The sequence below is a fragment of the Sphaeramia orbicularis genome, chromosome 8 (genome assembly GCF_902148855.1).
Source record: "Sphaeramia orbicularis chromosome 8, fSphaOr1.1, whole genome shotgun sequence".
Taxonomy (NCBI): domain Eukaryota; kingdom Metazoa; phylum Chordata; class Actinopteri; order Kurtiformes; family Apogonidae; genus Sphaeramia; species Sphaeramia orbicularis.
In genome coordinates this window covers 40,936,293-41,080,471 of record NC_043964.1, presented here as the reverse complement: position 1 = coordinate 41,080,471, position 144,179 = coordinate 40,936,293, and the positions used below count along the sequence as shown (strand labels likewise).

The 144,179-nt window shown below is 38.0% G+C and overlaps 9 protein-coding genes across 13 annotated transcripts in view; 7 read left to right on the top strand and 2 right to left on the bottom strand.

Annotated features, from left to right (window-relative positions):
• The first annotated feature begins 2,845 nt into the window (after positions 1-2,845).
• On the top strand, positions 2,846-12,561 carry LOC115424910 (uncharacterized). Its single transcript, XM_030142304.1, has 4 exons — positions 2,846-2,914; positions 6,832-7,295; positions 7,647-8,048; positions 8,287-12,561. The coding sequence occupies exons 2-4, from the start codon at positions 6,852-6,854 to the stop codon at positions 12,184-12,186; spliced, it is 4,746 nt and encodes a 1,581-aa protein (XP_029998164.1). The 5' UTR covers positions 2,846-2,914; positions 6,832-6,851; the 3' UTR covers positions 12,187-12,561.
• Positions 12,562-15,018: 2,457 nt separating this feature from the next.
• Positions 15,019-20,495, top strand: mief1 (mitochondrial elongation factor 1). 4 transcript variants are annotated; one of them, XM_030140698.1, is made up of 6 exons: positions 15,019-15,156; positions 15,322-15,475; positions 15,938-16,118; positions 16,251-16,286; positions 16,553-16,824; positions 17,322-20,495. In XM_030140698.1, exons 2-6 carry the CDS (start codon positions 15,329-15,331, stop codon positions 18,159-18,161), a joined length of 1,476 nt encoding a protein of 491 aa, XP_029996558.1. In that variant the 5' UTR covers positions 15,019-15,156; positions 15,322-15,328; the 3' UTR covers positions 18,162-20,495. The 4 variants fall into 4 exon arrangements, with proteins under 4 accessions (XP_029996558.1, XP_029996562.1, XP_029996559.1 ...); XM_030140699.1 differs by having other exon boundaries at positions 15,031-15,156; positions 15,325-15,475; XM_030140700.1 differs by having other exon boundaries at positions 15,056-15,160.
• On the bottom strand, positions 20,487-27,954 carry napsa (napsin A aspartic peptidase). Its single transcript, XM_030140703.1, has 9 exons — positions 27,790-27,954; positions 27,424-27,577; positions 25,808-25,931; positions 24,229-24,347; positions 23,879-24,078; positions 23,638-23,760; positions 22,680-22,824; positions 22,469-22,567; positions 20,487-21,331 (listed from the first exon to the last, which is right to left on the bottom strand). Exons 1-9 carry the CDS (start codon positions 27,855-27,857, stop codon positions 21,170-21,172), a joined length of 1,194 nt encoding a protein of 397 aa, XP_029996563.1. The 5' UTR covers positions 27,858-27,954; the 3' UTR covers positions 20,487-21,169.
• Positions 27,955-38,873: 10,919 nt separating this feature from the next.
• Positions 38,874-48,485, top strand: LOC115423491 (uncharacterized). The gene is made up of 12 exons (XM_030140329.1): positions 38,874-39,027; positions 41,246-41,344; positions 41,496-41,621; positions 41,714-41,860; positions 42,535-42,645; positions 42,739-42,861; positions 43,567-43,665; positions 44,362-44,484; positions 44,716-44,787; positions 45,953-45,992; positions 46,485-46,539; positions 47,597-48,485. Exons 1-12 carry the CDS (start codon positions 39,022-39,024, stop codon positions 48,339-48,341), a joined length of 1,746 nt encoding a protein of 581 aa, XP_029996189.1. The 5' UTR covers positions 38,874-39,021; the 3' UTR covers positions 48,342-48,485.
• A 171-nt stretch (positions 48,486-48,656) lies between these two features.
• Positions 48,657-51,446, top strand: atf4b (activating transcription factor 4b). Its single transcript, XM_030141164.1, has 3 exons — positions 48,657-48,828; positions 49,487-49,936; positions 50,027-51,446. Exons 2-3 carry the CDS (start codon positions 49,591-49,593, stop codon positions 51,037-51,039), a joined length of 1,359 nt encoding a protein of 452 aa, XP_029997024.1. The 5' UTR covers positions 48,657-48,828; positions 49,487-49,590; the 3' UTR covers positions 51,040-51,446.
• Positions 51,447-54,996: 3,550 nt separating this feature from the next.
• LOC115423951 (GTPase IMAP family member 8) lies at positions 54,997-65,567 on the bottom strand. Its single transcript, XM_030140992.1, has 6 exons — positions 64,374-65,567; positions 61,731-62,286; positions 61,416-61,513; positions 61,103-61,234; positions 57,965-58,555; positions 54,997-57,255 (listed from the first exon to the last, which is right to left on the bottom strand). Exons 1-6 carry the CDS (start codon positions 64,402-64,404, stop codon positions 57,182-57,184), a joined length of 1,482 nt encoding a protein of 493 aa, XP_029996852.1. The 5' UTR covers positions 64,405-65,567; the 3' UTR covers positions 54,997-57,181.
• A 99-nt stretch (positions 65,568-65,666) lies between these two features.
• On the top strand, positions 65,667-76,882 carry adsl (adenylosuccinate lyase). Its single transcript, XM_030140993.1, has 12 exons — positions 65,667-65,950; positions 69,766-69,969; positions 70,129-70,173; positions 70,498-70,577; positions 70,746-70,917; positions 71,747-71,793; positions 71,917-72,007; positions 72,633-72,702; positions 72,811-72,958; positions 73,057-73,237; positions 75,841-76,017; positions 76,708-76,882. Exons 1-12 carry the CDS (start codon positions 65,807-65,809, stop codon positions 76,792-76,794), a joined length of 1,446 nt encoding a protein of 481 aa, XP_029996853.1. The 5' UTR covers positions 65,667-65,806; the 3' UTR covers positions 76,795-76,882.
• A 1,006-nt stretch (positions 76,883-77,888) lies between these two features.
• Positions 77,889-115,368, top strand: tmem150b (transmembrane protein 150B). Its single transcript, XM_030142249.1, has 7 exons — positions 77,889-77,978; positions 80,139-80,198; positions 80,347-80,414; positions 83,841-83,968; positions 84,049-84,226; positions 86,908-87,038; positions 115,195-115,368. The coding sequence occupies exons 1-7, from the start codon at positions 77,914-77,916 to the stop codon at positions 115,366-115,368; spliced, it is 804 nt and encodes a 267-aa protein (XP_029998109.1). The 5' UTR covers positions 77,889-77,913.
• A 22,708-nt stretch (positions 115,369-138,076) lies between these two features.
• The window catches only part of pdgfbb (platelet-derived growth factor beta polypeptide b), a 13,130-nt gene continuing 7,027 nt past the window's right edge, over positions 138,077-144,179 (top strand). The window contains exons 1-2 of one of the 2 annotated variants that reach the window (XM_030142035.1): positions 138,077-138,875; positions 143,490-143,586. In XM_030142035.1, the coding sequence (XP_029997895.1) occupies positions 138,810-138,875; positions 143,490-143,586 (163 nt within the window). In that variant the 5' untranslated portion in view covers positions 138,077-138,809. Of the gene's footprint in view, positions 138,876-143,489; positions 143,587-144,179 lie in introns of those variants that run through there. The other variant, XM_030142036.1, reaches the window with a different exon arrangement.

Sequence of the window (144,179 nt, the reverse complement as noted above, 5' to 3'; positions counted from 1 at the left end):
AATCACACAATCTATGGAAAAAAAAAAAATCCCAATCTTACCAGCAACATTAATCTATAAAGACCCAATGCTAATTTTGTGGCAGTCCCCAAATAAATTTTATTTCCCTATATTTAGCCATTTTTAAATGTTTTATCACCATTTATGACAGTATTATCCTCCGTATTTTGCATTTTTCAGTGTAAATCATGTGTTTTCCTATATTTAACTCACTGATCATGTAGATGTTCATGAAAATTCAGAGTAAATTTAAAGGAAATTTAATCAAAAACAGAAAAGAATTGAAGAAAAATTGACTTTTTAGTGAACGTGTTAAAAACTGAATGTAAAAACAAGTATTTCCATCCACTGTCATTTATCAAACTCCATGGGTTTTACTGGTGAATCAGTGTTGTAGAAGATGACGTTGTTTCCATGTTCCCTATGGAGTCTCTGAATGTCCAAATGGTTCATGTCTGATTATGATTTATAGCTGAGAAACTGCACTTAACCTCAGTTATTTACATGTATTGATAGGTTTAGTGGATCAACAGGTTATTAAACAGTTTGGATCAGTAGATGCTTTTGGTCACCTGTGGCTGTTTAGGTTTTTATGGGGTAATGTGTTACTTTTCATTTCAAAAAATGAACAGAACTTGAAAAAATCCATAAGTCTGTGCACCATACACACTCACTTCTTGGTACCTATCCCAGCGTGCATACTCTTTTCGCAACCAACTAGAAAATTTTCAGTTCTGGTATTTGGAGTTTTGGATTCTTCGTTGCAAATGACCTCTTGTTCTGGCATAACTGTGCAAATTTGTACTAGACATAATTGAGTAAACATATTTAGATACATTCCACCACTACATTCTTGTTAGGGGACTGTAACCAATTAATTCAAAAACAGTTCACTACCAGCGCCGCACATTTCACTCTCTCTAACATGGATGAAATACTTTGGCTTTTCAGTGCAGGAACAGCACAGTTTTTATGCAAACATGCAGCCTGTGTGAATTAGGATCTATCGAAATACTATCCTGTGATGTCTAACCGTTTTCTTTATGACTATTTAATTGATTTGATTTAATGGTCCTTTGGTTACTTCAGTAATGACACTTCAATGTACAGACACTTCACATTTCTCTGTGTAGTCCCCATTTGACCAAACTTGATCAGATTTCACATCTACAGCATTGTCACATGTGTGGCAATTATAAAAATAAGAGATTTCTGCTTACTGAGTATGGAAAAGCTTTTATTTAAAACTCTATTTATTTCTGAAAGCAGGGAGAACATCACTGAGCTACATGACGCCCAACTTGGTTTATGTTCATGTTGTAAGGACAGCAATACATAGTAAGGAAGTAAAGTTTATTTATAAAGCGCTTTTCACAGATAAATATCACAAAGTGCTGTACATAAAATGGGTGCAATTAAACAACATAAGAATAATTTCCTAAAATAAATAAAAAGGATAAATCCATCAACCCAAAGCTTTGCTAAATAACGTCTTGAGTCTCTTTCTTTTTTTTTTTTTTTTTAAACTTTATGTATAGAACTTTTCAACATTTATAGAACTTTTCATTTCACAAGTTTAACATTTATAATTTCAAGCAATGCATTCATAATACAAAGATTGACACTGGACATGATAAACAGACAGAACCCAAGGGGAAAAAAAAAAAGGCAATACAAACAAGACATGCATAAAGACAGTGCAATTTGGTACCGTTAAAGGAGGAAAGAAAATAAATAAATAAATAAATAAACAAAACAGGTCAATAACAATATAAACACCTAAAATGTTTTTAAAGTTCCAGGCCACGCAACATATTCACGCAGTGTGAGAGAGGCTCCCATATTTTGTAAAATTTATTGATAGAGTCATTTACGGTGCACCTAATTTTTTCTAACTTTATATTAAGCATGATGTCTCTAATCCATTGATCGTGTGTTGGAAGTGATGAGTCCTTCCATTTGAAGAGAATGGTACGCCTAGCTAGTAAAGATGCAAAGGCCACAACTTTTTGTAGGTTAACTGAAGGAACTGAGTCATCCGTGCATGAAATGAGACCAAAAATAGCAGTAAGGGGAGATGGTTGAATACGGCACCCATATGCCTTGGAAATGAAATCAAAAAAAGAGTTCCAGAAGGGGATAAGTTTGGAGCAGGACCATAGCATGTGGTATGTTGTTGCTGGGGCCTGCTTGCATCTGTCGCAGATAAGATTTATGTCAGGGAATATTTTTGCAAGTTTAACTTTGGAGAAGTGCAATCTGTGTAAATCTTGAATTGAATTAAGGAATGTCATGCACAAATGGAGGAGGAATGGACCCTTTGAGTTGGTTTTCTAAAAGAGTCCACAGAGGGACAGGGGCAGGTCATTCCAGAGTCTGGGGGCTACAGCCTGAAAGGACAGGTCTACCCAGGTTTAAAACGAGTCTTTGGGATTTTTAGGAGGCCCTGGCCTGAAGGCCTAAGGAAGTAGGGGGGCACAACAAGTCAGCAGTATACTAGGGGGCCTGACCATGCAACGCCCGCAGAGTCAGGACTAAAATTTTAAAATCAATACAAAATGTGACTGGAAGCCAATGAAGAGCTGACAAAACAGGGGTGATGTGGGCTGTTCTGGGCGTACCTGTCAGAAGTCTAGAGGCAGAAGTCTGTACCATCTGAAGTCTTTTGAGACAAAGGACAGACAGGCAGACAGAGAGGAAGACGCCAATGCAGACTGAGACTGTGTGTGTGTGTGTGTGTGTGTGTGAGAGAGAGAGAGAGAGAGGAGAGGCAAGAAACTGAGTTACTTAATTGAAGTCACCGTTTCTACATTATGTCAAACCCTTGCTTTTGTAGTCCCACCAAGTTTTCCTCCCACTGACTGTTCTTCCATCCTACCAACGGGCCAGATCGCAGAGAAATTGTTACTCTGAGGTAAGCGGAATTTTTTCTTCAATAAAACTTTTGCATGAATAATTTAGAAAAGAAATAACTGGTTTACATTGATCATCAGGTGGTCAAATGAGCTTTATTTCAGACTTAGTTGAACTTTATTGATCCCTGGAGTAAATGTATTTGTTCTTCAGCTCAAGAAAATAAAGGAAAGACATAAAAAAGTCAACTAAAATTAAGAGAATATTAGAATATTAAGTCTATTTTCCATCTGTTTGCCATATTTCAATGATAAATGTTCATCTTGAAATGTTTTGAATGTTATCTGGTTCCAGAAAAGAAACTAAGAATTAGTTTATGGAGTTATTTTTGGAGATGTAGACTTACATATAACGCAATCAGACAAAAATTAGTCAAAAAAGAACTAAAAACTAAACCTGTATTGCGAAAAACTGTTCAAGACTAGTTGAAACCCAAAAACAGAGAAGTCACAAACTCTAAATAACCCATTGATATAGGTTATCACAGCAGAAATTGGTCTTTTTTATAGAAACAAAACCTGAGTTCTACTAATATCCTAAACAATGTGACCAATGAATTATCTTCACAATTGTCTGTTTTTCTGAGTTAATCCACCAACCATGTTAGTTTTCACATTTTTTTTTCTTATTTTTAATCCATTATTCTGAAAGGAAGTTGGCAGGAATACTTGATAAACTATAGAACATTTAATGTAAAATAAACCAAAGTCTTGTGATTGAAGTCAAGTAAATGTTATTTATTTAGTCAATAATCACAAATTTGCCTCAAGTATCTGTATAGTTTTCCTAAAATCTTCAGTTTGTATCGTAAAGACCTCACCCAAAAATGCTCTTAAATGGATGAAAATGCAAGAAACATCAGGAAGAATAACAGAAGATGGAGGCCTCTTAGGGATGGACAGACTAGCGGCAGGTGTCTTAAGTACAGAAATGTGCACATATGTTATTTCCATCCAAAACGATGCAGAATATAAAGTTACTGTCAGTGAAGAGGACCTGACATACACAGGCAGTGCATGAGAGACAAAAGCAGAGGGTCACAATAATGAATGTAGACTGGATGATAAAATAGATTAGAAGTCGCACTAGTGTTCATGCAACTCAGTTGAGCTATTGGAATCACAAGACTCGTATCCTCACCGAACCTGAATCCATCCACAGACAGATAACATTGTGACTTGAACTGGGGGGGGGGCAAATCAGGAGAATCTAATTTTCCAATGGCCATACGGCAAGGGATGCATTTCCTTGACAACCAGCAACAGAAAAATGTCAAGCCTGAAATTGGTGATATACGAGTAAGTGCTTTCACGTGTGAGCAGATGGGCTCAGTTATCATTCATTACTATGATGCCAATTGTGGCTGAATCCAGGGGGTATTGTCTCACACAAGAGAAAAAATGGACACATTCCATTCATGTTACCTTCATGAGTATACAAAGAGACCTGTGTTGGACTCATCAGATTGTTAAATCACATAATTAACTTACTGGTCCAACTAATGTGAGAAAGGTTGGACATCATGTGAGGAAAACATAATATGCGATGAGATGTTTGCACTGTTACAGTATGTCATACTCATGAGGAGGAGTTTAATTGTATCCAGTGTGATATTACAGTAATATAAGGCAGGGGTGTCCAACTCATTTAAGTGCAGGGGCCACATTCAGCGCAGTATCCCTCAAATGTGACTTATGTGCAATAAGAATAACAATAACAATGCAATATTTTTTCAATGCTTCTCAAAAATAAATGCACTATTTTTATATAGACCTGGTTCATGGGTATACATACTTTTATACAGAAATATACATACTGTTTTACATAGATGTTGTACATACTGTTATACATAGATACACATACTGTTTTTATTGGAAATACATACTGTTAATGCTATTCATAGATACACATACTGTCAATACTATCAATACTGTCAATTGCACCTATTCATATTTTATCCAGTCTTATCATTTTTTTTTATTCTATTAAGATCTACGCTTGTGTTATGTTGTTAAATTGTAAATCTTTCTAATATATATATATATATATATATATATATATATATATATATATATATATATATATATATATATATATATATATATATATATATGTGTGTGTGTGTGTGTGTATATATATATATATATATATACATATTTTTTATTTTATTTTTTTTAGCTTTTGTCATTTTATATTCTTTATTCTTGTTTCTGTAGCACAGGTGTTTTTAAACATTGGCGCACTGACTGGAATAGCACTCCTAATTTCATTGTACATATAATGATAATAAAGGCTATTCTATTCTATTCTATTCTATTCTATTCTATTCTATTCTATTCTATTCTATTCTATTCTATTCTATTCTATTCTATGCTAATATGAGCTCAAAGGGGTCAAACCAGTAAAAAAATAACATAATAACTTATAAATGTTGACAACTCCAAACTTTTTTCTTTGTTTTACTTTGAAAAAAGTAAAATCATATTTTGAAAATGTGAGTAACCTGAACAACCATGTACAACATGAAAGTGCTTAAGAAAAAGAAGTGCAACAATTATTCAACAAGACTAGCTGAAATACACCAATTATTGTGAAAAGATAGTTTGTATTGTAAACACTGTCATGCAATTTTACTTTTTTGCAGTTCTATAAAAAGAAAAAAAAATGTAGTTGTCATTGTTTATAGATTATTATGATGGTATCTTACTGATCCATTGCACATGAGATTGAATTGGTCTGTATGTAGCCCCAGAACTAAAAGGATCTACCAACCTTGATGGTTAATATCTTCAGTGTAAATTTTACATTTCACAAATTCAACCCACAGGCCGGATTTGGATCCTTTGGCGGGCTGGTTTTGTCTAATTAAGTCTAATCTGGGTTGCATGTAGTATTTAATCAATTGTCTGCATGTTATTGAAACCTGTATGGGCTTAAATTTTCTAAGTTTAAATGATGACAAATAGAGATAGTTTTATTTGGTCATCTCTTTACTTTAGCTGCTGACAGCACTGTGGGTTCCCTTGATTCTTTTACTCACACTTGTGTTAAAAGCCTTGGTGTCTTCTTCGATTGTGCTTGCAAGCACGTTGTTCATATGTTTATCTCTTCTCAATCTCAACTCAATACTGTAATTCATTGTATTAGGGGTTGGACCAGTCCTCTATCCACTGGCTGCAGATAGTCCAGATGGGACCACATCTCCCCGTACTGTCTTCCCTTCACTGGCTTCCTGTCACTTACAGAATCCAGTTTAAGATTTTATTGCATGCTTTTAGGGGCCTGAATGGTTTGGCACCCCCTTACCTTTCAGAGCTTTTAACTGTGTGTGTTCTGGCGAGAGAAACACAATCTTCAAATCGCTTGATTTTAGATGTGCCAAAAATCCATCTAAAGACTAAAGGCAACAGAGCCTTTTCTGTGGCATGTCCAAGGCTCTGGAACACTCTGCCCCAACAAATCACATGTGCACAGTCCATTGAGCACTTTAAACCTCTTTTAAAAACATACCTATTTGCACTGGCTTTTAATACAAGTGTGTGACTTTTATTTTTGTCTCTGGTTTTGTTTTTAGATGCTATTTATCCTATTATTATATCTGTTTTTATCAGTTTTAGTATATCTAATTTATCTATAGGCCTATATTTTTTACTAGTTTTATCATATCTTATATTTGTACCTTTTTCTTTGTACAGCACTTAATTAAAACTAAATGTGCTATATAAATAAACTTTACCTTGACCATGACCTTCTTCCAATGACTGAATTAGATCATACTGTCTTAAAATAAGTATGTTTAAGTATTAATGACTGCAGTACTATTTTGATTACAGAGGATATATACCTGTAAATTCCTCTAGGTTTACATGTTATTAGTACTGTTCATTCAGTCATTCTTTCTTTCTTCTCCTCTGTCAGGATTGTTCTGTTTCACCAGGATGAATCTTCACAACTACCCTATACCTGAGTTAGATGTTACCCTGAAAGAAGTGGGCCGTGTCCTGCAGCTCACTTTAAGTCCTGACCGTTACCCTGAGTTCAAACATACACTGGAACAGCAGAGGGAGCTTCTTCAAGATGCCCAGCAGAAACTAGCAGCTAGAGCTGCAGGCCAAGAGAACTGGGTAACGGAGCAGTTCAAGAGAGCCCTGCTGTCTTGTACCGACCCCTTGCCAACTTCCACAGCTCTGCCTGTAATTCTCCTCCCATCCAAAGCAAAAAGATGTACCCAGGTGGGGAGGGCCGCCGCTCTGCTCTGGGCAGCAGCAAAGCTGTACAGTGAGCCCTTGTTGCTGGAGGGCAATGTGCCAATGGAGCGCACACAGCAATCTGAAGTATTTGCAGCCAGCAGGATTCCTGGCAAGAGCCAAGATGAGATTAAGGTGAGATTACAAGACTGAGCAGAAATGTTGGACATTTTAAATTTTATTCAATCAGCTATATACACTGTTATTCATAAAGTTGGAATAATTTTGTTTTCTGTCAAACGCCTCTTTTTTTATTCCTATTTATACACATCAGTAATCACCTTTGATCAGGTAAAATGATTACATAGTCCTAGTTACACTTTATCTATCAAAAGTAACTCTCATAGTTAAATCATTTCATGAGAAGAGGTAAAAATATTTCATTTCAACTTCATGGGCAACAGTGTATTTGCCTTCATCTAATAGCATTTTTCGTAAGCAAAGATTTTTCAACCAAAATCTAAAATGTTGCTTTATCATGCACAGGTTTATCCAGATAGCCTCCATGCCATCATTACTTGTGTTAGAGGAGTGTTTCCTGTTGACATTTTGTGGCGCCCCAGCACTGGAGGCCCAGTTTCTGCTCGGTCATTTACTGACATCTACAATCAACTGGCTCTGGTGATGGACCAACCCAGAGCAGGAAAACAGAATGATCCCTCCACCATTTGCAGCCTTTCAGCTCTAGGACGGAAAACCTGGGCCTCTACTAGGGAAGAGATCCTTGGGCAAGGAGGGGCCGCAGCAGCATCACTGGGGCTGATGGAGAGCGCTGTGCTTACACTTTGTCTGGAAGATTGTAATGCACCATCTGAGCTGGCCGACATTCTCAATGCAGTGAGGCTAGGAGGAGGAGGAGACAGTCCATGCCTGAGATACTATGACAAGGTACTAGAAAGACAATGTCTTATTCAAAATACATAGTTTTAGGAAATCATATATGAATCCTAACCCGCTGATGTAGCTGATATAGTTGAGTTAAATATTAGAAATTTCATTGGGTTTATACTAAGTTACTTTACCTGTATTGCATTACCAAATGAAAAATTTAAATATAAAAAGTTAAGATGTAACATATAACAGACTCACTGAACTGGAAGTTAATCCTTTTTCTGTTATTTGACAGGTGGTGAATCTGGTGGTGTTCAAGGACAGCACAGCTGGGATGTTGTTTGAGCACAGTGCAGTGGACGGGATGGTAGCTGGGCTTGTGACTGAGCGTGTTTATCATTTGTCTGAGACTGTTGACTTAACCTTAGTCCATACTGACACGCCAAATATGAATGGGTCTGTCACTTCAAACAATGTTGATTCTGTTTTCCCAGCCTCCTTGTCATTTCCCTTGCAAGGAGTGCATACCCCTAAATCAACCCCTGACTTAAAAGCAACACATCCAGTACTCACCTTTGACCTCCCTTCCTATCCTGATGTGTTTTCTACCCTCCGAGGGCATAGAGGCCTGTATGATGCTTGGATCAACTTCTCTTTGCAGCTTTCCCTGAGGCAGACTCTTGGAGATTCAGCTGCCCAACACATACTAGTTACACCTACTCATATGCGTCACTACAAACATGGCCGATGTGATCCAACATACTCACTCACCATGCATTCTCGCAAGCTAGTTGGTGCTATTGCAGCGAGCATCGGCCCAGATAAAACATTTCAATATAGTAATGATCTTTTACGTCTGTTCCACATTGCATTTTTGGAGCATAAGAGCTTAATCAAAAACACCAAAAATGGTCACGGTATTGGTCCCCACCTAGCTGCTCTACGTAGATCTTTGCCTTCTGACAACCCTCTGAAGAGGTTTTTGGACCCTTTTGGATGTCCATCTGTGTACCTCACTGGTACAGATATGATGGAGGGTATTGAGTGTGGAGTTGGGAATGTTTATGCCCCAGATCAGCTGGCTGTAACCTACCTCGGGAAGAAAGACAGGGTTCGCATTGTGCTTAATGGCAAAGGCACCTTCACTCTGACACTGGAGAAACTCAAAGAAAACCTAAATGTGAATCTGAAGTTAGTGATGCTTCTAGCTGTTAGATATGCCATTGCATCTCAGATGGGAGCCCTAGAGTGTCTCCTACAACAAGGTCAAGCAGAGAAAATGAATGGAGAATTACATCACTCTACAGAGGGTCCAGACAATAGCAAAACCAAGGATGACTCTCGTACAAGCCCAGACTATACCTTGTTGATCCATGGTGGGGCTGGAGAGGAGATGATGCTGAACCCCCTAGTGGTTGGGGTAATTGAGTTTGCTTTGCAGACAGCTTTATCCCTTGGATCTAAAGTGCTGCAACATGGTGGCAGTAGTCTGGATGCAGTTCAAAGGTCAGTAGAAGCCCTGGAGGACTGCTTTCTATTCAATGCAGGTAAAGGCTCAGTATTCAACAAAGATGGCAAAAATGAACTGGAAGCAACCATTGTAGATGGTAAAGCAATGAAGTCAGGGTCTGTTGCCTGTGTGCAGCATATAAAGAACCCCATAAAAGCAGCCAGAAATGTCATGGAGAAAAGTTCACATCCACTTATTGTGGGTACAGGGGCTGAGGAATTTTTGCAGGCGGTGGGGGAAAATGAGAAGCCTGTTGATCCCGCATATTTCTACACTGAGATTCGTCATAGAGAATTAACTGCCAAGCTCAGTAGTGGAAATACTCAAAAAAACAATCACCCTCAAACTGTAGGAGCTGTGGCCTTGGATCAATGGCAAGGGCTGGCTGCTGCATCCTCTACAGGTGGGTTGGTGGGAAAGTTGAAAGGGCGAGTCGGTGATACAGCAGTGGTAGGAGCTGGAATATATGCTGATGACAGGGTAGCTATCACTTGTTCTGGAGATGGGGATGCATTTCTGAGACACACAGTGGCACAGAAGATAGCCAGCCTCTACCATCACAAAGGATATAGCCTCAGACAGGCATGTAGAGAAGTGATGACTGAAAACCTGAAAGGGATCTGTGCAGGTGTCATCGCTGTGGATAATAAAGGTGATGCCATCATTGAAACAAATGCAGGTGTGATGTTTGTTGCCTCAGTGATAAATGGTATTACACGAGTAGAGGTCCTGAGACCTCTGAAAAGTGTTCCAAATGTGATCTGGGAAACTGATGAACTTGTAGCCTACCTGCATCCCAACCCGTGGACCCCAGGCTCAACCATTCTGACTACAAAAAGTCTAGGGGGGGCAAGCAGCATCTTCCAGTTGGCAATACCTGATTTTGTAGCTATGATGGAAGCAGCAAGAGATGTGTCAAGGGTGTTGTGTGAGCGATTAGCAGTGCAGCGCTGTGCCTTGGTTTTTAATCCAACCCCTGATCATCCAGCTCAGATCAGACTGCTCCCACTTCATGGTCTTGAGCCAAAGTGGAAGCCCCATCTGGCTGGGGAAGAAGAATTCCATCCTTATGACCCTGGCTTCTGCACCTCAAAAAGCGGCCCACGCTGGGATGATGAAGCACTGACCCAAGTTCAAGGCAAGATTAGAAATGGATTGCCAACACCAAATGCACCCTCTTGCTTTGACTTCTTTGGAGACCCTTCAGATGATAACCTATTTAGTCGTATTGTCAGCGGAGTGCAGCAACAGTGGAGAGTGTGGGAAGACAGTGAGCATGTTGCCTTCTTAACACCATTTCCAAACACTCCAGGACTCACTGTTGTGGTGCCACGCAAACCACTGTCCAGTAACATCTTCCGACTGGATGAACCGGACTACAAAGCACTGATCTTAGCCACATATAAAGTTGCAGGACTCCTGGAAAAAGGCATGAGAGCTAGTGGAGTTGCTTTGATCTTTGAGGGCTTTGAGATTGACTACGCTCACGCTAAGCTGATCCCTCTGTCACCTCCACCAGATGGCAATAAACCTACCAAAATGCAACCTGAATACTTCCAAAGCTACCCTGGATTTGTGTCATCTGTAGATGGCCCACCTGCTGACCCCGAAGCCCTGAAAGAGATCCACACAAAAGTCACCCAGTGTAGGCCACCACATTCATGGGAAGACCCTCAATCACACTCCACAACTGCCATGAAGAGCAAGTGGTATCGCAACCTGTTCCAGATTCAAAACACCCTTTTCCACAGCACTGTGGAATATTTCCACAGTACCTGCCAGTATTCATATGCTTTGACCCCTCTCACTACAGACACCATCTCCTCACCAATGGGCCTGGGCTCTGACTCTGAGCCAGTTTCTGTCAACCTGCTTGGCCAGGACATTTATCTGGCTGACTCAATGCAGTTTGTACTTGAATATTTCCTTCGTTTCCAGGATAACCTGCCAGGGACTTACTACATTTCTCCCAGCTTTAGAGGGGAAGATCCTGATTCCACCCACCTGAACCAGTTCTATCATGTGGAGTGTGAACTGCTGGGTGACATGGACAATGCCATTTCCATTGCTGAGGGATACCTGGCACACCTCACTCAGTCCATGTTGAAGAAACACTCAGATATAATCCTCAACACTGCCGGGACACTTGCCCATGCCACAGCCATGCTGAACAAGCTAGAGGGAAAAACCCCACTACCAAGAATTTCCTTAGATGAGGCAATTCCCATGATGTCTTCTCCTGATTGCCTAGAGTGGGTACAAGATGGCCAGCCCCAGTTTGGTCGAAAGCTCACACGTAAAGGAGAACGGCTGTTGATAGAGAAATATGGAGGTGCTGTTTGGCTGACAGAGATGGATCACCTTGGAGTTCCCTTCTACCAGGCTTATGTGGAGGGCACTGGGCGCTGCAAAGCCAAAGCTGCTGACCTCCTGCTGGGACTGGGTGAGACTGTGGGTCTTGGCGAACGCCATTCTACACCAGAGTTGGTACAGGAGGCTCTCAGACACCATGCAGTACCAGAGCAGTCATACAAATGGTACATTAACATGCGGCAGGTGAAAACACTTCTCACCAGTGGATGGGGCATGGGAACAGAGCGCTATTTGTGTTGGCTGCTTCAGCATGATGACATCAGGGACATGCACATCATACCAAGGATGAAAGGAATGAAATACTTACCATAATCATGATTACTCCATGAATATTTAGGCCCACAGATGTGATATGATTATGTTGATAATGGGCTAAATAGAGAAAAAAAAATCAACAATCACCTCTGATCTTCCTGCTATATATCTTTTTTTTTTTTTTTTTTTTTTTTTTTTTTTACAGACACTTACACCCATCAAAGTAAAGCGACATTTTTGCTGTCATCACAGACAAATAATAAAATGTAGAGAAATCTGAAATGATGTTGAATGAAGCAATTCAGTGGTTTTTCTTTAGATGTTTAACAATTGTATTGTGACTCCAAAAGCAAAAGATACATGAACATTACATAAAAACGAATATTTATATGGGTTATGGGTGAGAGTGCTGACAAAATTTTGTGTTATTTGTTAAAAAAAAAATATATATATAAAAATTAAAAAAAATTTGATTATTAGAATTTGTGAGGACAACATACAAAAGCATAACATGAAAATGGTTCAGCCTTATTATTGGTAAATGTATTATTAAATATGTGAGCAACTCAATGTTTTGTCTTATTTGTATCACATTATCTTTGTATATAAAGGAATCTTGTGAAAACTATATGCATCATGTGTCATTTTTTTTCCTTACATAAACCAGTACAGAGCTGGTGTTGTTGCCTGTCTTGGAGTATAACTTCTTTGACTCAAGTACTGTATGAATTTAACCTAGATGAACTTTGCTTAATTATTTTCTTTTCATACAACTTTATACCTCTCCATTACATCTCAGAGGCAAATATTGTACTTTCATGCCTCTGTTTGTCTGACAGCTTTAGTTATTTTCCATATCACACTTTTTTTACCCCCTCTCTGTCCAGTGAAAACCACATCTTAAAATGCGTAGAATTTGAAAGTTTGTGATTATGTGATGATTGAGTTTTCCTTCATATGCTAAGGAAATCCTTTTCTGTGTTGAGGTAGATAAACTCTTGAAAAACAACAACAACAACAACAACAACAACAACAACAACAACAAAGTTTTAGACTTTTTAAAGATACATGGCTCTCACATGATGGCAGTGCCTCAGACATACGGACCTTAAAGAATATGATGCAGTGCTGTGAATTTAATAACCCACTTGTATATAAATAATTCATTTTAGTTTAGCCTTGGACATCTACAACAATTAAAATGCATTATACACATTAATGCAGCAGTAATACAAAGGAGTAAATGTAGATACTGTAGAAGTTTGCTTAACTTGGTTCTAAGTTGTAATACACTTTGAGGTGGAATGTAAATAAATTTAACTCAAATAAAGTACCATTGGTCAAATTTGAGGTGCATTTATTTTCTTGATATTTCTTTTGTTTTCAGTTCAGTTTTATACTTCTTCTCCACTATATCTCAGAGACAATATTGTACTATTTTTTCCACATTTGTGTGACAGCTCGAGGTGCTTTTCAGATTACATGTTGCCATATGTGTTGATTAGGTTTGAAAAAGAGGAAAGCTGAAGTTTTTTTTGTTTTTTTTTAATGTGCACACAAATGCTATAAAATATGATGGAATGCTTTGGCTTAGACAACCAATAGCACATAATGTATGTCAAATAAGCTCAAATTTAAACAGCTACAACAGTGAAATGCAACATACATTAATATAACCATAACAATGACACTGAAAACATATATATGTGTACAACACTGACAGGGATGATTAATTGAATGACTGATGCTTAATCACTAACTTTAGTTTTACTTAGGCTTTGAATGCAGCACCTTTTTCTTGTGGCTGTTTATTTTCACATTTCCACATAACCCATTGGAATAACAGATCTATGCTACAAGTAGATAATTAATTTTAAGGTATTTCTATTCCAGCTCATCAATAACAATACTGCGCATCACAACCCGGAAGTGAATCATTGTTGACTATTTGTTTCCGGTTGTCACTGTCGTATCTGACCCCCGGCTCGAGAAGAGCTGTACCTTTTTCTAAAGACAAACTCTGCGGTCTCTTTTCCGAAACGTACGTTTGACCATTTTTATTGACTTTTCTTTGTTGTGTTCTTGCTTCCGCTTCGTCCTTTTTTACGGGTGCTTTTCGTTAATGAGGCTGATTAAAGGTAAGGTCAGGGCTCCTAGCCTCGCAGCTAGTTAGCGTATTGAGCTCACGAGCTAGTCAAGAAATGTGTGACTCCATTGAGCCAGCCATTTTCTATATACACTTCTATATACAGCTGTGCTTTAGTCGCTTTTGACTTCTGATGCAGCATTGGTCTTATAAGAACCAACAGAAGTCAGACCTTGAGCTAATTAGTTGGCCTCACATGGTTGTTTAGGTTAGCTGTACTCTGTAACAGGCTGAAGCTACATCCGTGATGCATCAGCAGGAGTTATAGCAACAGCTGATGAGTATTGTGTCAGCACATAAACAGGAAAGGGAGCAGATTGTTTTACTTGTGTAAAAACTCTGTGGACAGGTTGGTTTATTTGGCTGGAGATGTCTGTCATGGAATATTAGAAGTATTGCTCGTGGATGAACCGATGACAGCTTCGAATGATTATAAAAACATCTCCATTTGTAGGACAGGGAGGTTAACATGTCCCAACATGGCGATACCTGCATGTTGTTGTTGTCCCATACATCATAACGCCACTATTCGTTTGCATGCCATTATAACATCAGTGCTGTGTTCCAGGTGCCAGGGTGATCCCCCCTCTCCATGTGCGGTCCCTAATGGGCGGCTGGTCTCGCAGTGCTGTGCTGGAGCTGTACAGAGCGCTCCTCCGCGCTGGCCGGCACCTTCAGTACACCGACCGGAACTACTACCGACGCGCTGTGGCTCGTGAGTTTCGTCGCTGCCAGGCCCTGACGGTACCCGAAGAGAAGGAGGACGCACTGAAGAGGGGCCAGTTCTTCCTGGACAGCAGACTCGGAGGGCTTATGTAGGGGGAAGGAGTTGCAAGTCATCCGGAGGTGGGCTAAAGGTCTTCTGGAGGTGCTTGTCCCAGGTGGGTCAGTGGAAGTATCTGGGGAGCTGTTGGATAATTCAGGATTGGATATTGGTTAGATCCATGAGTCAGGTTGATTTGGGGGTCTTGGGTGCAGTTACAATAAAAACTGTGCATACATTATTGGTATGGTTGGAAGTAACAGAACATACAAATGTGCCTCAGCAGCAGGATGGCAGGGGTGAATGGAGACCGCAAAGGAAAGAAAGATGACAATGGGATCGGCACAGCCATTGACTTCATGCTTTCCAATGCCAAGCTTGTTCTGGGGGTGGGAGGAGCAGCGATGCTTGGCATTGCAACGCTTGCTGTCAAAAGAGTAAGTAAGAGGAGATTTACATCTAAGTGCGTTTTACACACACCTGAATTTATAAGATAAAATAAGACATTGTTGATTCCACCATTGGGAAATTTCACTGATGGCAGCAGCAAAGTACAAAAAACAAAGTGCTGAGACAGGCAGAAAACACAAGAGTGAATCATGAAACATTAAGAGGAAAAAATTAAATCTGCTATTTGTATAATTATAGAAATTTAGATTTGAATATTTACATATTTACAATGTAGTTGCACATGGTGTGATATGGAGGGGCTTACTGGGAACTGTTATATATAGTAATGGGAGGAATGACCTGTGGTATCTATCCATCTAGCACTGGGGGTGTAAAAGTCTGATCCCGAAGGAGCTGTTCAGGGCCTCCATGGTGTGACACGGGGTGAGAGGGGTTGGCTATATTCTATATATAATTAAATAAAACAACAACCATGCTGTGTTGTGCAGATGTACGACCGTGCCATTAGCGCTCCCACGAGCCCAACTAAGATGGAGCCGGGAGGAAAGAGAAGCTGGGAGGAGCCCGCCTGGATGGGATCATCTCCACGAGTACTAAACCATGACATGAAGTCCACAGTGAGCAGGTCTCTGCAGTCTCTGCCCACTTCCTCACATGCATTTGAACCAGGTAAATACAAACAGAAGTTAATTTTCTATATAATCTATCTAAGCAGTGTCTTTTATGTTAAAACTGTGTTGTCACTTTGGTGTGGATTGACAGCACTACTGTATTTCAAATTTTTTAAAAATCTGTTGACAGACGGTCCATGGGGAGGATTCTTGCTCTTTCTTTACAGTGGGTGTTGCCTTTATTTGGTGTTAGAGTTTTTCCCCTAGCTGTTTTTGGTTAGCTTGGCATCATGTAGAATGTCCATTGACGTATACTAATAAGTAGTGATTTCACTGAACACACCTTAAATTAGTCTTCACTTGGATCAGGCTGGTTTTAGTACCTTGAACTACCCACTGCCTTCTCTTTAGGTTATCACTTAAAGCAATGGAACATTGAAGACCAGCAGCTGTATTTTACATGAATGTAATTTCTGTTTCCCATGTCTTCAGACTGCCTCCGGAGGGCTGTGGGTCGGGCTGCTGTGGGTGGCAGCGGTGCCACCCAAACAGACCTGTTGCGAGCCCGAATGCGTCTTTCCCTACAAGAACATCTGTGGGAGTTCTACCAGAGTAATGTGAACATCCCCACTGAGGAACAAGCTACGGCCAGGAGGGCAGCGCTGGACATCTGCGCAGAGCTCAGAGTCTTCCTTCACGCAAAACTGCCTGATATGCCGCTCAGAGAGATGTATCTGAGTGGCAGTCTGTATGACGACCTGCAGGTACAGAGGCTACCTCCTTTTGACTGTAAACCTTGAAACTTCTTAAAAATTGTCACTGCTGGCTTTATCAAAACACTGCCAACTACACAAATATATTTAACTAGGACTGTCAAAATCAATGCTTTAATTTGTATGAATAATTAAAATATTTTATCTGTGTTTTGCTTCCTTCATGAGGCCACTGACATATGACAGTAACATCACTATATTTCTCATATAAATAAAAATACTATATATTAGCAAATATTAGTAGCAATGATAGTTCAACGTAAATATATCCTTTATGTTGACTCTACATTAACACCATGATTTTATATTTATATTAATACCAAACCAAGTAGTCTTATGAAGAATTAAAGTAATGATGTGTGATTGATAAAAAGTATTAATTATTGTTAAACACATTTGTTATTTTTTAATAGATCTATGAATATGATCCAAATCCACCCTGCTTTTTAACCTTCGATGTGTTTTTTTTCTCTCTTTAACTCTCCTAGGTGGTGACAGCAGACCATGCCCAGCTGATGGTGCCTCTCATTTTGGAGAAGAACTTGTGGTCTTCCATCCCCGGGGAGGACACTATCATGAATGTCCCAGGTTTCTGGCTGGTCCGAAGGGAGAACCTGGAATATTTCCCACGGAACAGCAGCTACTGGGACCGCTGCATGGTTGGAGGTTACCTCTCCCCTAAATCAGTCCTTGAGGTCTTTGACAAGCTTGTAGCGGGGTCTATCAACTGGCCTGCCATTGGCAGCGTCCTGGACTACGTCATCCGCCCTGTAGTTCCCTCTGAAACACTGACTCTTGAGGTCCAGTATGAGACAGACCGAAGGCTGTATGTGGACTTCCTCCCATTACTTGTGATGGAAGATGGAACATCACTAATTGCCAAACCTCATCGACTCGCTGCAGAGCGTCATGAAAACCTGTGGCGGCAGAGCTTCCGTGTGGCTGAGACAGCGCGTCTGAGGGCCCTGGATCAGGAGGACGGAGGCGTCCGATGCACCTGCCTGAAGGTAGCGAAGGCCGTGTGCAAACTAAACCCCGCTCTTAGCCGACTTAATGCCAGCCAGCTCACTAATGCCATCCTGTTGCTCAGTGAGAAGGAAGGGGACTGGACCCAGGAAGCGCTGGCTGACCGCTTCCTGCAGCTGCTGCGGTCACTAGTGGGCCACCTGGAGGCAGGGAGGCTGCCCTGTGCCCTCAACCCAAAGGTCAATTTATTCTGCGAGTTGACTGAACAGGAAGTGGATGAGCTGGGGTATACTTTGTACTGTGCCCTGTCAGATCCAGAAGGGCTTCTGAGAACTCCTCTGGGACAGCCCCCTAACCCCTGACAACGGAAAAGACCATATACGGCGATGGAACACTCAAAATATGAAACCACTGTCTTTGTGGTGACCTAGAGCCATTATGAGGTTCATGGAAAGAAAAGTTGCATGGAATCATCCTCTCTGCTAAAACCCATGCTCTCCTCATTTCTTACCTCTTCACAAACATCTGTAAGAAAAGATAACACAGTTGTTGTCGTTCAGTGTTTGGTTTAATTCATGACATTAAGGCTTTATGTGATGTATGATCCAAATATTTTACTCAAACTAAAGCCAAGGCCCTCTGTTGTTCACGGCTCTCACTAAAGCCATTGTATTAATGAAGTTCTGACTGATACTGAGTTTAATGCACAGGGATGAATGAAACTCTGCACTGGTTCATCTACATGAAAATGAATCCAAACATTTAATATTACAAAGTATTTCAGGGCTTTTTAACTGAGTGTAGAGAATGAAAAGGACAAACGCACTGTGTCTGCAGTGTAAGGTTACCATGGTAATTATGCTTGCTTAATGTCATGTGTGTCCACTGCATCAATGGACAGGATCGAATGTTGCTTGTTTGTATTTAAACCTAATAAATAGTTGATCAGCCTGATGGACTCAACATTCTTGTCATCTCACACCTTCACATATTTATTACACCAAACATTTCCATTTGAAATCAGGGTTTTTTAAGCAAACTTCATTAATACAGCGGCTTTGTTTAAGATGCTTTATGTGTGTCTGGGGATATATGAAAAAGTCTAATCTGTTTGCAGCTTGCATGTGTTCTCTACCTAATCGACAAACCAAACCAGTGAATATACGCTGATGTTGATGTCTGATATGTATGTTTCCTATTTCCTCATCTAAGTGTGAATCTTACAGGAAGTTGAATTTATATACATCAACAAATGGAACATGCTCACATTTGTGGAAATGTGCAGTTACTAATTTATTAGTGACCATTAAATCTTTTTTTTTTATCCCACAATTATTTTGGCGTGAGCCAAAAATGTTTCCTTGTGACTGAATGTTAATCTGTAAAGTCTATCAGATACAGTGCTGCTCTTTGTTTGCAGGAATGAAAAGGAGCTTTCTTCTCCAGTCCCACATTTGTTTTTTAGTGCACAGGTCTGATCTGCTTTATTAACTCCATCATGGGTGTTTTTTTGCAATCAAAAACACAAGTGACTGTAATTTGACTTTCTTAAATGTGTGTTGGTTCTTACTGATCAGATCAGATCACATGGGCAGGCAGTGACAGAAGCTCTTGTAAAAGTATGAGGTAAATTCAAAGGTCAAACCTTCTTTGGTCAAGATCACCTTCAAATGCAGACTGTTTTACTGTGATTTGCAGACATTTGCTTGAACTGCATCTGGAATTTTGTAGCACCTCTGGTTATTCACCTCCATTCTTCAGCTTCTCCAGTATTAAAAACTGATAAACACAAATGTAAATGTTGTTGGTAGCAGTGTCCGTGTGCATATTTAAAGTCAACATTTAACCTGATATAATTTAGAGGCGCTGATCTGACCTGCTTTGTCTCGACATTGTAGTGACACATAGTGTTGCAAATGTAGAGGAAGTCAGTTGAAAAGGTCTAGAATCAAATTTTTAGTCATTTGTGACTAGTGAGGATGTCTACCTGCACCCTCTGACAGATCCATGTTTATATGAATAGGTGCTCAACTCTTACATCACAATCTGCTCAAACATTCTCACTTGTGTAACAGCAGCTCTGATGGCCAAGTTTCAGGTGGTAGATTAGCCTGGCACTCAGTAAAGCTGGATAAAATTTAGCTTTACAGTTCATCAAGTCAGGTCAGTCAGTGCATTGTGTCAGTAAGTGGAAGTCTAAGATAATCCCACAGCTGCTTCTCATTCTCACTTTTAGCCTTAGAAAAAAATATGAACTGTTTCCCCTGTATGGCCAACCCACTCTTTGTATAGTGTACGATATGGAGGGTATGGGTTGTGTATAGTTCTGTTACATGTTCAGTTAAGAACAATCATCCAGATAATAATGGAGAAACAAAACAGGTGAATATTTTTGTATTTATTGTACATTTGTAACCAAAAAGAGCAGAATAATTTATTTGATTTGTTGCGCTTCTTTAAGTGCTTTGTTGTTGATATAGTCAATCCACAGTGGTTCTTAAACCTTTGTGTGCATATTAAGCGTCTTCCTTTGCAGACCTGATTTATGCTACAAAATTACTGCTGTGCTGAAGTGATAGGAGTCACTGTGCCACATTTGTAATGTTATTGTAAAGTAGGTCACTACCTCTCTCTTGGAGTTCATACTAGCCATATGTTGTGTTGCATGCTGTGTATTTTGCTCTGGCTTTTTTTTTTTTTTTTAATCTCAGCTCTGGAGCTGAAATGTGCAGCACTTTGTACACTTCATTAAATGTTACAAATAACATTGTGTATGCTTTGATTCTTCTTTCACAGCGGCATGTAGCGATCCATAACCACTGGATGGTAACAACATTTATTTATCCATCCATCAGTTTAACACTTTCAATTAAATGTGCAGTTTTATTTAATTTTCTGACATAAAAAATGAACACTGACATGTTAAAATAAGCCTCCTGAGATGCTGTCAGAGCACAAAAGTAGCTTGAATCAGAACATTTATAAGTATAAAGTTGGAAAACATGTTAGGAATGTAACGCAATTACATTTATTCATCTTTGGTGCCTTCGAATCTCCCTCCCTTCTCTAAAACATTAACACAAAAATGCATAGTCCAAACTTGCAAAATCAAAAATGTGACATGTATGCTTAAATCATATGCTGCTTCAAAATTATGCTCCATAAACTGTATGAAAATGTCCATTCAGTGACAAAGCACATCATCACTCAGAGGATCAGTGTGTGAAAAAAACAGACAAATCGGCATGTGAAAAAATCCCTCACTGGAAACCAGTTCATGTAAACCATTTTTCTGAGTAGATTTAAGAAAAAACAAGAACTGAAAGCCATTAAAAGCAAACCGCATTCTCCAACTACAGCCTTGTTCTTTTTACTTGGCCGGGGCAAACCCCACACGGTCAGCGTTCCTGTCAAACACAGTGTAGTACTTCCCAATGAACACATCACCCAGGATCCATAGTGGGCCTGCAGGAGGGGGGATATCCATGGCCATGAAGCCTGACAGGCAGATGGACGTGCCCATCTGAGACTCCTGCATTAGACGACAAATACTGTTAGTCTTGGATTTCGCAAATGTGTTTGTGAAGACACTGAGCCTATCAGGTTATGAAAGATTTAAAGTATTGAAATACGGTCCAGTCCTATCAATGTACACAACGGACCATTTTCAAAGATAATTTCAACCATCAGTCAATATAATGGTCACAAACATAACAACACAAACCACAGACTTTGACCATAACACTGCTGTACAAGCAAAATGAAACAATCAAATTTTTGTCAATAATAAAGAAAAAATGCATCAAAAGTTCTGGTTGACTAGTTTTCAAGTTAGTAATTAATATATATTAATTATATATAATGTATTACATATTATTCAAGAGAATGTGTGTCTGAGCTCCCAGTCCTACTTCCAAACTATGTCTGCACTTTATAAGACATTCACTTTTCACATTCCAACTGATGTCAGAGGTATTATCTATTATATGAATCTACATATTCATGTATATATGTAATAACGCTTCAGCATATAGCTGAAAACTTTTTACCACCTGCACTTTGGTCATTTGTTTCCAATTCATCTAATCAAAGTATGTAAAATTTAGCACATATTGTCTTTGAATCAGAGAATTTCCAAAAGTAGTGTAGACCAATATAACTACAATTTTAAAAATGAGGATAACTTCAAAGATATTTTCTGCTTAAGTCTGACTTTCCTTATATGCCTGTAAGCCCTACACTGTGCCACTGTTCATAACTCCTAATTTTTTTGTTAAAAGCTGACAAATTTCCAAAAATGACTGTGTGCTGTAGCTTTTAGCTAATGTTACTCATAGGCTACTTCTCTCTCTGATTTGGTGTTCTAGTGGACAAGTGACACTCATATGACTTGATCAAAAATAAACTGTTCACGCTTTAGATTCTAGTTCTGTGACAGAGGAATACCATATCAAGGCTTTAGCTACATACACTGAATATGCCTGTTACAACAATCAGCTGTTTATTGGTTTGTCTTTTCATGTGCTTACATACATTGCATTGGACTGCACTACCTGTACAAGAGCAACTGGTTACAAAGAACACACACAGTGATTATCAGGATCTGTGTTTTGTTCAACCATCTTGCAGACACAAAAGTGAAGTGAATGTCTGACATGGGCGTATCTACCTTCATGACATAATCCTCTCCAGTCAGGTTAAACATCTTTCCTCCAATGCTGAAGGAGACAACTGGGAGAGAGGGAATCTTCTTACAGTCAATCATATACTACAGATGAGGGAGAGGAGAAAATATCGAAAACCAGAAAAGACAAAATCAGACTTTTTGTTCAATCAGATGCTGAGGATGAAAGCAATTCTACCAACTCTGTCTGCTTTACCTCTCCCATCAGCAGAGGCAGAGCCCCGATGGCTTTGTGCAGCGCTCGGATTTCCTCCACAGGACCAACAATTAGAGATGTTCCCGTGTCAACAATAGCTTGGCAACCACTCTTGCACAGTGTCAGCTGGTTTCCCACTTCAACTCTGTGTGGCAGGTTTAAGAGACACCAGTTAACCTCTGGTAAAACCAGTGGGAACACACACAGTATGAAATTACAGATGCAGAATCAAAACAAGAACTAACAATAACATTTGATGATGTGAAGTAGCAAGGGATCATAGTGTTCAAAATCACTGTCAGTGTAAATTTATCAGTCAGAAATCATGTTCAGGGATGAAGTGATACATTAAAGCTTTGTTCATATTATGTTTAGTCATGTATATTCACATTATGTTATTTCGTTTTGCAAAAAACAGCCAGAAATAATATTGGCAAACTTAATATATTGAGTATGTGCCTATCTTTGTCTGATTCCAGTTGTATCTTGATATAGAGATGAAGAAATGCACACGTATTGTAATGACATTAGCTCTTTATGTCATTACTGTCTTGTAAAATGACATGTAAATGACACCAAAACTATGCATTGTTGTCAAAATTCTGTTGTATTTGTTTTATTACTGTGTCTCTGATGTTGTTATTTTTTTATCCAGTGTTGTTCTCTGTATTTTCTCATCAAAGGGGATATTAACATGCAGTCAAATGAAACAACCTGTTATACTTAGTTAACTAATATATTTATCTAAATTTGAACATTTCTGGAAACATTTAATATACTGTATCGTATATGGGTAAGCATGTATCATAAGTGTAGCCGGGTTTTTTTTTAGGCATCAAAGAGTGAGGGAGTGTGCCTGAGAGTGAAAACAGAGTTCACGAAAAAACAGAACAGGAAGTGTCAAAAGCCACACTAGATCAGTTCCTCACAATAATGAAACTATGAGGTTTCCTCTTACCGGTCCATCTGAATCTGCCAGTAGGCCTTTCGTGTGACATTGACATAGTGTAGATCTCCAGTGTAGTACTGGGGATCAGTTCCTCCTAGGATCAGCTCTCCTCCTACTGCTGCTGCTGGGTCTCTGAGGGACAGGATGACACAAGTGTAATATAACATTCAACTCTTTTATAATGGCAAACACCATAAAGATGTTAAATCAACTGGTAATGACTTTTTAGTGCAGCAGTAAAGACATGAACCTGCTTATGTAGAAAGAGAAGATGTTCTGGGGCAGCAGTTTGGCCTCCATGGCTGAGTCAAACACCGGAGTGACTTTAGCTACTGATATAGACGGGTAGGCCATGCCCAACACCCCGTCAAACCGTGCAACTGCAAAGGTGATGCCTGGTTGCTTCACTGCCTCACCAAACTGCTGTTTAGACACAGCCATCCCAGCCACCTGAGAGCAGAGAAAAGGGGAATCAAGCCCAATACAAACAGAAAATCAGTCTTATAATGAAATGATAGGAATGGGATGACCACCAAAATGGTGGAATGCAGTTAAACAAAGGGCAGTGTGAGTGAAGGAATGTGGGTGTTCCAAACTCACAGAAACAGTGTCACCACTGATGAAGCCTGACAAGCTGCCTCTGCCGTACCGGATAGAAAACTCAGTGCCATTCTTTATGTATGTGCTCGACTTTTTTGAGTTGTAACGGCGATGAACCCCTGATGAAGGAAGAACCAAGAACGTCAATGACAGGGAAAACACTAGCACAACTCTGCATCAAAACATGGTTTAGCCTTTAGCTGCAGTACAGGGAACGGCTTTATTCAGGAAGTGGACATGATATCTTTAACCAAATGCCCTACTTACACTGAACTGTAATATAATCTCTAACTTTTACACATGACTTTGTTACTTATTACTAAACAATTAACACTGAGGTCAACAGCCCAAAAAATCAGCAGTGGTTGTGTGTACACTAAAGCATAAATATTTAAGAAATTACTAAAAAAAAATTGATTTTAGTTACTAGAGTAGGATAATTACTCAAGTAGTTTACTTACTATTACTTTACTATTCTGCATCTCAGAGGCAATTTCAAAGTCAAAGTCACTAACCTTAGGCTCCATGGGGAATAAGTTTGGAGAAAATATGAACAGTGATCAGTAGAGGCAGACAAATAATTTCTGATCCAGTTTGACTGTGTCATCATTTACACATGTGATCTTTGTCAATTCACGAGCCAAGAGTCACAGTTTGAGGTAAAGATGGTAAAGATACATCTAGTTATGTGTTTAACAGCTCAATGGACTGCGTCTCTCATCACACATAACACATATGACCAACAAAACAGCCGCTGTCTTAACCTCCTTCTTTGAGAGCAAAGTGAAAAAGGATTAGAAGAGGTAAAAATTACTTTAAGTCTGATCATGTTAAAGCTTCAAGAACTATGAACAGATTGTGGAGGAGACAGTTAGAAAATAATGTCGCTGCTACAACATTCAGCTATTAAGTTCTTCCATTTGCGTATTATCACAATCTGATACTTCCAACAAACTGCAACTTTTGTAACTTGTAAAATTATCTTTCAAACTGACATATGTGTAGAGGATGGAATAAAACAAACAAGATAAAAAACGTACTTCTCTCTCACCATTGACTCCATTACATTTTTTTTTTTCTGAAATAAGGCCCCACAGGGAACAACTGGAAGGGGCTGAACAGTTCATTATATTGTATCTTTAACTGCACAACATGCATTTGATACTTATAGTTCCTTTTATTTTTGACATAAAAATCTAATATGTTTATAATAAGATGCAGTGCTTTGTTACTAATCCAACCAGTGGGTTCCACATCGATAAACCCTGACATTCAAATGCTCTTACATGTATTTCAGTGAGTGACAAAAGACAATTGTATAACACCTTGAAAGGAAACATTCTGCATAATGCTTTGGCTCTTTATTCTTTAAAGTACATTAAGCTGATAATACTACTGTACTTTTACTTTTAAATAATTCAAATTCAGGACTTAAACCTGTAACTGAGCCTGGACTTCTACGCTGTAAGTGGTCTGAGGATTTTTCCACCTCCTTAATGAATATAATACACCACATGTCTTCCATAAAGAAGACAACATACATTAATAGTGTGGCACTTCACAAAAAAAGCAAACTCACAGCAGGCAATGTCGAAGAAGGAGCAATGAACGGAAGGCACCCAGAGGTTGGAGGAGCCGGTGTCAAACAGCACAGTGAAGTCCTGCGGTGGGGTGCCGATGCTGATTTCTCCATAGTACTGAGCCTATGCAAGCACAAAGCAAACTTTAACAAGGGCAAGTAGATCAAAACAGCATCTGCACTAGAGCAAATAAAAATAAAAAACAAGTGCAGACATTTTCACAGTTGTTCAATCATTTGGAGAGAACACAAACCAGTCATGTGATTTGTGTTATTTGGGCGTGCCTCCTGCCAGTCAGGCAAGAAACTAGCACACCTTAATGAAATGCTGTAGCTACTGGCCATTTAACAACAAATTTAATCACCTCAGAAAAAATTCTCATCAGTGTCAGCACATGAAGTATATACGCACACAGCTTTCATAATACTATTATGCTGATAGACAACTTCAAGTAGTGGCAGGTAAGTTAATTTTTAATGTTGCAAAACTGGTTTGGATGGAAAAATGTCGTAAATATAAAATGCCAGGGTGCGTAAACATAAAATTAACCCTTTCATGCATGAATTATGAGAACCTTAATCAAGATTTTTTTCTGAGTGTTTTTATCCCTCTTTAGGCATAAGAATAACAATTCTATTGATTTTTTTAGCCTATTTTTTATAGTTACAAAAATGTCCACTCAGCTGAACACCATACGTTTAGTTTTAGAACCAAAGAAACTTGTATTTACTGACATACTGTGTAAAAACTTTGAAATACAAACATTTTTAATGCTGCTAATCTGATATTTTCTCACATTTTAACATACCTGCATGGAGATAATATGCAAAAAAACAATAACTGTTAATTACAGTCTAATAACAATAAGCAGTTTTTTTATTCTCAAACATCTCACTGCAGATCAGGTTTATCTAGAACAGCAAAGTTACAGTAATGGTATGAATTGCAGTGTATGGGATGATGCATTAGCATCCACTGTGTTGGCTGATATGGAACTAAAACCACAAAATCAATGAATATACAAGAGAACACTTTTGAACAGCTGTCAACTGTAGTTACCAGTGTGCATGAAAGGGTTAAACAGCTGAATCAGATAACTTTTGTTACATCTCAATTTTGTAAATAAGGTTTTATATTTCATGCTTTAAAATGGCTTTGAGTTTATAAAAACACAGATTTTTACTGTTGCGTGTTATGTGTTTTGTTTTTTTGTTAAAACAGAAAACATGCTTTTAAAACTTAACTGTAAAGGAAGCAGCATCGAGGCTAGGGTTTCTGTGTCAGTACAGGTAATCTTAGAGATATTTTCTTTCTGAGAGTATGTTAGAATATTGTGGCTGTAACAGTGTAATATTAACTTGACCCCCCCCCTGTTTTCCACCAACAGTGCTGCTCAAATATTGACTTGTTGATTATGCTACAAGTGTTTTTGGAGCCTTTTTCACACCTGAGGATGCTGAAACTGCACTTCCTGTATCAAATGGTGCAATAACCAACCACAGTGGAATACTGACACAAGGGGGTGTGGCCATCGGTGTATGAGATAATGAAAGAGATACACTAATGACACCCATGGGTGAGGTTAAAAACAGAAGTATGTCTTAGATTTGCATACATCCATGAAGTTGGTCAGTCTCTCCACGGGCAGGTCTGAGGAGGGGGTGCTGTCAGCTGAACCGGTAGTTTTAGCCAAAGTCCTGAGTTCCTCCACAGACATCCCATTGTCGCTCATCAGGCGGCGCAAGCTCCTGGTTTTATGAAGAGGGACTCTGTAACCAAGAATTAAGTATTAGAGACTATCTGCGCCACAAAAAGAACCGTTTTCCGGTGCTGAGTAAAGACCATTCAGAACCTGGGGGTCAGTGGAACATGCGTCATTACACATTAATTAGGAACACCTGACTGACAGCCGTCAGTCATTACATTACACTACGCACATCTATCAGAAGTAAACAGTCAATGAATATACGGCAGTTTTTACCTGATAATAGCGATGCTCTGGGCTACTAGTAGCAAACCGACGATATAAAGTAAGTTCAGCCGTGTCATGTCTGCGCTTCTTCAAAGTGTCAAACAGTTCTTAGTGCTATTTCCGATACTAACGGACGCAATTACACAGACCACGAGATCATATGACGCAGCTAGTGAAGGGAGTGCAGTGAGTGGGCGGGTTCTCTTCACATTGAGCCTTTATGATTGGACAACAGCAATGACTGGCGTGTTCTTATTGGCCCAAGAAAATGCCAATTATCATGTATTTATAAGTTATATCAGTCCAGTTGATATGTTGTTAGAGCATGATAGGGAAATATATTACTATATCCAAATACTTCCAAAAGATTTCCTGTTGAAAGATCAGTCCGTCAAGGCTGTCCAATTTCGCCTTTTCTTTTTTTAATTGCTGCTGAATTCCTTTCATTAATGATTCTAAATAGCACTACTGTCAAAGGCTTACCTATATTTCAAAAAGAAGTACGTATAACACAGCTAGCGGATGACACAGCTTTGTTTCTGAAAGATAAACATCAATTAGCTCCCGCTTTAGAACTGGTTAAAATGTTCTCCAATACCTCAGGCTTACAGTTGAACATAAATAAATGTGAAATTCTAACTTTATATAATACAGAAGAAAGACGCATAGACTCCATTCCAGTAAAAAACACAATAAAATACTTAGGCATTGATATAACAAAAGACTTAAGTCTAACATGAGGTTTAAATCTTTATTGTGATTGTTCAGTCACATCTAGAATACACACAAGAATCATGCTGGCCCAGATTTGTTTTACGATTCTGGTCCAGATCAGTATTACTACTTTGAAAATCACTGGTGTGAAGCAATCCAGCACCGCGGAGAAAGGCGTGAAGTGAGCAAGCGCTCGTATTTAGGGGAGCCTGTGTATACTTGACATTACGGTAATATAGAACTGCAGGAAAACTCGAGTTTCCACAGACTCATTCCACCTCAGTCTTGTACTAGACCACCCCAGGACAACCCCCACTTAATTTGGGGTCAATCTGATGTGGTATTTCAAAATAAAACCCCTCTAAAATCTTCAAATCTATAGTATATTACAGCATAATTATGAGTAATATTTCAGGAAATCTGCGAGTTTCCACAGACTCATTCCACCTCAGTCTTGTAGAAGACCACTCCAGGAAGACCCCCACTCAATTTGGGGTCAATCTGATGTAACATTTCAAAATAAAAGGCCTATAAAGACCTAATATATGGAGTTTATTATGGCAAAATAATGATTCATATTACAGGATACCTGCTAGTTTCCACAGATTCATTCCACTTCAGTCTTGTACTAGACCACCCAAGGAAGACCCCCACTCAATTTGGGGTCAATCTGATGTAGCATTTCAAAATAAAACCCCTCTAAAATCTTCACATCTATAGTATATTATAGCAAAATTATGAGTAATATTTCAGCAAATCTGCTGGTTTCCACAGACTCATTCCACCTCAGTCTTATGATAGACCAACCCAGGAAGACCCCCACTCAATTTGGGGTCAATCTGATGTGGCATTTCAAAATAAAACCCCTCTAAAATCTTCAAATCTATAGTATATTATAGCATAATTATGAGTAATATTTCAGGAAATCTGCGAGTTTCCACAGACTCATTCCACCTCAGTATTGTAGAAGACCACCCCAGGAAGACCTCCACCCAATTTGGGGTCAATCTGATGTAGCATTTCAAAATAAAACCCCTCTAAAATCTTCATATCTATAGTATATTATAGCAAAATTATGAGTAATATTACAGCAAATCTGCTAGTTTCCACAGTCTCATTCCACCTCAGTCTTGTAGAAGACCACTCCAGGAAGACCCCCACTCAATTTGGGGTCAATTTGATGTAACATTTCAAAATAAAAGGCCTATAAAGACCTAATATATGGAGTTTATTATGGCAAAATAATGATTCATATTACAGGATACCTGCTAGTTTCCACAGATTAATTCGACTTCAGTCTTGTACTAGACCACCCAAGGAAGACCCCCACTCAATTTGGGGTCAATCTGATGTAGCATTTCAAAATAAAACCCCTCTAAAATCTTCATATCTATAGTATATTATAGCAAAATTATGAGTAATGTTTCAGGAAATCTGCTAGTTTCCACAGACTCATTCCACCTCAGTCTTATGCTAGACCACCCCAGGAAGACCCCCACTCAATTTGGGGTCAATATGATGTGGCATTTCAAAATAAAAGCCCTGTAAAATCTTCATATCTATAGTATATTATAGCATAATTATGAGTAATATTTCAGGAAATCTGTGAGTTTCCACAGACTCATTCCACTTTGGTCTTGTACTAGACCACCCCAGGAAGACCCCCACCCAATTTGGGGTCAATATGAGGTGGCATTTCAAAATAAAACCCCTCTAAAATCCTCATATATGGAGTATATTATGGCAAAATTATGAGTAATATTACAGGAAATCTGCTAGTTTCCACAGACTCATTACACCTCAGTCTTATGCTAGACCACCACAGGAAGACCCCCACTCAATCTGGGGTCAATCTGATGTAACATTTCAAAATAAAAGGCCTATAAAATCCTCATATATGGAGTTTATTATGGCAAAATAATGATTCATATTACAGGATATCTGCTAGTTTACACACTCATTCCACTTCAGTCTTGTACTAGACCACCCAAGGAAGACCCCCACTCAATTTGGGGTCAATCTGATGTAGCATTTCAAAATAAAACCCCTCTAAAATCTTCAAATCTATAGTATATTATAGCAAAATTATTAGCAATATTTCAGGAAATCTGCTTGTTTTCACAGACTCATTCCACCTCAGTCTTATGCTAGACCACCCCAGGAAGACCCCCACTCAATTTGGGGTCAATCTTATGTGGCATTTCAAAATAAAACCCCTGTAAAATCTTCATATCTATAGTATATTATAGCATAATTCTGAGTAATATTACAGGAAATCTGCTAGTTTCCACAGACTCATTCCACCTCAGTCTTGTAGAAGACCACTCCAGGAAGACCCCCACCCAATTTGGGGTCAATCTGATGTAACATTTCAAAATAAAAGGCCTATAAAATCCTCATATATGGAGTTTATTATGGCAAAATAAGGCTTGTTTATCCTGCGTTGTCACTATTTGTTCAAGATTCAACCCTTAAAGACATAAATAAGTTATTTACCAATTTTGCATGGAAAAACAAAAAAAAAATCTCCTCAAAAAAGACATACTTTCAGGATCTAGAAAAGAGGGAGGATTTGAGTTATTGAATTTTATTGATTTAAACAACACATTTAAAATTAAATGGATTAAGGAATGTCTAAAGGTTCCTAAATCTATTTGGTTTTTTATTCCACACAACATATTTAAAAATGTTGGAGGTTTACATTTTTTATTGTCTTGTGATTACAATTTAACCAGACTCCCTTTGAAACTTTCTAAATTCTATCAACAAGCTCTACTTTCTTGGAAACTTTGCTATACACACAATTTTTCTCCAGACAAAGCTATTATTTGGAATAATGAAAACATCATTGTTAGAAAGAAATCATTTTTTTACAGAGCTGGATTGACAAAGACATTATTTTCATTAATGACCTCTTTGACAAAGATGGGAACTTATTAAGATATGAACAATTCATGACAATAAATTTGTTTCCAATTCCAAATAAAGAATACAACTACATATTCAAAGCAATCCCTAATGGTATTGTCTTACTTATGAAAAATCATCTTAGTTATCTAACAACACAGACAAATAAACCTTGCTTATTGATTAATGGCATTAATATTTTTAGTTCGAGCTGTAATAACAGACATATACGCAATGCACTGAATGAAAAGAGGAAAATTTCCCCGAGGTAAAGCAGTATGGAATTCAACTTTTTCTAAAATTGAGTGGTCAAAAGCATTACTGTATAAATACTGTATTACAAACAAAATTAGAATTTTACATCTCAAAATTTTACATAACATATATCCCTCCAACACTATTTTGTGTCAATTTTATGATGTGGAAGAAATATGTAACTTTTGTCAATCTGAATCTGAAACTACTCTACACTTATTCTTTTTATGTGAACATTCTTCTAATTCTTGGTCCAAAATTGAAAATTATATCATATCTAAAAGTAACAAAATAAATATAACATCCCAAAATTTAATTACTTATTTTAAACATGATAATAACAATTTAGAATTTATTGTAAATTTGTTTGGAAAATTTTTATTTTTTTTATTTGGAAAATTTCATATACATAAAAACAAATATACTATAAAACACACCCAAATTTTAAAATCTTCCTATTAGAATTTGAAAATTATATTAAAGCTTTAGAATTCATTTATAATAAAAAAAAAAAAGCACTAACACCTTGGCTATTTATAAACAATTCTTTAATACTGACTGAACTCTCTGTTGCATTTATTTATTTATATTTGTCAGATTTATTATTTCTTATTTACTTTTTTTTGCTATTATTTGTATATTATGGTTTGTATTTTTAAATCTATGCATTATTTTCTTAAACTTACATGTTCAAATGCTTTTTCCCTTTTGACATCTTGTTTGTTTAAAATTTTGTATTGTACACTCAAATGTTGTTAAGTAAAAAAAAAAAAAAAAAAAGAGGATGATAGGGAATATCAGCACTGAAGAAAAATCTAGGAGAGAAAACAGTTGAAGACTGCGTTAAACAGCGTGTTGACAATAATATGCTCCTTGATCATGCTGACAACTTTGCACAAGGATTAATCTGGTGACACACACACAGTTGTGTCCAGTTTTTAATCACTACTTTATTACTAATATATATATTTTTAACCCTTCTTTTGTTGAACTACATTTTGTTATCGTCTTATTTATGCCACCTACACCACTTGCAGTTGTTTTGCATTAATACACAGGTGTCAAACATGCGGCCCGGGGGCCAAATCCGGCCCGACAAAGGGTTCAATACGGCCCGTGGGGTGAATTTGTGAAATGCAAAAATTACACTGTGTTAGGCTACTAGTACAGGCACTGAATCCAAATGCAGAACTCAGAGGCAGAAAATAAAGTTCACAGGATTTATTTGTCACTGAATATACAAACAGATAAATAATGATAATGAGTGACACAATCTTGAGGACAGTGGATGGAGAAATCCTCTTCAGATTCATCCTCCGGGCTGAGGACGTGAATCCTTTGCTCGGCTCGGTAACCGGAGCCGGTTTCCCGACTAGGGAAAAGCAGAGGGAGGTCAGTGACGGAAACAGGTCATGCACGGGTAAGCTAACAGACGGGCAACAGGACATAAGGGATAGACAAACTCACGTACCAATAAGTCAGGCCAGGCGGTCAAAACCAGGAAGGCAGATGAGGCAGACAAAACCAACAGGGAGCAGGCAAAAGGCAAAAATCGAGATGGCAAAACAGGTCAAAAACAGGAAAGCAGACAAACAGACAAGATCAGAACAATGGTCAGTATCTACGAGAGAATACAAACTGGCGTCTGACTAGGGGAAAAGACAGGACTTAAATACACAAAAGGGAGGGAAGACAACGAGACACAGGTGGCACAAATCAGGGCGGAGACAGGTAATCAGGGGAAAGGTGAACACGATCAGGGAAAGGAAGTAAAGACGACAGACATGACACATGAGGGAAAATTAACAAAATAAAACCGGAAGCGACAAACAACAAGAAAGACTGACAAACCCAGACTAACGTCTGGTTGCAGGCTTGACACACTGAAAATATTAACAATCAAATGAAATGTCTAAAGATAAGTATGTGGAATTTTAATAATATTTTGCCTGTTATTTAATATTTTGTGTATTTGTAGATCCACTGTGATTTATAAATTGTGGTTCACGTGTATAAATGATAAACTAAGGTGTAACATTGTTAACATTGCACTTATTTTACTAAACAATTTTCAGGTTGTTCATATTTACCTCTGCCAAGGAGGTTATGTTTTTGCCAGGGTTTGTTTGTCTGTTTGTTTGTTTGTTTGTTTGTTTGTCTGTCCGTTAGTGTGCAACATAACTCAAAAAGTTATGGACAGATTTGGATGAAATTTTCAGGGTTTGTTGGAAATGGGATAAGGAAGAAATGATTAAATTTTGGTGGTGATCGGGGGGGGGGCCCACGGGGGAGGGCACTGATCAGCCTTGGCGGAGGTCTGCGCTCTCCGAGTGCTTCTAGTTGTTCATGTTATGTTCAAGTACAATTCGTAGATCTAAACATTTCAATCACGGAATTTTAAATGTGTTTTTGCATGTGTTGCAGAATATTTAAGCATATTTAAGTGTATTTTTGCATGTAGTGTAGGATATTTCAGCATATTTAAGTACATTTTTGCATGCATTGTAGAATATTTGAGCATATTTAAGTATTTTTTGTTGTAATGTAGGATTTTTGAGCATAATTAAGTGTATTTTTGTGTGTATTGTAGAACATTTAAGCGTATTTAAGTGTATTTTTGCATGTATTGTAGAATATTTAGGCATATTTAAGTGTATTTTTGTGTGTATTGTAGAATATTAAGGCATACTTAAGTGTATTTTTGCGTGTATTGTAGAATATTTAAGCATATTTAAGTATTTTTTGGTGTATTGTAGGATTTTTGAGCATAATGAAGTGTATTTTTGTGTGTATTGCAGAATATTTAAGCATATTTAAGTGTATTTTTGCGTGTATTGTAGAATATTTAAGCATATTTAAGTGTATTTTTGTGTGGATTGTAGAATATTTAAGCATATTTAAGTATTTTTTGGTGTATTGTAGGATTTTTGAGCATAATTACCTCCGCCAAGGAGGTTATGTTTTTGCCAGGGTTTGTCTGTCTGTCTGTTTGTTTGTCTGTCCGTTAGTGTGCAACATAACTCAAAAAGTTATGGACAGATTTTGATGAAATTTTCAGGGTTTGTTGGAAATGGGATAGGGAAGAAATGATTCAATTTTGGTGGTGATCGGGGGTGGGGGGGCCCACGGGGGGGGGGGGGGGGGGGCCACTGATCAGCCTTGGCGGAGGTCTGCGCTCTCCGAGTGCTTCTAGTTAAGTGTATTTTTGTGTGTATTGTAGAATATTTAAGCATATTTAAGTGTATTTTTGTGTGTATTGTAGAATATTTAAGCATACTTAAGTGTATTTTTACGTGTATTGTAGAATATTTAAGCATATTTAAGTATTTTTTGGTGTATTGTAGGATTTTTGAGCATAATTAAGTGTATTTTTGTGTGTATTGCAGACTATTTAAGCATATTTAAGTGTATTTTTGTGTGTATTGCAGAATATTTAAGCATACTTAAGTGTATTTTTGCGTGTATTGTAGAATATTTAAGCATATTTAAGTGTATTTTTGCGTATATTGTAGAATATCTAAGCATATTTAAGTGTATTTTTTATTTCACGGAATTTACTTTTTTTACTCAAAATTCTTATCCTATGGTTTATATTATTTTACTGGTGCGGCTCACTTTATATCATATTAGGCTGAATGTGGCCCCTGAACTAAAATAAGTTTGACACCCCTGCATTAATAGGTCAATTCCATCTCATTACACTGGTCTATAGTTTTATTACCTCTGCCAAGGAGGTTATGTTTTTGCCAGGGTTTGTTTGTTTGTTTGTCTGTTTGTTACCTCCGCCAAGGAGGTTATGTTTTTGCCAGGGTTTGTTTGTCTGTTTGTTTGTTTGTTTGTTTGTTTGTTTGTCTGTCTGTTAGTGTGCAACATAACTCAAAAAGTTAAGGACAGATTTTGATGAAATTTTCAGGGTTTGTTGGAAATGGGATAAGGAAGAAATTATTAAATTTTGGTGGTGATCGGGGGTGGGGGGGCCCACGGGGGGGGGGGGGGGGGGGGGGGGGGGGGGGGCGCAGACCACAAAATTTCATCAAAATCTGTCCACAATTTTTTGAGTTATGTTGCACACTAACGGACAGACAAACAGACAGACAGACAAACAAATAAACAAACACACAAACCCTGGCAAAAACATAACCTCCTTGGCGTGGGGGGGCCCACGGGGGGGGGCCACTGATCAGCCTTGGCGGAGGTCTGCGCTCTCCGAGTGCTTCTAGTTTGTTTGTTTGTTTGTTTGTCTGTCCGTTAGTGTGCAACATAACTCAAAAAGTTATGGACAGATTTGGATGAAATTTTCAGGGTTTGTTGGAAATGGGATAAGGAAGAAATGATTAAAATTTGGTGGTGATCGGGGGTGGGGGGGCCCACGGGGGGCCCACGGGGGGGGGGGGCACTGATCAGCCTTGGTGGAGGTCTGCGCTCTCCGAGTGCTTCTAGTTTTGTTTTTTTTTTAATTATGTGCCTCAGACATTTGTCTTGGTTTATTTACATATATACAATAAACACATAAACCTTCAAATGGGAAGACTCTATAAAGTGAATGTACTGTAATGTGCAGACCGTGTTCGGAAGTAGATTTGGTTGCTCTGAGATATTTTTGAGTAAATGTTTGAGTAAACCCCATTCTGTCATTAATTCTTAGAATTTGACATTTTCACCCAAGACTGTATCTTGGTCTTTTCTATGTCGGTGACCTCAACTTGGTTTCACTCCTTTTATTCTGAATCTATTGATACTTGACCGGTGCCATCATTACAACACCTACAGTTATGTTTGTTCTGATGTCAGTCTATGTTATCTTAAAAATGTCTTGATTTGTCGATGTTTGTGGTTTCTTGTTTTCTGTACTACTCTGGGAGCCTTATTTTCTCCTGGGGACGAATAAAGTGTTTTTGAATCATTCAGAGTTCGACTGAATTGAATTACTCTGAAAATATATTCAGTACATGTCAACCATAAAGACAAATTTTGTATATAAGTTCACACACCCTGTGAAAAAAGAAGAAATTACTGCTCTTACTCCATATGTATCAGTGAAGAACTAACACAACACCAACACAAATAGACATTCCACTGTAATATACCATTATAATACAATCACATTAGACACTTTAAAGAACATGGAGGCAGTTAAAATGCTGTTTAATAAAATCTTCAATGGGGAAAGCACTAATATATTGGGCAAACATTGGTATCAGCAAATATTTACTGTAAATCAGTCAATTTTAGTGTCAGGCTATAAATTGTCAGGTAATCAATGGCAAATACTTATTTGTTCTGTTACTTTGAAGATATTTTATTTATATACAGTAATATGCAAAAAGTCTTAGGCCACCTCTAGGTTTGTTGTTTTTGCAGGGTTGAAATCATACATGTTTATTTCTCATTTTCATTTCTTTAGTTACGACAAAATAATACAGAAAATATGTGCATAGCCTTAAAGGACAAACAAGAAATTGATCTAAATAGATTCCACAGGTTAAAGTTCAGTATTTAGTGTGACCCTTGTCCAGCAGCAGAAACATTTAGAAACATCTGACATGTGATGAATGAAACCTGGTATAAAACATCAGAAAATGAATACAATAAATCTCAAATTGTTTGAACAAATGGTTAAAGACATGTTAAGTGCACAAGGGAAGCCACACTAAATACTAACTCTTTGGTTTATAAAAGCTGATTTTTCACTGAAACTTTTCCATATTGTATCTTAAAAAAGATACTGAGAAATGCATATGTGTGGGCAACAGGACTTTATTAAACCAACAAATGAACTTGTGCTTATTCAAAGAACATGTAATCAAAGGCTGACAGACTTTAATAAACAATAAACATTTCACAAAAAGAAGAATAAATAACAAAATAAACAACCAGAAAATAACATCAGCTATTGTCCAAATTGTCATTTTAAATATTGGAACAACATTTTACAGTTTGTGCATCAATATTAATTTCCAACCCCACATGTATCTTATTTATGATTATGTGGTCATTCGTTCATTCATTCATTTATTAATTTTATTCACATATATATCAAAAGATCCAAGTATAAGAATATTACATTTTGTATTTACATCATGTGAACTGGGACACCGTGGGAAGCTGAAGAGCTTTTCAGAGCGGCCCAGACACAAAGAAATAAATACCACATGTAACAATAACGCAACACATTTTACAGTAAGACAAACCCAAAAATACCCCCCCCCCCCCCTTTTCAAGCATTCACAGTCTCACACAGAACAGGTTTACATAATAAGCACATTGATCCACAGTCTAACTCACACACACTCGCATACATAATATAAAATAATGTTAATATTAATAATAGTGTTAATTCGCCTAACCTAAAACTAATCTAAGCCCTACTCCTAACAAGGTCCAAGTGGTCTAGTCACCAACAGTCTTAAAACAAGATACATATGGGCAAAGAAAAGGGTTACAGCATTAATTCATATTTGAGCATATTCCAGTAGCAGTAACCTCCTAAATCTGTTTTTAAAAACATGTACAGTTGGTCACTCCAAAAAGATTTAAAATGGCATATTCTGACTTTCATTTCCTGGTAAGAAGTGGCTGGCTGAAGTGTCCTTTTTCCCATAAGTCAATTCTGTGACGCTTGTTCTTCCCTTTCGGGTAAAACCCCCTATCTTTCAAACTCCATTCCGGCACTTGAGCCTTTCCGTTTCAAAATATTCCGTTTCAAAATATTCATAAAAACTGGAGGTGTGTCATCCACCGCTGTTAAACAAACTGCCCTTTAGATGACAAAGCATGAAAACAGCCATAAACCAACGAACAATACCGAGACTCACTTGTCCTGTTGAACCAGAAATCCTCACCACATACACACTGACGCATGCACAACAAATCAGACTTCTCACAATTAAAAACAAACCTGATCCTTTCCAAGTAAATCATTACAATTTAAATTTAATGGATGAATTTTGGTTGAGGTTTACTCAAATCAAATTTATAGCTTCAATTTGCATTCATCTTCTTGTTGTTATATTTAAAGTAACTCCTCGGATAATAAATATGAATTGTACATAGTTCTTGTTCTTATGTGTACATGCTGATGTTTAAATGTGTTCATACACAGACCAGGCCTTCTCTAGATTCATCTAATTATGCATATGAAGTTTTACAAAATGAGGACACACCCATACATGTTCTCAGGCACACACACCTTTAGATGCATTTAGTTGATGATAGACAGAGCATGACACAAAGAGAGCGGGAGGAGCAGGCATCCATGGCATCTGTGGAAACATAAGAACACATACATGTTGGTGTGTTACAGTCGAACAGAAAATGGAATAGTTAAATGAAGGAGAGCGTTCAAACCAGCCTCTAAACTGGAGAATGATGGTAGGAATTAACATATTTCACTGTAGGTAAATTGTTAAATAAATGCTTTATTGTCTTAGAATATAATTAGGCTTAAGAGTTATATAACTTTAAATCTTAAATGTGGTTCTGGTTTTGTGTGTTTATTATCACTTGCTTACCTGTCAGTAGTCTATCAGCAAAAAACAGACTTCACTGCTGTAAACGTGTGTATTACATGAAGTTGTGATTTACTTCATCATGTCTGTTCTGAGCTTATGTTGTGGTTGTGTCTTATGAATTTGTTTTACACTGTCACAATAGAAAGTTATGGTAGTTATTTATCTGTAGCCTGACTTATCACTGGTGAAAAGCACAGGGATGGCTACAGTGGTGATATTAAAAACATCAACAACTGCTGCTGTTTGGGTGTCACAGCAAGCTAGTAAAGTGAAAATAGAGGAGCATGCACAGAAGCCTAATAGGATTAGGACATCATTCATTTTTCAGTCAGTTGTCCATTTGCTTCCTCTATTTCATATTATGATTGGGTTTTAGCCAGAAATGTTACAACAAGACCAGTTTATTTATCAGACAGATCCATCTAGGAATACTTTCCAATCAGGTCAAGTGACTGGAGTTATGCACACTAACTCACGAACTCACATGGCTTCAAAAATACACAGATATATGCTCATATTTATGTGTGAGGTACTGGTGGTATATTTATAAATTCAGTTCAATTTTATTTTATTTGTAGAGCCCTGTATCACAACAAGGTTGCCTCACAGGGCTTTACAGAATTAGTTGCATATGAAAACAGTCAAATAAACAGTATATGAAGGAACTGGATAAATGTCCTGGGCATCCCCTGTCCTTTCACCCTCCTTCTCTGCAAGGAAAAACTCCAAAAATAGGACCAATGGCCCTGTAGTTTACCGGCACTTCCTATCTCTTATAATGGGGAAATTTTTCAAAGTCACACCAAATCCAGAATCAGAGCCGGACCCAAATAATTTCACTAACTTTTGTTGACATCATCATAAAGAGCCTGTACACCAAGTTTGAAGTCACTCGGAATTGTAGTTTTGGAGAAGAAGACGATTGAAATTTTTGTAACGGACGACAGATGACGACAGACGACAGACAACGACAGACGATGACAGATGCTGCCGCCGGAGGCTGCATGACAACAATAGCTTACAGCCTATCGGCTGGTAAGCTAAATACCCAGAGGGAAAAAGAGAAACCTCGGGGAGAACCACAGTGAAGGAGAGATCCACTCCCATGGACAGACAGGCTATAGATGCACCAGGACTGATGCAGATGTAGTTCCAGGCTGTAAAGATGCAGTAGGGTGGGGGCACATGAGGGGGTCCATCTAGTCAGATGAGACAGGTGAGGGTGGGGGAGGAGGGCCAGGGTCACATGCATCAGGATCAGGATAAACTTCATTGTCCCATACAGGAAATTTGTTTTGGACAACAGTGCTACACATTGCTGCATTCACATTCGGACAGATACAATTACAAAACAACTCAGTCACAAAATCATTAAGTCAGCATAATCACAATTATGCATTACTCCTAGTCCAGTGGTGTCAAACTCATTTTCTTCTTGGGGCCGCATTCAGCCCAATTTAATCTGAAGTGGGCTGGACCAGTAAAATACTAACATCATAGCCAATAAATAATGACAACTGCAAATTGTTTTAGTGCAAAAAATGACATTCAATTATGCCAATATTTATGTTTACAAACTATCCAAACAAAAAGGATGTGAATAACCTGAAAAAAACAGAATTTGTTAAGAAAAATAAGTACAATTTATCAATATTATGCCTCGACTTATCATTTGTACATGTGCACACAACATGTAGTAACAGGCAGAAAATTGTTAAAATTGTACTTAATTTTCTTCATTTTGTTCAAGTTATTCACATGTTATTATTAAAGGATAGTTTGTTAATGTAAACATTTTCATAATTTAATGGTTTTTGCACTAAATCAAAGAGAAAAAAAATCAGTGCTGTCATTATTTGTAGGTTATTATGACATTATTTTTGAGTTTGATGCCCTAACTTACACTTTGCAAATTCATCCCACGGGCTGGATTGGAACCTTTGGTGGGCCAGTTTTGGCCCCCAGGCTGCATGTTTGACACCTGTGTCCTAATTCATATATTGTACCCTTCCCTCCAAGAAATATGTGTAGCTTGAAAGCCTCCAGAATTCATTTGTGTCTTTCTTAAACCTCATTAGCCATCCACACCCAGCAGAACCAAATACATGATGAACTCTGCCATCACCAGCTCCTATGACACCCTGCAGCCTATGTACGAAGACCTGGATGCACCCAAGGTATTAGATGGGAACCTTTTCTTCAGCTGTTGTCAAGCAAAATGCCTGTGCTGTCGAAGTATTTTTGCTGTCTGGTATTTGCAAGTTATCTCCAGTCTTCATCTTTAGAGGATTCAAATATATTAACTGTGATGTTTTTCTCTATTTTAAGCCTGTTATAACAGATGAAAGCCAGCCGGAGGTTAAAGTCAAGCCTGTCCCTCGTCCCAGGACTAAATTAAAATTAAATGCTCAGTGTAATAATATCAACTCTGCAGAACAAACCAGCCGTCCACCAGTGAGTCATAGATTTTATTCAATGTGACATTATTAACACAGGTAACTCTTGACGGTACGTTTTATTATTTTTCTACGTCTTTTCGTCATCAGAGCTCACGCAGTAATGAATATTCTGAAGACTATAAGAGACCTCGCCCTGTTCGTCCACCTCCCTCACCACCGAAGAAGACGCACCAAACATTTAGTAAACCTTCAGAAACTATTGATGGTCACTGCACGAGCTCAAATACTGTGGAGGTACATGATTATAACATTGTCAACACAACAATGAAATTACATTTTAACCCATAAAGACCCAGTGCTACTTTTGTGGCAGCTTCTAAATGAATTTTTCTCTACATTCAAACTTTTTTTAAGTGATTTATCACTATTTATGATAATATTCACCTCTGTATTTGTCATTTTTCAGTGTAAATCATGCACTTTCCCATAATGAATTCACTGATCATGTGGATATTCAGGAAATCTCATTGTAAATTTAAAGGTTATTATATCAGAAACAGAAAAAAACTGAAGTAAAAGTGACTTTTTCAGCAAAGATATCAATAATTGAATGCAAAAACAAGTGTCTCCATCCACTCATTCATCAAACTCCCTGAGTGTTAGTTGTGAAAATCAATGTTGCAGAAGATGACGTTCACTACGGCGCCTCTGAACGTCCAAATGGGTCATATCTGATGACTATGAAAAGATGACAAACTATACTTTACACCAGTTATTTACATGCATTGATAGGATTAGTGGATCAACAGGTATTAAACATTTTAGATTAGTGGATGCTTTTGGTCACCGGTGGCTGTTTGGGTCTTTATGGGTTACACATCTTGTGAAAGAGCATTATGGTTTTATAATAATGAACACATTCTCACAAATTGAAGCTATATGAACTTTAACCTTTTTCATTTCTGTAGACATCCAATAGTGAAACACCACAGTTTTCTACTCTTCCTCGGCCTGAACGCCCCCCTCTTCCCTCTGTATATTATGGAGGAAAACTTTCTGTTTCTAGGCAAAAATCTGAGGTACAGAGTTTTTAGTTTGATCACATCTTCTATATCAAATTTTACACAAAAATCAAACTCATAACAGTATTTTTGCATATTTTTAAATTACAGACCTGTAATAGTGAGGATTACCAAAGAGCCAGTGAATTCTCCACCTGCTCCAACCAACAATCTCCCGTCCCACCTGGTCCATATGAAGATCCAGAGATGCTCAATGGGACAAACCATCAAACAGTAAAGTCCTACTTTATAATCAGTGGACAGAAAGTATGATTAGCAGTGATAGAACTCAAGTACTGTCAGTTTTAAGTACTTGTATTTAACTTGAGTATTTCCATTTTACTCAGAAAAAATTTAAAATAACGTACTTTTTGTCCAGTTTAATAAACTAAGGATTCTTCCTGTATGGGTTGGGTTTAAATGTTGTCTTTAAAAATCTTCTTGGATTTACTAGAAAAAACAGTATCATCAGCATGAAAACAGACCTGTTTTTCTGGGCTTTTCTGAGATGCATAGTTCCCACAGGACAGTGATACTACAAACATAGATGATCTTTCACAGTAAGATGCATTACTGTGGATTAAACTACACAACACTATGTAAAATTGCTCACATAAGCTTAACCTTAAGCCCCTAAAAACAGAAAAATGTAACATGTGCATTAATGCAGCAGTAAAACAAATCAACAACATCTTACAATAGTAAAACCCAAACAGGAACCATTTTACTGCAAAGACTACTTTTGACTTTTCATTTTGCTGATAACACTGGCTTACATACTAATAATGTTGCATGGAGAATCTTCAGTGTTGTATTATTACATTTAATGGGTACATTGATGCATAGTCACTGGTTCCCAGAAAAGGAAAATGCTTTCAGTTGGTTTGTTGTGTCTCTTATGTAGGTGTACGTAACAATGTGAATATTTTGGACTTTCAGGTCAAAGACACTGACAAACCTGCAGTTCCACCCCGTCCCCCTCAAACCAAGCCCGCCTACCTGTCCTCTGGCTCATTGTTTAAAACCTTACCGTCACAGGTATGACAGCTATCGCGGACCAGACAATTACAGGAAAGAACCGTATTTCAGAAGGTGCCAAAATAGCAACATGTTATGAAACACAACATACTGGACACTATCTGTTTCTCTGTCTGTCATGGAAAATGAAAAACATCAATATAAGTTCAGTCAGCATGAAATGCAGATTTTTAAAGTATGTGAGGCTCTTAGGAGACTGCACAGATAAAACATATACCTGTTCCTTTGTTTTAGTGTTTGGAACTAAGAGAAGGCAGCAACCATTTTGTCTATTTCAAAGTATTATCTTCAAAGCATTGACTTTACATAATGCTATGGTTAGTTATTTAATAATAAATAATAATACTCATAATGATACATTTTATATATAATACACTTTTCATTCAGTGAATCTCAGAGTGCTACAATTGAAAAGGACAGATCCCCCCATGAAAACATGAACATTAACAGTTATAAGCCTTTTTAAACAGATAATATTTATTCACAAATACTTCTTAACATATTGTGGCATGTAAACTTGATCTTCAGTCTAATACATTTTTTATTACAGATTTGTATCTAACTACGTTTAAAGTATCCAGATTAAGCATTTGAATGTTTGGGGTTTTTTTTGATAGAAAGTATGTACATCTTGTGACGACAGTACTCAAACAGTTCCTGCTGCTGTAACAGAAATATTTGTGTGTATGGTTTCAGGCCAGACCTCCCCCTCCTCCATTCAGTCCGCCACCCCCACCTTCAGAAGGCACTGAGCCGCTGTACACTGAAATACAACTTCCTCCTTACCTGCATGTTCTACCTGAGGATGATGATAAGATGGTGAGAAAGATAGTCCACATTGATGTGCAAAATACATCTGTGTTGCTAATGTAGTTTGAAAGACGTGTTACAAAAATGTATGGAAGTATAAAATCCATACAACACAGATCAGAACAAGCAACATAACAATTTACACACACCTTGTAATGTCTAGTGGACAGACAAATCTGTAGTTAGGTGCTTGTATGTTCTAATTGAGGCCATAAATCTGTTTGCCTTTATCTTTACTAGTCGCAACGGAGCTCAACTCGTCATTCCCATTGTTGGTCATCACAAAAACAGAAGATGACAGGAGGCCCAGAGGTATGACTTACCTGGTTCAGTTCACTTGTAACCCTCGGCAATCTGAAGCTTAAAGCAGCGTATGACTTTCATCACAGTTTTTTTTTTTTTTTTCAAATGTGTTAAACCTGAGTGATAGCCTAATTATTACTAATCCATTAGTCTTTCTATGCTTATGCACCTGAATCAATTCACTCACGGTGAGCAACTTCGAAGATGACTCCATCAGTAGCACAGTCTGCTTGTTTACATAACAAACTGAAACGTCACTCAGACCTTTTCAGAAATTTTGTCCTGAACTGCATTGTGGGAATGGGAATTCCACACAGCAGCAATTACGCTGTCTCTTTGTGAGTGTTGAACCCAAATGTCCCCTTTACCTCCATCCAACGACTATACTCAGTCTTTAAAACAACCCTGGTGGACTGTATAATTTTACATTGTAGAGATCTGGCTTATTTTCTGGCAGAATCTGCGAGAAACTGCTTTCGCTTCCCACAATGCACTTCACAACAAAAATTCCAAAAAGGCCCGAGTGACATTTTGGTTTGTTATGTAAACAAGCGGACTGTGTTTATGATAGAGTCATCTTTGAAGTTGTTCACCGTGAGGGTAATGATTCAGGTGCATAAGCACAGAAGGACAGATTAGCGTTAATTAGGCTATCACTGTGGTTTTACAAATTTGAAAAAAAATTTGTGATGAAAGTCATACGCTGCTTTAATGATATTTAAGACATTTAAGGGATTGTGTGTAGTATGGATATTCCAAAACCTTAACATGAGCAGGAAGTCACAAAGTTCCAAAACCATCAACGAACCAACACTATCCAAAGACTGTATCACTGAACAAAGAATAAAGTTCAGGACTCATTACTCCCCCTAGTGGTCACATAAATCCTCAGCCCATCAGTGTGAATATATTCTGTTCATATCTCTGCAGTCTAACACACTGGCATAGGTTCAGAGTTTATTCCTAACAATCTATTGACTCATGTATTTTAGGACATTTTTGTTTTTAAATTTCAAAGTACAAATACAACATATTGTCCCTTTAAAACAGATGCTCTTTTAATTGCACAATTATTGATTTTAAATACATTTTTCAAATCGGAACAAAGCTAGAAAGAGATTTTTAACCAAACGTGAAAAAAATGTGAGTTTGAAAATGTCGCTTCATCCCTTAGGAAATCACAGAGATGGTAAAATGGCTGAAAATTGTGTCGAGTAAGTACAAATTTACATTTTCTACTGCATATTGTGTCCTGACATATAAAAAAGACATTTTGGTGTGTGCCATCTTATTTTGCAGACTTACAGTAATATATGTTATTCCATTACAATATAAATCCAATGTAAATAATATATACATAAACATATATTTTAATAGACCGGATCCCTGTACACATCCACTCACTGTATGAAACTCCAATTTGTACTCTGTACATGTCCCAAACCCACTCTCAACCCATTGTTTGTCCTTATCTCTAGCCAAATGCTTGTTTATATTAGGTCTGTGTTTAAGTGTGTTTGGGTTTATGTTGGAATTGTACGTCATGAGCAAAGAAAAACCGAAGCCAAATTCCTTGTATGTATTCACATACTTGGCCAGTAAAGCTGATTCTGATTTATGGAACATATGCTAGAAATAAACCAGTGTCTCCAGTCCCTAAATTATTTGAAGGTATACATTATCTAATTGATGATCTGTCTCAACAGGATCTGATAACATGGCTCTATCTGTGTACGGCGCCAGCATTGAAGAGGAAATAAGGTAAAAACACAAAAACTATCAATGCCTTCCTAGAAATTGGGAGAATTTCCCTGCTGTTAGTGTCATGTGACAATATGTATTCAATTCATTGTATACATTTTCAGAGAAACACTAGTAGAACAATATGTGACCCACAATGATCTAGTAAAATATACTACGACAACATAACCTTATATAAATAAAAATGGAGTAATGTAGTAAAGTAGGTACTGGAGGTAAGGCCTAAAATACTGAAGGTCCATGTAAGATTTAGGGAGATTTACACTATATAGAATAAGAAACCGAAACACATCGGAAGTACAATTTGTAGGACGTCCTTTTCATGTGGATTGGAAATATTATCATGATAAATATGTTCATGACAGTTGTCAATAGTTCACAATAAATGTCAAATCAGCATTTCTTTAAAGGCTGATTTTTCTTCCTCAGAGAGCATTGAAGAATGGTCAGAATACAACAAATATTCCAGAATTATAGAAGTAAAAAATTTAATAAATAAAAATATTTATTATTTAATAAATAAAAACATTTATTGCAATGATATGTAGCACAATATTAAACCATATTAGGATATTCCTCCTTTCTGTTTTGTAGTCCAGCCCCTTTTAACAACTGAACCACCTGAATTCAGTGTATACTAATTAGTATACATTGAATTCAGGTGGTTCAGGCTTTTATTCATGTAGAGTAGGAGGCTCTAAGTGCAAAATGATGTTTTCTTCACATTAGACCTTGTTTATATTGTGGGTTGAAACAGACATGTTCCTTTTTTCTTGTATTGGAAGCAGCATCTAGCCTTGGGGTGCATTACTGACACCCACTATGTCAGAGGTAATATTCTCTCAACTAGGACTAGAGCAGAAAAAATCAAAACTGGTCTTTTTTTGGAGGCCAAAAAGGAAGCAGACTATTTAACTGGATGTAATCTACAACTTAAGTGCAAGATTGTCACTATTTATCACACATTGAACCTTTAATTTAATTTAATTTTTTTTTTAAGTTAGTAAGGTCAAGAACCAAACTTACAGAGAGCCTTTTCTTTTTCTGTCCCCTGCAGATCCTTTAATCAGACAGCCATGAATGTGAAGAAGGCCCTGCGTCTGTACAACCTCCTCATGATGAAGCGCTGTGAGTGTTTGCGGGCCCACATCTCAGAGCTGACCTCCATCGCCAACACACTAGACAAAGCGCAGAAGACGTCAAAAACCATGAACATTGCTGGAGGCACCACAGGTGCAGTCGGCGGGGGCATTGCAGTGGTGGGCATTGCCTTGGCTCCAGTGACCATGGGGGCCTCGCTGATTGCTACTGCTGTTGGGGCTGGTATGGTGGCCTCTGCAGGCGGCATGGGTGCCCATGGTGCCAAGGCCAGAAAGAAGGCTGTCAAAAGGAGTACAGTGGAGAAATTAGTAAATGAATACAAGGAAAGTGTTGTGGACATGGAACATTGTTTGAATTTTATCCTCTCCGGGATGAACGAGCTTCGAAGGTACGACATTGCCAGGTTACAGAGGGCAGGAGCCCAGCCTGATGCAATAAAGATGGCACATCTGTCACAGTCTGTGTTTGCCAGTAATATGAACAGTTTCAGGAAGAATTCTGCTGCACACACAGGGGGAATGTCATCGGAATGGTTGCTCAAGAATTTTGCAAAGGAAATGGATCAGTATTTTTCAGAAAAGGATGGTGAGAAACTCAAGAAGTCACGCAAAAGCAAGTTTTCTGGTCGAGTGCGCCTGCTCGCTGAAAATCTGCAGGATGAAATGGAGTACCTGAACCATATGTGGGAACTGTTTTGTTGAATTAAAGAAACTGTGCGGTTGTCATGTCTTATGTATGTGTATGTGTGAGTGAGAGCTGCTTTTATAATGCATTCTGTCTGGTGATTACCTGATGCCTTACATTCCAGTTATATTTTAATAAACACATCATATTGTAAACTCCAATGCCTAAAGTATAGGCTTTATCTCTATTAAAAAGTTTGCTGAAATGCTAGTACATTATATCTTCTGGTCAGGTACTATTTCATGTACAACACTGGCGGATTAACAGTCAGCCTCTGTGCGCTGCGGAGGGATATGGTGTGTTCATGCTGTAGCCGTATATTACCGTCGCTCTCCGCCCTGCGCCATTTTCTCCTTCGCGGAACAACAAACGAATAACAGCATTGAGGGACATCGCTCTTTTGGCCGAAATGGCAGTGTAAACGTGTGCAGCGACCCAGCAGCAGCCAACAAAACAGTGCATCCAGCCAGTGCACTGAAGTCACTTCTAATTCAGCAAAATGTCGTAAGTATTGTTCTATTTTTGTACCGTTTTGATTGTGGTTAAGTGTCTGGCCTAGTGTCTAGTCTGGAGCCTCAGTCACCAGACGTAACCTCGAGGAATGAATATATAAATTTTAATATGACAATTTTACATTCTGAAAAGATGTTACATACATACATACATCTGTTTGTATATAAATATATTTTAAAAATGTGGTAAGATGACATAATGCCGGATACACATTGCTATATTTTGTAGGTGCGATGAGCCGTAAAACTGTGTCAATAGATAGCCTAGAGACGACATTTAACAAAACGGTTACATTTTTATTGAAACAACGAAGTTGTCCTTATGACAGATGATAATGTGATAAATGCCAACGTGGCAGTCGGGGCATGGCTCGTTTCCTTTTTGTTTCAAAATGGCGGATTGAGAACAAAGTGTGTCTGTGGGAGGAGGAGGAGGAGGGTGGTGATGGACTCTGTGACCCATTTGGAAACAAAATGACGTCAGAGTCATAAGACTAGTAACTGGGTTGAAACACGTGACTTGCAGCAGGTGTATTGCAGTGATGGGGGCAGTATTGTGGTAAAATGAAGACCGATAGCAATTCTACAATCTGCTGCCTTTTTTTGTCAAAAATATAAATTTTTTTTTTACAATGTTTTGTCTTTCTCAGGTCCTTCAAGGAAACCCTCAGCACTGCTGCATTCGACAGCATAAAAGAGTTCGACGCTTTCCTATCACTGTCACACACCCCATTTGTGACCAACAACAGCCACTATGACCATGATGATGACAAACTCACAGTTTGGCCTGGAAGACATGGAGGCCCTTCTCTGGGGGCCTTCCTCTCCCATGGCTGACCCCATGGGCTCCATGATTTTCCACCCTGACCAAGAAGAACAACACGGAGGAGCCTCACTGGAGGGCGGCACGTCGCCCCTCACCTCCTCATCGCTGTCTTCTTCTTCCTCCCCTCCTCCATTCTACTCTCCTCCTCCCTCACCGCCTGCTGTCCTCATTCGTGGGGACAAAGTTGGGCCCGAGTCAGACCTGCTCTCCCTTCCCTGGTTGGACCACCCTGGTCAGCTGAGGTGCTCCCAGACGGTCGCAGATGACGGCAAAGGTATAACATGAATTAAAATAACACAATAGTTCAGAAGTCACTGAAAGTGTAGCAGTATTTTAATATGAAGCCCCTTGTCTTAACCCACAGAGGATGCGTTTGGTGACCTGGACTGGATGGCTCAGAGGGTGGACCTGAGCGAGTTTGACCTGGACTCACTCATTGGCTCCTGTAGTCCTGCCGAGGAATCATCCAGTACTCCAGAAGACCTCCTGGCCTCCCTCGACTGCCCCATGGAGCTTGACTCCCTACCCACTCTGTCAACCCCAGCACTCACCAGTTTTCCCTCTGCTTCTCCTGATGTACCTCCACCTACTTCTCCAACACTTTGCTCTGATACCTCTGTTGTCCCTGCAGTTGAACCTGAATCCATAATCGAGAGGCAGGAGGCTCCATCTCCTCCCCCATGTGTCCCAGAGCCCCAAGAGGAGCTTGAAATCAAATCTGAGCCTGTTTCCCCAGACCCTTCCTCCCCACTGGTAGATGCGTCTTCCTCCCCTACCTACACCCTGGACCTGGGAAGTGAGGTGGATGTGTCAGAGAGTGAAGTTGAAATGTCAGAGGTGAAGCCAGTGGTAGCTTCAGTCATCCCTCAGGTCCAGAGGCTGGTACTCTCCCTCTCACCAACCCGCATTGTCCTTGTTCTGGCTCCCAAAGATGAGCTCGGGATCACCACCACCACTGTAACCACTACATCAGCAGTTGATGGATCCCCTCCTCCAGTCTCCCCTTCACAGAGGTCCACCAGAGGCAGGCCATACCCTGAGCCCAAATTTAGAACTGGTCCGTCCTCTCCCAGCAGCCCCAGCATCAAAGTCAAGTCCCTGCGGGGAACAGGTGGAGAAGAAAGGCTGCACTTCAAGGCACCGAAGGACAAGAAACTCAAGAAGATGGAGCAGAATAAGACTGCAGCCACCCGGTATCGGCAGAAGAAGAGAGCTGAGCAGGAAGCACTTCTCTCAGAACATACTGTTCTGGAGAGGAAGAATATGGAGCTGAAGGAGAAGGCTGAGTCCATGGCAAGGGAGATCGAGTACCTCAAAGAGTTGATGGAGGAAGTCCGCCTGGCCAGGATCAAAAAAGGTCTGAGTGCTGACCCCTAGTGGTTAAACTGAGAAATGACATGAACATGTGAAATGTGAAGTGGAAAAGTAAGAGAGTGGGCTCTGTAGATGTTTTTCTCTCTTAATGCTGGGTATCAGTATGTTTTATCCACACAGCATGTCTTTAATGCATACTCTAAACAAGATATTGTCTGTCAGAATACTTTTTTAGATATCTAACCTGGTATTAAATATTTAAGCTGTTATATTCAGAGTAGTTCTATAGAAACAAGTATTTTCCATTCAGTATGATAACTTGTGTGTTGTAAGTATATTTAATCTACCCTTGGACCTTATAAACTTTGTATTAGGATGTCTTGTAAGACTTTTATGTATAGCTTGCTGGTATTATAATGTATCAACTTGAGAATCTGTATTAAACTCTTAATAAAGAGTCATAACCCTAATTGCTGGTGTGATCTTTATACTGTGATTGTTGGATAAACAGCCTATTTTTTCTGTCCAGCTATTCAAAGTAATGTCCATATGCAGATGTTACGACAATGTGAGATACAAGGAAATCAGCATTATCAGGTGTGAGCAATATGTCAGATTTGAAATGAAAAAATATGAGAAATTGTACAGAAGTAGACATGTATATCCATACAGCCAACAGTGAACCTCTTGGATGGGGGCATTTGTACTAAAGTGATGAGTGAGTGGGAAAATAGAGTGGAAGTTGTAACTTAAAGGGTGAGATAAAGACACCAAGGTATTAATAGACCATCACCAAGTGGTATGAAATATATGTCAAAGTGTGCGAGGCCAGTACTGAAAGATCACAATGGTAGGTCAGGTCTGCTCAGACCAGAGGACTGACACGTTCATTATAAAAGAAAGTAAGGATTGTTTTCCATGTCTGTCCAAAAGATAAAATTGTCCTCAAGCCATAACTGAGAGACTGGCCTGTATGTTACTAAATATAGTCAATATAAAACACTTCAGACATCTGATGAGTAAAGACACGAGGACATCTGTGCTTGAGTGGGGCATTCATCACGATGAACATTATTGGTTTGAAACATGCGTTTACTGGCGCTAAACTCTGTCTACCATCATGGATTCAATTTACATCTCATAAACTGATTACAATCACAAATACTAAATGTCAAAGAGAGAAATGACCACGCATTTGGCCTCAATGAACATACAGAGAATAAAAATACAGAAGTATGACTATCCCACGTCTGGGAGTAGTGAGTAAAACTAGTTTCTTTTGCATGGGTGCCCTGGGGCTAAACCCATGTATTTAATTAAATCTAAGGCTATACTACACTATACATTTAATGACTGAGTATTACCTGGCTTTTGACTCAATAAAGCTGTATGTTCTGACCATTTCATGACCTTTTCTACTCTTTTCAGTCTGTGTGTATTGTAAACTTGTCTCCATAACAGACCACCTTTGTTCTCTGTCTCAAAATACATCACAATGAGGCTGTGGATGTTCATCACTGGAGCCTCTTCAAACAAAATGCATGACCATAATAGAGGCCGCCTGACCAGTGTGTGCTGCAAACACATGAGTAAGACATCAACTGACAGTCATGTGCAGCTACAAATGCTGTTTTTTATGGCAGAGTGTGTCAGTTTGGAGACAAAATCTAAATGTATTGCCCCGAGTGTGGTCTGGCCTTCTACTGACCATGGAATTATTGTGCTTAAAGGTGTGTATCTGTCATAGTCTGCAGGAGAACAGAGGAGCGCACAAGAGGGAAAAAGCAATGCTGACTGGTGCTGATTCAGGCAGATCTTGAATAATATTTACCAGAAATTGTGCATTCAGCCCATATGTGGCCCCGGGTGTGCACACGGTAATTGGTCCAGGCCTCTGTCCAAAAAGCTTTGGGATGATCAATATTTGGAAGCACCTCAAACTGAAGGTGGTGCAGAGCTCCTCACAGTAATGACTGTATATTAAACATGAGACGTTTAACACAGGCTGTTGGCTAATACTAGTATAGTCTGATGGAGACAAATTGATGGGACCCAGTCATTAAATGTCCTAATTGTGCTTTAATAATATATATATTTTTGTAGTATTGATCATTTCTTTCCTGACACTTTTTATCATACTTGCATGTAACAACTGTAACACACAACAGTTTCCTCTGGGATTAATAAAGTATTCTGATTTGGATTCTGAAATCAGCAGTGGAATCTCAAAAAAATGCATTTACTGCAGCACTGTTCCAAAGTTTATTCAGACAGAGTCGTCCGCTACTATTAAGATGAAGGTTTTATGCAGTGGATAACTAAATTAAAAAACAACACATTGTTAAACAGTGGCATTAAAACCCTTTGGTTTCTGATGTCTTAATAAAGTCGCGTGGGGTTGGATGTTTGTTGACAGATGTTATTTTTCCCTCTTCTCACATGGCTTCATTTTAGTGAATGTGCAAATCATATAACATTTTAACCCAAATCAAACCTCACAGAAAAGCCCAAAAGCTGAAATTAAATATAATGCGTTGAGACTTTGTGATTATGCAACAAGAATAGTGAATGCAAAGTTAAAAGTCACTCCGTCTCCAGCAGAAACAACAGTAACACACTTTTATAGCACTGACGCTTCACAATTAATGATCTGATGAACTCGTATGTAATAATATATCAGTTATAGAGACCAAACCAGTACTTTTAATACTTGCGTATTTTTACGTGCATGAAGTCTTTAACTTTACCACTGATCAATACACCCCTCTATTTGTCAGTAATGTCCAAATTTAAAAAAAAGACAGAGTGCTTTTGTCATTAACCCTTTCATGCACAAATTATGAGAACCTTAATCAAAACTTTGACTTCTGAGCCTTTTTATTCCTCTTTAGGCATGAAAAAAACACAATGCGATTGAAAACTGTCCTCTGAAAAATAAATTACAAAAAATAAATAAAAGAAAAATAATTTAAAAAAAAAAGGAAAAAAAAGTCTTATGAACCTATTTTTCATGAAATTGCAAAAATGTCCACTCAGCTGGACACCACACGTTTAATTTTTGACGCACAGAAACATGTATTTACTGATAAATTGTGTGAAAACTATGGGGAGGGCTTGTGATTCTGGGGGTTTATGCTCAGGAGAGATCTACATAATGTTACCAATTCATGTCAGAAAAGATATGTAGTGTCTTTAAACTTTAATAAAGATATGTGTTAAAAAAAAAAAAAAAAGAACAACAAAATCCATGAATATACAAGAGAACAGCTGTAGAATAGCTGTCCACTAGAGTGACCAGTACACATGAAAGGGTTAAGTGTTATCTAAATGAATACCATTATTACTTTTACCAACAAGCTCCATCCTGTCACTATGGTGGCAAATCTGTTTGACACAGTGCCATCTAGTGACAATACAGCAGAGTATTTTCTGTGATTGTGTGGTATTGCAGTCCCACATTAAAGTACAAAACAGATTAACTCTCAAATACCTACACAGCCACCGATGACCAAAACCATCTACTGATCTAAAATGTTTAATCACTGTTGAACCACTTATTCTTTCAATACATTTAAAGAATAAAAATGCAGTAAAATGCAGTTTCTCACCTTTTCAGCAGCATCAGATATAATGTTCGGAGGCTCCGCAGTGGATGTCATTTTATGCCCCATTGATTCACCAATAAAAGCCATGTAGTTTGACAAATGACAGTGGTTGCAGATGCCTGTTTTTATGTTCAATTAATGATATATTTTGCGGAAAAAGGCGCTTATTCTTCAGTTTTCTTTGTTTTGTTATGATAACCATTGAATTTAGTCTGAGGTTTTATAAGCCTCTACATGGTCAGTGAATTAATAATAGGAAAATATGCAATATGCAAGTTTAGAGGTTAACATTATAGTTAATAGTGATAAATCACTTAGGAAAGGTTAAATCTACAAAAAAAATAACATTTTGAAGTCACCACAAAATGGTCTTTAAGGGTTAAATATAGGGAAATAATAAGACAAACACCATATATACACAACAATATATCCATATCTTTTATTGTTGGCTGAGGATGAACAAAGTACTGATGATGCAATCACCATTTAGTAAGGACCACACAGGAGGTTACATCACTTTGGCTACAGTAAAGTGGTAGAACTTACACAGTGCAAAAATGCTTTGCTAAAAGCCCACAATGTAACATATATTACACTGTAAATATACACTGCATTATACAATATAAGTGGAGTGGGACTCTAAGACTCCGAATGACTGAAACATCCTCATATCAAACTGTAAAGTCATGCTGGACACACTAAGTGCTGCAGTTGCCTAAGTCACTAGATGAAGCACAGAGTCAGTAAGACTAAAGGAAGCAGTGTCAGGGATTCTATTAACGGCTACATCATTGGTAGAAAATAAAATGATACAGCATGGCAGTGTGTTGGTCACATTTAAGGTATCTGTAAAGATGTAAATCTCCTTTTCTCTGTGTTTTCTTTTGTTGTTTTTTTTTGCAGTTGTAAAGGTACAGGGATGTGATGTCATACCAGAAATGTACATTAACTTGCTCGAGCAAAATTGAGAGCAATAAGAAATGAGGTGGCCTTTGACTCGGTAGGCACTCTTTTGACTGCATGCGGTGTCTTTACATGCCTCTGAGAACTGAATATTCATATTCCATTTTTTTTTTAAAAAACATCCTCTTTCATGTCAGGAACAGATGTCTCCGTGATGTAGAAAAGGTTACCAGGTAGTAAAAGCCCTACGTGAGTTGAATGACTCATGAGGTTATCTTGTTTCTGTAGCATGCGAAAGCTTGATGTAGCCTATAGGATACCGCCCTGCCGCAGGGCTGTACTCCCACTCTCCCACTCTCACGCTTTGATGCTGAGGCACATTGCTGAATCTACCTTGTCGATAAATGTACTGGATGCATGACCACAAACAGTGAAGCAGAGCCAGCCCAAACGCATCCTCAGGGATCTGAGGCTGCACATACTTCTAATGCAGCCTTTTCTCACTTAGGTTCTTTTGAGCTAAAAAGCAGCAGAGGTGGGCTAAACATGATCATATTTACTGCTTTGGATGGATTCAGTTCATTGCATGGGGTAAAGTGATTATTTTTGCACAAGAAAACTAAAAGAAAGAAATTACAACTGAGGTGCAAAGACCACTTGGCTTTTTTTGTTTCAGCAAACTAAAGCAAATACTCACAGTAACTCCAAACTGAATTAATATGTGGCTCACATCTGCAGTTTTGCAATCAGCGTTAATCAGCATTTCTGTAAATGTGCCAGATTTTGCCCTAGAGGAATCAATTCAACCCTGACTCTCTGAGCAGAGCCTAATTAAATGTTAATAGAAAGTAAACTCATTTTAATATCACTGGGGTAAACGATGATAAAGTTACCAAATGTATCATGTGTGAAGGTGTCCTTTCATCGGAGGGCAACAACTGGTGACTCTCCTCACGGTATTTTACATCATTGCACACATTCCAGGATATTGTACTATATTTTCTGTCACTGTCAGTGTTTTGTTGTGGTGTTGTGGGGCTGGTTGCTATACCTTTGAATCTTCACTGATGGAAACAGAATCAAAGGTTCTTAACGTAGAGGCAGACAAATATACAACAAAATCCACTGACAAAAATGATATGGTACATACAGGTTTTACAGATACCAAAGGTAACAAATGTACTTTACCACCAGATCTACCGTGGAAAAATAATATTGTCTTCCTAGTTTTGATTTGAACTGAGAGCAAACAGACATAATGCACTCAGCCTCACATCATCAGAAAAATCCAATTTGTAATACAAAGCTTATCAGTGCAAGCTGAACGTAATGAGTTACAATGATGAGTAATTCTTTACTCTGCAGTGTTGAAACAGGGTCTCTATAGCAGCAGTTGGATTTCTGAACATGCTCATGAGCAGCGATGGTGCCCCGATCCCTTAAAGCAGATACAGTTCTCATTTCTCTCCATTTCAGTTTCTTTAAATGTGCACTTTTAGTCCAGGTAGAGCTTTGCTCAGTGATCGGTAAGTTTTGGTCTTTCTATTTAACAAAGAGCTACTGATCCTGCTTCTGATTTAGTCCTATCTCAGTTCTCTGTAAAGTTGGATACTTCGATGAGGTTTACGTTATATGAGGTGATGTTTGGGCTGAGCTGGGGTAAACAGTTAGAACACTTTCCTTGAACTGCCGCTGAGTCACTGGAGTTGGCATCCTCTACAGTCATCCTCGGGTTCTGTGTTGTCAGAAGAGTAAGAGCTCTCCTCGCTCACTGTCAAAGGAAAAACAATTACATTAGGCTCAGTCTAATGCAGGGGTGACAAACATACAGCCTGAGGGGAAAAAACAGCCCACCAAAGGTTCCAATTCAGCCCATGGGATGAATTTTTACACAGATGATATTAAGTCAAAGGCGTCTTAGTCAAGGGCGTTTTAGTTTCAAACTCCAAAATTTTAACAATATGATGCCTGTTCCTAAATGTTTTGTGCCTTTGTAGATCCACTGTGATCTGTAAGCTGTGATGCATGTGTAAATTAGAAGATGAGGCATGATATTATTATTATTATTATTATTATTATTATTATTATTATTATTATGAGGCACTTATTTTTCTAAAGAAATTTCAGGTTATTCAGATTTTTTGTGAAATGATAGTTTGTAAATTAGTTTTTGCAATAAAACACAGAGAAATGTTTGGAGTTGTGATTATTTCTAAGTTATTATGCTATTATTTTACTGGTCCATTCTGTTTTAGGTCAAATTGTGCTGTATGTGGCCCTTGAACTAAAATGAGTTTTACACTCCTGGTCCAATAGATCTGTAATATGAAACGTTGGTTAGACTCAGCATCGAGCTGCGATGAATCTGCAGGACTGTGTTGTCATGTGTCTGTAAATATGGTTTAATTCTGACGCAGAGAAAAATCAGTAAAACCTAATTAGCTTGTAAAATGAATTAAGAATGAAAGAGCAGGACTTACACCACTCAGTCTGGATGGGGAGGAAGGCCTTGTCCCCGTTCTCCCTGATCATCTCCTCTATCTTATCCAGCAGGACTGAGACGCTCCGGTCCTTGCCCGGGGTCTTACTGTCCAGGACGTGATAATAGTTCCCACAGTACTCGAGGAGTCTCTGCAGCTCACGTCCACCTCTAAGAATGTGCTCCTCAATGGGTGTGCGGCCGAGCCAGTCGCCACAGCTGAACAGTACCATGGTGTGGAGGCAAGCGCTGTCCCCAAACAGAGTCTCTATGTGGGCCAGAAGAGTTCGCCTCTTCCTGGCTGTGAGGGATGAGACCACGGGGAGGACCAGCAGCAGGGTGTGGGGTCCGGGTCTCAGGAGGGCTGCCCCGCGTTGGGATTCCTGACGGATGCGCTTCGGGGTTCGCCTCACAGAGAACCAGTCCCACCCCGGGGTGTCGACGATGGTGACCCGACGGCCCGACACCAGCGCCTGCCTCCGGAGGCAGAGCTCTGTCTCCTGACCTGACTCGAAGTACCGGCGGCCCAGGATGGAGTTACCCACGGAGCTCTTTCCCACGCCTTTCCAACCCAACAACAGCAGCCTCAACTCTGCCCAGGGACGAACAGTCAGGGATGGGAACAGCAGAAACAATTTAAAGCAAAGAGGAGAAAGCAATATTACTGTAGAAATATTTATCACATAATATTAGCTTATTATTATTACACTGTTGCCCATAAAGTTAACAGTATGATTTATTCTTAATAGATAAAGTGTAAGTGTGACTCAGTATGTTGTCATTGCTGGTCAAAGGTGATTACTGATGTGTATAAATACGAATAAAAAGAGGAATGTGTCTGAAAACAACATTATTCCAGCTTTACAGGAAACAGCGCAGAAGAATGGCTCTTCATCAGCCACTTAATGATGACTCACCCACATGACCAAATTCTACAACTACTTGGTCATTAATTACATCCTAATTACTGCTTATTGTTTACTAAGTAGGGAAATTATTGTACATATGTTATATTGTACTGATATTAACCAATAGGACCCCCAAAGCATCTACTGATCTAAAATGTTTAATATTTTCTGAACCAATAATCTTATCAATCCATGTGAATAATTGGTGTAAAATGCAGTTTGTCATCTTTTCATGGTCATCAGATATGACCAGTTTGGATGTTTAGAGGCTACATAGTGAACGTGGGTCATGTTCTGCAACAGTGATTCATCAATAAAACCCATGGAGTTTGACAAATGACAGTGGTTGCAGAAGTCACTTTTTCTTCAGTTTTCTCTATTTTAATATAATAACCTTTGAATTTACTCTGAACTTTTATGAAGATCTACATGATCAGTGAATTAAATATAGGAAAATCTTGAGCAAACAGTAAAGAGGAATACTTCATTGACCTCCAGGTAGTAATGAAAAATGGTAAAAGAGGTGCTCTTCAATGCCCAAAAAATACAAAAACCAAGGCACTCTCCTATAATTTTTAAATGCCCTTAATAATTATGGCATGTCTCAATGGACCCTTTTTGTGCAAATATAGAAAAATACCTGATTTTCACAATAAAAAATGCAAAATGCGGAGGATAATTTTATAACGAATGGTGATAAATCACTTGGGAAAGACAAAAACATCATTTGGAAGTTGTGACCAAAACAGTTGTGGGTCTTTAAGGGTTAAATATGCTTTACTCTGTCAGCATGAGCTGTCTACAGTTGGTAAACCATAAGAGTTTTTGTTTTTCCTTAAGACCACATATGTTCTATTTACAGGCACATTCTAACTACAGTCGGATGCAAAAAATGTTACCACAAGAAAAATTAACTAATTAATATCATAATTATCACAGTGATTGTTAAAACCTTATTTTTTCATGTAATTTCTTGGCAAATGAATGCTTCTAAGTGAAAGTCAAAGACACCAAATGCTTAACTGTTGCTTAGTTTATTGTAGTATGTATTCTTTTCAGTCAGAACAGGACAGACAGTAGACAGTAGTAGTCCACAACTGTGCCTGGAAATAATACACGCTTCTTCTTCTTCTTATTGGTTTAAGCAGATTACACACTACACCTACACAGTACTGTCATCTGCTCATCTTCATCATGTGTGTTCCTGACTGGGCTTCCAGCTGCTATCAACATCTGTACTTACAATTTCCAATTTCCAATATATAGTTTACTTAGTCTGTTCATTAATATTCACCCAGTGTCCCTTTGCCCCACTCCCCTCTGGGGGAGTGGCTACGGTTTCAGTTGTAGCTGCCTGCTGGAGCCCAATGACAGCGGGATCTGAGGTGACTCATCTGTGCCCTGCCCTGACCTGTGGCCCCGGACCTCCTCCCCCACCCTCACCTGTCTGGATGGACCGCCTCACCCTCACCTGTCTCATCTGACTAGATGGACCCCCTCATGTGCCCCCACCCTACTGAATCTTTATATACTGGAACTACATCCACAAATGGACTTCCATCAGTCCTGGTGTATCTGTAGCCTGTCTGTCCATGGGAGTGGACCTCTCCTTCACTGTGGTTCTCCCCAAGGTTTCTCTTTTCCAAATGGGTTTTTGAAGTTTTTCCTTGCCGAGAAGGAGGGTCTAAGGATGGGGGATGCCCAGGACATTAATCCATTCCCTTCTTCTATTGTTTATTTGACTGTTGCTTGTTTTCATACCCAACTAAAATTTTAATGTATTTATTTTTTATTATGTTTTTAATTAAAATTTGTTATAAACTGCTTGGCCCAAAAAAGATTGAATCTATCATTTGAGTTACTAAAATTACAGTTATTAAGACACCACTAACGCCTATTGATTTGTGTGTTGTTGTTTTTTTACATAACGATAGAGCATATTTATTTAGTATTAATAAGGTGAAATGATTATTCCTGTGGTAATACTACCTTATTAGGCCCATTCCAACAGAGTGAACCTTGTTAGGTTCATAATCTGTGCACCACAACTTCCTTACTTACTATAAGTAAGAACTAATTAGGAAGTCACTGAGGGAAAACTGGTGGTTAATGGTCCTAGTTGTTGTACTATACATTGATTTTCTGTAACAAGGAAGCTATTTCGTTGTCTTAAACACTGTGGCGACCCATGTGCAACCATTCCTCTCCACACAGAGGTCTCTGTCTCTTACCTCTGGGAGGTCCTCCTATCATCTGGTCCCTTTGCCTTGCGTGCTCCTCCATCCTCATCCTCTCCTCCTCCAGTGCTCTCCTGGCCTGCTCCTCCTCCAACAAAATCAACTCATTCACCTCAAAGTACCAGCCTGCATAAAAGCAACAATCAATTATTCACAGTCAGCTCTATAAGAAGATCGGCTCATATAATAATAATGCAGACAACACAAAGTGCTGCCATGCGTATAGTGCTATAGAAAACACAAACATTTAGCCAAAAATGAAAAACAATGCATGTCACAAGAAATAATAACAATAAAGTTGGCAAACCTTGATTGTCAGTGATCATTTCCTCCACTTTCTCCATCAGCTCAGGTACCTGTGTGTTGTCCTCTGAGTCTTTCCGGGTGTTATCAAAAGCGTGGTACCTACAGGTAGAAAACAGCTTTTTAACTAATACTGACATTGTTCTGAAAGAGCAGAGGAACACATTACACAGTTCACACTCTTTAAGCTGTCTACTGAACTGCTGATGTAATTAAAACTATTTTGGTTCTTCTATTAACAAAACATTTACAAACACCATGCCACGTAGGTTTATTTTCTGATTTTTTTTGGTAAATCACACCTCAAGTAGCATCATACCTGCTTCCACATCTCTCCACCAACCACTGCAGGGCTTCTCCAGTGTTTGCTATGTGCTCCTCAATGAAGATACCCTTTGGCAGCTTGTCCACCCCTGTAAAGACCACCATGGAGTACCTCCAGGTCCCTCCACCCAGGGCCCCCAGCTGCTCCTCTGCCGCCCTCCTGTGGGTGTCAGTGAAGGGCTGGGTGACTGACACCACCAGCAGGATTGCGTGGGGTCCCGGAGGGCAGAGAATAGCTCCCATGCATGGCCCCTCACTGTCCAGGCTGGGTGGGGGGCGCCGCGGGCTGTCCGACTCTGCACCGGCATTGTCGTTATGGTCAGTTTCAGTGTCTTCCTCTGGGTCATTAGGAATGGCCCACGGAGGGGTGTCGACCACAGTAACCCTCCGACCGTAGATCTCCGTCTGGCCCACGTTGCTGTGAGTGGTTTCTGTCCCAGTGTCGAAGACCTCATCACCAAGGATGGAGTTGGCTGTGCAGGTCTTCCCAGACTGTGGGCCCCCAAGAAGCAGCAGTCTGCGCTCGGGTGGGTGTCGGCCCCTGGGGTCCCCTGTTAAACCACAGGAAGATCACATTGGAGGGTCTTTTGACTCTTCCTATTAACCCACAAAGACCCAGTGCTACTTTTGTGGCACTTCCAAAGTAGTTTTTTCTCCATATTTGACTTTTCTTAAGTGATCATCATATATTATATTTATATTAGATATATGTTATAAATCATATATTTTCCTTTATTATATTATATATACATATCCTATATATGAGAGTTATATCAAAAACAGAGAAAACAGAAGAAAAGGTGACTTTTTCATTAAAATATATCATTAACTAAACATAAACCAATTTACTGTCATTTATCAAATTCCACAGGTTTTACTGGTGAATCAATGTTACAGAAGATAATGGTGCTTCCACGCTCACTACGGGGCCTCTGAACGTCCAAATGGGTCATATCTGATGACCATAAAAAGATGACAAACTGTATTTTACACCAATTATTTACACGTATTGATAGGATTAGTGGATCAACTGGTATAAAACAGTTCAGCTGAGTAGATGGTTTAGGTCGATGGTGGATGTTTGGGTCTTTATGGGGTAAGTTTTAACCCATATCTAACTTTTTTCTCTAAAGTAATATCTTGTCATTTCAGACATCATACAGTGCACATTGATCAACTATAATACTACAACCACTGACAGGTGAAGTGGTAATAATGGTGATTATCTCATTACAGCGGCACCTTTCAGTGGGTGGGAGACACTAGGCAGCAAGAGAACATTTAGTCCTCGAAGTTCATGAGTGAGAAGCAGCAAATTACCAGGGTAAGGATGTGAACAACTTTGACAAGATTATGATGTCAAAATGAGTGGGCAGACCATCTCCAAAACTGTAGTTCTTGTTGGTGTTCCCAGTATGAGTGGTTAGTACCTACCAAAAGGAAAAGTGGACCACATGCCAATAGACAAACAGATCCAATCCATAAAGGACCCATGATACAACTTACAGGACTTAAAGGATTCGCTACTAATGTCTCAGTTCCAGATACTGCAGCACTCCCTCAGAGGTCTTATGTCATCCAAGCCTCGGGTCAGAGCATTTTTTGTTTTTTTTGCAGCAAAAGGGGGTCCTATACTATATTAGGCAAGTTGAAATAATGTTATGTTCCCACAGATACTTGGCCAAGGATGAGATTACAAAAAGTAGATTAAAGTAAATGCTGTTAGACTTTTCAAATGTAATTAGGCTCTAAGTTAAGACTCTGTTCTGTCATTTATCAAAATCTGTGAAACAGACACCACAATATGGTAAATAAAAACACAGCTGCTGCTTTTTGACCCTTCAGATATGCTTCATCTTGATTTATTGCAGAAGATTGTCTTGCAAAGTATAAAGAATGGTATGTGACATATTAAGATGGTGTTATGAATGACTCCAGCTGGGCCCCAAGAGAAAATAAGTCTTAACCCTTATCCTTTATTACCTCTCTAAAGTATTATCTTATCCCCTGATGCGTCCCTAAAGTGCTTAATATAGATGAAGAAGCTTCTGCATCCTTTCCACTGCAATATATATCTCTCATCTTTGCCCTCTGTCTTTAACTTTCCCATGTGTATCCTTATCTGGGCTCCCTCCTACCTGGTACCTCATCTTCTTTATTACCTTTGCTTTCACCCTTGTCCCTCTCCTCCTCTAACTCCCCGAAAGCGTTCCTTTTGTTTTTTCTCTGACCTTAGCCTTTGGAAAAATTGGGTCATGGAGGAGGAACCTTGGACTCCTTCCAGAGAGAATGGCATGGAGACAGAATATGATTTGCTTTGAGAAAAAGTTACAAGGATGTAAATGTTTAGAGAGAATGGCACGGCAGGGACAATCAGTGCCTGCTCTGCAAGGAATGAGCAAAGGGGGAGGGTATGAGGGTAAGTTTATTGATTTATCCATGCCACTCACTACTGCTGGCACTTTCCATGTGAGCTCTTAAACACAGGAAGTTGACTCAAGCAACAGTTTACTGTTGATGTTTGGTCCAAACATGAAATGATGTTCAGAGTTTGACCTAGATGTTGTGACAGGATGAACGATGGTGATGGAGAACCTGCGACTGTGAGCTGTGCGGCAAAGGATGAAAACCCACTTACCAGTGTCAGAGGCAGAGGACACAGCAGCCATCTTGTGTGTAGAACCTCTGGCTTCCTCCTCCTCAGCCCCCCTCCTTCTTCTCCTTCTCGGCTCCACGGTGGATTCCTCTTTTTTTGCCTCTTCAGAAAGGAGAGTATGAGGCAACGGAGCCTGAGTGGAGTGGCGAAGGGTGGCAGCTCAAATGCTTCTTGGCTTTCTCTTTCACTCTCATTCTACTGCAGTGTAACCCACTCTATCTTCTGCCTCTAGTGTGTACCCCCTCGTGCCTCCCTTTCTCTCCTCATACCACTGCCATTCAACCCCTCTCCCTTCTTTTTTTAATCTATTATCCTCCACACCCCCCTCACCCCACCACAGCTCTTCTCCGTCCTTTCCTCTGTATCCTCTCTCCTCTTCTTGTCTTGCAGCACTCCTCTGTTGTCTTATTTATCTCTCTGTGCTGAGAGGAAAGATTGTGCAATGCAGAAGACAGGAAGCCAAATCTAGCCCTGCAGCAGCAGTGCCGGAAAAATGTCTCGTCATTTTTCTAAGGAAAAACAGAGGAAGCTGTTCCTCCCACTCACTTGTATCACACAACAGCAGCAGCAGCAGCAGCAGTGTGGCACTGTATGCAGACTGCAGTCAGGAGGACAGATAGAAAGATGGATAGACAGAGAGAGGGAGAGAGAGAGAGAGAGAGGGAGAGGGAGAGAGAGGAGGGCTCTCTGTTCCCTGTTTACAGCTGGATGTATTCCCCAGCTGCTGCATCCTGCACAAACACAACTATTTATATGATGCCTGCAGACACAGAAATATTATGAGGCAGGGAGGGGATATTCACTGCATGAATAAATTTAAATATTGATATAAGGCTACAGCTTACATAATACATAAACGGTCCTATAAATAGTAGATGCCTGTGAGATGTTATCAAAAATCAAAGTGTCACTTTAGTGTGAATATTTAATGAAGGATGGAGTCACGCGTAGCAGAGTAATACCGTTCATCATCCTGAACACCTCTGCTCATCCTCAGCCTCTCACAGGTTAATGATGTGTGCAGTAGAGAAGAGATGCGTTCACGGACCCAAGGTAGCACATGGTGTTCAAAATAACAAATTTCGGATAAAACTTGAAAAAATGGGACCGTTTAGACACGTTACGTAATGTCTGTTGATGAATCCATTTGAAGGAAAACACATGAAGTGTAAAAGAAGGGGGGCGGGGGGTAAAAACAGAAGAGCAATTAGGTAATATCTGCCGTACAAAGTTACAACTGTCACATTCAGACCTCACGCCGTACGCCGACCCGGAGTGTCGTAAAACTGGTCCATGTGACGCTGTAGCTGAACTGAAGTCGGAGCGGCTGCACAGGGCTAGTGTGTCCGTGTGTGTGTGTGTGTCTGCAGGTTAGTCCTCTCTTGTTTTAGCCGACAGTAACTCTTCTTCCAAGCATGGCAGCTGCCGACGAGTTCATGAAGTACCGTTCCCCGCTGGTGTCCAGATATGCCAGCAAGGAAATGGCCTACAACTTCAGTGACAGGAAGAAATTCACAACCTGGAGGAAGCTGTGGATCTACTTGGCTAAAGCAGAGAAGGTTGGACACACTGTCGCTGCAGAGTAGCAACATTAGCCTCTGCTTTCATTAACATTTTACATATATACGCCTTGGCTTTTCCGAATTACACTTTGCGACCTTCACAGTCAGATCAAGTTCCTTGGTCTAAATATAGTTTTAAGGAGGACCCTAACTGCAGAGGGAGGAAGGAGCATGGGTCCCAAGTCATGAACTGAGCTAAACAAGTACACACTGGAGAATATACACAGCATTATTAGTCTAGCCCTAGCACAGATATCCTTACATTATTACTATTACATAATTATCAAAGCAGGTTGAATTTTGTTAATACAAATAACTGGTTTGCAGATTATTGTCTGTGTAATCAGTTCTATGATAGTGTAGACAATGATCTGCTTTTCTTTTTCAGGTATTAAGGCTTTAAGCTGTATGCACAGTCCTTATTTTTCCACAAGAAATGTTTTTGTTCAATGCTTTTTTGTGTAATTTTATTTTTTAACTAGAAAAGCACTCGGAGAGCGCAGACCTCCGCCAAGGCAGATCAGTGCCCCCCCCATTACCACCAAAATTTAATCATTTGTTCCTTGCGACAGTATTAACATTTCCTGAAATTTCCATCCAAATCCATCCATAACTTTTTGAGTTATCTTGCACACAGACAGATAGACAAACCAACGCTGGCAAAAACAGAACCTCCTTGGCGGAGGTAATAATACTAGACCTAATCTGACCTGCTATCTAGGAGTCTGAGAGTGTAATGATGCTTGTCTGCACAACTTGAATGTGTAATGATAGCAGGGTGCAACTTAAGAGGGTATGACATACTATAAGGTACCACAAGGTGTGGTTTAAGGAATCCATTCTAGTATGATCTCACAGGCAGAGTCTGGACAAAATCTTAATCGAGTCACTAAATAAATTAGTATTTCTACCATTTAAGAAAAAAAGTGTCTGCAAGAAGCTAAGATCTGGTTAATGTTCATCATGCGCTGATAATTCTACTCTTGATGAATAAGATTCAATCTAGTGTGAAAGACTGGCACGAAAGAACATATGAACTCTGGCTAAATGTATTTATTTTGTTTTATTTTTATCTTTAATACATACAGAAACATAGTGATTCATCATTTAACATTTATCTTTAAAAAAGCTGGTTTTCCTGTGCAAAATAATATCATTAAGTGATGTGGAAAAGATCAGATCATATTTATATACATCTTAAATTGTTGTAATGGTTGTGATGGACCCCAAGAAACTAGTGAGTGGAAAACACTGGTTTGAGGAGGTTTAAGTTTTATTGAAGAAAAAAAAGGCAAATGTATGTTTCAATGATAGAAATGAGGGCAGATCACACTCTAATTTGAGACTTAACTCTCTATCAGGTTTTAGGTTAACTGGTGACAGACCTTCTTTCATCACTTTCACCTCACATGACCTGTCAAACACACTAAACAGTCCCGATCAGGGTCTGTGACCCTTGGCGAGTAGTTCACCTGTACATAGTCAGTCAGTCAGTCACTCAGGCCTGTGGCTGCCACTGATGGTTTTGTGTTAGAAAATAGCATGCAACAAATGTCACAGTAACAGGAGACAGCCCTCTGAGAGGCTGGATGTAGTATGCACGCCTCTAGATGCCAAAACCAACTTGTGCTCTATAGCTTTTCTTCTGGACTGTTCTAGTCTCTGGAGTGAGTTTTTGCTGTCAGTTACTGTTTCATGGATGTTAACTGGTTCACATCCTGACCTTTGACACATCAGTGTTGAAAATCCTAGGATTTTTTTAACTGTGTTGCAACACAGAGGGAAAGAGATTGTTTCAGGGGCTGGATCCAATTTTGCAAAGTACCCGTTCTGTTATCCATCACATGACTGTCCTGTCCCGGCAGAAACAACTCCAATCTAATCAGGATGTTGAATCCTCTGCCCACGAGGAAGGCACATGTCTGTCAAACCAGAAAAAGACAGGAATGATGGTTAATTTCATCAACACAGGGTTTGACTTCTGTTGACTAATCATAACCATTGACAAACAGTTGCTTATTTGTATCTGTTTAACAGAAGTAGTAAAAGTAGTAGCATTAACTAAGTTATGTAGCAAACATTCCTGTATGTCTAATTCAATTTTGTATAATGATAAACTGTATTTTGAACATAAGTAGGAATAAAATATAAAGGTGACAAAAGGTAAAAATCACAAATTTTAACAGAACACTTCAAAATATTAAAGACAATAAGTTAACCAAAAAAGAAAAAAAAAAAATCACACAAGGTACAAGTATTTCATTGTGGCTCTTTATCAACACTTTATGTTTGAAATGAAGTAGGAAGAAGCCGAGCTTATATTGTCCTACCTCAAATTTACATGACTTGGCTAATCAGCTGACATGTACAGTCCATATTTTTGCATTGAAAAAATAATAAATAAATGATAAGTAATCTGTGCATTTTCACTGCCAACCAAACACAAACAGACTCACAATACTGTCCACAACAACAGCAATGACTTGTTCACCATATCATTCATCCCTAGTATTGACACTGTATCTGTAATGTTTTCAACCATGTTCAAATTCAGGCCAATCTGTATTTTTATTCAATGTAAAGGACTGTTTCACTTGGTTGCCTATTAATAGCATTAGATCACCTTTACAAAGATACACTATTAACTTAATCCATAATACATATTTTTTTTAAATTTGTGTGCCATTTTTCACACAGTACCAGAGTAAAGACCTAATTTACTGAAAGATTTATACAATCATCTGACACCTGTGGCTTATACAAGTCATGAAGTTAATATAGAACCATTACACAATATTAACTAAATTACCATTAAATAAAACTAGCACTCTCTATGCACAGCCAATAAATAGGTGCTGATTGGTTACAGGAACAGACTGAATGAAAATCTAACTCAAACTGTGCAATTAGACTCGTTTCACCTTGTTTGATTTTCATTACCATGAGATTGCATTTAACATTTTTCTGGCCAACATTGCTTGTGGATCATTCATTAAATTAAAAGGACACAGTGTGAATATACATTTAATATGACTAGAACTTTAATATTAATTACCTCATCTGTAAACATATTTTCACTGGCAAAGGTGGTGAAAAGGATTTTTATGATTGATTTCTACCTCACATACTTGGCTATAACCAGCAAATATCTTTTGCTATTGTTTTGATTGAGAGACACCCCAAAGAGAAAATGACTTACTGTGTGTTTAACAGAGAAAATTATATTAAGAAGTTCAATATTATATGAATAGTCATACACACAAACTTGGTGTCTCCTATCATGTCATAGATAGATGCAATAGCAGTGCAGCAACAGAATTTTACATAGCTAAAAACAGAATACAAGAATAAAAAATAGACACAAGAGCAAACACTACAAACAAAAAGTTAAGGATATTTAAAAAATTTTTTCTGTCATTTTTTTGTAATTTTTGCCATTTGTAAATAAAACTATGTCTGGTCATTAAAAAATGTGTTTCAATTCAATTCATCCACAAAAAAGTAAAAAGCGCTGTGCAAGAATCCCAACTGAAAAAAAAAACAGCCCCAAAATTAAAAATATCCTTAACTTTTTGTTTGTAGTGTACTATACTTAATAAATTAGAAGTAAATACAAATAGAACTGGGTAAGAAATCTGGATAATTTAAATGGTGAGAAGCAATAATAAGCTGTAATGTGCAAGTAAAATGTAATTTTTCAATAGGATGGAGGTGCATAAATAACAGTAAAGTGCATAATGGAAATGGGTTTAAGACCAGGTTTAAACATCAGAGGGGAGTTTATTGTGCTTTCTGTTCGTCTTTCTCCTCAGGCTTTGGGTCTGCCGATCACAGACGTCCAGGTCCAGGAGATGGAGAGCCATGCAGAGAACATCGACTTTGCCATGGCCGCTGAGGAAGAACGCAAGCTTAGACACGATGTCATGGCTCACGTCCACACCTTTGCACACTGTTGCCCCAATGCTGCCCCCATCATCCACCTTGGAGCTACCTCTTGCTACGTGGGAGACAATACTGTAATCACGACTGCCTTTTTTTTAAATATACACTGGATTGTTATGAATTATGAAACAGCTCATAATTCCCCTCTAAAAACATCCAGTGAAACATTGTAAATACTCACTTTTGTCACAGCTCTTTGCCCTAATGTGCTCTTTTTTTGTTTTTGTCCCCAGGATCTTATTATGCTGCGTGATGGATTTGACATTCTGTTGCCTAAGGTGCGGCTCAGCTGTTTGCCAGAAAACATGCACACTCATTGGGTTGTGCATCTGTGAAGTCACTGTACAGTAAATGAGGGAATAATAAGCTCTTTTTTCCCCCTTAGTCTCAGCTGCTCATTACCGAGTCAGCTAAGTAGAATTAATAACCTCACTTTATGGTTTAAAGTCATTCTTGCATTGTTTCGTCACAAAGAAAATACAGACTACACATAAATGTAAGACGTGGTCATTGTGTTCACATAATTGTGCAGACACAGCTGTAGGTCTGCCCCTGTCAGTCGGTGTATTATATAATCATAAACTCTGTTCCTTTGTCCACAGCTGGCCAGAGTCATTGACAGACTGGCAAACTTTGCAGAAAAATATGCTGACCTCCCCACGCTTGGCTTCACACACTACCAGTGAGTGCACATAGATCTGAGGGGTGTCTAATCAGAGGCGTTTCGCTCTCCAGGGTTTTGATATGTCTTCAACAGTTTGCACAAAGCTCCATCTCTACACACGTTTGCTTGTAGTAAAACACACTGCAGCTGCTTTCACATTCTTTTCCTTTCACCTCCTCATTTTAGACCCGCCCAGTTGACGACCGTCGGAAAGCGGACATGTCTGTGGCTGCAGGACTTAGCCATGGACATGAGGAACCTTCAGCGGGCCCGCGATGACCTGCGTTTCCGAGGAGTCAAGGGGACCACCGGTACCCAGGCCAGCTTCCTGCAGCTCTTCCAAGGAGATCATGATAAGGTCTGGAACCAGCATGTAGATTAGGGGTCTCAAACATGCGGCCCGGGGCCCAAATGCAGCCCGCCAAAACTTTCAATTCGGCCCGTGGGATGAATTTGCAAAGTTCAAAAATTCTACAGTCAAGGCTGTGGAACTCATTTTACTTCAGGTTATATGATATCAAGTAAAATAATAGCATAATAACCTACAAAAAATCATGACTCCATATTTTCTTCTTTTCTTCTGCCTATAAATAATGACAACTTCAAATTTTTTGTCTTTGTTTTAGTGCAAAAAATAACATTAAATTATGAAAATATTTACATTTACAAACTATCCTGTAACAATAAAATGTGAATAACCTGAACAAATATGAACAACCTGAAATGTCTAAAGAAAATCTAAGCACAAGCGTAACAATTTTCTGCCTGTTACTAAGTGTTCAGTGTCTTTGTAGATTCGATCCATAATGCACATGTATGAATGATAAGTTGAGACATAATATTGTTAAAATTGCGCTTATTTTTCTTATGAAATTCAGTTTTTTTAGGTTATTCAGATCCTTTTTGTTTGGATAGTTAATAAAAGTAAGTATTTTCATAATTTAATGGGGTTTTTTTGCACTAAAACAGACAAAAATTTGGAGTTGTCATTATTTATAGGTTATTATGCTATTATTTTATTGGTCTGGCCCACTTGAGATCAAATTGGGCTGAATGTGGCCCCTAAAAGAAAATGAGTTTGAGACCCCTGATGTAGATGATAACATGGCTGATGGGTTAATTTAGCCTTTTTTTGATCATTAAGGATTTATTTTAATTAACTCCCTGCATCCTGCTCCTGTAATCAGGTGGAAGAGCTTGACAGAATGGTGACGGAGATGGCTGGCTTCAAGAAGTGAGTTTTTAATCATAGGTCATAGGTTTTTATTGGACTATTAGGAGAAGTGTAAACTGTCAGATAAAGGTGATTGTGTTGGTCATTTATTAGCTTTGGTGCTTTTACTTTTGTCTCGCCCAGAGCCTACCTGGTGACCGGACAGACGTACAGCCGCAAAGTGGACATAGACTCTCTGTCCACCCTGGCCAGTTTGGGAGCTACTGTTCACAAGGTAATTGACAGGAAGCAGGTGGAGACGTATAGGGAAAGACCTCCATCTTGTGGTGTGTAATGGAAATGCACCGTACTGTGATATCTGTCTTTGTAGAAATGAAATTTTAAAAAAGTATCAACAGAGGGGAAAGTATTTTACAGAAACTTAGAAAACATATTAATACTGTCAGAAACAGTTGGCTACCTTGATGAGCTGCTGTGAACATTTTAAAATAACAGAAATGCTGAACCAGGACAACGATAGCAGAACATTTTAGATCCACCACTTCTGTTCTTACCTTCCCTAGACCTATACATTACTGACTGAATCCTTTTCACTGTTTTGTGCAAATTGCAACTCAGATTCTTACATCATTGCTTCATCAATAACTTACCAGCCCAAAAGAAACTGCACCAGTTTAGCATCAGTCTTCAGTCCTTTACTTAACGATCTGTATCACTAGTGGTGGTAAACAGCACCAGTACTAACCAGTATTTTTGCAGCTACACTGAGTTCTTTGATAGTTGTGGTTATTATTTTGAGCTAAAAATAATGCAAATTGTCCCTTTTTAAAATAGAACTGAAGATTAATATTTGCACTAGATTTTCATATCGTCTGAAGCTCATGTTTGACCCCCTGTAGATCTGTACTGACATCCGCCTGCTAGCTAACCTCAAGGAGATCGAGGAGCCTTTTGAAAAAGAACAGATCGGTACGTTCACTCATTACTAGAAGACTTAAGCATCCAATTCATTTTATGCTTAAATGGACACAAAAAGGCGTTTGTCACTGTGAAAGCGTTCTTTTTTCCTCTGTGCAGGTTCAAGTGCCATGCCCTACAAGAGGAACCCAATGCGTGCTGAGCGCTGTTGCAGCCTGGCCCGACATCTGTTGGCGCTGATGTCTGACCCTCTGCAGACGGCCTCGGTCCAGTGGCTGGAGAGGACGCTGGACGACAGCGCCAACAGGTCGGCTACCCTGGTCACAGACAGGAATATGAAACCGTTCTCCTCCTGCTTCCTCCATTCTTGTACTTAGTCTTTTTACTCTCTTGCTCGTTTTGCAGGAGGATCTCTCTGCCTGAGTCCTTCCTCACAGCAGACATCATCCTCAGTACTCTGCAGAACATCACAGAGGGACTGGTGGTCTACCCCAAAGTCATAGAGAGGCACATCCGCCATGAGCTGCCCTTCATGGCCACAGAGAATATCATTATGGCCATGGTGAAGGCTGGAGGGAACAGACAGGTAGGAGAACGTACTGAGTGAGCGATTTAGTATTGATAGACTTGGTTAAACACACGGTACTGTCTGAAACAGCCCAACATGGGGCTGTTTCTGCTGTAGTTTTAGTCTGTGACTGTCAGCACACTGAATAACAGATGTAGGAGTCCGAGTCTCATGCAAACTGTCAACTATTACAAGTTCTTGTATCAAAACGAACACACAAAGGCCCCCTTTCCAGCAGATTCCCCGGAATTTTTATTATCATGAACAAAATTTACCAGGATAAATGACTTCCTGCTAATCTCTGTGGTTTGTTTTTCCACCTCAAAGTTCCTGAAATTTTATTCAAATGAGGTTGTTTTGAGTCGCCAACTGCTGGAAGTCCTGCTGAATTTCATTTGATCGTATTTGGCAAATACATTTGACAAAGTCCCCGCTGTCATGGGCGAATTTACTGAATATGCTCTTTTACGTATTTAGATGGACAGACCAATGATTGCAGTGCACTCATATGAGTAGGGCTGCAACTAACAATAATTTTAATAATAGATTAATCATAAAAATACATAATTATATTAATAATTAATCGATTCATTGAAAAAACACAAAAAAAGTCAATTCTCAAGGGTTGGTATTTAACCCAAAGCACTATAGGCTACAGACAAGTCACTAATGGGTACATCCCCACAATGGCTTTGGGTAATGTTAGCAAGCCCGCTATCTAGAGTTGTTATGGCTAGAGGCTAACAAGTTATAGTCTTCAACCAGCTCCAGTTATAGGCTATCAAACTAGCGTTGTATCCAACATTATCTATCACTCTCTAACCTTACCTATTGTTCCAGTCAACAGTAGGTAACATTAGTCTGGTGGCCTGATAAACGGAGATGGATGAAAACGTTAAAATTACAGTGATAGTGTCTAACTAGCTAGCAGGTAAAGTAATCACGACACGTAGGTTATCTTAAGCTAGGTTTGCATTATGTTCCCAGTGGCCACGGCAGCCCTGTTTGCCTGAAACGTAGTGCGCCGTGGGATTTTGACAATTTTTTTTTCCTTCCTCCATATTCAAGTTTTGTTACATAAACAACGCACTACATTTGGGCCAAATGGGGCTGCTGTGGCCACCGGAAACATAATATAAACCTAGTTTTAAAAATCTGGTCCAGCATCTGAAACCTCAGCCATGCTGCTCTGTGTTTTCCTCTGTTACACTACACAACGTGCTCATGACCCAACGAATCGACTGACGAATTTGTTGCCAACTCTTTTAAGAATTGATTTGGATCGATTTAATTGATTCGTTGTTGTAGCACTACAGATGAGCGAGACAAATACTCTCAAAAGCTCAAGACTGTGTTCGTCAGATGGACATCGTCGTCTGTCCACTTCTTGTAGCTGCTCTTCTTTTGCTCCATTTTCCAAATAATCAAAACACAAATGAAGTGAAGCTTATAGAAATGAAATAATCAAGTTTGCAGCTGCCCACTGGCTGTAAGGGCTGGATGTAAGTGTAGAATGCTGCAAGTGTGTTCCATCAGTCATCAGCCCCACCCCCAAGAACTCCAGGTGTCACTGGGAAGTTATTTACCTGGATAATTTCAGTAGAAATGCACTGAGATTTTTCAAAGTTTTAGGTAAAGTTGAAGTCCCTGTGGTGAAAAACGGGCTAAACGGGGAAAAGTGCCCAGTTTGAGTGTTTTAATGTGGACTGTATTGTCTACAAAGTGACTAAGTAGGTGGGTGAGCGTGATAAGATAGAGCGACTTTTAGGTAAAACATAAACATAATGTTGTTCATGCTGCCTCAGATCATTTTACCATCTCTGTTCATATCATAAAGCTGTTGTTTTCACTTCACTGTTCTTATCTGTGGTTCATTCACTGTATCTCATGCAGCAGTGATGTAACTTCACATGTTGATAACTGGCATCAATCACAAAAACATACAAAAATAAAACATGTAAAAATGACTTGTCACAATGGTGAAGACTTAAAGTGTACACCCTACAGTAGATGATTTCATCTGTGCATCCGAGCCCATTCAGTCCTCACATCAAATAATTTTTGAAAGTGTCCAGTTTAACCCATAAAGACCCAGTGCTACTTATGTGGCAGGTTCAAAATAGTTTTTTCTCTCTATTTAACCTTAAGTGATTTATCACCATTTATTATAATATTATCCTCTGCATTTTTAGGTTTTTCAGTGGAAATCAGGTATTTTCCTATATTTAATTCACTGCTCATGTAGATGTTCATAAAAACTCAGATAAAAATTGAGGAATATTATATCCGAAACGGAGAAAATTGAAGAACAGGTGACTTTTTCAGCGAAGATATCAATAACTGAATGTAAAAACAAGTCTCTCCATCCACTGTCATTGATCCAACTCCATGGGTTTTGCTGGTGAATCAGTGTTGTGGTAGAGGACGGTGTTTCCATGTTCACTACAGAGCCTCTGAACGTCCAAATGGGTCATATCTGATGACCATGAAAAGATGACAAACTGTATTTTACACAAATTATTTACTGTTCGGGTCTTTATGGGTTAACACTGTAAAAATCAAGACTAACTTAAAGGACTAATCCCTCATTCTTGTGATTTGTTACCAAACCCCTCCTTCAGGACTGCCATGAGAAGATCCGTGTTCTGTCCCAGGAGGCAGCAGCTGTGGTCAAACAGGAGGGCGGCGACAACGACCTGCTGGCGAGGGTCAAGGCCGACGCCTACTTCGCGCCCATTCTGGGGCAGTTGGACGCACTGCTGGAACCCAAGACTTTCATTGGCCGAGCTCCCCAGCAGGTACAACATCTACAGACCCAGAACTTTATTTGTTTATTATTTGTAACCAGTAACTGGAGAAGGAAATAATTCATAACAAGTGGTACCAGGCACAACAAACCCCGGCCCTCGCACTTATCGTTGGTTATTTTGGCATCAATCCAACTGATGTCATCACGTTTATGCATGTGATGAAGTCAGCATATCAATAGCCTCTATATGTGTGCCAAGTTTGAAGTAAATTGCAACAAAATTTATGTTTTTATAGACGTGAAATATTGCCCATTATAAGTAAATGGGGAAAAAAAAGATTTAAAAAAATTCATTAAAAATTTAAATGTTGATCTACTTTTCCCAAAATGTAATGACATCTATTCTGGGTCCATGGCAATGTATAAACCCAATTTGGTATGGATTCATCTAATAGTTTTGCTGCTACCGACATTTGAAATTTCGCCCATTATAAGTAAATAGAAAAAAAAAAGATTTTAAAAATTCATTAAAAATTTGAACTTTGACCTACTTTTCGCAAAATGTAATCAGACCTGTTCTGGGTCACTGGCAATTTATAAACTCAATTTGGTATGAATCTAACCAATAGTTTTGCTGCTAGAGTGTTAACAAACAAACAAACGGAACCAAAAACAGTACCCCCTGCCTCACCTTTGGGGGGCAGGGTAATAAAACCTTCCCTGTCCTCATCCCCTCCAGGTGGCCAGGTTCCTGTCTGAGGAAGTGCGCCCTCTGCTGGAGCCCTACAAGGCCAAGATGGACGTGAAGATTGAGCTTGAACTCTGACACACACGGACACACGTGCACAAAAGAAACCGGCTTCATCTTGGTGTGTGACCATGTGTTGTACCTCAATAAAAACAACTGCATTATTTGTTTTGTCCTGGAGAAGTTTTTTTATGGAAAATAAACTCATGGTCAACAGTCTAATAGTGTTATATTTTTAAGGATTGTTAACACAATGGGTGGATAGCACTCGTGCCTCACAGGAAGAAGGTCCTGGGTTCGATTCCAACACCAGTTGATGGGGGTGGGACCTTTCTGTGTGGACTTTCCATGTTCTCCCTGTGTCTGTGTGGGTTCTCTCCAGGTACTCCGACTTCCTCCCACCATCCAAAGACATGCACTGATAGGTTAATCGGTTGATCTAAATTGCTTGTAGGGCTGAATGTTAATGTGGTAATAAATAAACTTTATTGGCCGATACCAAAGTTCAGATGACTTTTATGCCCTAACATTAATTATTAATTCATTAAAGAGCCTCTAATATAAGAGTAAATATTTGTGGTAATACAGAAGACATTACAATGAAACCTGCCGTTATGTTCGTCTCCTTCATGCTAATTTATTAACTGAACATGAGACAAAACGGAAGAGGAGAGGAAACCTGGTAGGAACTTCAGTGGCAAGTCATAAATTTAAACAAACTGTGGTCCAAAGTCAAACTCAACCTTTAAAACAGAAACCTTCATGTTACCGTACCTTTGAGTGTAGCTGTGCACCAAATAATTACAGCTGTTAAATATGAAAAATCACTTGGATAGAATTATTTTTTACACCTTAACTCACACGTCTACCACTCCTATAATCACACACACTTGACACTATGATGTTGATCTCTGGTGACACAAATTTGACGACTTTATTTAATGAAGATGTGAAAAAGTGTCAAAGCTGTCATCACCTGCTGGTGTCATTATGGTAATGATGAGGATGGGTAGAATGAACTAAGGCTGGGATTTCACCCTGCGACTGGACAGAGTGAGTACAAATGACTTTCACATACACTGGTACTTGAAATCTATATTCTGAGCACATGTTTATAGTGTATTTTCTACTTTTCCCATGACCAGTTTGTTTCGGTACACAGAGCTTCACCTTTGAGTCTCAGTTTCGTACTCTAACATGTGGCTGTGGGCTTTGCTTCCCATTTGCCTGGCTATCTTTGGCACTGCTGGAATTTGGACTGTGTGAGTATTTTGCTCTCTCTTTCTTTTCGCAGAGACTTTCTATTTTTAAAAACATTTCAGTAGTCAAACTTTAACCAGAGGAAATGATCCTTCTTGAGAACTCCTGTTCTGAGGGAACAAATGAGGACGTTTCCACAATAAACAAACAGTTACTATGGGGTCTATGTAAGGTACTGTGTTACTCTTAACCCTTTCACGCATGAATTATGAGAACCTTAATATTTTTTTCCTGAGTGTTTTTATTCCTCTTTACGCACAAAAAAAATATTTGATTGAATTTTTTTTTATGAACCTGTTTTTCATGGAGTTCCAAAAAAAATGTCCACTCAGCTGGACACCATGCATTTAATTTTTGAAGCAAAGAAACATGCATTTACTGACACACTGTGTGAAAACTATGAAATAAAAACATTTTTAAGGCTGCTAATCTGATGTTTTCTCACATTTGAATATACTCTAATACTAGTTATTACTCACTGAGATCACATGCAAAAACAAAAACAAACCATTTTTTGTTAAAAAAAACAAAAACAAAAACTTTGTTAATTACAGTCTAATAACAATTAGCAATTGATTTCCACTCAAATATATTACTGAAGATCAGGTTTATCGAGAACAGCAAAGTTACAGTAATGGTATGAATTGTAGTGTATGAGATGATGCAGAAGTGTTCACTGTGTTGGCTGATATGGAACTAAAACATCAAAATCCATGAATAGCTGTCCACTGTAGTGACCACTATGCATGAAAGGATTAAATAAACATTTAAGACCCATAAAACCATTTGTATCATATTTAACAAGTCTGGTTCTGAGACCTTTATCTTACCAACACGATCAATACTTTCCTTAAAAACTTGTATATGTTTTCTGTCCGCTGGTGGATGATCATCCCACTAGAACCAGTGGAAAGTCTTTTTCTGCTGTTGCCCTTTTCAATATGACCACTATTGTTAAATCATCCAACACACATTTTGTAGGAAAGTCTTTGGTAATTTTCAAAAATTTATGTAAAAAAAACCCAAAACATTTCTGTTGTTATTTGGTTGAAAATTGAAAAATAAAGTACCTGAAATGTTCGATATTTTCAAAATGTCTCTGGTAAAATTTATTTTTGTATCTAAAGGTAACGTTGTGAGCAAAAAGTGGCCAAAAACATCCAATGTGTCAAATGTGATACAAAAAATAGATCATGAACAAAATGACATGACTTAACATTTTTTTTTTTTTTTTGTATTATGTAAAAAGGACTAATAAGCATTCCAATTCCAAAAAAGTACAATTCTGTGTTCCAGTTATTAGCTCACCAGCCGACAGGCCGTAAGCTGTTGTCATCATGCGGCATCCGGCATCGTCGTCTGTCGTCCGTTACAAAAATTTCAATCGTCTTCTTCTCCAAAACTATAATTCTGATTGACTTCAAACTTGGTATACAGCTTCTTTACGATGATGTCAACAAAAGTTAGTGAAATTATTTGGATCCGGATCTGATTCTGGATTTGGTGGAACTTTGAAAAATTTCCCCATTATAAGAGATAGGAAGTGGATCCATGCAATAAATATAAATGATATCCAGTGTAAATTTCTACAGTCCAGCCCTGATGGGGAGATGACCAAAACATAATGGCCACATGCTGATCAGGATCTTCTTCTGGATCCGGGAACTTACGGAAAATTTAACATGGGCTCTTATGGGGAAAAAAATTCTATCGTCTTCTTCTCTGAAACTACAGTTCTGATTGACTTCAAACTTGGTATACAGCTTCTATATGATGATGTCAACACAAGGTATTGAAATTATTTCGATCCGGATCTGATTCTGGATTTGGTGCGACTTTGAAAAATTTTCCCATTATAACAGATAGGAAGTGGATTGATCCAATAAATCAGTAAATATCAATGATATCAAGTTGGAATTTGAATTTTTTACAGATCTGATTGGAATATGACCAAAACATGGGCCATTTCTGTAATATAATAAATACGCATAACTGGGTGATAATAAATGGCATCTGGATACATTTCCTAAAGCTTTTAATTTGGCCGGTAAGCTACAGGGCCATTGGTCCTATTTTTTTTAATGGGTCAGATTTTACAGGGTTAAGGATAGAATATATTAGATGACTCTGAAGCTTTCACTACCATTTCCTGTCGATTCTAGATTTGCCATTTCTGTGTCCAATGGCTCAGTCAACCTCACTGAAGGATTCCCTTACATAAGGTTGGTATAAATCCTTCCTCACGTTACCATCAAATATTATGTCAACACCTTTCACAAGGAGTTTTATTGTGAGTAAATTAAAATCATCGGTTTCCTCAGCTCTTTCATATTAAACTATGGTAATTCTATCTTCTTCTCTCTAAATCAGTGAATGTGGCTCTTACAACCCCCAGAGTTGTCTCTTCGCCCAGATCTGCAACATTTTCTCTATTTTAGGTAATGATATTTATGTTTATGCCATATTTGAGCAGTTGAATGATTATTGTGTGAAGTAACATTAATGTAAATTAGTACAACTTTACTTAAAGGGAGAGTGTAACATTTCCCTTAACCTCCTGAGATAGGGGATAAGAGTTTCACAGCTTTACTTAAAAAATATGAATAAATAAATAAATGCTGTCCATTGCTGAGGACATTCCATAAAAAATGTCTGAAAAAACTGTTGCATCATTCTGTTTCCATTCAACACAATTATTTAACGCAACAAAACAAAAATTTAGTTTCTGCATCTCAGGAGGTAAAAAAAAACAAAACATTATGGCATCTGATAAGATCTATGACATTATTACATAACTATACAATCAGTTACATAATTTTATAATTATAACAATGAATAATCAGTAACTTTGAATGGACATAAGCCCTCTTTATATGAAGTATGGTAGAAAATAAGATACTTATGATAACTGAATTATTTCAGTGACTTAACTCACATATTCTGAGCTTTAATAGGATCCATTTATGTTACATTCTGTCATACCAACAATAACATGTTGTGATTTTACAGATTATAGTATGTTTTAACATTACTTTGTGTCCTTAGTTTCAATATAGTTTATAGTTGCATGTTTAAAATTATTATGTTTTAAAATTGTTGCTTTGGTTTCAGCATTAAGACATATTAGACCGCAAAACAAAATGGTTTCAGGCTAGCGTAAGGATGGTAAATCATAACTTGATTAACTTTTACTGAAAAAAAATAGAATGCTTCTCTAAAATTTGGTACTAAATGCTTCATATAAGTATTGATAAAATGTTATAAAGAGGCATCGTCATTAAATGTAGTCTTTCCTAAAACTCCTTGGAGTAAAAGGTCAGCTGTGCAGAAGAGCCATCAAGAGTATCATAGAGGCTGCGGAAAAAGCCTCAAGGTGGCTATGGATCCGGAGGGGAGATCCGTGGAGTAGTGGGCCACTTGGACACAAGCCGGGGACTGATCACCCCCGGCTGGGTCGCCCGAGCGAGGGTGTTTGATGATCAAAGACCTGAAACACCCTATGACCTCAGGTTCATCACTGATGATGTGTCCAAGTAGCACCTAGCGGTGTATTTAAGAACAGGATATTCAGCTACTAAAAAGTCAAAATATTTGAGTTAATTTCAAATTTTAGTTTAATAAGATCCTTTACTCAATATTAAATAAATAAATAAATAAATAAATAAATAAATGAGTCTATATTAACCAATATTGCTATGATTTTATAATAAGGATAATAAGTTATTGATTAGGTTGTAAATGCATCAATAAATACTTTTACAATTTTCAGTCAAGCTCATTATTTAGCAAGATCAAGTTACTTCTGTTCATTTTAAACTATTTTACTGGTGACTTATTATCACATACAACCTGACAAAAGAGCCTTACTGTGAAGCGTGGAACATACCCTCCTTTATTAATGTAAAGTTAAAGACATTCATACATACCTGAAATAAGATGTGACAGAAATACAAAACATGCAAATGCAGAACATTTCATTGATAAGCTAAAAAATAACACTGATAGAAACTGACGCTTAGTGTATTTAAATGTAAAAACTTGGCTCAAAGTGAATAAAAACCCTGGGAAACATGAACTAGTCACAGTGGAAACGCTTTCCAGATATCTTTGAACAACCATCCAAATGGGCCAAAAGTGAACCCATTCAAGATCCCACTTCCATTCTGTCTTAATGTTTGTAGCACACTGTACTGATAAGAAATCTACCTGCTTGAACCCTTAAAGAACTAAGACTATCTTTGTGGTGACTTCCAAATGGATTTTTCCTCTATATTTCACCTTTCTTAAGTGATTTATAATAATTTACTCCTATATTATCCTCTGCATTTAGCATTTTCCCAGTATTTAATTTACCTATCATACAGATATTAATAAAAGTACAAGTGTAAATTCAAAGGTTATTATATCAAAACAGAGAAAACTGAAGAAAAAGTGGCTTTCTCAGCAAAATATATCATTAACCGAACAACCGAACATACAAACCAGCATATATAAGCACTGTCACGTGCCAGACTAAATGGGTTTTACTGGTGAATCAATGCTGCAGAAGATGATGGTGTTTTTATGTTCACTATGGAGCCTCTGAACATCTAAATAAGACAAATCTAATGTCAGTGAAAAGCTGAGAAACAGGATTTTATCAGATTTGTTTAAATGTATTTGTGTCCGAGCCAGCGAAAGTGAATATCAACATGAAATTTCAATTTGCACACATCATTTATCAAGTGGATTCCTTTTTTAGCTAAAGATCTCTATTTTAGGGAACTGTTATCCTTTTTAAAACACCACTTCTAGAAAAAAAGTTACAACCAATTTTATCGATTGTACTTTTTACTCCATAGCCATAGCTTGAATTTGACGCTAAAAATTACACCTAAAAATGTTGAAGAAATATTCAGTCTGTTGATTATATCGATGATTGTTAAGTTTCAAGTAGCAGATTTTCATTATTTTGTGAACATTATTAATATTTATGAGTTTGAACAGTTGTGAGCTGCTTAAAAGGCCCTGTCCACATGTTACCACAAAAATACCAATTTTTAATTTTCAAGTTACTTATAATTCAGATATTACTTTCAGAAAGTAATGATCTTTTGATACATTTTGGGTGATGCATACAATGGTAAAGAGTAGTCCACATGTTAGTACGGCAGCCTGTCCACATTTTACCACCTTTTCATGTCAACAAAACAAAGACATTTCAATATTTTACTCCAAAATTTATTTTCAGCATAGTTGAACATAATATCTAAAAGGTTTTGTCCTGCTGGATATCAATTTCTGTCCAGAACCACATGTTTTGAATGTTTGCATAAAGCTTCAAAAATTTATGTCCATTTCAAGACCACGTGCTACTGAGCAGTAATTTGACATTTTTCACCTAAAAATTTTATCTCCCCAAATTTAGTTATACATAATGTTAAAGTGCTTATAAATACCTACTCAAACATGTGTAATACAGGCATATAAGTTACTCTTCTCACATGACAGAGACTGTTGAATGTGAAATGTGTCCACGTGTTACCACTTGATCGGACTCATTGATGGAATTAATAAACATTTTAGATCTGTTAGTCTCTACCTTTTGTCTTTTACTCCCATAATTCCACCACCTATTTTTTTCTTCTCCACACATTTCTATTTTGATAATGCTCTCTTAGTTGTTTAGTACAATGTCATTTTCTGTGTTTCTTATGAAATACTTTTTAAATAAATCCACTCGATAATATATATTTTTATTGCCAGAATCCTTTTTTTTTTACATAGTGTATTTTTTTCTACCAACCAGACATGTATATTTCTTGTGACACATTCAGGCTAAGTATTTTAAGTATGTCCCTGTTGATATTTGCTCCCTCCGTCAGCCCTGTGGGTTGTGGTGATCCGCTTCCAGCAGGTTAGGGACTACGGTTGTCATGGAAAGGCCAACATTATCAGCATTATCTTGGGATTCACCTCATGCTTCGGAGTCTCTGTCCTCGGCAATTTCCAGGTAACAGTCACAACCTTTCTCTCTCTCCTTTTTGTTAGTGTCTCTTCTCATACATCTGTCCATCTGGTTCCACCATTTAGCAAACGGTCTTACGGAGCGTCCACCTTTTGGGGGCATTCCTGGCCTTCTTCCTTGGTCTGGGCTACTTCTGGATGCAGCTGTTTTTAACCTATCGAGCTCAGCCATTAAAGGACCGACACTGGGTTGGACCGGTCAGAGTGACCATCTGCATCCTCTGTACCGTCCTGGTCATTGTTAGTATCCTTTATATGAATGTGCGTTAAGAACCAGTAGTAGATACATGCAGGTTAGGGTGATCCTTAGGTAGAGCCAAAAAATAAAGTTCACAGTTTTCAGGCTCTGACCCCTAAAATGTTCTCCATTTAACATAAGATGCAGACAGAGCAACTTCCATACATTTTAAATATTGTTCAGTGGTTGCTCAGGGAGTGTGAATTTTGGGCTGATAACCCTTAAAATGTTTTATTTCAACCAAGATGCTTTTATTCTTCATCATAAAGTTTTACAAGTATGACAAATTGATCATTTTAAAACTCTGCCTCACTTCTTGTGACACTAAAAATGAAATAGTCACATATGATTTGACTGTTTGTGAAGAAACAACGATGAAGCAACCATGTATCATAATCCTGATGTGAATCAGAACTAAAGCACTACTTTGTGATATGATCAGACAATGATTCAGTCTCAGACTGCTTCAGCAGTAATAGTATGTTTTCAAAGACAATGCACATGTTCAACAATGTCAGAGCAGCAAAATCAGCAAGTGACTTCTGATGGACAGATGTGAGAACAACTGGAACATCTGGAGTAGAGCGGGTCATCCAATAACTGAAGGATTGGCGGTTCGAATCAAGGTTATAATCGTTAACGAAAACGAACGAAATGATGAAAACTAAAACTGAAAAAACATTTTTCGTTAACTGAAATAAATAAAAACTCAAATTAAAAGAAAAAAACAATAACTAACAGAAACTGTATTGTGTGGTTACAAAACTAACTAAAAAGTATAAAAATTATGTATTAAATTCCTTTAGTTTTCGTCTTTGTCAATGTCGGATTGATATCAAATTATTTTTTTTTTCGCTTCACAAATTGTAGCTAGCGGCACCATACGGCACTTCACGGTCTGTCATGTCTGGTCACTGGTGGTTTCCAGTCGTCTTCTGGTCCCCACTCTACCTGGAACATACAGACTAAAGTTGGGACAAAGCAGCACAGTCCTGTCTGGGATTTACTTTAGTGATGAGTGGGGTCATTTTTTTTTTCTTTTTGTTCACTGTGTGTGTGTGTGTGTGTGTGTGTGTGACAGAGACAGAACAGAACTGAATGACAGAGTCAGACAGGTGTTGAACTAGCATCCAGGTAAAGACTGGAGAGTTTATCACCATGAAAAGGCCTTCCAAGGCCTTAACTGCACAGTTTAGAAGAGGAGAAAAGAGGAGGATGAAAAGTAATCCAATTACAGAGGTATGGAACCTGTTAGAATGTTAAAACATGTTTGATGTTACTAGCTACAGCTAGCTGAACTGAAATGAAGCAGAGTTGGCTAATAATGGAACTGTAGATGATTAAGAGATGACATATCTGATAAGGTGTGGTTTACTGCTGATGAACTGGGTTATAAATGTTTATAAGTCATTTATATGTGTTTCTGTCTGGTTTACTGCTGGCTGCTTTGTGCATCTCCTCTCACACTTTGCACATCTTCACATTGTTTTCACATAAGTGACGTTGTGTATGGATCACACCCCCTTCAGCCTGCTATAGGGAACTTATACATTGTACTGTACATGTGTTTGTGTCTCTGCTCAGTCAATGAGCCGCCCTAACCCGACCCCCAAATAAAGTGTCCAGAGTAACCCACTGATCCGCGCCTCACTAATTTCTTTGAATAGGATGGTGAGGAAGATAAAATATATGAAATAACTAAAACTAATACTAAAACTAAACCAAACTAAAACTAAACATTCAGAAAAAAACGATAACTAATAAAAACTAGCAAACCTGCTCTAAAAACTAATTAAAACTAACGGAATTAGAGAAAAAAAAGTCAAAACTAAATAAAACTAAACTATAATTAAAAATCCAAAACTATTATAACCTTGGTTCGAATCCCGCTCTGTCTTAGTCATGGAAGACACTTCACCCACCTTGCCTCCAGTGTCACTCACACTGGTGTGTGAATGTTTGGTGGTGGTCTGAGGGGCTGTTGGTGCACATGTAGTTTACCACCACCAGAGTGAGAGCGAATGAATAATGGATCCATTATGTGTGCTTTGAATATGTGTTAATAGAAAAGCATTACATAAATGTAACCCACATAGTAATGTTTTCAACAGGTGACAAGTAACTCTTCCATGACGTTAATGTCATCTGTCTGTGAAAAAGAAACATAGATGGTGTCACATACAGTACTGAAATACTCAATGTCACGTTCCATGCACTCACTGCAGTTTTGTCAAATCTGGTGATTTCAAACACTTTGTAGAACCTATATCATGCAGATATATTCAACTTTGGAGATACTGGACAATGGTTATTTAAACATTATATTGTATGAGATCCAGATAATGGCAGATATCTGACATGGATTCCAATGCACTTGACACTGCTTTTCAGTTAAAATATTCCACTTTTTCTGAGATCAAGTCCCAAAAATACTATCATGATACTGTCTGACAACGAACACCTTAAATTTCAACCTGTTTGAGCTACCTGTAAACTTTCTGATAATCCCACCAAAAATTGTTTCATTTCAAGGGGCTTAAAAATGAAAACTTAAAAAAATAAGGACCACCCTAATGCAGGCACAAATGTATGTTTAAGCTTTTATTCTAATATTATTACGTACAGTTGTTTTATTAGTACAGATGTGCATTCTTTTTGGTCATTGCGCTCCTTGACCCTTCTTTCAGTGACCGTCCTGGTTCAGACAGACCGTCCTTCTCCTGCTGCTGTGTGCGAATGGGCCTTGGTCATGTTTTTCTTCTGCCTGTTTGGCCTTTTTGCAGCTGAGTTCAGACACATTGACTGCCATAACCTCACGGTGCAGAGCCAAACTCTAATGAATGACAGTGGCCCTTCAGTAATAGAAACAAACAGTCATGTGACATATACACCCAGCTGAATTTACATTTAACAGTTTAACAAATGTGGCTATTCATTATACAGTATTTTTGTGTTTGCTTTTGTGAAATATTGTGCAATGTCTTTGTAGATACAGCATATGCATCTAACTGCACCATTCTGAGCTGATTATTCCTACATAAGTCCATACTAACACATGGTGGCACCATTCAGCTATCTTATGCTCCACATTTTTATGATTCCTATTCAAAAATCTACCAACAGAGCTCTATAAAGATTTGATTCACACTTTCATACATATATTATTTCTACTTTAAGTCTTCCAAATAAAACCTCCCTTATCCATCTCCCTGCATGCTATTTTATACTCTTGTAAAGTCTTTATCTACAGAATGTGAAATGAAGTCATGATTAGTTCATGCACGGTGAATACCAGGAAAAGTCTGGTCTTTTTCTCACCGATTTGCCACCTGTCAGCTGGATAAAACAATAGAGGAAGGGGAACAGAAAAGGAAGATGGAGGTGTCAAGGAAAAGCTGCTTCATGTGGTGAAAAAAAAAAAAAAGGTTTCCCTAAGACATGATTACAAAGTGTTCCGTTATCTAGGTATGTACCAACACATGATGTAATAACAATCGGAGTGCATCCATTCATTCTTTTTCTGAACGGCCTAGTCCTTAAGGAGGTCACAGGGTGCTGGACTCAATCCCAGCTACCAAATGGAAAAAGAGGGGTACATTTTGTGCAATAGCTAATGAATTTCCATACATTTGTCATCCATTGGTTTTTGAATCGCCATTTTGAAGACAGTAGATTGTAAATTGAGGCACATATATTATTAACTCCGCCAAGGAACGGCGGAGGTTATGTTTTTATTGGGGTTTGTTTGTTTGTTTGTTTGTTTATTTGTTTGTCTTTTAGCAAGATAACTAAAAAAGTTATGGACGGATTTGGATGAAAATTTCAGGAAATGTTGATACTGGCACAAGGAACAAATTATTAAATTTTGGTGAATGAGGAGGGGGCTGATCTGCCTTGGAGGAGGTCTGCCCTTTTCTAGTTAATAATATTTTAGGGAAAGGGGGTGGGATTAAATAAGTTGCACTTCTTCCCACCCCTTTTCAGGCATGTAATTGGAACTATTGTGCTGTTTGTCTGTCTAAGATTGTTATGATTGTTGATATTTGGATTATTATGCATGTTTTGCCTGTTCGTATATATGTTAAATTTCATCGCATTTTCGGAATAAGTCACTAAATCAAATCAAATCAAATGGGCTATTACAGTGTCTGCTTTTTGTAGCCAGATTTGACCATATTTGGACAAAAGGGGCGGAGCTGTGTGAGGACAAAGGGTCACGGGTAATTATATGTACTTGACTGATTTGGGTTTGAACAACCACACAAACCAGTAACAAGGTCAGTTCTTTATCGTACAAATGCAGCCAAAATCATGGACTTCATCAACATTTGACCTGGAAAAAAAAAAAGTCAGAAAGGAAACAGAGAGCCAAGACATGCACATCCCTGTGGTAAATTATTTTGTTGGATACCAGATAATCAAAATACCAAGAAAAAACACAAGAATAAACACACACACACACACACACACACACACACACACACACACACACACACACACACACACACACACACACACAGACAGAGTATTGCACATTAGGGATTAATTCAGCTGTGATGTTTCCAGTACAGTTGTTCTTCCTCAGATTTCTATACTGAGCTTTGCTGGTGTGTGGATTCTTTTCTTACATCTTTTTTTCTCCTGTAAAAACTTCATCTCAAATGCAGCTGATACTGTTGATAAAAGTGTATTTTTTTGCTGTGTAATAACCATAAAAGTATTAAATAATTCACTCTAAAATGTGGGAAAATGTTTATCACATGCTGTGCTTAGGTTGTTTACTATTACGTAATGTTGATATTATTACAGAACGAGGTCAAAATCAGGGACAGGTTTACTGTGTGTTCCCAAAATCAGAACCAAACAAAGTGAAGCAGCATTCAGTTCTTCTGCTCCTCACCTGTGGAACAAACTTCCTGAATACTTGAGGTCTGCTCAAACTGTCAGTTCATTTAAATCAGGCCTGAAAACTTTATTGTTTACTGCAGCTTTCCCTTAAACTCTTAAATAATGTCTTCTAAATGAACTTTAAAATCCCATTTTATCACTGATGATTTTAATGTCTATTTTAATTTTAATGTTTTTATATTTTAACTTTCTCTCATCTTAAATGTATTTTTATACCTCTCCTTGGATGCTTTTATGTTTTATGTAAAGCACTTTGAATTGTCCTGTACATGAAATGTGCTATACAAATAAACTTGCCTTGCCTTCATATTAAATACAGGATGTTATCTTAATATGACGTTTTATTATAATGTTCATTTTAACCCTTTTATGCATGTATTATGAGAACCTTAGTCAAGATTTTTTTCCTGAGTGTTTTTATTCCTCTTTAGACATGGAAGAAAAAAAAAAAACAATAGGATTGAATTTTTTTTTTTTTTTTTTATGAACCTATTTTTCATGGAGTTACAAAAATGTCCACTCAGCTGGACACCATGCGTTTAATTTTTGAAGCAAAGAAACATGTATTTAAAACCCATCATCAGAAAGTCATATACTGTGTGAAAACTATGAAATAAAAACATTTTGTATGCTGCTAATCTGATGTTTTCTAACATTTTAACATACTTTAATGCTAGTTATTACTCACTTCATGGAGATAATATTCAAAATGGACAACCTTTTTGATTAAGCAAACTTTTAAATTACAGTCTGATATCAACTAGAGAGAGATTAGGGGTAGGAGTACATAAGTTTTTACTTCTTCCTACTCCTTTTCGAGTATGTATAATTTCATTTATTTTATTTTTCTTCTTCTTTTTTTTTGACTTATCAATCTTTTATGTACCAGTACTTATATTTTGTTGGTTGATTTTTGTTTTGATTTCACTGTCTACATGTTCGAAATAAAGATTTCAATCAATCAATCAAAATTCGCAATTGATTTACACTAAAACATATCACTGCAAATCAGGTTTATCAAGAACTGCAAAGTTACAGTAATGGTATGAATGGCAGTGTATGAGATGGTCCATAAGCGTCCACAGTGTATGCAACTAAAACAACCAAACCCATGAATATACAAGAGAACAGCTGTAGAATAGCTGTCCACTGTACTGACCACTATGCATGAAAGGGTTAAAGTGTTTCAAAGCCAGTTATCATGCATATTACTTCACTTCAGCTAAGGTGTCATGTCTCTGCAGCTTCAATTGTATCTTTTACACAATCTGAATCACATCCACTGGAGGTGCCGTGGAGCTGCACTGGCTGACGATGATCTCACCGATGGGAAAAAGTGGTTCTGGTGCAGTGCCAGCATGTTTTTGGAGGATGCCTGAAGGTTAGACAGAGGTTCTACATTCAGCACAATTTGTCAGGGCGATTTGAGATGAGCGAAACAATGGTGCTCTCATAGCCACACCGATACTGGGAGAGGTCCTACTCTTGGCTCTGACACTCAAACTGTGTCTCTCATCCAAGTTCTTGTTTATTTAAACATATTGTCTTGGGGTCTGTTGGAATTGTCTTTGCTATCCAGATTTTCACTTTTGTTTGTATCTTTTATTTATGTCATTAAAAAAATCACTTTGAGGTATGTGTGTGGAAGCATGAGATGGGAATACTGGGCCCCCAGTGTCCTGCCCAGTCCTGACAGCATTCTTTCACATAGTCCATGCTGTGTGATCACCAGAGGGGGGCTTTGACAGGCGGGCACACGGATCAGACGGACAGCGTGGAATTCTATGGGAATTTCTCAAGTGCTGTTGGTTTCTTGTGGTCTGCCGCAGGCGTTTTGCAGATTTTACACATATGGGTAAACACCGGTCTCAGGTATGTTTGGTGGAGTTGACAGCATGAGGGTCTTCCATTGTCTTGCCTCAGGGCCAAGTAAATGTAAACTAGGAATAAAAGTGTAGCTTAGTCTATTATTTTATTTATTTATTGAACAGGGGCCATGCATAACTCATGCGTTGAGCTAGAGTGAGATTTAAGATCATTTACATCTGTAGAAGACACATGAAAACACACCTAAACGGTACAGGACACCAGACAGATAATATATAACACACTAAAATGCAACATATCAACAGGTGACAGTGAAATTTCCTTAAAAATAACAACATCAAGAGGCCAGTCAGTGATTACATTTTTGGTTCTTTTAGCTAAAGTTTTTTTTTTACCCATAAACACCCAGTGCCACTTTTGCCACTTCACCATTTATAATAATATTATCCTCTGTATTTTGCATTTTTTCAGTGACAATCACATATTTTCCTATATTTAATTCACTGATCATGTTGATGTTCATAAAAGTGTAAAGAGTAAATTCAAAGATTATTAAATCACAAACAGAGAAAACTGTAGAAAAAGTGACTTTTTCAGCAAAGATATCAATAACTGATCATAAACCAAGTGTGTCCATCCACTGTCATTGATCCAACTCCATGGGTTTTACTGGTGAATCAATGTTGTAGAAGATGACGGTGTCTCCACGGTAACTACAGAGCCTCTGAATGTCCAAATGGGTCATATCTGATGACCATGAAAAAATGACAATCTGTATTTTACACCAGTTATTTACATGGATTGATAGGTTTAATGGATCTGAGGGTGTTAAACAGTTTAGATCAATAGGTGGTTTTGGTCGATTGTGGCTGTTTGGGTTAAAGATTGAAGTTTGGAATTGTGTCGTATGTTTATAGGGAGGGAGTTTTTCTTGTCTTTTACTCTGACAGAGAAGGCAGATTGACCAAATGACCTTCTTTTTTAAAGGTAATTGACTCGTCTCCTCTTAATGAAGCCTGTTTCAGAGATGGAGGCTCTAGTAATAAAAATAGCGCTTAAATGGTAATGTGAATGAGAGCAGTAAAGATAAAGTTAACTATAAGAGCAGGTAAAATGAGCTGTTTTAATTGTCCCACTGTTGGTAATCACTAATCATGGTAAGCAAAAATAAAACCTTTAAAGGCCTTTTAAGAAACAGCATTTTTTTTTTTTTTTTTAAATTGTGTTTAATTTCATGTATTCTTTTATTCCATCTTTTGCAGCCTCAGTAAATTAAAGCTTCCATTATAACGCCTGAAAGAAAAACAAGATCCAAGACTAAACTAAAACAACTCAATTCCTGAAACTACAGTCATGGGAAAAATTATTAGACCATCAAAAGTCATCAAAAACAATGGTTATGCAATCAAGTACTAGCTCCTGTGTGTATCATGTGACTAAAACAGACAGAAAAGAAATCATGGAATGTCTAAAAGCACTGTTTTTGTCAGTACAATGTCATAGATATTGATATAAGAACTGAAGTGATTTTAGTTATTATCAAGAAAACATGGAAAATGCTTAAATGTCAGCTCTGAAATTAAACTCTTATGAGCTATTTTTGTTGTTATCATTATATTTGTACAAACAAATGTACCTTTAGTTGTACCAGGCATTAAAATGAACAAGAAACTGAAGAAAACAAGGGTGGTCTAATAATTTTTTTCCACGACTATAAAATAAATGAAACTACACTGTTATAAGTTGCAATAAAATATTTTTACTTCTTCTCATGAAATGATTGTGAGTATATGATTTATTCTTGACAGATAAAGTGTAACAGGGACTCAGTTTGTAATTGTTGCACCAGATCAAACGTGATTCCTGATGTCTATAAATAGGAATAAAAAAGAGGAATGTGTGTGGAAACAAAATGATTCCAACTTTATAGGCAACAGTGTACTTAAAGACTTGTAAAACCAAACTAAGACTTCATAAAAATTTAAAAAATCAGAATTTTATAAGTGATAATGGCTCCAACTGTGCTTTTTAGGGTCTCTCGCCCACTCTAAAATAATCATTTTTAATAATTCAACACCTTGGAACACATTAAGAAATTTCATATCCAGCTGAATGAAACATTCGGCTCAGATGGTGTGAATATTTTATACCAGTTTCAAGCGGCACTCCATCTTGGCTGACTGTTTTGAAATGACAAAACGTTCTTAAATTATATAGCAGCTCCTACAGAGGAATTTAGACGGAGCGCTTTGGCGCCTAAATACCATTAACCCTGCTGTTTTCATTAGAGAGTATAAAAGGCCTCTGATAAAGCAATAAAACTCATAAAATCACCAGTAGCGACATGCAAAGAGTGGGAGGCCCTTGATGTAAATGTCAGAAAAAGGTCTGGATCATCTATTGTGGGCTCGGAGAACATGGTTTATGTGACGCCGACCTTGTTGCTTTTGACTTTGATTCAAAAAGGAGGTAATAGCAGACATGCTTTCTAATCTCCCTTAACACCTGCTCGTGCTCTAGTCTTTCTTATCCCCTCAACAGCTCTTGACCAGAAACAATAGCAATGCTTTCCTATCGTGAGGCGGCGCAGTCGCCTCTAAGTCCACTATCAGACCCTGGAGTGGTTGCCATCAGTCGTTTTGGCTTCGCTTTCACAGCATAACCTGTCACCTCTTATCATCTGAGACCCAAATCCTGCACATTCCACCTCCAAAGGCCACTTTATCTGGAAGAATATGCCCAATTTAAAGACTCATAGAGGAATGCTGGGTAAAGTGGGAGCACTGGGGCAAGGAGGATGAGTGACAGACACAGAGGACAGGCTGGCAGATTAATCCTTAAAGACCCAGACATCCACCATCGATCAAAACCATCTACTGAGCCAACATGTTTAATACCTGTCGATCCATTAATCCTATCAATACATGTGAATAACTGGTGTAAAATACAGTTTGTCATTTTTTCATGGTCATCAGATGTGACCCATTTGGACGTTCAGAGGCTCTGTAGTGAACTTGGAAACACTGTCATCTTCTCCAACATTGATTCACCAGTAAAGCTGATGGAGTTGGATCAATGACAGTGAATGGACACACTTGTTTTTATGTTCAGTTAATGATATAGTTTGCTGAAAAAGTAACTTTTTCTTCAGTTTTTCTGTTTTGATTTAATAACCCTCAACTTTAGTCTGAGCTTTAATGAACTTCTACATGATCAGTAAATTCAATGTAAGAAAATACCTGATTTTCACTGAGCAAACACCAAATAAAGAAGATAATATAACTGTAAATGGTGATAAATCACTTAAGAAATGTTAAATTGAGAGTCTGGTTTCGACCAGCTCTATGTGTAAAGTGTCATGAGATAACTTTTGTTATGATTTGGCCCTATATAAATAAAATTTGATTGATTGATTAAATATGGACTTGTTTTTATGTTCAGTTATTGATATCTTTACATAAAAGTCGCTTTTTCTTCATTTTTCTCTGTTTCTGACATAATAACCCTCAACTTTAACCCTTTCGAGCATAAATTATGAGAACCTTAATCAAGATTTTTTTCCTGAGTGTTTATATTCCTCTTTCGGCATGAAAAAAGCATGTGTGAAAACTATGATATACATTTTTAAAATGCTGTTAATCTTCTCTCACATTTTAACATTCTATAACCTCCTGAGACCCAGCAACGCATTTTTATCCTCTGTAGGGGACAAGAGTTTTACAGCTTTATAAAAAAAAAAAAAAAAAAAAAAAAAAAAAAATGCTGTCCACTGCAAAGGACATTCCATAATTAAAACAAACAAAAAAAATCTATCCGAAAAAGCTGTTGCATCATGCTGTTTCCAATCACGACAGTTATTCAATGTAAAAAGCCAAAACTTTTCCTTTCCTGGGTCTTTAGTTATTACTCAGATATGCCAAAAAAAATGTTGTTTAAAAAAAAACAAACATGTTAATTACAGTCTAATAACCATAGCAATTGATTTACACTCAAATATGTTACTGCAGATCAGACTGATCAAGAACAGTACTGGTATGAATTGCAGTGTATGGGATGATGCATAAGTGTCCACTGTGTTGGCTGATATGCAAGTAAAACAACAAAATCCCTGAATATACAAGAGAACAACTTTGAATAGCTCTCCACTGTAGTGACCACTATGCATGAAAGGGTTAATGTAAGTTTTTATGAACATCTACTTGATCGGTGAATAAAATATAGGAAAATACCGATTTTCACTGAAAAAAAGGAAACTACAGAGGATAATATTATAGCAAACTATGATAAATCACTTAAGAAATGTTAAATATGGAGATAAAATAATTTAGAAACTGCAACAAAAGCAGCACTGGGTCTTCATGGGTTAATAAAAAGATGGATTGAGTGATAGTGACAGAAGAGAAAGAAAGAAAAGAAGAAAAACACAGAGTGGGCACCAGCAGCCGTGATCTCACCCTCCTCTCTTCTCCTTTGGCAGTCGCTTCCAGAAAGCTGCCCTTTTGCAGAAAAATGCCAAGCGCACCGCATTCCACCGGCCACACAAAAGCCCTCCCTCGTCTCAGCTGCACAGACACAATCAGACAAGGGATAATTATATAATTAGGCTGGCTGGTGCAGACAGGGACCCTCAGATGGTGTGTTGGTGTGTCATATTTATGTTATCAGACAATGAAGAGAGTCTGGCCTTATCAGAGGAGGCAGCAGAGTGTGTGTGTGGGGAGATCCAGCTGTGGCACTTAGGAACAGATTGTCATGATAGAGAAGAACGGGTCGATGGAATGACCTTCAGCTTGCGGTCCAGCTGAGATCAGGGTCTGCATTGTGGCCCGGGGCCTGTGATATGTGAGGAGGTGGGGACTTTTTTGGGGCTGTGACAACCAGATGACACAAAGTGACAGGAGGTGAGAAACACAGAGGGCTGAGTTAAAGATATGAGCACAATGTCAGACAAAAAAGTGCTTGTTCAGGCCTGTGAAGATGCATAGAATCATACATGGATCGTTCAACTGAACTGGTGCAACTGAGCTTCAGTTTAACTGTTAGTGGCTTCTAGTGTTCAAGTTAGAGATTGCAAGACGCTGAATATGTGCATGTACAGTCGCGGACAAAAATTATTAGACCACCCCTTGTTTTCTTCAATTTCTTGTTCATTTTAATGCCTGGTACAACTAAAGGCACATTTGTTTGGACAAATATTATGATAGCAACAAAAATAGCTCATAAGAGTTTAATTTCAGAGCTGATATCTATCCATTTTCCATGTTTTCTTGATCATAACCAAAATCACTTCAGTTCTTGTATCAATAGCTATGGCATTGTACTGACAAAAACAAGTGCTTTTAGACATTCCGTGTTTTCTTTTCTGTCTGTTTTAGTCACATGATACACACAGGAGATGGTAGTTGACTGCATAACCAGGGTTTTTGATGACTTTTGATGGTCTAATAATTTTTTCCATGACTGTACATGCACTAAAAATTTAAAAACTGTTAGAATCAGATAGAAACAGGCACTTGTGAGCAAAAGCATCTACTGATTTAACATGTTTAATAACTGTAGACTCACTGATCCTACCAATATATTTAGATAACTGAAGACTGGCAGTAGTTGTAGATGCTTGTTTTAATGTTCAGTTAATGATATGTTTGGCTGAAAATGTCTTTTTTTCTTCAGTTTTCTCTGTTTTGATATAATAACCTTTGGATTTACTCTGACATTTATGAACATCTATTCAAAAATACCTGATTTTCACTTAAAAATGCAAAATTCAGAGAATAATGTTATAATCAATGGTGATAAATTACTTAACCCTTGTATGCTCCTCAAACGTACCACCCTCTGGACAGTATCATGGCAAAAATGTACTTGCACAAAAACTGCTTTAAGTCATCATACGTCAATATTATTTCTGGCTTGTTTTTCTCATAAATCTCTTAAACAACTTCAGCCCTGCTCAGAACTACTAAACATTCAATAATTTTCACGATTTTAACCCTTTAAATGTCAGTTTAATTATTTTAATTATGATTTTTTTTTTTGCTCTGAAGGTGTCCAGAGGGTGTAAAATGCATCAAGAAAATATAAATGACACCGGATTAAAAAAAAAACGTAATTAAAAAAAACAGTTGCCAAAATTCATGCCACAAGCTGCAACAGCCAAAACGATCAGCATAAAAAAAAAGACCAAAATTTACAAAAATGCCTGAGGAGGGCATATGAGCTAAGAAAGGCTGAAATTAGAGAGAAAATCATTTGGAAGTCCTCATTAAAATATTCATGGGTCTGTAACGGTGAAGGTGATAAAAACGCTCATCCACACTCAGTCGTAGTTGGTAATAAAATGTCATAAAATGAACAAAAAAAGAAGAGGACGTCTGTTCTAAGCTGCAGTCGAAACATGGCGACTCTTATTGTCAGAGAACAGAGAAGGCAGTAGTTGTTGGCAGTGACATGAAACTGCATTTAACACATAAATACCATAAATATTATCTTGTGTTTAAGAATATAATCCAAGCATTTAGACTTAAATGCTTTTAAGTCTGTTGGTTGGTTGTGGGGTGTCAGATCACACCAGTCCTGTAGAATGGCTCATTATTTACCCTCTAACTTACAGGTGTCAAACATGCGGCCCGGGGGCCAAATCCGGCCCGCCAAAGGGTCTAGTCTGGCCCCTGGGATGAATTTATGAGATGCAGAAATTACGCTGAAGAAATTAACAATCCTTTTAGTTCAGGTTCCACATTCAGACCAATTCAATCTAAAGTGGGCAGGACCAGTAAAATACTATCAAAATAACATAAAAATAATGACAACTCCAAATTTTTCTCTTTGTAAATGTAAATATTTACATGTATTTACCCTAAAACAAAGTTTAATTTTGCAAAAAAATGTGAATAATCTGAAAAAATATGAACAACCTGAAATGTCTTAAGAGAAGTAAGTGCAATTTTAACAAGAGTCTGCCTGTTAGTGAATGTTTTATGTAACTGTAGATCCACTGTGATCTGTAAGTTATAATGTACATGTGGAAATGATAAACTGAGGCGTGATATTGTCAAAATTACACTTATTTTTTCAGTTTGTTCCTGTTATTCACATCTTTTGAAAGGGGAGTTTGTAGATCTAAACCTTTTCATAATGTAAATTTACTTTTTTCGCTCTAAAACATACAGAAAAGTTTGGAGTTGACATTATTTATACATTATTATGTTATTATTTTACTGGTTCGGCCCATTTCAGATCAAATTTAGCTGAATGTGGCCCCTGAACTGAAATGAGTTTGACACCCCTGCTCGAACTGATCACCAGAATGTATGGCCAAAAGCATTAGACCACCTCTGCCCTCTTGTCGAGACAGGATCCACGCTCCCAGACGAGAATCGAGCCAGTGTCCCTCTCCGCTGGCCACCACCCAACAATCTCCCCTCGCACCGTGGCCTTGGCTTTGGGTGTGTCTCCACTCGCACGGGACAGCACAGAATAGACTATTGTTGATCACACAAGACAGAGAGGCAGGGGAAGAGGGAGGGGTGGAGGAGTGGTAGTGGTGGGGTCAGGGAGTTGGGGGGGGCTTGGCTTTTACCAAGCCAAGGAGAAGTGCATGGCACCCCTCCCACTTAGATGTGTGTCCACTAATGTACACATCAACCGGATGTTTATTCTTACACACAGACACGTGTATATGTCTGGAACATACAACACACCAGAACAGAGTGAAACACAGATCAAATGGAATATGAACATCTGTTGTGTTTCTTTATCCTGTTCTTAAACCCTCAGAAGCAGATATGGCTCATGTCTAATTAGAGTCACCCAAAATACACAAATATCAACTGGCTTACAAAACCTGGGACCACCCACTGCAATAGTGGATCTCCTGACACTCCTGTGATACACTGTATTCACCTGGTTTTACAGAGAAAAGTCATCCATATCAGAGTTAAAGCCTGGATTTACAGAAGCTGAAATAGGTGGAAGGAAAGAATACATGACATTAACCCTTTCATGCGTAGTGGACACTACAGTGGACAGCTATTCAAAGCAGTTCTCTTATACATTCATGGATTTTGTTGTTTTTGTTCCATATCAGCCAACACAGTGGACACTTATGCATCATCCCATACACTGCAATTCATACCATTACTGTAACTTTCCTGTTCTTGATAAACCTGATCTGCAGTATCATGTGTAAATCAACTGCTAATTGTTATTAGACTGTAATTAACAGGATTTTTTTTTTTTTTTTTTTTTATAAAAAGTTGTTTTTTGTTGCATATTATCTGAGTGAGTAATAACTAGTATTATAATATGTTAAAAATGGGAGAAAACATCAGATTAGCAGCATTAAAAAAAATCATAGTTTTTTACAAAGTATGTGAGTAAATGCACGTTTCTTTGCATAAAAAATCCAGCTGAGTGGACATTTTTGTAATTCCATGAAAAATAGGTTCATAAAAAAAATTCAATCACATTGCTTTTTTTCATGCCTAAAAATAAATAAAAACACTCAGGAAAAAAAAAAAATCTTGATTAAGGTTCTCATAATTCATGCATGAAAGGGTTAAATATGATTTATCAAACCACTGTTTAAGGGCTTATAATGTGTAAAGTCACATTATTCTTGAAATACATGAACAATTGGCACTGATGGCAAACTAAAACTGAAGAAAATCAATCTATCTATCTATCTATCTATCTATCTATCTATCTATCTATCTATCTATCTATCTATCTATCTATCTATCTATCTATCTATCTATCTATCTATCTATCTATCTATCTATCTATCTATCTATCTATCTATCTATCTATCTATCTAAAGGTGTAATTCTGCTTCTGGCCACTAGATGCAGCTCCAATGATCCCTGGCTGCCATAGTCTTACATTTTAACTTCTCTCTAAAAATACTCAGTCAATACGGTCAGTTATTTTCTTTCTAGCTCTCATTCTTGTCTTTATTTATTGGGGCCCTCTAAAAAGTGTCTCCTCATTATTCGTCTTTATTGCTCCATCGAGTAGATTTTAGGTCAAATAGAAGATTTAAATGTCTAGTACTGGGCTTTGATGTACAGGTGTAATTGAAAACTCACTCACTGGTTAACTGGGATTTTGGAGATTCTTTTTTTTTAATTGAATAAAACTCTTGGGTAATAAGTTAAACTAAGAAATGACTTTGTTATAAAAATGGTTGGTGAATTGTATTATTTTATCATATCAGAAGCTAATGTACAACATGAGCCCTCTCAACATTTCTGTTATTCATTTTAATAAAACACTTCAAACAGACCCTCCAGTTATTGTAGATAACTCCTTTATCAAGACAGGGGTAGTTGTTTGTTTACCTGCTTCACTAGTTTCAGCTACTTCCTGTAGCCTTCATCAGAAGCATCACAATGAATTTGCTGTGACGTGTCTTATAGACGTTATATAGGAAGTAGATGAAACTAGTAAAGCAGGTAAACAAACAACTACCCCTGTCCTGATAAAGGAATTATCTACTATAATTGTATGTGGAAGACAGTATGAAACTCTACCAGACCCTCCAGTTGCTGCATACTGCCATTGGGCCCTCACCATAGACCATATAAAAATATGGGATGGAGGGACCGTGATGTTAAAGCCTGTCGTTTGAGGCCACGTTGCCTGTTTGGAGTCTGAAGTGACTGTATTTGGATAAAAGAGCTCAGCTTTGGGAGTACAAGGGTCCAGGGGAGAGCTGGTGCTAAACACTAGTTTACACACTCTGTAAAAAAACAGTAAACTTCATCTATACCTGGTCATTTTACAGTTTTGCGAAGCCTGCTAACCCCAACTACATTCAAGCCATCTTTCTGGAAAAATGAACTTAATCAAATAAACCAAGACTCCAACAAGTCCAACTCCTACAAACTTGTCAATCAAAGCTCAATATGGCAGGTATTTATTCATTTACTTATTCACTTTTTTTTTTTTAAATCAGGGACAGTGCAGTGAAACATTGTGGACATCTGATGATCTGTACAAGTATATAGCATTTAGCTAATTTGCAACTCCTGCCAAGAAAGAATACACTTATATCCAGTATAAACAATAGAATAAACAAACAATATTAAAACCTATTTACATGTACCACACACACAGTCACACTCTAAAAAAAAAACAACATCACCAAAGCTTGTATTTGACCTGAGATCTAATTAATATAGGAAAAAAATTAATGATGGACCAGACCACTTACTAGAGGGTCTAAATAAAATAGTAGAGACCGTAATGAGTCCTAGAATAAAATCACTGACTTTGTATTTTTAGAAAGAAATTCAATGTAAGCAGTGGTGTAGTGGTCCACAGAGAAGTGGGTATACTCTCAATTTTTGCCCTTTTTTTTTAAGTAGTCCAGTAAAACGCTGTTTTAGAAACAGTGACATATAAGACTACTCTATTTAGTTTACCCAAAAATCCATCAGTAGTATTTGCTGACTATTATAAAATCCTCATGACTTGATCAGGAGCAGTTTGTTGGTTTTACTGGTCACACAAGCAGCTGCATGAATGGAAACAGATTGAACATGAAGCAAACATAGGATAACGTTAGCCTTTCATAACATTAGCCCTTCATAACGTTAGCCTACTCACATAGTTCAACTATTGGTGACAGTATCTCTTCTCTAAATGTGCAGTCATACATTCAGTAGTTTAAAACAGTGACTCATTTGGAAACCACCTTAAAATTTACCTCAGAATTATGTATTTCATGAAAGTAAGTTCCCTCAATACGTACCATTCATTTGATAAATATTTATTCTACCTTTCTTGTTCACATTTCCAATAATTGCGCATCTTTCAATGAGACGTGCAATGACCTGTCAATCAACTGGGGTGGCACTGGCACCTGAGGTGTCCAATCAGGTTCCAGATGTGGCTGGCACAAAGTTAGCGATATTTTCCTCGGCATGACCCGGCCTACTCTGCCTCTGATTGGCTCATCAGTCCTCATGCCTAAAGTTAACCAGTGTGAAGGTACCAATTACTAGCTAATTAGAGGCAGAGTAGGGCGGGCCATGGCTTCACCATCCTAGGGGAAAACATGGGCAGTTTGGCTGCAGATACGCCTGAATGGTGATCATCAGGGGGATTTAGAAGTGGGTATACCCAATACTAACTGAAAAATAAGTAGGTATACTCCGTATACCGCCGTATATCCTGGACTACACCACTGAATGTAAGTGTATAGGAGGCAGGGCTTTTGGTGACCTGCCCCCAGTGGTCATCAGTGGTATTACAACTATAAGAGGGATTGGATTCCTTTTGGGGCCGAGGCCCTTGCACCTTGGTCATGACTTCTTAGTGTCAATGCCTGAGGGGGCCTGGCATGTTCTGATGTGCAGAATGATAAAGAAAAATCAATGTAAAGTCTTGAAATTGATTACATGGGTAACGTTACCATCAGTAGAAGACAGCTGGTCTTGTGCTATGTCCAGTTTTAATTTGTGTATTTTCTTTCTTTCTGTCTTTATCCATTTCTCTGACCTTTTTTCCTCATTCTCAACCATCTCGTTTTTATACCTAAAGTTAATACATCAATAAACAATGCATTGCCTTGCTGTCTGTCAGTCTACCCTGTGTGTTTAAAACATTATACCTACATGTTGAAAAATCCTTTGGGGTACTCTGTGTGTCAAAATATGACACCCTCAGAGATATCCTAATCAAGCAACCAAGTTGTGAGTGAGGATATATTGGAAAATCAGGTTCAGATGTTTAATTGCATAATGTGATAAAGCATTTTTAAGCATGAACCATATGTAGTTTTATCAGGTAAAACATGCAAAAGACAGTATGCAGCTCTTCTTCTGTTTATGCTGAGTATCTTCCTCATGCAAGATCATATCACATGCACTCAAAGACACTTTTTTACCAACTCTTATTCTGATGCGAGAAGGAAGGTTCAAAAACTGGGAAGAATCTTTGTCTCACTTAACCACAGGTGAGTGTTTGCCTAAAACATCAGCAAACAGTCATTATCACTTACAGGGCTCCAATTGTCTGCCTCGATGGTGAGATTACTGCTTTTGAACACATGGAAAAAGAGATCATCCTCGAGTAGAAAATATCACTTTCATAGCAACAAAAACAAGCCTCCTCAATTACAGATTCTCATCCAGCTTTGAGGAGATATTCACATGTACCCCTCTGCTGCTGAACTATATTTGGGCTGTAGAAGTTTTGGAGATGGTGAGAAATACTGTCTAGTCTAAGAAATGGCTACCATTACAGAAGTTCTCTGTTTTTAATCATGCTGTTTTTGGCTGTTGGCAACAATTTCTTAGACTTTGTTTGTCCCCAGAGATTTGCGATTCTTTGGAACTTTAATAAACATTTTCCAGAGAAAAAAAGTAATTGGGCAAAGGTCATATTTATTGGCATGGAATGTGAATTAAAAAAAAAAAAAAGTATTTTGATGGTTTTTCATTTTGATTTCACTAGTGACACTCAAATGTGGATTATAATACATGACCTTGTGTATTAATCCAATATTAAATGGTCGATGATTGACTTATTAGTCATCAGTCACTGAGGAAACTCATTGTCCAGTTGTCTCCCACTGCATGCTAACCTTTGCATGATGCTCAACAAGCCTGCCAGGCCCTTTCGTTCTTCCTCCAATGCCCTGACCTTTGTCTTGCTGGAAGATTTGAGAGCTGGGAGAGGGTATAGCTGGTGTGTCACGACGGAAAATTCATGCAAGGGTTATGTAAGGGCTGTGGGCTGGGCAGTGACCTGCTCTGCTCCTGCACAGCTTTGAGGATCACTCAGACGTTTGTTCAGAAAAACCATAAGGTCTGTGCTATTTGTCGGTTCATCTGATGTCTTGATGCAACATCTGATATCTGTCGAATGAAAGAAAAGGCTTGTGGGCTCGCTCCATGTGTTGTAGCATTAAAAGCTTATCTAGGCAGTCAGAGCTGTTGTTTGACACTGTCGGGGCTCAAGGCAAGAAGGGATCATTGGGGCCCAAGGGGGACTAAATTCTTTGGGAATCTCACCCCAAACAAATAGGCATGTACTGTGAGGATTATATAAGCAGCTCCTTTATTCATTTAAGTTTGATTAATAATATGCAATTAAAAAATAAATAAAATATTATCTGGGAAATGTAAAAACTTGACAATTCAAAATATATTAAAGCAGTGTTTTTCAGCCTTGGGGTTGGGACCCCACGTGGGGTTGCCTGGAATTCAAATGGGGTTGCCTGAAATTTCTAGTAATTGGTTAAAAAAAAACAAAAAACAGAAAACAACTTACTAATAAAAAATATGTGGTGAATTGACAGAGACAATCACAATACATAAAAGACATGAACAACTCTGAAGCTGAAACTGAAGCACTGTGGTACTGTTTATCTTTCAAATGTTAATTGTGGTCAGTTTCAGATGCTGCAGCTCTTTCATAATTCATAGTTTGAGTTATTGTTTGTTCAGTATTAAAAATAAAATAAAAGTATTTTCATGGTTTTTCGTTTTGATTTCACTAGTGACACTCAAACGTGGATTATAACACATGACCTTAGCCATGTCAATAGTCAAAAGTCAATAGTCTTCTTAAGAAGACACAGCCAAGTTTTTAAGCAAAGCACCTAATGAAAAAAAGGTAACTCTTATGAATCACAACTATAGGACAGAAGTTGATTATCAGGATTATTAATTAGTTGGTTATTTAAAAATTATTTTAAAAATTACTTAAACATTATACCACCGAACATATAGATTGAATTAATAGAACTAGTAATGACAGATTGCCCTGGAAGTTCCACTATCAAGACAGTTCTAGCATCAAAACATGAAATTATGTCAGTGAAAACAATGTGTGTAAATGGGTCATTGCTCTGAAAGTCACTGACTGTCTGATTTCATTCAATTGGAATTTCTATTTTCATTGCACACATCTAGGGGTGTTCCTATATTATTCCTAGGTTACCATGCATATTCTTTATACAATTGCATTTTCCTTTTTCATAATTTCAGTTGGACCGTTATCGGCTATTTCACCATCTGTCTTGGGGGCCCTTCTCTAGGGAATTGCGTAGTTTGCCTACAGTGTTACGGCGGCTGTGCAAGTAGGACAACATTCAGCATTCCGAACAGGCAGTGCTTTATTTATATATGATGAAGATTAAAGGTGAAATATTGTCACCTTCATAAAATAATTGACAAAAATTTATTTTTCTTTCTTAAATCATCTAGTCATGATGCTGGCCACCTGTGATAAAGTCATCTCCATTCTCAGTTGAACAGATCATGTGATTCTACCCTGTAAGTTAATTGCATATACAAGAATGTGACTTAGGCCTGGTTACATTTGTTTGTGTGTGTGTGTGTGTGTGTGTATGTTTCCTGAGAAATCTGAAAATATGACTGTTATGAATTATGCAGTTATTTTAGGAAGGTGACGATATGTAAACTGTGCATGTGCTCCAGAGGTATGTAGCAATTTTAAAAAGACCTTTTTCATTTTCATTTGCTAAAAATACTTATAAGAGGCCACATTTAGGAAAAAAAAGTTTTTGTTTTTTTTCTCACTTTTGTAACTGTTATTTTTGTTGCAATTTACAAATAGTTTTTTTTTCTTTCTAGACATTTCCATAATGTGAGAACTGATGACTTTAGTGTAATTTTAGATGGAAATAATACAGTGGAATGCTCTACTTCCTCGACTCTGTTTATTACAGCCATGTGTGATGTAACCTGATGTAGTGTCACCGTCTGACGGTAAGCAGCCGGAGTTTGTTTGTTTTTTTTGTTTGTTTTTTTTTGCTTTATACATTGCACATAATTTGCATTACCTTGGTTTTTCTTTTTTGCAAACTTGATTATTGATGTTAGCCATCTCAGTTTCAAAGCTAGAGTCTTTGTTGCCCACAGTCTGGTTTACAAACAGAGGACTAGAATCATTTTATTTGTTAAAATCCTCATGCTTGTCACTGATTTGTTCTTTTGCTGCTTTAATGGGACAACATTAACCTCCATTTATTTGATTCTAATCAACCTTGACAAAAATGAGGAAACCCTACATACTGAACCTTTAAAGGAAATGGTCATTATTAAATGTCACCATACAACCATGAATGATGAAGAATCACTTTATTATTTTAATTACTATATCAATAATTTATTAGGTTATGGTTGTATGAAAGAATGAAATTCATTTGTTAAATTTGTTATTCAATATAGTGCAAAATGTACATAGAATAGAATAGAATAGAATAGAATAGAATAGAATAGAATAGAATAGAATACAATACAATACAATACAATACAATCGTCATTGTCATTGCACAAATGCAATGAAATTTGATTAAATCCTTGGTGCAAAAGAGATTTTAAAAAAAGTATTGAAATAAATAATCCAATAGATAGTACTAACTAGAACTAACTAGAACAGTACTAAATACATCACATTCATTAAAACATCTTAAATGATAAAAAACAACTAAACAACAACTAAATCTTAACCTGTAAAGACCCAAACATCCACCATGACCAAAACCATCTACTGATGTAACTGTTTAATACCTGTTGATCCCCTGATCCTATCAATGCATATAAATAATTGGTGTAAAATACAGTTTGTCATCTTGTCCTGGTCATCAGATATGACCCATTTAAACGTTCAGAGGCTCCGTAGTTACCGTGGAAACACTGTCATCTTCTACAACACTGATTCACCAGTAAAACCCATGGAGTTGGCTCAATGACAGTGGATGGAGGCACTTAGTTTATGTTCAGTTAATGATATAGTTTGCTGAAAAAAGTGACTTTTTCTTCAGTTTTCTCTGTTTTTGATATAATGGCCCTCAACTTTAGTCTGAGCTTTAATGGACATCTACATAATCAGTAAATTAAATGTAGGAAAATACCTGATTTTCACTGAGCAAACACCAAATAAAGAAGATAATATAACTGTAAATGGTGATAAATCACTCACAAAGTGTTAAATTGAGTCTGGTTTCGACCAGCTCTATGTGTAAAGTGTCATGACATAACTTTTGTTATGATCTGTCCCTATATAAATAAAATTTGATTGACTGATTGAATATGGAGAAAAATCCATCTGGGAACCGACACAAAAGTAGCACTGGGTCTTTATGAGTTGAAGTAGCCTTATAACTGTTAGCAACACATTTAGCAAATCAGATAATATGTAGTGCTTTCAGAACGTTTTTTTCTATTAGTACATGTATTTTGTTATTAAAATCTGTTAATCTTCTGTGTTCATCCATTTACCTGGAACCCAAACAGTGATCTTGGATGAACCAGGACAAATCCAGTCCAAGTGCGGGCCAGGCTCTGGGAAACTTGACGTCAAAGAAGTTCACCCTCCAAAATAAGTAACCTTTTTTCCCCTCTCCTCTCCGGTCTGGCCTGCATTTTCATATTTCATTGGTATTTCCGGATGGCTCCCACATTTGCAAAATAAAGGCCATCAGAGTAATCATTATAATGTTGAACAATAATAACTGGGGGAACTGAATGAAAGCCTGGAGAGGCTTGTTGACCTTTCAGAGCTAAACTGGTCCTGGCTTCTGTCTGTGCACTGCTGAGCCCATTGTGTTCCCAGACCTTATCATTGTGTTGCAGTTTCCTCTCCCTGCTGCGTGTGTGCACATGGGCATGTGTGACAGTGAACGCACAAGTTGATGCTTGTGTGTGTCTGCTGTACTTGTACATATGTTAAGTGAACAGGGCCGGCGTACTACAAAGGTGGAGAGACTTTAATAGATGCATGCTCAGTGGACCCTCATCCCAGACATACACACACACACACACACGCACACGCACACACACACGTACACACACACACACACACACACACACACACACACACACACACACACAGTTGCTGGCTCATACATGTACTTTACCTGTTGACCAGATAGAGCAGACTCAAGTGCTTCACACAGTAACTGTTTCCTGGATGAGAATAAACATGATGACAATGTGTGACACCATTAAACACTAAAAAAATTTCATCTCAAATGTCACAGCCCTCCTATGACTGCTATTTTTATTTCATGGTCTGTATATAACTTTATTGCACTCCAGTATGTCTTAGAGAACTGACCCATTCACCAGAATAAAAAGGTTTATGTCTGCAAATCACAGACATGTTTAATCTAAATGTTCTGAACCAAATGTGTATGTCAACTAACCCATAAAGATCCAGTGGTACTTTAGTGACTATTACCAAATGAATTTTTATAGATTTAACCTTTCTTAAGTAATTTATCTCCATTTATTTTAATATTATCCTCTGTATTTTGTGTTTTTTCAGTGAAAGTCATATTTTCCTGTATGTAACCCTTTCATGCATGAATTATGAGAACCTTAATCAAGATTTTTTTTCTTGAGTGATTTTATTCCTCTTTAGGCATTAAAAAAAAACAATGCAAACACATTTTTTTTATGAAGCTATTTTTCATGGAGTTGAAAAAAAAATGTCCACTCAGCTGGACACCATGTGTTTAATTTTTAAGGAAGCAAAGAAACATGCGTTTACAGATTTACTTGGTGAAAACTATGAAATGAAAACATTTTAATGCTGCTGATTTGATGTTTTCATACATTTTAACATACTCTAATACTAGTCATTACTCATTTCATGGAGATAATATGCAAAAAAACAAAACAAAAACTTGTTAATTGCAGTAAATGTTAATTACAGTCTAATAATAATAACAAGGAATTGATTTACACTCAAACATGTTAGATCATGTTTATCAAGAACAGCAAAGTTACAGTAATGTTATCAGTTGCAGTTTATGGGATGATGCAAAAGTGTCCAATGTGTTGGCTGATATGAAACTAAAACAACAAAATCCATGAATATATAAGAGAACAGCTGTAGAATAACTGTCCACTGTAGTGACCACTATGCATGAAAGGGTTAATTCACAAAAGTTCAGCGTAAATTCAAAGATAATTAAATATATCATCATATCATATATCAAATATATCAATATATCAATCATAAAACCAAGTGTATCCATCCACTGTTATTGATCCAACTCAATGGGTTTTACTGGTGAATCAATATTGTAGAAGATGACGGTGTTTCCACGTTCACTACAGAGCCACTGAACGTCCAAATGGGTCATATTTGATGACTATGAAAAGATAACAAGCTGCATTTTACACCAATTATTTACATGTATTAATAAGATTAGTGGATCAGCAGGTATTAAACAGTTTAGATCAGTAGATGGTTTTGGTCGATTGTGGCTGTTTGGGTCTTTATGGGTTAAACACTCATGACACTGAGGCCATAATAACATGTTAAAACCTAAAAAGTCAGAATTCAAACTCTGCTCTCTGTTGGCAAAACCCATGATAGTGTATGTCCACCACAAACCCCAAGGGGCCTATTTTAGAAAAGAGAAGCAGATCCTTCAAAGATGAATTATTTTGAGACTATGTGCTGCAGAAATGTACAAAGGCAACATTTTATTTTGGGGACTGGGTTGTGTGACTTTTGCATTTCACACACAGAGATGAAGTTTTAAGTTTTAAGTTGAGAGTGAAGAATCACAGATGTGTGTTGTCAACACAACACATGGGACATAAGAGTAACATGACCGTAAGTAACATCATTAAGACTACAAAACCTCTGCCAAGGCTCCACACCTTATTATGAATCTGCTCCAAAACTCAACAGCTTCATCCTTAACTCATCCTCTACCTTTCAACATTTCATGAAAACTGGTGTGGTAGTTTTTTGCACAATCTTTCTGCAAACATTTACAATGCAGACAATTATATTCCCTCTTCCTTCTCTAAATGCACTATCAACAGTGGTATAATCTGTGGCTCGCTAATGCACCACATTGCAGAACAGGTGTCAGGCAGGACGTTACTTCATCAGTGAATGGATACGGTCATACTGATCTGTCAGTGCAGTGCCACAGCTAAGTGACAAACACCCGTGCACACACACAGCTGGAATTTTATTCTCCTGGCATCTCACATTTCAATCAATGCTCTAAATCCCACAGTGAAAAGGAGACTTTTAACAGTGAGGGTTATTCATGAAAGTTAATAACTGATGAAAGCTGCAATTACCAAAGTATTAGCACAACTTAGCAATGAGTGAAGAGTTCTGTTTTCACCTTAGTTCTACTCAGGCAGAAGGAAATGCCCGCTGCCTCCACCTGTTGTCTTCCTCCCTCTTTCCGGACCTTCTCCACCGACAGATGTGTGATGTCACAGTCTCCTCTGTTCTCCCAGACAATACACCCACACCTCCGGGGCTTCCCCTGCCCAGGCAACAGGGGGAGCTGTTGTGTCCTGGTGGTATGTGTGCTATGACTCATCGCCTCCTTTCTCCCACGCAGGACACACACACATGCAGTCATACACATATTACACGGTCACTGTCATCCAGAACTCCATAGTGATGCACACACACACACACACACACACACACACACACACACACATAGTGTATCAGTGGGTGCACAGAGCAGCACATGGACAGAAAAGACAGGGGTTGCAAGTAGGATGTGGAGGCAGACCAATGGAGATGTTGCCAGGGGCAACTGGTATCCCAACACAGTTCTGACCCTGGTGACGCCTGTGGCTTATTGAATCAATGGCAGGATTGATAAACTTGGAGAGAGTGAGACAACAAGGAAACAACAAGAGAGAAAGTGTGTGTGTGTGTGTGTGTGTGTCTGTGTGTGTGTCTGTGTGAGTTTCATTGCTCATTTTGTCATTACTTAATGTTTATTAACTTTTATTGGTTCTGTCTCATAGTGTCTTCTTTGTGTGCATGTTTGTGAGATTTACAGATATGAGCATTTGTAATTTTACGAGAATAAATTACTTTCATCGTGTTGTATATACAGACAACTAGTGTGATAAACTGTTGTTTTAAAAGACAAAAGTGGGCTAAAAACATTCTGAGCCTAACCCTGAAGTCTGAGGTAATGGACTATTTTCGGTTTGAGAGCAGCTGAGTTAATTCTGCCAATCAGAATATGTACATACTCATGATACAGTGTGTGTCTGGTTAATGAAAAAAAAAACAAAACAAAACACTGTAAATGGAGTTAAGAGAGGAAAATTCACCATGGCACTGGTTAAAAAGTGAAGAGAGAAAAAGTGCAGAGAATAAAAAGTATGAGTATATTGACATAATCAATAGGCCTCTTGATATTAATAACTGATTCAGCGATGGACATGAATTTATTGTTTACTATTCAATCAATTCTTCGACAAACTTTAGCTATTCAGCTCTAATCAAACCTAAAAGGACACAAATGAAAGCAACACCAAAACTCTATAGGTTACATACAGCAGACTCAAGAAAAACCACAGACAAAATTTCAACTATAAAATGATTAAAACGTAACATAAAGTGAACAGCATGCAATGGAAATTTCAAGTAATTTGCACTGCAACCTTTGCTTCTGCCATGTCAGAGATGATTAATCATTGATCAGATGTCTTGTGCCTATATTCTTTTCTTACTTTAAGATGAAATTCACAAACTGCACGGAAACAGCATCAACAGCTCTTCCTTGTGTATAGTTTTCAACTCAAATGTGCCATGTATTTCAGATTTACAAGTGGATAGATAGACGAAAATACTGGGGCAAAGGTAATAATACCAGGTTTAGCAAGCTTGTTGTCACAGGCCAACCTCTCATATCAAAACGTAATAAAAGTCTGGATTAAATGGTGGTTTCCACAGTTGTAACTTTAGTAATTATGAACTACCTGTGCTGCCAACAGCAACAATGAGCTGAAAAATGTGTTTTGAGAGGGTCACCTCTACCAAAGAGGGAAAATGAACTTTACAGCTTTAGATGAGACTTGTGCACTTGTTTGTTTGTGAGTGCATATAAGTAAACAGCGGTGTAGTCAGTCAGTGTCGCCTATACTCACTTCTAAATCCTCCCCATGCATACCATTCAGTCGTATCTGAGCCAAATTGCTAATTTTTATTCCTAGGATGGTGAAGCCATGACCCGCCCTACTCTGCCTCTAATTGGCTAGTACTCTGTGCCTTCACTGATTACACTGGTTTTCTTTAGGCATGAGGACTGATGAGCCAATCAGAGGCAGAGTAGGGCGGGTCATGCCGAGGAAAATATTGCTAACTAGCACCGGCCACCTCTGAAACCTGATTGGACACCTCAGATGCCAGTGCTACCCCAGTTGATTGACAGGTCACAGCATGTCTCATTGAAAGATAAGGCAGAATAAACATTTCAAGTGAGTGGCAGGTATTAAGAGAACTGACTTTCATGGGGTACATAATTCTGAGGTAAGTTTTAAGGTGGTTTCAGAATGAGTCACTGTTTTAAACTACTGGCCACATGACTGCACATTTAGAGATGAGATGTTGTCGCCAATAGTTAAACTGTGTGAATAGGCTAATGTTATTAAAAGGGTATCATTATGAAAGGCTATCACTATGAGAGGCTAACATTATGAAAGGCTAACGTTATCCTGTGTTTGCCTCATGTTGAATACATTTACATTCATGCAGCTGCTTGTATGACCAGTAAAACCTACAAACTGCTCCTGATCCAGTCATGATGATTTTTATACTAGTGAGCAAATACCACTGACAGATATTTGGGTAAACTAAATAGAGTAGACTTACATGTCACTGTTTCTAAAACAGAAAATTTTTTCTGGACTGCTTAAAAAAAAAGACAAAAATTGAGAGTACAGCCGCTTCTCCAGGGACCACTACTTCACTGTATGTAAGTATTTGGCCATGTCACTGAAGAATGAAGTAGGATGGCTACTCAGCAGGGAAGCATCTTGTTTACATCTGTATTATAATATCATCATCTCTAAACAAAATGTCAGCCAGTCAAAATAACACTGTGTATTGTAAACTACGTGTGCTCCATCAGCTGATAGTTTTCCAGGGGTATTCAAATCTGATCTTCGAGGGCTGATATCCTGCATGTTTTAGATATTTCCCTCTTCTACCACACCTGCTTCAATTAATGATCAGCTCATCATCAGGCTCTGCAGAAGCCTGATAATGATGTAAGTGTGGCTTGCAGGTGTGATGGAAGAGGGAAATGCCTAAAACATGGAGGATACTGGCCGTCGAGGACCGGATTTGGACACCCCTGGTTTACATTATAGCTCCGTTAGCTAAGATCTGTTATTAAATGGAAAACAACCACAGTAAAACCACAAGCTTCTGCCATTTTCTGTACAGACTGTTTTGTCATTATCTGGACTAACAATTCATTTTTATCGTCACAGTGGATCTGCAAATGCACAAAACATTTAGTAACAGACTTTATATTGTTAAAGTTGCATTTATTTTTCTTTATGACATTTCAAGTTGTTCATATTTGTTCAGGTTATTCGCATTTTATTGTGAAAGGATAGTTTATAAATAGAAATATCTGTAATTTTACTTTTTTCACATCAAACCAAGAAGAAAAAGTTCTCAACATTTATAGGTTATTATGCTGTTATTTTACTTGTGATCTCATTGGGCTGCATGTGGCCCCTGAACTAAAACAAGTTTAACACTGTTCACTGTTAACCCTTTACAGGGCACTCATTGAAATACTCTGAAAGTTTACAATTCAACCTTAGTGTGTTATTGGTGGACATAACAAGACTTTATTATTATTGTGAATTTTTTTTCAAAATGTTTTATTGTTATGTAGAAAATCAAGGTCATTGAAGTTACTATGCTTGGTTCCTTACTCATAAGTGGCATAAAAAAAAAAAATCCAAGAAGCATATATAATGAATACAAGAAAATCACATGTAAGGTTAAAGGAACATATATTTTAGAACATTAGAACATCACTTTTAGAACATTACAACATAAGTGCTGATCCAGACCCCTGTCCACATCCACATTCTCCCTTTGAACATCATTCCTTACATTAGTACCATTACTTCATGGTACCTAACAAAGCAGGTACACTCACTGTTCATGCAGAGGTGGACCTTACAGACCCTGTAGACCACATTGGACCTGAGGTTGTTGACTCATTGTCCTCACTGGAACTGTTGCTGTCATCATCTTTTAATGTGTGCAGAAATGACCAAAAATAGTCATTTACCTGATAAAGGGTTAATATCTTCAGTGTAATTTTTCCACTTAGCAAATTCATCTCGGGCTGGATTGGACCCTTTGGCGGGCTGGGTTTGGTCCGCGGGCCATGTATTTGACACCCCTGGGCTAAATGATTTCAGCCTTTACACTGCCAAAATCAAAATCTTACCGAGTGTATTTTTCTCATTTCTAGTCCAAATATCTCATCACACTTAAAATAAAACATAGTCATCCAAAGAGTAACTTTTCAGTGAGATATAAGAACTTATTTTTAGATGATAGACCTTGAAAATCTTATTTCAAGAAATCTTACCAAGATAATTTTCACTTGTTCCATTGGCAGATTTTTTTTTTTGCTTAATTCAAGATTTTTTTTTTCTGCTTAATTCAAGATTTTTTTATTTTTTTTTTGTTGCTTAATTCAAGATTTTTTTTTATTTATTTAGTTTTTTTTTGCTTAAGTCAAGATTTTTTTTTTTTTTGTGCATAATTCAAGCAAAAAATCTGGCAATGGAACAAGTGAAAATGATCTTGGTAAGATTTCTTGAAATAAGATTTTCAAGATCTATTGTCTAAAAAATAAGTTCTTATATCCCACCGAAAAGTTACTCTTTAGGTGATTATGTCTTATTCTAAATGTGATGAGATATTTTGACTAGAAATGAGAAAAATACACTTGGTAAGATTTGGATTTTTGCAGTGTAACTACACCCACACTCACAGCAACAACAACAGGCCCAGTTTCCACTGTCTGTTAATGTAGTCATCCACACATCCTGACATCCTGACATAGGTTAAGGATAAAGCTGTTTCATACAGAGGGACACTGTCAGGATCTGTGGCTGATCTGGTGATGGTGGAGCTGATAAGGGAGTATCTACAACAAACTACCTCTGGCCATCAAAGCTATCCTACTATTGTTCCCCCATGCACAGGAAGCAAGGTTTGTTGTGTTATTGTTGGATGAGGGAGAAAGCGTGAGGGAGTTGGAACAAGTCTGTGTGTGTGTAGGTGTGTGTGCATGTGTGTGTGTGTGTGTGTGAGACATAGTCTGTGTGTGAGTAAGAATGTGTGAGGATGTGTTTAATGTCTGTGTGTGGATGTGATTAGTGTTGTAGTGTGTCACAGGTGTGTGTTGATCTGACTGTTGTGTATTGCAGCCTGAAGAAGAACAAGTGGTCGGTGTTGTACCTGAGTCAGAGCGGAAGAGGAGCTTAGGCGGCCCACTGCTCAGCGGAACACTGAGCTGTGCAGGAAAACACCTGGGAGCAGAGGGAGAACAAATAAACCCAGAGGAGGGAAGAGGAAGACGAGGGAGAGGAGAGGCAGGATGAGGAAGGGAATTAAACAGAGAGAGAGAGAGAGAGGCTGAGCAGCTCCTACTGAATATGTGAGTCCAGGAAGATGGCCGACCAAGACAGATTTCCGGTTCATGCGTCATCGTAGCATCATTGTGATTGAGCTGCTTCAGAATATATGACTTTATGAGGGATGACTGGTCTGTGGTTCTAGACAAAACATTAGTAATATCATGTTCATACCCAAAACTTAGGATTTTCTTCTGTCAGATGAAAATACCAACATCTTTGTGATAATAAAGAATTTAGGGTTACAAAAAATACATTCTAATACATTTCTCATTATTGGTCATTTCACAGCTGACTTTCTTGGTCACATTTTTCTCATTTTTTCAGTTTAACCTCCCAAAAAACTGCAGGTGTCGTCTGGTCCCCCTTGGTCTGATAAAAAAAACATGTTTTTTTTTTTTTTTTTTATGGTGTCAGTCATTAAGCAAAAGAAGAAAAAGAAAATGAACCATAGCAGCACCCTGGGAGAAGAGGGGATGAAGTTTTTAGTATAATACCGTAATAACATAGTCAGATAAAGTAGTAAAAATCATGCAAAATTGCAACAGAATGAACATAATTCATTTTTGTCAACTGAAAAGGATGCAACCAAATTAATAACAAGGTGACATCAAGTTCATGCACATCTATAATATATTCAGTATCTAGTACAAGATCATAACACATGTACAGTGATGTTCATTTTTTGAGGCACAAAATCAGAGCCCATGAAACCAGCAGCTATGATTTACAGTAACTGTAGAAATGTGCACTGTCTACTATTTATGGTTATGATGTTGGTCTAAATGACTCAGACAACACCATAACTTACAACTGTATTTACTGAAGAAAAGGATTGTAAATACAAACCTACAACTAGTGCAGTGGTTCCCAACCTTTTTTGTCTCATGACCCCATTTAACATCATAAATTTCTGGTGACCCCAGACATTCAAAACAGAGACATTTTTTTGCTAAAATTAATTTGTTTTTGATCATGTAGTAGTTTGCTATACTATATTGCAAATAAACCTTAAATTTAGTCTATATAATGTATATTATTATGGACGGAGGCAGAAAAGCCAGGTGTAGATTACTGCACAAAGTAAGAGTTTTATTTTCCTTGTTCAGGATATGTACAGTCAGTCCAGCTTGGATTTACAAGGCTGACAAATAATACTGAACAAACAATAACTCAAACTATGAATTATGAAAGAGCGGCAGCATCTGAAACCGACCACAATGAACATTTGAAAGATAAACAGTACCACAGTGCTTCAGTTTCAGCTTCACAGTTTGTCATGTCTTTTATGGATTGGGATTGTCTCTCTCAACTCAACATATATTTTTTATTAGTAAGTTTTTATTTATCAGTTACTAGACATTTCAGGTGACCCCATTTGAATTCCATTTCCAGGCGACCCCACGACACTAGTGTAAACATTTTAGTAATGCTTCTGTATTAAAGTCTATATGTAGTATTTGTACTTAAAATATTCACAAATGACTTTAAAGAATCATTACACTGTTCATCACAGAAAAGTAGTGTATCACCAACATATGATCTGAATTTATTCACAGCCACAGGCCAACGTGGAATAAATGAATGTGACCAAGGCCAACTTTGGGATGAGAGTTGTTAAAGGACACCTGTAGTAAATTTTCATTGCTAGCTATTTCCAAAGATCACATATAATACTAGCGGTTCCAACTTACATTATAGTCAAGCCACTGCTCCATCAGTCAGTCATTGGTTTGTCCGATTACCTGGGCTGTGATGGACTGGTCACTGACCCCGTGCAGCAGACACCAGTCTAAGGTGACACATGGTCGTCCAGTGCTGGGTTGCGTCTCTAGAACAATGGTGGAGTGCAAAGCTTACGGCTGCACAAACAATAAGTGCAAACTCATGCTTTCCACTCAGTCTGGCTCACTGACTGCTGCTGGTTTACTTGTACTCAATTACCCAGGATTAACGTGGGTACGTCACTTATGGCCTGAAATGGCTGCTCCCCATAGGTTTTGCTCCCACCTGCAATTAACATGAAAAACAGGTCCAGTGTGGTGCATTTATGGCTTTTTTTTTTTGGTTTGTTTGTTTGTTTGTTTTGTTATTGAATTTGCACCTCTCTTGCTTATCAGTAATAACCAAAGCACAATTAATGTCTTAAGCATGACCAGTATAGGTGCACTTTAAGAAACAAAGTCAAAGAAAGTGACAAAGTGATAAAAGCTAGAATCACTGTTGTTATTTTCTCCACTGGACACAGCTCAAAATGAAAAGAATGGAGTTTGATGCTGAGATCACAGGCTTTCATCTACATGGATTGATTTTGATAATTGAGTTTGATTGATCACCTTATCTTTACTAAGTGGCCATTTGTTAATTCATGGTTCAGACTTATTTGTGGTTTCTCTGTGGGTGTTTTGTGTCTAAAAACAGAGCTAAGCTAACAGAGCTATAATGTAAACTATTAGCTGATGCAGCACATGAAGATTATGCAACACTGTTATTTTAACTGAGTGTCTGAGTTTGTTGGAGAACTTGATAATACTATAATACAGATGTGTGTAAACAAAGACATGCTCAGTGAGTGATACAGTCTGTGGAGTCCTAGTGTTATGTTGGTACTTCTGCTGTGTGTGTGTGTGTGTGTGTGTGTGTGTGTTCTGGTACATAACTCCCCCCAGCTGTTGCTACATTGGAATATCAATACTCAGTGGTGGGCCTGCAAGGCCTTCTCTGCTTGTCTAAAAAAATATCTGAATCACAGACTGATGTTAATCATATTTTGTCCATGAATACTTAATTAAATAATTCCAAATGGTCTGTCCGCTTCCTTTCATAGCTTTTTCCCTGGTTGTGCTGCTTCCAGACATGTATTTTTATACTAAAGCATTTCACCAATCCCATTTCAGCCATCATTTGTGGCCAGGCAGGGTCAAAGTCAAAGAAAGCGGCCTGGAGGCCTTCACAATCAGTTCTGCGGGCCCTCCAGCAAAACATAAGTGTCGATGAAACTGTTGCTTCAACCAATCAGATTTTGAGTTGGCCACACCAAGGCCCTCTAGCAGGCGTACGGTAACGTCAGCGTATTCACACCCTTTGACTGGATGGTCCGAGAGCATACTAGCCAAAGCTAGCAAACTGCATCTGTAGCCAGCTGCATGAACAGAATTATAGTTGTGTTGATTTAATAGCTGTGTTGTCCACCCACAATGGCTGAAGGAGGAGAAGAAATGGATTTGGTTGCAGATTTATTGTCAAAGCCATTTCCAAGACGGACTTCTCAAGAAAAGCTGGACATTGTCAAGAAAGGTCGGACAATTCCGAACCTAGCAAGCCGGTCACAACCAGGAAAAGGATTTGTCCGTCACTTTCACTCCACTAACTATGACTGGTACTCCAGGTACCCGCAGGGATAATCTGTACAACAGAGCAGTTGAACTCTTTTTAAGGAAATAAAGGAGGATGGATTTTGTGTACGATTAATCAGAATTTTTGGTGAGTAAAATGTTGCTATTTTCCTAAATATTTCAAGTTTATGAGGTTATTATTGATGCTTTTTTCTGTGTGTCACAGCTGTAGCTGCAGTAGAAGTAGACTTGTGCACCCCAGGTTTATTTATCCAGTAAAGGCATTTATTGTGGCCTTACAAGTTATCTATCTGCGATGCAACGGCTCTTTATACTGCATTTCTGCATAATACAATGTTTTTTATAACCATGAAATAGTTACTGAGTGGTGGATTCATTCAGACGGAGCACTACTGAAGGCCTAGGGGTGAAATGCATGGTCCGCCACTGTCAAAACTACATATATCAATATTTAATAAAGGATTTATTATTCTTAGTAAGGCATTGTCATTGCTTTATATTTACTAATGAATGTCAATTGTCAGTTTTGGGTGTTTCTAAAACTGGGAATTTCCCTAACTGAGTTCATGCAGTCTGTCTGTCACACACATCCATTATACTGCGTAAAATACAGCGACAGTTTGCAACAGTGGACCTCAAAGGGAATGAACAGAGATCCATATTAGCTGTCAAAAACAATCGATGCAGAGTGACACAGAGTAACACTGACATGTGAAATAGTCCTTCACACATAGGGCCAGCTCTGTTGTCCAGACACCACATCCTTGACACAGTTCTCTGGCCGCCGTGCAGCTGAACTGGGCCACTCCAAAGTTTCTTCCCACTCTGTCTCTGCAGATGGCATTGTTTTCAGACACAATTTTCATTGTATGTGGAGTAGGAGGGGATGGAAATCACTGCTACTGCAAACGCCAAAGCCGTTTTGTACCCAGCGACCCTCATCAGCAGACGAGCGTTTGCTGTAACCCACTCAGCTCTGCCCCCCCACGCCCCTCCCACCTCTGTCTTCTGGGAGGTAAAGCCTGGATTTCCCCGTTTCCACTCTCCCCAGGTCTTTAACAACTAACGCTTTGCTCTCACCCTCTCATTTAGCACCACTCCTCTCATTTCCTCTCCTCCCCTGTTAAACCATTATGTCCTTTTATTCAACAAGTTTCCTCCTCCCTGTTTCCTCTGTGCCTACCTGTGCCCTGATCACTGAACCTGTCTGCATGGCATCACAAACCCAAGACTAAAAACAACATATTCTCTGAGCTGCTTTGTCCACTCATCTATTCTAAATGTGTAAAGAAGACTCAGGCATAGTTTAACCCTCATGAAAGTTAAATAAGTTAATTTTACATTCTCTTTGACTAAAAAAAACAAAAAACGATGAATAACCGGACTCTTTTTACACTGAATTCACAGACAATCCTTTCTTAAGTTCTTTTTTACATTAAAAGTTCTACTTTTGATGATTTCCAAACACTTTTTACCCATATGTAATCAGAAATTTGGAGTGATTTTTTGAGTCAGAGGGAGATGGTGATGGTGTATTCATGTTCACACTCATCCTAAATGTCCAAAAAGCCAAGACTTTATACTTTACTGGACTTCTTAAAGTGTATTGACAGGATTAGTGGCTCAGAAGTTATTTAACATTTTAAATCAATAGATATGTGAGTGTTAAAATATGTGGAATGTAAATTCCACATTCATAAATGCGTTATAGTCTTTGATTGTGGCTACAGTCTTGTGTGTGTACATACTTTGCCTGTTTGAGAGGAGGTCTTCTTCTTCTTCTTCTTCTTCTTCTTCTTCCACTTAAATAAAAAGTGCCAACGTTGTGCTTTTTGTCTCTTCCCCCACATTTACCATTCTCAAATCCATCTGTTAAGTAATTACCTTTCTAATGTAATAAGCAGGTATGGTAGAGATATTTAAAGCATTTTCAGATGCAGTTTGGTATTTGGGCTTTATTCCCTCTGCACCACGTCTGGACCTGTCTGATTGTTCACTCTGATTATAGGGTCCTTGGCTGAACCAACATATTAAACTTCCTACTAAGAGTGTGTGAGATACTATAGAGTCTGTGTGTCTGTGCTATAGGTAAATGTGAACACAGTGTGTGCACAGGCATGTGTGTGCAGTAGTTGTGAATGCAGGTGTTCTCCATATAAAAGCCCTTCCAAAAGTCTGTGCAGAGGACTCGACAGCTGCCTAATTTATGGCACTCAGAGGGTTTTTAACTTTCGGAGAGCAGCTGCATGGCAGTAGCAAAAAGAAGCGCTACCAAATTACAAAGATGTCAAGCCCGGGTGTGTCACATAATTTACCTGCTGACTCCTGACCTTGTATTTTAGCTCTTTTTCACTGCATCTTTAGAGAGTTTATTTTCAGACTAATAGACCTTTATGAGAATGACATTGTGAAGGGACAACTGGAAATAGTGTTCAGACCACCGAGGTAAAAGTGATTCAGTTGTACAAAATGCTTACTTGTTAGTGCAACTAACAGAAGGCAAATGTAATAAATGAATAGATATAAATAATGCCAAATGTTTGATGTCCTTATTTTACGACCGAGAACAAACAGTGAACTTTCCAGCAATTAATGCAGGTGGGATTAATACACTGTTTTCAGTTTTAGTTTTGAGACCTCATGTTTGCTGATAAAGGGTGGTAAAACCAATGGATGAAAGTTTTTTTGCCCAAAAGTAATATATGACACATATATTTAGAGCATCCTGCCGTATTTTACCCGTAAGGCAGTAAATTATTATCCTCTGGGTATATGTTGGTATAAATTTAGAACCTATATGAATTAGCATGGAGAAAAATGTAGCTCTCCAGTGCAGCTCCCATTTAAGGATTTATTAAAGCTATGGCATTTTGAGCACAATGCCTCCTCCTCAGACTCTTATGTAATACAGAGGGTCACCGTCTTCACAGTCCCCAAGTACACAAAACCATACGATAACACATTTGGGAGAGACACTGTGCTCACAACATGACAGTGCTAATAAATCCTTAAATCACAGCTGCATTAGTATCAAGATTTTTTTTAAACTACTTCTTTTGATTGTACACAAACATGTGCCATTTTTATTATCTTTAATATGACATAATGATAGTAAAATGTAAAATAATACAAAAATAAAACATATATAATGTATCAAATTATGATATTATTCCATTTGTTAATCATATTTTATATGTACATGTCTCATACATATGATTGGACCATCTCTAGCTTTTATTACAGAGTGTATTCATTGTGACATTGTTTATGCTGTTCAATAGTTATGCAAAATTACAATAAATAACATGTATTTCCATCCAGAACTGCATTAATTTTTGGTCAAGATCTGAGAGTCAGGCTGCTGTGTAAAGTCTTCCTAGCACATCCTAAAGATTCTCAATGGGGTTCAGGTCTGGACTCTGGACTGTGAGTAAATGATGTCTCATGCTCCCTGAACCATCCTTTCACATTCTGATCCTGATGAATCCAGGTATTGTCAACTTGGAATATGTCTGTGTCATCAGCAAAGAAAAATCAATTGACCTGGTCATTCAGTTCATCGTATTCAGCTGACCTCATTTTATGGACATAACATTACTGATTCCAGACCTGACCAACTGAACCAACCCCAGATCATAACACTGCCCCTAGAGGCTTATTCTGTAGGTACTAGGCATGATGGGTAACCACTTCATCCACCTCTCTTCTCACCTTGATGCGTCCGTCACTCTGGAACAGGGTCAATCTGGACTCATCAGACCACATGACCTTAATCCATTGAAACACAGTCCAGTCTTTATGCTCTTTATTAAAACTGATGGTTATTTAAGAAAGGAGAAGCTACTCACTGGATCAGTTAGAGTTAAAGAGTTGAAACATATTAATCTCTGCAGTAATTATACAAGGAAGGATCTGAGCTATTTAATGAGTAAAATCCAGGTGGAAACGTGGTGTCTCCCCAGGATCAAAACTTCAAAAAACATGTTTTTTATAGCTTCATCCACCACCAAATGACTCAGAAGGACTGACTGATGTTGTTGGTTTGTTAGCAGCTCACTCAAACACGGTAAACATCTGTGGATCTGCTCACTGTTGACAGTATGGAATGTTAAAAGTCACAACTCCACAGGTGTGTACACAGGAAGCTCTTCAGAAGTGAAAATGATCAGGTCGGTTGAAGTTAAAAATCAGTCCGTAAAATATGATTTGTTGATTTTGTAACATATGACACATGATAAAGGCTGACATTGTTCAATGTTTCACAGCTTTCATAAAGATTCGATTAGATTCGAATTGATTCGATTGGATCGGGTTATCTTAGATTGGATTAGATTATTTTAGATCAAGTTAGATCAGATTAGACTAGATTATATTAGGTTATATTAGATCAGGTTAGATTAGATTGGATTTGATTAGATCAGATTAGATACACTAGATTAGATTAGGATATATTAGATCAGATTAGATCAGACTAGACTAGATTAGATTAGTTTAGATTAGATTAGATTAGATTAGATCAGATCAGATTAGACTAGACTAGACTAGACTAGACTAGATTAGATTAGATTAGATTAGATTAGATGAGATTAGATTAGGTTTACCATACCATACCAACTTTATTTATAAAGCACTTTAAGAACTTTACAGCTGGCCAAAGTGCCGTACACCAAACATAAAACAAGGGATTAAATAAGTATGTAAAACTAGTGATAACACAGGGTGTTAAGCAGGCTAAGAACAACAAAATACAACCATCATAAAAACAAAGACAAATTAAAATCTGATAAAAACAGCATAAAAAAACAAAAAAAAAAACCCAGACATGTCACTCACTGATTAAAAGCTAATGAGAAAAAGTGTGTTTTTAGATGTGATTTAAAGACAGGTAGAGACTGAGCCTGTCTAGCAACTAAGGGCAACTGGTTCCACAACTTTGGGGCGACAACAGAAAAGGCACGGTCCCCACGAAGCTTCTTTTTAGTTTTTGGAACCACAAGCGGCAGCTGATCTGCTGACCTGAGAGCATGAGGGGGGGAGTAGGAGTGGATCAGGTCAGACAGGTAGGAGGGGGGGGTTTGATTTGATTAGATTAGATTAGATTAGATTAGATTAGATTAGATAGAACTTTACTGATCCTTTGGGTTCTCTTGTTATATTTGTCTTCTTCACAACTAAACAAATAAATGTTTAATGGTCTAATTTTCACTCTGAAGTAAACTGTTCATCCACACTAATTATCCTTTTACCTTTTATCTTTCAGTATAAATACTCTGGTACAGGAGAGTTAATAACTGACCCCTGGAGACGTAAAACTGATATTTGTCAGCAACGAATGAAGAAAAAAAACATCTGCATCTGAAATCCACCTTTAAAGGCTCTGTGGAACACTTAGTACATATGAAGTCCTGATTTCTGAGAGGAATACCAGATGACGGTCATGACACACTGAGCACAACGTCATCAGGAAACAACCTCGTAAACAGGAATGACTGGGAGGAGGCTCCACTGCTACGCAAAAAAAAACAAAAAAAAACCAAAAAAAAAAAAAAACAGAGCGAACCGGAGGTCATGGGAGCATTTTTAGATTGACCGTTACAAATACACCTGTAAGCCTGTCCTTCCTCCTGTTCCCTTTTAAAATTCCACTTCCCTTTCTATTTCTGTGAGGTGATGAATCTCCGCTGCCTTCTTTATCATCTGACACTTTGGTCCCAGACATGTTTCACCTTCTAATTCTTTACTTTGCAGGCCGTCAACACACTCAAAACCAAGAGAAGCAGGTACATCAACACAGCTGTGGAATACAAAACATGGGGACAACTTATTCCCTTAATTATTAACCCTATAACGCCGACTGTATCATATTTGATACATGAGTTTTGAAGCCCTCTACATAATCAGTGTGATATTTTTTGTCTTGAAAAACCTGATGCGTACAATTAGATACATGCAATAGATGGAAAATCCACACGGGGGGGAGGAAATTGTTCACCAGAGGCCTTTCCAGTGACACTACAAGATTGTCAGGAGGCAGAACTTTACCAATTTTGAGAAGGAATTACCAATTTGTTAGATATGTGTTACATTATGTTTAATATTTGAGCACTGAGACCCGATGTACCAAATATGATACAAAATTGAAACTCATACATGGAAATTGATATTTGAAAAAAAAAAAAAAATGTGGGGTTGTTCAAAAGAACCAATAAAGGCTCCATTTTCAAAGAACTGTTTTTTTCTGTCAATGATTTAATGGTTCAAGCTTTACAGGGTCACAAACAAAACCAAATCACAATCTACATAAGTAAACTTGCAGTAAATACCAATATTGCTCCCTGCCAACTGCAATAAAACACGATGCATCTAAGTAAGCGTTATATTTATTCATGTATTGTACTTTAAATGGGATGAATGTAGGCTCAAATGAAGGTCAGTCCAGTTTATAAAGGAAATCAATTAGTGGCCTGTACACAGTGATTTTAATTAGTACAGCAGTTTACAGTAGAGTAGCTCTGTGTGCTATTCATTAGAGTCCTTTCAGTACAGTAGAGAGCAGGGAAGTCCCCAGTGAACCAGGATAGGGAGGGGAGGCTGGCAGAGGAATGCTGCTGTATACAGCCTCTTGGAGCAGAACAAAACCAGGCATTCCTCATGGAGGTGTTTATATTCTGCAGCATGGTGTGGTCCATCCTCACTGGATCTGTTAGTGTCTTCACAATCCCATCGCCAGCGCTCACACAAATAAAATGAAGTGAGGAAAAAATATCCACTGTCTATTTGACCTGTTGAGATGGGTTTGATTAGGTCATTTGGCTGTGTTAAAAAAAAAAAAAAAAAAAGTACTCCTATATAGTTTTTCCATTGATTAAAGAAAGAATTATACAGTTTTTATGTGTTTATTTATTTTCACATTGTGAATCTGTCCGTCTATGTATTATTTTTAAGCCTCTTATCGATAGTTTTGGCTCAACCTGACAATAAGAATCCAAGCTATCTGGAGCTTTTATTTTATTTATTTATTTTAACCCATAAACACCCAGCACTTCTTTTATGTCAGTTCCTGAATGAAATTTTTCTACATCTAACCTTTCTTAAGAGATTTATCATCATTTATTTATAATACTATTCTCTGTATTTTGTATTTTGTCAGTATAAATGAGATGTTTTCCTGTATTTAATTTATTAATCATGTAAATGTTCATTAAAGCTCAGACGAAAATAGAGGGTTATTATATCAGAAACAGACCAAACTGAAGAAAAGGTGACTTTTTGAGTAAAACATATGATTAACTGAATATAAAACCATCTCCATCCACTGTCATTGATCCAACTCCATGGGTTTTAGTGGTTAATCAATGTTGTAGAAGATGACAGTGTTTCCACGTTCACTACGGATCCTCTGAACGTCCAAATGGGTCATATCTGATTACCATGAAAAGATGATAAACTGCATTTTACACTGACTATTTACATGTATTGATAGGATTAGTGGATCAACAGGTATTAAACATTTTGCATGACTAGATAGTTTTGGTTGCCAGTGAATGTTTGGGTCTTTATGGGTTAAGAGTGAACAAACACACAGTACAAACTGTGGGTCCAACTAGTCTGGCCTGTGGACCCACTTGTTGAGGTCATGGAGTCCCGACCCACTTTTATAGAACTCAAGCTAAACAATCACAGACCTATTTTCCAAGAATAGGCTCATAAACACATGTTTAATGTAATTTTAAGCCTTTTTGAAATAAATAACACATAATTACAGTAATACAGTCAGTGAATCATGACTGCACAACTGACTTTACATGCAAATTATGTAAAGCTTATTTTTTACCACACATTGTTAGTGAAAACAGTATTTTTCATCTCTAAATGCCAGTTTAGTTTTGATACTTTAGTTCTGACATGTCACATAGTTTGGTTTCAGTTGCTTTTTACTGTCAGTGTTTTACAACCCATATTAATATACTCAGGTTCATATTACTAGTGTTACTTGTCTATTGACATTTCTTTAAAACAAATGAATGTTTTACCATGGTAACATCCAGCTATTACAACTTAAACACTCATGTTAAAATTTGGCATCAGATTGGATTTAAGGAATTATTATCATTATAGTATTCTTATTTATACATTTTGTGACCCACTTACAATGAGTCTGTGACCCACTTTTGGGTCATGACCCACCAGCTGACAAACGTGGCTATAGAGAGTAGAAGTCCCGCCCCTTCCGTTGTCCCCCACCTGACATAACTTTGGAAAAACCATCATTGCCATTTAATAGTTAGAGACACATTAGTTTTTTATCCTATTTAAACTGTGTCACCATTTACACATATATAAATAGATAATTCTATGAGCCAGAGAGCCGTGGTTTGTGGCAAAGTTTTGAGTAGTTTTCTCTCGTTTTGTGTAAAACAGCTCAATGGACTCCATCTCTCATTGCATATTGTTAGCCTCATAGCATAATTGCCTAAATTATATTTTTGGCCAAATTGTGATACCTGCATAACTTTACTCTCCAAACACTGCTGCTTCATTTTTCATCGTTGGCTATGATCTGAGAAAAAAAACAAAAAACAAGACTTGGGAAATTATACTATGAGGTTAATGACACCAATATAATGTGCTGTCTTGGCACATTTTACCCCAATCTTTGAGAGCGAAGTGAAAAAGCGCTAAAAAAAAAGTGAACATCACTAGATTCTGGTCATGTTGAAGCTGTAGAGACATCTTCAGCATTTCTGAACAGATCTTGGTACTAGATACATAATCTGTGACGAGTGTGTTCTCTGTATACACACATTTTCCCACAAACTGAGATTTTGTTGAGATGTAGAGTTGTTTTTTAAAGAGACAAACATAATAAAAAAGGCATAATTCAAAAGCAATCAAAACATAACTGGTCTCTTTCCATTGACTATAATACGTTATTTTCTCTGAAATAAGGTCCCATGGGACATGTGTTGAAGGGGCGGGACTTATGGTCCTGTAGACAGTATATTCTTCCATGTCTACAAAAAGCAGCTTGGCTCAGTCTGTGTTTTATGTGTGAAATTATGCATTACAGAAGATTAGCAAACAAAACTTACATTTATTAGACCACTGAGAACCTACAGTTATGTGGGGTTACAAACCTGTAGATGAACTTTGACCCTTAGCTAGAGAAGGGGTAGTACAGGTGATAGAGTTCAAGGGGACTGATATCCATATGAAAGCTATGAGTGTTTTACCTTCAGATTAGCTTCACTTGCATCAACAGGGTTGCAAACAACAGACAGACTGCTTTTGGCCCTGCTCCAGAGCCACTAGAAAAGCATTTAGAAGAAACAAACTGACTCATTCTGCGTCTTCTCCTTAAAGATCCCCAAAGTCTTTCTTTTTTAATGTACGTGCCTCAGTGTTCATCTACAAACTATTTTGTGCTTCCTTTTAAATCAGCTACTTGGATATTATTTATCTTCTTGTTTTCAGTCTATTCTGTCATTTTGCATATCTCAGCTGCTTTCTCGATCTGTTTTTCTGTTTCTGTATCTTCCACTGTCTACGTCCTTTTTTCAATGGAGTGCATTCCAACAATTCTTCACTGTCAGTCTCTTTCTCTCTCTCTGTCTCTCTCTGTCTCTCTCTCTCATCCGTTAGCTGCCGTTGACAGACCTTAGCTGAGATTGAAGACTCTGGAGCTGCCAAAACTTACTGAAGTTAATCTTAAAAAAGAAAGTTAATGTTTGATTGGATGAATTATGTAGGAAGATGTGAGGGTCATGAAGGAAAAAAAAGGCTGATGCTCTTTATAAACATGTTGGGATCTTCCACGTGAATCACCTGGTTCCTACTGGAAGTCTTCCCTAAATCCTTAAATCTTACCAAACATTATTATGTAGTGTTCAACCCTTAAACTTCACACTTTTGCAGACACTTTGAATGGTGGTAACTCAATGATATTGTAACCCTGAAATATTGCTTGTCTCACCGGGGCTGTGGGTAAATCGGGTTATGATGGTATTCTTGGTGTTGGTATGTTTTGCTGTCTTCCATGCTAATAATCACCAAATGGCAGGACAGTTTCAACAAGCTTTATTGTCAGCAGCTCAGCACAACAAGCACTGATTGTGCTCCACCATGGACATCAACTCTTGTGTCACACCAAAAAAGGTCGTACCACAAACAAAAGGCAGGAACCAAAATAATTAAGAAAGGCAAGAAGAAACATAATAAAAGAATATATAATATAAATTGACTAAATAATTAATGAAATAATATGCAAATTACAACATAAACAAATGTCAAAATAATAAACAAAAATTAATAATTTGGAAATAAAATAATATTCAAATTAAATGTTCCAATGTTAACAGGTTTTGCATAGTCAGCCACAACAAAGCAATCTTATTCTGATGAATGAGCTTCATCTGAAAAACAAGAAAAACAAATGATCAAATCATCCACTGCTCTTAGTGCACCTGAATGCACCCTTCTTTTGTCTTTTGATGCAGCCACATTCCTATTTCTGGGATTTAGAAACCTGAGATGTGGGGTGAGCGGTCGTACTCGGGCTCGAGGGGCCAACTAATGACTTCCCAGTGGCTCATTCGGTCTACATGATCCTCTATTATCTCCAAGACACGCGCTGGAGAGAGTCTATCCCCAAGACTAATCGGGGGTCAACTGTGTCCCCTCTTGACTCCCTCTCAGCTCTGATGGATGTGACAGCAGCCCAAAGTGCACCTATGCACGTGCACGTACGAGCAGACATATGCGCATACACGAACTCTGGCTCCTTCTGTACAATGCAAATACAGTACATCTGCGTTTTTCATCTAGAAAAGCTGACAGTGGGTGAAGGACCCAACTATGCGATTACTGCGTCAAATTAACCACTGAAGCTGTTCAGTCGACAGCGGAAAAATACATGAAATCAAATGCCATCATTGTTCAATTGAAGATTAGTTCAGGGTGCTGTGACCTTTTCCGGATCCTCTGAAAAGCTCTTAAATATTTGAGCGAGTGCTGTCATTTTTCACTCAGTTGTTAAGCATAGAGGGCCTTCTGTCCTCCGTTCATGGTGAAAACGGTTGTCAGTTCAGGACTGTGTGTGTGTGCGAGCCAGTGTGTGAGGGGGTGTGATTTGTTCCACACAACAGTATGCTTTAACATGTGTGAATACTCTTCATTTATACTGAGTCTTTGTGTCTGTGTATGTACATTTAGGTGTGTGCATGTGACCTCAAACCAGAAAAAGTTGGGATAGACTGGAAAATGTAAGTTGAAAAAGAAAGCAGTGATACTGAGTTTTGCTTTTATTTAATTCTAGACAATACAAACACAACACATTTCATGTTTTAACTGTCAGCTTCATTACATTTGTAAATGTTTCATCTATCTCATATTCAAGTTGCAAAAAATTTCAGGAAAAGTCAGACATTTGGTTTATTTATCGAGTTGAAATAATGAAAAAAAGACATGGGATTATGATTTGGTATAAAAACTCAGTGTCCAGGAAAGGTTTAGATCTGCCTTTTACAAACTCAAATGGACCAAGGAGCTGTTTTTGATAAGCGGATTCATTTTCTGAATTAAGATAGAGAAGAAACTTCTCGGGGAAACTTATTTAGACTTGTAGAGGAGAAATACAGAAGAGAGGATTACATATAAGGAGAAAGTGAAAACAATGCATAAAACATAATTCATGATGTTCTTTTCTAAATGTGGGCACTGATGAGACATGACATACAGTCGCGGAAAAAATTATCAGACCACCCCTTGTTTTCTTCAATTTCTTGTTCATTTTAATGCCTGGTACATCTAGAAGTGCATTTGTTTTGGAAAAATATAATGATAACAACAAAAATAGCTCATTAGAGTTTAATTTCAGAACAAATGCTATGACAAAATTATTGACATCTTGAAAATCAATGTTCTCATAGAAAGATCGAAAGGGGTATTTTAATCTCTACAGTGCTGAAGAGAATTCAAATCCCATCATGAATCATCACTCATCTATAGCTGATAGAAACACATGGGTGAGGTGTTTCATCAGCTCAACAAATTGAGTTTCATCCACAAATGACAAAGGGAAGCCTTATGTGAACTGTGTTCAGAAGTTCAGACCAATCCTTATCCAGGTATTTATGGAGGAAAAAGATGTTATGTGTTCCAGACTAAGGATGAAAAGGATCATCTAGACCAGAGGTGTCAAACTCATTTTAGTCCAGGGGCCACATTCAGCCCATTATGATCTGAAGTGGGTCAGAGCAGTGAAATTATAACATAACAATAACCTATAAATAATGACAACCATAAACTTTTCTCTATGTTTTAGGGTGAAAAAAAGTTATGTAGTTAAATTAAAAGCAAAAAAATGTACATATGTTTTGAAAAATGTGAATAACATGACCAACCTGAAATTTCTTAAGAAAAATAAGTGCAATTTTAACAATATTCTGCCTCGGTTTATCATTTACAAATGTGCGTTACAACTTACAGTGGATCTACAAATACACAAAACATGTAGTAACAGGCAGAATACTGGTAAAATTGCACTTGGTTGTTCATATTTGTTCAGGTTATTCACATTTTTTGTGAAAGGATAGTTTGTAAATGTAAACATTTTCATGTAATTTTACTTTTTACACTAAAAACAAAGAAAGTTTTGTAGTTGTCATTATATATTAGTCATTATGATAGTATTTTACTGTTTCAATCCCTGTGAGATTGAATTGGTCTGTATAAACCTGAACTAAAAGGATTTTAACATCCTTGATCGTTAATATCTTCAGTGTAAATTTTACTTTTTCCAAATTTATCCCATGGGCCAGATTGGACCCTTTGGTGGGCCGGTTTTGGTCCATGGACCAGATGCTTGACACCTGTTGATCTAGACCAGGGGTGCCCAATCCTGGCCCTCGAGAGCTGCTATCCTGCATGTTTTAGATGTGTCCCTCTTCCAACACACCTGATTTAAATGATCAGCCTATCATCAAGCTCTGCAGAAGCCGGGTAACAACCATCAGGTGTGCTGGAAGAGGGAAACATTTAAAACATGCAGGATAGTAGATCTCGAGGACCAGGATTGGGCACCCCTGATCTAGACTGTTCCCCCCAATGAGTTTGGAGACCATGGTCTGTCTTTGAAGGACTCATTTTCCAGTGATGCCCATGCATATTTCAACAAGACAATTGAAGACCCTGGTGCTAAAAGTACTGAAGTCACAAAAAAAAAAAGTCTGTTAAGAATATCTATAGGGTGGACTTAGCTATAAAAAAATGCAACATGTTTATATGCTCGACTTGAATTGTCTAAAAATGTGAGTTCAGTCCTGTTAGCACCAGGGTCAGTGGTGTAGTGGTCCCTGGAGAAGTGGGTATACTCTCAATTTTGGCCTTTTTTTTTTTTTTAGTACCCCAGCAAATGCCATTTTTGAAACAGTGACATGTGAGACTACTCTACTTAGTTTACCCAAAAATCCATCAGTAGTATTTGCTCACTATTACAAAATTATCATGACTTGATCAGGAGCAGTTTGTAGGTTTTACTGGTCACACAAGCAGCTGCATGAATGTAAATGTATTCAACATGAGGCAAACATAAGACAACATTAGCTTTTCATAACGTTAGCCTTTCATAATGTTAGCCTACTCACACAGTTTAACTAATGGTGACAATATCTCTTCTTCTCTAAATGTGCAGTCGTATGACCAATAGTTTAAAACAGTGACTCATTCTGAAACCACCTTAAAACTTACCTCAGAATTATGTATTCCATGAAAGTAGGTTCTCTCAATATGTGTCACTCACTTTAAAGATGTTGATTCTGCCTTCTCGTACACATTTCCAATAACTGCACATCTTTCAACAAGACATGCAGTGACCTGTCAATCAACTGGGGTGGCACCTCTACCTGAAGTGTCCAATCAGGTTCCAGAGGTGGCCAGCGCTAGTTAGCAATATTTTCCTGGGGAAGACCTGCCCTACTCTGCCTCTGATTGGCTCATCAGTTAACCAATCTAATCAGCGAAGTCAGTGAGCACTAGCCAATTAGAGGCAGAGGTAGGCGGGTCATGGTTTCACCATTTTAAGAGAAAAAATCGGCAATCTGGCTTGCAGACACTACTGAATGGTGCGCATCGGGGGGATTTAGAGGTGGGTATACGCAATTCTGACTGAAAAATAAGTAGGTATATACAGGGCACACTATAACACTTCATTGTACCCTGGGCAACAATATTCAAGGGCCCCATCGTCACAACCCCAGGATCCCTATAATCTGGCAAAATACAGAATAAGTTCCAGGAATATATGTAAATATACCCCATACTTCAATATTTAACTATCATCAAATGCATTTTGATGTACAAATATGTAAATGCTCGAAGAACTACAAGTGCACCACTATAGCCTCTTGTCAAGGCCACTCATTTGCATATGATGATATGAAAACAAAACACATTAGCATCAGTATAATCTAAAATTGATCCACTACATTAGAAAGAGAGGGAAGTGTCCTCCTTTTTCACAAAAAATAAATAAGAAACCAGATATTTTCGTTATGTCCGAGCTACCCAGGGCCCTTCAGAGGTCGCGGGCCCCTGGGCAATCACCCAGTTGCCCATATGGTTAATCCGGGCTTGGGTGTATACCTTATACCGCTGTATACCCTGGACCACACCACTGACCTGGGTCTTCAAATCAACACCACATTCTGCACACATGGCTCATTGAGAAGGAAGTGCAGGTGTTTTTCAGTCCTTACATTCCTTGTCCTCAATAGAGAAAATGTGGAAAATTCTAAAACACAAAATGTGACGACGAAAACCACATATTGTTACACACCTTCCGACTCAGACTTCACTCAGAATTACACCTGAAACAATTCATCACTTGATGTCTTCCCTCCCTCAACCTCTGTTTTTTCGTTTTGTTTTGTGTGAAGAAAGGGCACCATTACAAATCACTAAATGCTTTACTGTCCCAGCCTTTTTCAGAGTGAAATCCAATAATGCTCTGTTGTATAATATTCAGAGTAAGACAGGCCAGAGATGGGTTACTAATCAGTGATTTCAGTTTTTATTTTAGTTTAATGTACCATTCTTACATTCTTTGGGTTACACATGAGTATATCTGCTTACATGCAAATTATGTAATTTCCTGGTATAAAATAAAAATAAATATACGTCCAATGCATTTAATGTGCATCTCTGTTGTGGCTGAGGCTGAAATGTGTTTATGCATGCACACAAACACACCCCTAGCTGAATTTTAGTTTGCATGTACATTTTTTTTGAATGTTTCTTATTAAGTTGTCGCCTGCGTGGAGAATGATGGATGGTCTTCTCTCAGTGGGATGGTTGTAAGCTTTTACAGTCACAGGTGTGAGTGTGTGTGAGAGAAAAGGTCCGCTATAACGTGATGTGAGTGCAGGTTGGTGGGAAAATCCCTACCTCTAGTCAAGAACCCACCCTCCTCCCTCCTCCCTCCTCATCCTCCTTCTTTTTCTTCCTCCTTTTTCCTCTCTCCTTAGCAACCAAACACATCACACACATGTTTTGGGAACCACAACCTACCTGAATATAAAATGGAATATGTTTTGACGTGTACAGTATCGTAAAATTGCCAACACTGATATTATACAGGAAGGGCATATTTAGAAAGCTGATAAAACCGCCTCATTTTAGTTGTCTTTACTCAAACAGTTTCGCCTAAAATTTAGTTTGTTGTTAAAATTTCAGTTCAGTTTGATTATTCCAGTTTGCATTGCACTGATGTCTTGGTCAGACTTGTTAGGCCGTTCTGCCAGTGGCCTTGACCAAACGTGTGAATATGAAACACAGTGTAAATATAGCTCCCTAGCTCATGCTGTTTCCTCCATTGACTCTTGTTAGAAAAACAATGGCATCCTATTATTCACCCGGCCATGATTGAAGTAGAAGAAAAGACTTAACTAACTCTGCATTGGCATTCCTCGGCAGTGTTTCAGAGACTGTGAGGATCTGACACACAGTCCTTTCATTCAGAAACAGTTAAAGCAGGACTCTATTTCACTTAATTCTTGACTTGTATGGTGCATTTTTTGCGATAAGTCTATTCCTGCTCTTTTTGCCCAGTCACGTAACATTATAATCTGTTTAAAGTCCATTCAGTCAACTGGTCTGCACACTATTATCAGCCTGCATTGACTTGAGTTTCAACTTGCAGAGTCATCGTCGGGCATTGTTTAAAAATGTCCCCTAAACACAACCGGCCGTCAAAGGTCAGGACTCTGAGAATAACTCCTGTGATATTTAGAAACACCTTTTGTTTCCTGATAGCCTAGCTAGCAGTGATGCTCATGTAATAAGAGGAATCAGTTGGCATGGTAACTACCCCAGTGACCCCTCCAGCAATAGTAAGTGCATTAATGACTCTTATGCAACAGGTTTTATTTAGAGTTATGGGTGTTGAAATTGCTTAACACTTTAACTGCCATGAGGTAATTTTGACCTCTCATGCCTATTAAAATGCATCTAACTTTGTTTGAATAAAAACCTTGTCTCCCAGTCCATGACTGCTCCTAAAAGTGTCTTATACATCATCTAATGAGTTTTGGAGGTTCTGGAATAAAAGAGACAGAAAACAGTGGTTTTACCTAGAGGCACCATGAAGTCATTTTGACCTATATTGACCTAAACATGATCAGCAGACTACATTCATTTATAATTTACAATAATGATAATAATTAAACAGCAATGATGATCATACACTATAAGCCTGGGCTTTGTATTTACTAAAACGCTTTAATTACAATGTACTTAAATGATTTAAGTTTTATTACATTACTATAAAATGTTAAGTATATTCTACTAATAATATTACTAATTTGTAGACATAGTCGGAAGTATGAAAAAGTTTAAGTTGAATGGATTTAAATCACTAAGTTTTAGTCATGACAACACCTTTTTATCTCCGCATTGCATTGTGGGTACTGGGCATGTTGTTGAAAATGTATTCTTTTTCTGTGCAGGGGTTCAGCGGGGTTGTGGTGTTAGTGTTAATTTGGACTTAATGTGTGTATGTCAGTGTTTATTGGCCTTTTTGTGTTTGTTTTTGTATTTTTGTAGAGCTATACCATGAGTGAGAGCTATAGGAAGAACTATGGATTTACTGTTCATCTGGGATAGACTTTGTTTGTTGAAAATCTTTTTGCCTCGCCAAAATAAAAGCACTTCCTGTACTGGTAAATTACACTGAGCAATTTTCCTGCTTAACTCCCATCTATGCTGCAATATATAAAGTTGAATAGTTTCATAAAGCGATTTATACTGCAAAAGATTTTAATTTAAATTAACTCAGAATGAGTCCAATGCACTGATGATGTTAAGTTAGTGATTATCTGAAGCAACTGACATTGCAACAAATTTTAAGTTAAATTAACTTGGCATTTAGTGTGTTGTACTTAAAATAGCATTTCCATTCAAATCAAGCATTTAAGTTTAATACACTCAAGTTTTCATTACTCGTTACTTAAATTTTTTAAGGTAACCGGTTTACTCAAATTTTTTATGTAAACTCAACTTATCCGGTATTACAGTGTAATCATTATTCATTATGATTATTTATGGATTAGATAGATCTTTTATCTGTTATCTGCTTATCTGACAACTTTGATTTTTTTTACATCTATTTTTTACAAGGATAGTTTAAACAGAGTGAATTTATTGCCTGTTGTTACATTGCTAATGTAAAAAAAATTCTAATGCCTTCATCGTCACCACTCACTTATCCATATAGTTATGATAGTGTTTATAATATAGTTCCATAGATGTTCTAGTTCAGTTATCTGTGCATCAACTGCATCCATGTGTCTCCCCCTACTTCCCCCCCTTTCTCCCCCTCTCCCCAATCTCTCTCTATCTCTATCGCTCTCTCTTTTCTCCTCCTTTACTCTCTCTCTTTAACCTCAACTGGTCAAGGCAGACATCCATCCTCCAGGAGTCTGGGTCTGCTCCAGGTTTCTGCTGTTAAAGGGAAGTTTTTCCTCACCACTGTCACCAGTCACAAGTGTTTGCTCCTGGAGGATTCTGTTGGGTTTCTGTAAATTGGCTTTGAGTCTGGTTTTGACCAGCTCTATATGTAAAGTGTCATGAGATAACTTTTGTTATGATTTGGTGCTATATAAATAAAATTTGATTGATTGATTGATAATATTCATAAATTTCTTATTTCATACATTTTTACATGCTATTTTGAAAAAAAAAAAAAAAAAGGAAGACAGTAATCCAAACCGCCATGTATTGCCTTATTTTGCTGATTTAATAGTGACATTTATATTATGTTTATATTATGCTGACTGTTGTCTTCAATGATTTTCATGTAGGTCCTATTTTATTTTTATTGCGCGGGACTTTGTGACTGCTATTCTTGAAATATGCAACATAAATTGACTTCTAGGAATTACTCTTGCCAGCATATAAAGCACTGAATAGTTTATGCCCAAAATACATCAGAAACCTTCTAGTCCAGTATGAACCATCCAGACCACTCAGGTTGTCTGGCGCAGGTCTGCTCTGTGTTCCAAAAGTCAGAACTAAACATGGAGAATCAGTGCTCAGTTTCCATGCTCCATATATTTGGAACAAACTACCAGAAAATATCAGGTCTGCTGAGAGTCTGCGTTCTTTTAAGTCAAGGTTAAAGACTCACCTGTTCACTGCTGCCTTTGACTAAAAGACTTTTTACTTTTTAAACTTTATATTCTCTTTCGAAACTCTGCACTGCAACTCTTACTTTAATATGTGTGTGTTTTTATTTTTATTTTTTTATTTTTTGGATTTTATGTGTTGTTTTCTTGCTTGCTGTTTTTAATCACCTTTTACATGTTTCTTTTATAATGTTTTAAATGTGTTTCTTTTTCCCTGTCGTATTTCAGTGTCCTGTGTGAAGCACCTTGAATTACCTTGTTGCTGAAATGTGCTATACAAATAAACTTGCCTTGCCTTACTAGGGTTAAAGCATCATCTTACACTTTGAACAACTGATAGTAAGACTAGAGGACACAAAATACCCTACTAAAAGAGTATACCCTACTAAGCTGTAATATATATGGGAGTAAATCTTGTGGGGTTCACAAAGACTGAAATAATATCACATATTTACATTTTAGGAGACAACAGGTCCAGTGGTTTGGTTGAGGGCCCCTGAGCTGAACAAAACAAAACAAAACAAAACAAAAAAAAACTTTTGGTTGGCTCTTGGCACAGCATCAGGAATATCTGCATATATGATTCACAGCAGGGGAAGTTTTGCTCACAGTGGCTGATGCGAGGCGGTTGTGTGTTGGACTGTCGGTTCTTTGTACGCAGATTATCACCCATTCTCCAGGCAGGGGGCGGGAGAGAGATACTGTAGAGCGGACCTACACCACACTCTTGGAAATCTGCTCTTCCCCTCACCACCGCCACCGCTGCGTAATCAGGCCGGTCCAGGGCTGAGGCGCACCAGGGCACACAGCGCCCTGCGCAGTGATAAGACTCCTTGGAAGAAGAGCACCGCAAACTACCGTCCTGACCTGCGACGCTTTTTTTCTCTTTTCAACTTTTGTGCTGGACTTCACGGTTAAATGGAAAAAGACTCTTGGGAATTAGAAGGATTTTACAAAAATATTTTTACGTAAAGAGGACATTGTTGGAATGAACCTTCAGATGTTTTTATCAAAGTCTGGCTCCTTATTGGATAGTTTCTTCCTTTTTGCACGGAAATGTTAAGTGTTTTGTTTATTAAAATTGCGCTTTTAACAAGTTAAATATACACTGACGTTTATAGCTGGTTGCAGATTAGTGGATTTTTTTTTTTATTATTTATTTATTTTTTTTCGGAGGGGTTGAAAAGTTGGGTGCCGCTGACCAGACTGCTGAGCACGAGCGCTTTTTCCTCCGCTCGAGAGACAGCACAGCGGACGCGCGCGCACTCCGGCAGGGCGAGCCGCTGTCCCCCCGCGCGCAGTGCTGAGGAGAGACGGACTCTCGCGCTTCCATAAATGCCCGGTCCGTTGAGAAGGCTCGAGGCTGGGCAGCAAGATGAGCTCGTGGGGACCGCTGCTGCTCGTGGTGCTGGCGGTGTGTCTGCGGTTTGGCGTAGCCGAGGTGAGTCCGCATCCGCACGAGCCACACCAACTTTCCAGAGATGCGTTCAAGTGGTCCAAGTGGCGCAATGTGAATAACAAAACTCCTAAAATTAGCGCAATAAACACTTTGACACGCGTGTAATAGAATATAAAAGCCCGAAAATGAAGTCGACGCTGTAGCAACTTTTACAATGACAGGAAACGTGTTAAAATGGAGTAAAATGAACATGGGAAATTATTGTTCCTTTGTCTAAACGTTTGGCATTGAACTCCAGCTACTGATACTTAATTAGATTATATCTCGGTTTAATCCAGCTAACACCACAACAAAACATAACACAGACCGAGCTATGCTAATCTAGGTGATTTTTCTAACTTTTTTGGGTGTGTGCACCTGCTTCAAACTACAACCTCACACAAACCCTTCGTTCCTTTTCATCGCTGCCTCTGAAAAAGGGCGCATAAATAACAGTTATTCCTCTCACTAATGGCCTGATGAGCTGATGCCCAGGGGCTGACGCACGCAGAGGTCATCCACTGTGGGTGACGAGCCACGGAACACAGGCTGCCAAGATGTGCCCCTTCACAGATGGATGCTCCACGTGGTTTGCTGTGTGATATGTTCATGGATGCAGTTCCAGATGTTGAGCATCATCATAGTGGATATCATGCAATAGAGCACAGGTGTCAAACATGCGGGCCGGAGGCCAAATCCGGCCCACCACAGGGTCCAGTCCGGCCCTTGGGATGAATTTGTGAAATGCAAAAATTACACGGAAGATATTAATCATTTTAGTTCAGGTTCCACATTCAGACCAACTCAATCTCAAGTGGGTCAGACCAGTAAAATACTATCATAATAACATATAAATAATGACAACTCCACATTTTTCTCTTTGTAAATGTAACTATTTTCATGTATTTCCACTAAAACAAAGAATAATTTCGCAAAAAATGTGAATAACCTGAACAAATATGAACAACTTGAAATGTCTTAAGAGAAGTAAGTACAATTTTAACAATATTCTGTCTGTTATTTTAAATGTTTTGTGCATTTGTTGATCCACTGTGATCTGTACGTTATAATGTGCATATGTAAAATGATAAACTGAGGCAGAATATTGTTAAAATTACGTTCATTTTTTTTCAGTTTGTTCATGTTATTCACATTGTTTGAAAGGATAGTTTGTAGATGTAAACCTTTTCATAATGTAAATTTACTTTTTTCGCTCTTAAACTTAGAGAAAAGCTCCAAGTTGACATTATTTATATATTATTATGTTATTATTTTACTGTTCCGGCTCACTTCAGATCAAATTTAGCTGAATGTGGCCCCTGAACTAAAATGAGTTTGACACCCCTGCATTAGAGGCTCTGGATTTATAACAGTGCACGAGCTGTTCTGTGTTCAGTCACTATAGGGGAAGAGGGTAAAACATAGTGCCCTGTGATGACAATTAAGCCTCTGTTGCTGAGTTTCTTGGCATTTTTTGTTTAATCAAAGACCAGGGAATATTCAGGTAATAAGCACAATCATTTAATTTGGTTTTTAAGTTTCATCAGAGACATTTCTTCATAGACACATGAGCCACTTTTCATTGTGTGCATCAGTACGATGAAATATGAAGGCAGGAAAGATTGGCAACAGCTGACCCTCTGCTGGGGTCAAACAGGAAGTCAAACCTTAACCAAGGGTCTTGTCTGGGTCAAGTGGGTCTTGAAAACAACTGACATTATGATGTTTAGCTTAGAAAATTCCTTGACCTCTTTGGTTGAACTAGGATGTACTTCATATCTGATTGTATGTCTTTGTTCCATTCAGATGTAGTTTCACATGTATACCTAAATGGGGTTAAAAAACACACAGTGAATAGATAAGTCGGGGAAAATAGGCATTTAAACAAATCAAAAGTAGGATGCAGTCCTTTGTGAGTTTGCCTTTTCTCTTATCACTTAGACAGAGTGGTATTGTACTCAGAGGACTGTGTCAAAGCTAGGGAATATGTAACAGTTAAAGAAAAATGAATAAAAAAGGATATAGACACAGAATTTCTCACTTTCACTTGACTTTTCACCCTGAAGAACTGTATGGACATTCACATACAAAATATATGTGTACTATATGTATAGGTTACTGTATATACTATGAAAGTCATAAAAGCTCATAACTGGTTTCATTTGTCCCTACATTCAGTCCAGCCACATAAGGATGTGTATTTATAGCCTGCCATCACCTCTACTACTTAATATAAAGGTAGACCTTGAGTGAAAGCTATGATAACACCTGTCATCAACCTGCCTTTTCATTTTACGGCCTCTCTAGGCACCACATGTAAAAGAAAAAGCTGAATTTGACAGGGTAAGTGTTTTCATATTCAGTGAAAGTCAGAAAAGGCTTTGAGGTACAAGCAGGAATTCCCCTTAAGTATGTTTTAAAGTTATAGGTTTGCAGCTGTGAAATCAGGAGAATGTATGCAAGGTTCAGTAATGGTCCTGATGAAAGAAGAAAATGGGTTTAAGTCACATCTGGGGTTGCAAGTTGAGGAGCTCTGAGTGATAATTTAAGAGGCTGCTAATGCATGAGGTGCTGTACCTCTAATGTTCTTGGGGTTAAAAAAAACAGGAATCCAGACAATTACTTTTAGCTAAGTCACCATTATCATTAATTGTGTCGGGCACTTTTCCACCTCAGAGGTAAATTAAGAAGGGGAAATTAATTTGTCGCCTTTATTCATGTATCTCAGCTCAGCGCACGTGTAGGTGTAATTTCAGGGACTACATGTGAAAACTCACACGTGTGCTGTGGCTGCCATTCCTGTGCCGGTAGCAAACTCGACCCCCTAATTATGTACGATTAGATGTTTCCCTCCTCCTCTTCTACCCACGGCGGCCACTGCCTGTACCTGGCATTTCTCAATGTGTCCAACAACGAAAGGGATCTTGCATCAGGTGATAAAATCAGGGGGAAACCGTAACATTGTAAAGGATTTTTTTTTTTTATCATGAAAAGGTATAACAGATCAGCTAAACTTTTATGATGGGGGTAATTGTACTCCAGCTCACCCATAGTCAGTTTATGTAACATTTCAGTTTGATAGTGCACTTTGTAAAAAGTGGCTGTGCTTTTTGTTAACAGCTGCAGCTTCTACTTCATCAACAGAAGCCAATTATTCGAAACAGGCCAACTCTCCAGATGCTGCTATATCGTGAGACAGAGATGACTGACTCTCAGTGGAAGAATTAAACTCCTTAACACCACTTTTTTTTTTTTTTTCTCCCAAAACAGAACACATTTGGTATTTCATGGTAGATTTACCGTCTCTACTAGACCAACAGGATGTTAATATGATACATGAGTACAGGATGTATCTTTATACATAAATTCCATTTACTCATGTCAATGTATTATCAAAATCTTAACTTTTTGAGGTGCATAGTAAACATTATCAGTACATCTTCATATATTCTGTCTAAGCAGAATGAATCTGTGTTTTTAAATGAGAAACAATATGTTTATTTCACATTTCCTGTTTAGACAGAAATCCTCATGACAGCAGGCACCACTGTGAACAAAAGCAAACATGCTATAATTAACATCAGGCACAATTAGCCAAGACAGGTTTACTCCTTTGGCAAAGGGAGGAAATAATCATGATGACTCCTCAGGGGCATCAGGAGCTCAGCAACAGAGATGTAAGCGTAATACAGCAGTCATTTCCCTCCGCTATAGTGTGTACAATGGGTAAAAAGTCAATGGCATATAGAATTGGCAGGGTGTGAGTACATGCATGGATGGCTGCTTCCTTTGGTCATAACCTGGTTCCTGCAGGGTTTCATTATATTCTCCAGACCCTAAATGAAATCTCCATGTTAATGTTGCCCGTGTCCATATTAAATAATAACATTAAAAAATTAATCTGTATGTAGGTAATAAGCTCCTTGACAGAGCACTTTTGCTCCTTTGAGGTCATTTTCATCAGTTCTATGTCACTGTGAGACAGCAAAGTGAATGAAGCACGTCCACAGCAAAGAAACCTATGTGAGGAAGTGTCTCGACCCACGTCTGATCCTTGTCTTTTATTCATCTATTATCCTTTTTTTTAGATGCACCTCCCTTCTCTCCTCTCTATATCACTCCTTCCCCCACTTCCTGACTCCTTCCTGGCTCCTTTGACCCCTAAATGTTAGCAGATGAGAAGACACAACGCCAATAGTCATTCACCCTGCTCTTAGTGACCATTGTGTGTCTGCTTCGGGTAATACTCCCCCAAGACCTCTGGGCCATTAATGACTAGAGGGGTTAAACCCACAGTCAGCCCAGAATCACAATGTAGTGTGCTTGCTCATTTTTCTTTGTGGTGGTTTGGTCAAATTTGACAATAAGTGTTGTTAAAGGATAAAACTTTGGTTATTTTAGCTTTAGAACAAATGAAAATAAATGCAAAATTGTAAATATTGGGCAATGTTGGGTCTACTTGTACTTCTACTCCCATGATACATCAGGTATAGTAGTGTCATCGGAGTTTAAAGGTTCAATCAGTAAGTTTTAAAACAATCAGAGTAATGTGTCTTTTCTGCTTCCTTAGCTTTTTGCATGTAGGTTTACTTGTATATTCTTATGTGTGTGTTTCAGGGGGACCCTCTGCCTGCAGCCTTGGTGGAGCTGGTTAGAAACAGTCCCATCTCCTCCATCGAGGACCTTCAGCTGTTGCTGCTCACTGACTCCGTAGGTAAAGACCAGAACTTTCTAATGTTACTGCTGATTTAAAAAAAAATAAAAATAGCTGCTGGAAATTCATATTTAAATTTTTTAAATATTAAACCTAAATTATAATATTTGTGTCAGACCAGTTACACAATTTCTACTAATAATTCAATGAGAGATAGAGTTGTCTACTTTTGAGTGATAGTGTAAATTAGTACAGTTATACCAGAGGTGATTTTCCATGTTTCAGGTTGAAAGATCACATATTGCAGTATGGTTTAGAAATTTGTAGATTTTTTTTTTATTACACATGGCTCAACGGTGAAGTAAACCATTTTTGAGAAAGACAGTAAATGTTTGAGCTCAACAGTTGAATAGATACAGTCTTCTTTTAGTGCTTCTTCAAAGGCACAGTACACCAAATTAAAGTTAATTCAGAGGCAACTGTTTCTCACCTCCTTGGGATTAAGCCACAGGACAAGGACCTCCTCTTAAAAATGAGGCCAATACAGAAATATGTTAAAGTTGTAATACCACTGATGGCCACTGGGGGTGTCTCCACAAACCAATGACTTACACTGAACTTCTCTAAAAAAAAAAGTAAATAATTTTTTTCCT

Coding starts and splice junctions, on each gene's coding strand:
- atf4b (XM_030141164.1), top strand. CDS start 49,591: ATGACCATGATGATGACAAACTCACAGTTTGGCCTGGAAGACATGGAG. Junction 49,937..50,026: donor GGTCGCAGATGACGGCAAAG/GTATAACATGAA, acceptor CTTAACCCACAG/AGGATGCGTTTGGTGACCTG.
- napsa (XM_030140703.1), bottom strand. CDS start 27,857: ATGACACGGCTGAACTTACTTTATATCGTCGGTTTGCTACTAGTAGCC. Junction 24,079..24,228: donor TCAGTGGTGACACTGTTTCT/GTGAGTTTGGAA, acceptor CTCTGCTCTCAG/GTGGCTGGGATGGCTGTGTC. Junction 23,761..23,878: donor TTCTCTTTCTACATAAGCAG/GTTCATGTCTTT, acceptor CCTGTCCCTCAG/AGACCCAGCAGCAGCAGTAG.
- adsl (XM_030140993.1), top strand. CDS start 65,807: ATGGCAGCTGCCGACGAGTTCATGAAGTACCGTTCCCCGCTGGTGTCC. Junction 65,951..69,765: donor ACTTGGCTAAAGCAGAGAAG/GTTGGACACACT, acceptor CTTTCTCCTCAG/GCTTTGGGTCTGCCGATCAC. Junction 72,959..73,056: donor CTGGACGACAGCGCCAACAG/GTCGGCTACCCT, acceptor CTCGTTTTGCAG/GAGGATCTCTCTGCCTGAGT.
- LOC115423951 (XM_030140992.1), bottom strand. CDS start 64,404: ATGGCTGCTGTGTCCTCTGCCTCTGACACTG. Junction 62,287..64,373: donor GTCCTCTGCCTCTGACACTG/GTAAGTGGGTTT, acceptor GTGGTTTAACAG/GGGACCCCAGGGGCCGACAC. Junction 61,514..61,730: donor GTGGAGAGATGTGGAAGCAG/GTATGATGCTAC, acceptor TTCTACCTGTAG/GTACCACGCTTTTGATAACA.
- mief1 (XM_030140698.1), top strand. CDS start 15,329: ATGGCAGGGGTGAATGGAGACCGCAAAGGAAAGAAAGATGACAATGGG. Junction 15,476..15,937: donor CAACGCTTGCTGTCAAAAGA/GTAAGTAAGAGG, acceptor TGTGTTGTGCAG/ATGTACGACCGTGCCATTAG. Junction 16,825..17,321: donor GTCTGTATGACGACCTGCAG/GTACAGAGGCTA, acceptor TAACTCTCCTAG/GTGGTGACAGCAGACCATGC.
- LOC115424910 (XM_030142304.1), top strand. CDS start 6,852: ATGAATCTTCACAACTACCCTATACCTGAGTTAGATGTTACCCTGAAA. Junction 7,296..7,646: donor AGAGCCAAGATGAGATTAAG/GTGAGATTACAA, acceptor TATCATGCACAG/GTTTATCCAGATAGCCTCCA. Junction 8,049..8,286: donor GCCTGAGATACTATGACAAG/GTACTAGAAAGA, acceptor GTTATTTGACAG/GTGGTGAATCTGGTGGTGTT.
- tmem150b (XM_030142249.1), top strand. CDS start 77,914: ATGTGGCTGTGGGCTTTGCTTCCCATTTGCCTGGCTATCTTTGGCACT. Junction 80,199..80,346: donor GAAGGATTCCCTTACATAAG/GTTGGTATAAAT, acceptor TCTCTAAATCAG/TGAATGTGGCTCTTACAACC. Junction 83,969..84,048: donor CTGTCCTCGGCAATTTCCAG/GTAACAGTCACA, acceptor TCCACCATTTAG/CAAACGGTCTTACGGAGCGT.
- LOC115423491 (XM_030140329.1), top strand. Junction 41,345..41,495: donor AAGACCTGGATGCACCCAAG/GTATTAGATGGG, acceptor CTCTATTTTAAG/CCTGTTATAACAGATGAAAG. Junction 46,540..47,596: donor AGCATTGAAGAGGAAATAAG/GTAAAAACACAA, acceptor TGTCCCCTGCAG/ATCCTTTAATCAGACAGCCA.